The 119243-nt window shown below is 36.9% G+C and overlaps 3 protein-coding genes and 1 long non-coding RNA gene across 9 annotated transcripts; 2 read left to right on the forward strand and 2 right to left on the reverse strand.

Annotated features, from left to right (window-relative positions):
• Positions 1 to 13004: 13004 nt before the first annotated feature.
• LOC125244504 lies at positions 13005 to 15114 on the forward strand. The gene is made up of 3 exons (XM_048154576.1): positions 13005 to 13148; positions 13555 to 13638; positions 14255 to 15114. Exons 1-3 carry the CDS (start codon positions 13005 to 13007, stop codon positions 14735 to 14737), a joined length of 711 nt encoding a protein of 236 aa, XP_048010533.1. The 3' UTR covers positions 14738 to 15114.
• Positions 15115 to 18193: 3079 nt separating this feature from the next.
• On the reverse strand, positions 18194 to 45987 carry LOC125245744. Of its 5 annotated transcripts, none has more exons than XR_007179603.1 (4): positions 21178 to 21499; positions 20868 to 21000; positions 18418 to 18509; positions 18194 to 18310 (listed from the first exon to the last, which is right to left on the reverse strand). It is a non-coding gene; the product is annotated as an uncharacterized LOC125245744 (long non-coding RNA). The 5 variants fall into 5 exon arrangements; XR_007179602.1 differs by having other exon boundaries at positions 18425 to 18509; positions 21178 to 21497; XR_007179605.1 differs by lacking the exon at positions 21178 to 21499 and adding an exon at positions 45870 to 45987 and having other exon boundaries at positions 18194 to 18509.
• ptprb (protein tyrosine phosphatase receptor type b) lies at positions 30880 to 80716 on the forward strand. Its single transcript, XM_048156425.1, has 30 exons — positions 30880 to 31439; positions 31584 to 31872; positions 43431 to 43694; positions 45753 to 46016; positions 48917 to 49186; positions 49531 to 49803; positions 49965 to 50231; positions 54628 to 54888; positions 56239 to 56502; positions 57661 to 57924; positions 60335 to 60598; positions 60717 to 60986; positions 61280 to 61543; positions 63777 to 64025; positions 64906 to 65175; positions 66713 to 66991; positions 68918 to 69067; positions 69167 to 69428; positions 72271 to 72368; positions 72571 to 72676; positions 72758 to 72838; positions 72929 to 73010; positions 73194 to 73284; positions 75395 to 75471; positions 75767 to 75901; positions 76296 to 76418; positions 77432 to 77595; positions 77684 to 77819; positions 79635 to 79744; positions 80200 to 80716. The coding sequence occupies exons 1-29, from the start codon at positions 31386 to 31388 to the stop codon at positions 79740 to 79742; spliced, it is 5679 nt and encodes a 1892-aa protein (XP_048012382.1). The 5' UTR covers positions 30880 to 31385; the 3' UTR covers positions 79743 to 79744; positions 80200 to 80716.
• A 4109-nt stretch (positions 80717 to 84825) lies between these two features.
• zmp:0000001020 (NACHT, LRR and PYD domains-containing protein 12) lies at positions 84826 to 117108 on the reverse strand. 2 transcript variants are annotated; one of them, XM_048156427.1, is made up of 13 exons: positions 117020 to 117108; positions 112982 to 113180; positions 110481 to 110603; positions 108461 to 108616; positions 104138 to 106000; positions 102379 to 102552; positions 100041 to 100214; positions 94092 to 94265; positions 91033 to 91206; positions 87462 to 87635; positions 86819 to 86992; positions 86671 to 86717; positions 84826 to 86596 (listed from the first exon to the last, which is right to left on the reverse strand). In XM_048156427.1, the coding sequence occupies exons 2-13, from the start codon at positions 113047 to 113049 to the stop codon at positions 86055 to 86057; spliced, it is 3843 nt and encodes a 1280-aa protein (XP_048012384.1). In that variant the 5' UTR covers positions 113050 to 113180; positions 117020 to 117108; the 3' UTR covers positions 84826 to 86054. The 2 variants fall into 2 exon arrangements, with proteins under 2 accessions (XP_048012384.1, XP_048012385.1); XM_048156428.1 differs by lacking the exon at positions 112982 to 113180 and having other exon boundaries at positions 117020 to 117095.
• Between the last annotated feature and the right edge of the window lie 2135 nt (positions 117109 to 119243).

Genomic DNA, 119243 nt, shown 5'->3' on the forward strand with positions numbered 1-119243 from the left:
TACGGAGGACATCGAAGTATATTTTATACAAAACACATATTACAGACAACGGGTAAGAACGCATAATTTATCATTTTGTTATTTTGTTCAAAACGGTTTATCCTAAGGCCAAAAAAAAAAAATGTCTGGCAAAAAAACCCATAAAACCATGTCGGACGCTGAATGTATTTCACTTCTAAAAAAGTTTGCCAGCACAGGAGTTTGGCCTTCAAATGAAGGAAACAGGCCAGCTCCTAGACAGAAAAAGTGGCACGACATATATCAAAAGGTGAGTGTATACTTTTGTTATTTCTGCATGACAGAAACGACTTTAGTGTTTGTTGACTTGCATAATTGAACATTAGATTTGTTTGTTTAATGTATTTGCATAACAGAACAACATATTAGTTGTTGTATGTACCTGATCTCATTCATTAGAACAATGCATTGTGACTAATGGTTTACACCAATATAAACCAGATGTCATTATTATTTATAGATATTTCTGTAGAGAATTAAGCAGATCTTTGAGATTTATGTAATTTTGTAATAAAACCTACATTAAAGACATTTTGTTTTGCACTGTGAGATTCAGAGATTTGAGACAGCGAGGGTGGGGATGTTGAGTGAAAGGAGGGTTTGAAGGTGTGAAATGTTCCTCTCTTATTCTTTTAATGAAGGACACAAATTCACTCACTCTTTCTCTCTAATTTACAGTTTGTATTTCCCCTTTAAAGAACATGAATAAAAATTAATATGACACACATACAGGAAAATGACAGTAAATTAATTTGCCATTCCTGTTTAGTTTTTTTCAACTGCTTACACACATTTTCAAAACTTTGCCTCTTTTTTCAAAACTTTACACACAAATCCAAGAATTGCACACACAAAATGCAAATTCCTCACATCTCTTGCAAAATGAAGCAATGCATTCAAAATATCACAAACACATCTCAAACACAAACATTTGTCTTACGTTGCAAACACCTTTGCCATAATATTCTATTTTTGGATATATCTATACACACAGTTATTCAAAATCTAAAGCTCTTCTTTCATTTCTGTACAAGATTGAAAGTAATTGGCAGAGAGATGTTGAAATATTCAAAGAAAACACGAAAGCAAAATTGAAAGCAAACTATTTATTTTTGTACTGTAAGCATTTGTGGTTGTGATTACAGTATTACACAGTACAAAAGAAAAGAAATACATGAATCATGTGTAGTTGGATAATCAAGATACTTCCTGTTAGATTTTTGTGTGTTACATAGAGAATTGTGCATTGTGTTTTACAAAAAGTGTTTTATGATATTGAAAACTAAGTCAAAGGCCGAGAATTAGTGTAAGGTTTTGCAGATTTGGTGTGTGGTTCTGGCATTTGAGTGTCAGGTTTCAGAAATTGTGTGACAAGTAAGGATTTTGTGTGTAAACAGTTGAGAAAAACTAGTTCATAATGCCTGTATTGTGTATTACATGTGTCGTGATGTTTAATTCAATTCAATTCAATTCAAATTTATTTGTATAGCGCTTTTCACGATACATATCATTTCAAAGCAGCTTTACAGAAAATGGATGTCAACATTACAATTTAAAGAATGTAGTTAGCAAATAATATACTTTAGGTAATTAATTACAATCACTGTTAGCAGTTTAACTGAAGGTAGAAGCAAAGAGCTCCTGGAAAATGAATTACATTAACAATAAATTAGGATATAGAGATTGTGCAATGTGAATGTTGATCCAGATGATTGTGTCTTCTGAAGTCCTCACAGGAGCTGGCGCCGTCTCTTCACAGGTGATGGTCATCTGAGGTCTTCTTAAGAGGCTGGATCCAAACTGAAGCTGAAGTCCTCTCTAGTCACCTCAGGGCGGGTGTCCCGAGGTAAAACAGAAAAGCAAAAGGAGAATAATTAGCGTAGCTGCTGTTCATAACTTTAAGCAAAGATAGTCATGTGCAGTTGATCTGGTATGAGATGCATTATGTGAATGCTTGGCTAAAGAGATGCGTCTTTAATCTAGATTTAAACTGGGTGAGCGAGTCTGAGCTCCTAACATTATCAGGAAGGCTATTCCAGAGTTTAGGAGCCAAATGTGAAAACGCTCTCCCTCCTTTAGTGGACTTAGCTATCCTAGGTACAACCAGAAGTCCAGAGTTTTGTGACCTTAGAGAGCGTGAAGGATTGTAGGGCGATAGAAGATCGGTTAAGTACACAGGAGCTAAACCATTTAGAGCCTTATAGATCATTAGCAATACTTTATAATCGATACGGAACTTAATAGGTAACCAGTGTAGAGATGATAAGATTGGTGTTATATGATCATATTTTCTTGACCTGGTAAGAACTCTAGCAGCTGCATTTTGTACTAATTGTAGCTTGTTTATTGATGAAGCAGGACAACCAGCTAATAATGCATTACAGTAATCTAGTCGAGATGTCATGAAAGCATGAACTAACTTTTCTGCATCAGAAATAGATAACATATTCCGTATTTTAGCAATGTTTCTGAGGTGGAAGAAATCTGTTTTTGTAACATATGAAATATGATTTTCAAAGGACAAGTTGCTGTCTAATATAACACCCAGGTCTTTAACTGTCGAGGATGGAGTAACAGTACATCCTTCTAAATGCAGATTGTAGTCTGAGAGATTCTGTGTACAGGTTTTTGGTCCAATAAGTAATACTTCAGTCTTATCTGAATTTAATAGAAGAAAATTACTAGTCATCCAATGTTTTACTTCTTTAACACACTCTGTCAGTTTGGATAATTTAGAGATTTCATCTGGTCGTGATGAGATATATAACCGAGTATCATCGGCATAGCAGTGAAAACTAATTCCATGTTTTCTTATAATATTGCCGAGTGGCAGCATGTAGATTGAAAATAGCAGAGGGCCTAACACCGATCCTTGTGGCACTCCATAGTTTACTATCGTGATCTTAGATTTTTCCCCGTTTATATAAACAAAATTGTGACGGTCTGATAGGTATGACTTAAACCACCGTAATGCCTGTCCCTGAATACCAGTGTAATATTGTAGTCGATCTAAGAGTATTATATGATCTATAGTGTCAAACGCAGCACTGAGATCAAGTAACACTAGTGTTGGAAATCTCAGAAGCATAGACCAGGAGACTTTGGCATCTCTTGAAGCAGAAGTTACTCTTTATTGAGAAACACGCTGTGCGTCGCTGTGGTCATCCAAAATCTAACTAATGCAGTGTATACATGATATTTTATAGGCATTCAGTGGGCAGTCCTTAAAGGTGTTGCCCTTACACACAGCCTTAGAAGTGACCACTAAAACAAAAGCATCTGAAGACAATACAGGAAATTACCCCCGACTGTGTAGATAATAGTACCCCAAATGGTAAACAGTAGCTGGTCACGAGAACTAAGACTATGTAAACATTCACACATAGTTTGACTTCCAGTTGGAAGATCAAAGCATTCAAATGCATAGGTGCTAATCCAATCAGTCTGACAGTATTGCCCATACCTTTACATTATCATAGAGACAAAGGTACTGCTGTATCTTGAGCTTGTCCTGCCAAATGGTCAGGATGTAGGATCCGCAGATCTTAAACAGATTCTTAAATTTGTAATTCCACAGTTCCCCCTTTGAGAGTTCTAATAACTCTCACATAATACAAATTTAAACCTTCTTAAATCCCTTCTATAACATATGTTTGTTAACATAAGTCCCATCTTGCAGTCATGCAACTTGTAACAGCTACAGGCACATACATATTATTCTGTGTCGTGTCCAACATTTACATAAGTGTTGTTCTTTAACTTGAGTATACTGTTGACACACATATACAACGCAGGGTGGTAACATGTTGTATTAACTACATGATGACACAGAAAAACCATGTAGCATAAGCGTGGAAGTCCTAAAAGTCCATGGCGCCTGAATAGCTGTGGAGTCTGTTCCCGGGAGAGTCCATTTCCATGTTTGTCCCAAGATGATTATTTGTCGTCGTGCAACTCCGAGTTGCTCAGATGACTCCGTCATCATGAAGGTTGTTCATGGATATCTGAGGTGATGCTTTACACCAGGTGCTGCTTGTGAGACGTCATGGCATATACACATACCTGCACACAAGAAAACAAAGAGACAGCTGACCAGCAGTATCCATGCATAGTCTTTAGTACGTTACACCTCTGATGATCGTATAGTTTTTCTGTCTAACTCTGATCATCATAAACTTCTAGTGATCGTATAGTGGTTTTGTTCTTCTTTTTCTTAACCTAGTCTTAATCAATTTGACACCTATAGACCAGTAAGGTGGGGATAAACTGAGAGAGGGGGAAACCTATGAGGAAGTCTTCACCACAGGGTTAGCCCCCGAGGCCTTTTGCACTTCGGTTCTTCCCTGGGCTCCTCACTGGTCTGTGTGTCCTATTCTCTCCCTGTAGTTAGTTTGCAAACTTTACTGTGCTACATCTCCATCTTCCATTGAAACATCAGTCATAGTAGACATCATAACCCATTGAGGATGGATAAGTGAATGGAGTGTGCTGTAGCATACATTTAAGGCTGTGAGTGTACTTAACCTGTGTCCCCAAATGGTGGAAGTGATAGTCAACTTTCTTTTGTTCAGAATGAGTCTTTCAGCTTTCTTGTAAATGACTGGGGAAATTAAGCACTCACAGCCCAAATGGTTAGCATGTCAGCAAGCTGCTGCTCCAAGAGTTTGGAGAAGAGGGGAGGGGCAGTTTCAATGTAGCAAGTAGACTGAGTAGGAGCTGAGTAAAGCCGTTCATTTCTTTAAATGTCTTTTTGTTTTTCCTACACTCTTTCATCCAATGTCCAGAACTCCTTCTCTCAATTCACCTTTGCTGGAATGCTGAAACTCAGAACTATTTACAGCACTTTCAAAATCATTGAATTCTGACTCTTTCAGGATTTGTGACATTAGCTGGGTGACTTCAGCTAGGGACATATCATAGAGCTTCATTTTTCTGGACAACTCTGTCCTAAACTCAGAAAAGTTTCTATGCACTGATGGCAAATTCTCAGCAATTCTTTCTATGTCTTCAGGACCTATAGCGGTACTGACTGCTTGTAACTGCAGTATGGGGGTTACAGATGGAACTGTGTCAACCCCTTTTGCCCTACTCTGAGCCTTTTGTCTCACTCCACCCACTTCAACTGCATTTACATCTTTATCCATCAATCCAGTATTGCTATTATCCTCAAGTCTACAGAAAGACTGTAAGTCAGGATAGCTTTCATCTGACTGCTGGTCTTTTGAGTCACTTTTGGTTAATGCTTTGTTAAGGCCCAACTTCTGAGTGAGACGAGACACTCGAGTGTGCAACTGTTTGTTCTGCTTTTCTAACTTAGCAATACGTTGGATTTGTTCTTGTGCAATGGATAGAGTAAATTCTGGCAGCAGATAATGCCCTTCATATTTTTCTTACGAATACAAGCACCAAGTACCTTTTTGCATTCTTCAATAGACCAAACTTTTTCTGGATGAATCCCAAATTTCTTTGTCAAATCCAATCTGACTGACTCAGTCACAATTGAGTCCATGTGCTTTCCTAACAATGATTTGAACTCACTATCTGTCCATAAAGGAGTAGCTAGTCCACCTTTCTCAGTTGTTGGAATTAGTCTAGCGTTCTTTCTCAACAATTTGTAATGTCTTTCTGGCACAACAATACACTTCAACACTTCCCTGACAGAGCAGAGGTTAACCTAGTTAATACACATCGTAATGTATTCAACCTTCTCTGACGAGCAGAGTAGAACCAACTTGCTAGCACACTGTAACAGTTGTAACCTTCCCTGAATTAACAAAGGATGAACCTTCTTCTCTAGCAAAGTAGAGGATGGCTATTCTGTTAACACACCACCTTCCCTGATTAAACAGAGGATAACACAAATTATTAGCACGTAATGCTAATCTTCTCTACCTGAACAGAGGCTAAACTTCATCTCTAAAAGAACATTTTTAGAGGATAACTTAGTTAACCAAACCCTACAGCTGTCTGTTAACTCTTCTCTGACGGTGCAGAGGATAACAACTTTGTACTGGTCTTAATGGTTCTTTTGGATAGAGTATCACTCACCAACCCTTGGGTGTACAGGAAAATTCAGCCTGGATCTTCTTTTGGATCAGATCTTTGTTGTGCTTGAAGTTCCAATCTGGATTGAGGTGAGAAGCTCTATCCGGGTCACGGCACCAAAACTGTTGGAAATCTCAGAAGCATAGACCAGGAGACTTTGGGATCTCTTGAAGCAGAAGTTACTCTTTATTGAGAAACACGCTGTGCGTCGCTGTGGTCATCCAAAGTCTAACTAATGCAGTGTATACATGATGTTTTATAGGCATTCAGTGGGCAGTCCTTAAAGGTGTTGCCCTTACACACAGCCTTAGAAGTGACCACTAAAACAAAAGCATCTGAAGACAATACAGGAAATTACCCCGACTGTGTAGATAATAGTACCCCAAATGGTAAACAGTAGCTGGTCACGAGAACTAAGACTATGTAAACATTCACACATAGTTTGACTTCCAGTTGGAAGATCAAAGCATTCAAATGCATAGGTGCTAATCCAATCAGTCTGACAGTATTGCCCATACCTTTACATTATCATAGAGACAAAGGCACTGCTGTATCTTGAGCTTGTCCTGCCAAATGGTCAGGATGTAGGATCCGCAGATCTTAAACAGATTCTTAAATTTGTAATTCCACACTAGTATTGAGACACAGCCTTGGTCAGAAGCTAGAAGCAAGTCGTTTGTAATTTTAACGAGCGCAGTTTCTGTGCTATGATGAGACCTGAATCCTGACTGGAATTTTTCATAGATAGAGTTTTTTTGCAAGAAGGAGCACAATTGGACCGACACCACTTTTTCTAGTATTTTAGACATAAATGGAAGATTTGAGATGGGTCTGTAATTTGCTAATACGTTTGGATCTAATTGTGGTTTCTTAATGAGAGGCTTAATAACTGCTAGCTTGAACGGTCGTGGGACGTGACCTAGAGATAAAGACGAGTTGATAATATTGAGAAGAGGCTCTTCTGCTACAGGTAACAGCTCTTTCAGTAGTTTAGTGGGTATTGGATCTAGTAAACATGTTGTTGGTTTAGACGCAGTGATAAGTTTATGTAGCTCTTCCTGTCCTATAGTTGTAAAGCACTGCAACTGTTCTTGAGGGGCGATAATTAAAGCTGAATCATAAAACTCTGTCAAAGGTTGTACATTTACAATTTTATTTCTGATACTTTCGATTTTTTCATTAAAGAAATTCATAAAGTCATCACTACTAAACTGTAATGAAACATTTTGTTCTGGTGATGTCTGTTTATTTGTTAATCTAGCTACTGTACTAAATAAGAACCGTGGATTGTTTTGGTTATTTTCTATGAGTTTGCGAAGATTCTCAGCCCTGGCTGCTTTTAGAGTCTTTCTATAGCGGGACGAACTGTCTTTCCATGCGATTCTGAAGACCTCTAAACGAGTTTGTCTCCATTTGCGTTCTAGATTACGAGTTTCTCTTTTCATAGCGCGAGTAATACTGTTGTACCATGGAACAGTATTTTTCTCTCTAACCTTTTTTAATCTCATCAGTGCAACAGTATCTAATGTACTAGTAAAAATGGTGCACATACTGCTAGTCATTTCCTCAAGATCATTTGCGTGTTTGGGTACGATGAGCAGCTGAGACAGATTAGGCAGATTATTTGTGAATTTATCTATAGTTGTCGGGAGAATTGTTCTGCCTAGTCGATATCTTGGCGCAATTTGACAAATATCATCAATATGCAGTACGCATGTTACAAGGTAGTGATCAGAGACGTCATCACTTTGCGGTAGAATTTCTATATCAGTAAGATTTATTCCATGTGATATAATTAAATCTAGAGTATGATTAAGACGGTGAGTGGGTCCAGTGACGTTTTGTTCGACCCCAAATGAGTTTAGTAAATCTGTAAACGCAGCCCCTAACGTATCATTTGTATTGTCTACATGAATGTTAAAATCTCCAACAATCAGCGCTTTATCAACGTTGACCAATAGGTCTGAGAGAAAGTCCGCAAACTCTTTTAGGAAATCAGCATAAGGCCCTGGAGGTCTATAAACGGTAGCCAAAGCAAGAGATAGTAGCGACTTTTTACTTATATCTGAGAGTGTAACATTTAGCATAAGAATTTCAAATGAATTAAACCTGTAGTTTGTTTTCTGAGTAACATTAAGTATCTCTCTATAGATTGTTGCTACACCACCGCCACGGCCAATCAGGCGGCATTTATTTTTATAACGGTAGCCAGGTGGACAAGACTCATTAAGACCAAAATAATCATTTGCTTTAAGCCATGTTTCAGTAAGGCAAATTACATCAAGACTATTATCTGTGATAATTTCATTTATGATAACTGCCTTAGGTGTCAGCGATCTAATGTTTAGTAGCCCTAGTTTTAGAGATTGTTTTTGTTCAGTAATTCACACGGCGTCGCGTTCTGCCTCGCGAAGAGGGGAGAAGCGGTTCCGCGTCGAGACGTCGAAGACCGGGGGCGGCGGAGGAGGGGTCCTGGTCCGAGGCCTGGCTCGCGTCTTCCGCTGCTGAAGCACCCAAGGTCCCTGGTGTGACGGGGCCGGAGTGAACGAGGGCTGGGATGAACGCGTTCTTGGTGCTCGGGCCCTGTGCAGAGAAACACACGGCGTAGAGGAAGCAGGAGTGTTAATATCGCGCTGCAAACTTACCGAGGGTTGGTGAGCGTCAGCGCGAGAAGTTTCCAGCGCTGTCTGCCGCTCGCGTAGCTTGGCCTGCTTCTCGAGAAGGATCCGGATCTGCCGCTCCACGGCCTCCAGTTCCAACTGCACCGCATGCAGCTCAAACGTGTCCTCACCTGCACACAAAGGTAGAGAAACATCCAATACACTCGCCATTAGAGTAGATGAAACAATAATATTGTGAGAGAGAAGAGTACAAACGCTAGCGTAGCGTGGGCGTGGCACGCCGCTAATGCTAACGGGCTAAAGCTAGTAGCGAAAGTTCGGGAAGTCGGATAAAAACTAGCGATATCAAGGTAATCCAAATGTTTTTTATATAAAATAATGTTGGGGATGTGTTCCCCCACTGAAAAAGAAAGAGTGATAGATTATAAGTTAGATTTTACGAGGCAAAAACAAACAATTAGGAATCAGCTCGACGGAGCTCTAGCTCAAACAACGCGGCAGCAACAAACAGGACGTGACGTATGCGTGATGTTTACAGATTGAAAAAACTTTTTTTTTTTTAAACGGCAATTTTAATATAAGTTTTGAAGTATAAAAGTCTTAAGTTCAGTTGAACTCTCTGCCATCATGGGTTAAAGGACACTCACATCCTTCATGACATCTTTCTTGATCTTTATCAACTGGCTATTAAAGCTGTTTTCTCTCTTTCATTCTGTATCTCTCAGGTAACATTCCACTTATGCAAAGTGAATTATACACATATTATTAATTCAGTCATCAAGCATCTACTTTGTAGCTATTTCAAGTGTAACCTTAATTACTGTTAATAAATGTTTTTTCTTACAATGTGCAAACTAGTTTTGATTTTATGTCATTTTTAAAAGGTACATTTTCAATTACAATATACTCACAGTATAGTAATGCCTTTCCACACATTTTTCTATTCTAACTTATTTCAATCTGTGTAAGTAACGGGATGGTAATACACACGCAAAAAAATTTTACAAAAAAACGTACAGCAAGAAAGCAATTCCTTTAGTTATACAATGACATATAGTTAATAGATATTTAGATATTTTCAACAAGGAACAATAGATATTTTCTCATTTACCAAAAATGTAATTATATATTTTTGTTATTGTGCTGTTACAACACATTTTTCTTTTTATTGAAATTGTTTTGCCCTATTTTAGTTCACCAAGCCAAGATTCGGTAGGTCCCACATTGCTGCAGCAAAGCCAAATCTAACTGTGGCTAGGAGACCATCTCAGGTTGATGGCCAACCCAGCGCAGCAGTGTCCAGTGCCCCAATACCAAGCACCACTGTCTCTGTAAGTATACTGGCACAATCCACATTGCATTCTATGTAGACACATTCCACTACTGTGAACTTTTTAGAAACATATTCCAGGAAATCTTACCATAATGAAGTAAGAGCAATACTATACAGTAATATATAATGTTTTAATTAAACATATTGTATATACACTACTGCTCAAAGGTTGGTGGGGTCAGTTTTTTCTTTTAAAAAGAAATTGACACTTCTATTCAGCAATGATGTATTAAATGCATTTGAAAACAGATTCAAATAAGCAGCGATTTTAAAATTGCAATATTATTTCCCAATATTCCTGCTTTTGACTGTATTTTAATCTTCTTTCAAAATAAAAAAATCTTACTGCCCCCAGACTTTTGAACAATACTGTAATTTAATCTAGGATGAGTTAAAATTATTGGACAGTTATGTTTGACTGTTTCTCTTGTTATACACTGTGTGCAGAATTATTAGGCATGTTGATTTTCTGATCATATTTTTTTCCAATCACATTTTACCAATTCCAATCCACATCAATCTTAATAACTACTATTAATATTGTTTTTAATCATTTATAAGTGATATATAATTGTTCATGAAGGCTGGAAATGAAAAACGCCTTATATTCAGGTGTGCAGAATTATTAGGCAGGTTTTCCTTTACAGGCAAAATGAGCCAAAAAAGAGATTTAACTCAAAAATGATTAAATGCTCATGAGAAGGATGCAATACTAATGCAAATCTAGAAATTGCAAAGTTAAAGCATGACCAAGGGACAGCAAAATGCTCATTGGGTCAGCGGGGTCATACAAAAACAGGTGGAAAAGAAAAGACACATGTTAACTGCAAAATAATTACGAATTAAGGTGAAGAATTAAGTGCGAAACCATCAGGAACCCTTTAGTCTCCAGTGCCACCATTTTCCAGAACTGCAACCTACCTGGAGTCTCCAGAAGTGCAAGGTGTCAGGATCTCAGAGACTTAAGAATCCTAAAAAATGACCCGCTCTTAATAAGAATCACAAGCTGAAGTGTAAAATACATGAAGACTGGGTTTTTATAGGCCTTATAGACATACAGCATGAGAGTGACTCCCGAAGGACCAGCACCACATCCTCTTGTACCACTATTTGAAGAATTTATCTTCCAGAATCTGGCAGTAAGTTTTGGAAGATCATTTTTAGTCCATCTCTGCAAGACGGACATTTCAGGATAAGAGATGGACTAAAAGTGAACTCCCACACCTTACTGCCAGATTTTGGAAGATAAATTCTTCATGAACAATTGTATATCACTTATAAATTATTAAAAACAATATTAATAGTAGTTATTAAGATTGATGTGGATTGGAATTAGTAAAATGTGCTTGGAAAAAAAATATGATCAGAAAATCAACTTGCCTAATGTAACGCCACGCCAGCAGAGGGAGCCCTCTCCCGAGTACTGACTGTATGCCGCTCCCTCTGCTTCACTGGTTACTTCCTGTTTGGTGGACATTTAAGCATGGCTTTGTACTTTGCAAAGTATTGCCAGCCTGTCTGCCTTATCGAGCGGTTTCCCATTGTCATTGTCTTGCCTTATTGTGTATGATCATTGCCTGTTTCTCCTGTTTTCTGTCTTTTGGATTGCCCACTGTTCTGTTGCCTGGATTGGACTGCCTTACTGTGTATGTACCTCTGCCTGCTTTACGTTTATGATTATTGCCTGCTGTTTTGGATTTGTTTGCTGTGGATATCATTAAACACTGCATATGGATTCTAATGCCGCCTCAGTGTCCTTACATAATACTTTGCCACCGAAGAATCCAGCAGATGTTACGAATCTACAGGTCGCGTTCGCTTATCAGAGCGACGTTCTCAAAGAATACTGTGATCAACTGGCTAAAGCACAAGTGGCTAATGACTACCTCACTCAGTATTTGCGATCACTACCACCATCTATGCCCAGAAAGGTAAGCTTTGCATTACCTGACAAGTTTAATGGTTCTGCTGAGCAATGTAAAGGTTTCATACACCAAGTAGAAATCTTTTTTATGCATCAAGGAAGTGACTTTGAAGAGAAGTGTGCATTCCTCATGCCGTTGCTAACGGGCAAAGCGATCGAGTGGGCCGCTGCAGTTTGGGAAACTGATCGCTTGTTCCAAACATCCCATCCTTATTTTGTAAAACAATTTAGAGATGTGTTTGAATACCCAGCAGGGGGCAAGGATGTTTCCACTCGTTTAATGCAGCTAACTCAGGGCCACAGTTCCGCTGCTGAATATGCTATTGAGTTCAGAACGCTCGCTGCTCAGAGTGGTTGGAACGATGTGTCACTCAAAGCCATGTTTCGTCGCAGTTTGAATATGGAGTTACAGGCAGAGTTTGCATGTAAGGGTGAGGATCACTCCTTTTCTGAGTATGTCACATTAGCCATCAAGATTGACAATCTCATGCGTTCTCATTGTCCTCAAGGCAAGTCAACGAGACTCATGCATACCCCGCAAGCTATACAGATTTCCAACTCAAGCCACGTCAATGATCATGCCAGTCCTGAGCCCATGCAGCTAGGAGTCATGAGATTGTCTACTGATGAGAGATCAAGATGATTAATTCAGAATCTATGTTTCTACTGCGGTAACGCAGGCCACCGAAACGCAGTCTGTCCACTCAAAGCCTGGAGAAACTTCACTGACAGCAGCCAGTCAGTGTTGACAATATTTCTGTTACGTATCGAAGTATCGTATCGAAGTAGTAGTATCGAAGATGAATCGACTTCGATAATGAACCCGATTTTGCGTGGCTTATCAGTGAACTACGGCTCTGTCTATTAAAAGGCGCTCCATTTTAAAGCAGGTGATGGCAATTTAGAGGTAATCAGGGAACCGGCTTTACTGACGAAATGCGTGTGAGAATCGCATGCGATATATCGCCCAGCCCTAAGTGCTTATAACCTCATTAGGATCAAAGAAGGTGATGAGTGGAAGACTGCATTTTTGACCACTAGGGGGCACTATGAATACCAGGTCATGCCGTATGGGCTAGCCAATGCACCTGCGGTCTTCCAATCCTTCATTAACGAGATTTTCAGAGACATCTTGAACAAATATGTTGTGGCCTACATAGACGACATCTTGATTTATTCCAAGTCTGAGGAAGAACACAAGGGTCATGTCAGAACTGTACTCACCAGACTGTTAGAGAATCAGCTCTATGTCAAGGCAGAAAACAGGAGAAACAGGCAATGATCATACAGAATAAGGCAAGACAATGGCAATGGGAAAACGCTCGGTAAGGCAGACAGGCTGGCAATACTTCGCAAAGTACAAAGAGCATGGCCATGCTTAAATGTCCACCAAACAGGAAGTAACCAGTGAAGCAGAGGGAGCGGCATACAGTCAGTACTCGGGAGAGGGCTCCCTCTGCTGGCGTGGCGTTACACCTAATAATTCTGCACGGTATATATGTGTGTGGGTGTATGTGTGTATATATATATATATATATATATATATATATATATATATATATATATATATATAACATTATTACATTATTATATTTCACTGCATGATTGTACAGACACAAGACCCTGGAGTTCCAGCCTCTGTCCCCAGAACCACTGCAGATGTGACAAGTCCTGCAGAGTCTTGCAGTATTGTCTCTGTAAGTAATTTCAAATTCTGTTGGTCTAAAAAGGTAATTGAATTTGCATATTAACTGCCACAACTCACTAGTCACACAAAATAGCGCTAGCAGCTGACACATTTCTAAAAATGGAAAAAATGTATCAATTTTATCCTATTTCCCTGACATTTTGAATGTGATAACCAGTAGCTTCCTAAAACACTTTCAAGCTGAAAAACAACAACAAAGTAAAGTCATGTCAGTGCTTGGCTCCTCTAAGCATCAACTTGATATTATATTTAAAGAATTGTAAACAATTAATGGTTGTGAACAATCATATATTTAAAATATTTAAAAATAAAGAGATATTGTTAGTAAAATGACAGAAGAGAACATTTATGTCATGCTGTTGATGTTTTATATATTACACTGGCTTTAAGAATATTTATGTCATTTCATTCCTTTTTGGATGACAGTAGTGGTTAATACAAAGTTACCAGTTTTATTGTAGCAATAATCACTGTTATACCAACGGTATTTAGGTGAAACCCATAATTACCATAATAATTTTATGTGAGGGTAGTCTTGGAGAAATAAAGCTCTTATTAAACAAATGACCTTGCTAGACTAAATGTTTTGTCTTTTTCCTTCACAGACTGCTCCTTCGGGGGCATTATTGCAAGCTTCATCTGCAGTTCGACTTCATCGTTTGTGGTCAGAGACCTTGCCACCAGAGGATCACAAGTGGATTGCCAGCAGGCTTTTTAAAATGGGGCCCAAGGGAAAACCAAAGCTTCTTGACGTCCTACAGCTCTGGGATTACCCACCACAGCCAGCACCCACATACAATCAGGCTCCAGCTCCAGACAGATTTTTTTGTCATGCGCTTTTGCTGTGGATGCCATACAAGCTGTGGATGGTCAAGGTTCTCTGTCCCAATCCCGCCTGCGGACTGCATCAACTGACAGGAGGCGGTCTGCACAAAAGGGCACGGCAGGTTTTAGACATCGATAGGATGTACAACATGGTCACAGAAACCCTCATCTGTATCAAGTGTAAAGCCTCGCATGTGTTCTGGAATCAGACTGTCCTGCAACAGCTGGATCTGGGCCATCGGGTCATCCTCACGCGGAAGTAAGTACACTTTCATTCCACATCCAGTTGATAGCCCAAATCAAATTTCTTTTCCTAAGGTATGCCTGTGATATGCGGGTCATTCGGTTCCTGCGTAAGCGTGGACTAGGCAACAGTCCCACATGGGTCATCAAACAACTGCGTGAGAACCACAGTGAGGAGTGGCTGCAGCATCAGGCCCGGTACACCACCCAATGTGTGGACTTCCTCAATCGACCCGGGGTGTTGCCAATAAAATTCCAGGAACCCCCAGAGCCTACAGTGGTGCCAAGCTGCAAGTGGCTGCTCACAGTATACAGCCAAGACATCCTGACAAGGCTGGATGAAATCCATGCAAAGATAACATCTACGTATGGATCAGTCTTAAAGATGGATTCCACTAAAAAGGTTAGCAGTGGATTTTTGTTAATTTATGCTGTTTGCTATTATATTACTTTCAGAGCATGAGTATCATACTCTACATGGTGTGATGTTTCATTACACTGCATGCTTCCTGTCATCCACTACAGATCACTAAGAAGCTGGCTGGGACGGCAAGGGGAACGGGACTCTGGCTTACCTCTGTTGGCAATGAGTTTGGTCAGGTGCTCATAAGTGTGCTGACAGCCCAGGAGGGAACAGGACTGGACATGATGGTAGATGGTTTGGTGAAAAGGTACCAGCAGGCTGGCGTGGATCCACGTGCTGTTTTGTACGTGGACTGTGGCTGCTGCACTGAGGTGGGCGAGACCAAGCTGAAAAGCCACTGAAAACCTCTTGTAGTACACTATGGGTTCAAATGCACTATAAGAGGTATCTAAATACATTTTTAAAATACAGAGATAGTATATTAAAAGCACATTTTAGTTCATATTTCATGGTGTCTCAAAATAGCACAGTGAGTACACTTAGATGTTCTTAAGATGATCTCAATTAGTACTAAAGAAGATTTTTTAGTATATTAAGTACAAAATTAGTGCGCAAAAATAGAAATATATAGAAATGTACTTTTTTTCACCTCTCAGTTCTTTGTACTATACAGATGTGTCAAAGCAGCTTTACAGTGATAAACAGGAAAATAACAATTAATTATGGAATTATGCATCAAACAGATATGATGTAATTATTTTATTATGTGTTTGTGTTTTTAAACAGGTTGTTGACTACCAAAATGTGCCAGGATTCCAACATGTGGACAGGCTGGCGGAATATCTGATGGAGCCACACAGCTCTCAGCCTGACCAATCAGGAAGCCAACACCATTATTGGCTTTGGCAGAACCTGGATGAATGGGACAAACAACGTGTGGTCTACGCATCTCGATACCAGAGGAGACTGCTGAGTGTACGCTTCAGGGTACCAAAGAGGCCCACTCACCCTGGAGTAGAGAGCACCACCAGATGTGTGCTGGGTGCAAGCAGTTCACCTGCTCAGTGGCCTGACTGTTGCCGTCTGGTGGAGACAATCTTCATCAGGCTTTGCTCTATCCACCCAAGCCCCCCAAAAAAGGGGCAAGGGAACCCTCTCGAGATGGTCTATGATCCTGCAAGACTATCGAAGGATTAGGCAGCTTGTTCTTGGTAATGGCTTGGTGATGGGAGGAACAACACTGCAGCTGGTGAAGGTGAACCAGAACACCCTGATTAATTGGCATAATAAAAGACAGAAAAAGCAGGAGCTGTCTGTGCTGCTTCAGGGCATTCAGTTGCCTCAACCCCTCCCCGAAGCTCAGGAGCCTCTCCAGGTTGCCAAACGCCTACTCATTGAGCCAGAACAACCAGGGGACCAGCACCAGTACAAGCTACCAGAGAGCACAGCAGGTCAGGCAAAGCAGAGGCAGATTTCTGTTGGACGACCCCCTCTCAGACCCAAGGCACCAGTGCAGAGCCAGATGTTGGTTACACCATCAGCACCTGGAGCGTCACTGCAGATGGTACCAAATCTGCTTATACCTGCAGGTTTCCAGGGTGTGCCAATGTTCCAGGGAATACTGATGGTCCAGGGAATGCTGATGGTCCAGGGAATCCCGACGGTCATGCCAATCATGCAACCAATGTTACAGCCAACAGCTGTACAGGGCATCAGCTCACAGCCTGCTGTACCAGCTGCCAATCTAGGAGTTGTGCCCAAAAGACCCTACAGCAGAACTGTAGAGGCGAACTCCTGTAAAAAGTGTGTGCAATTTAAAACTAGTGCAACAGGACATAGCCAGTACAGAGGCAGGGTGTACTGCCCACAGACTGAGACTGTTACCAAAGAGGTGTGGTTAGAGGAAATGTGGAGGACTATTTCCATATCCCCTCTCTCTCTCTATATCTATATCTATATCTATATATATATATATATATATATATATATATATATATATATATATGTAACAGGGCTAACATTGGTAATACTTGTGTTGAGTATTATGTAACTTATTTAAATTTTAAATGTCAATTTTTTTTAATGTCATTTAACTTTTTATTTATTGTTTTTGAAAACTTATTTAACATTTTATGCACTTTTTAATTTGATTTCATTTTTTTATTTTATTTTATTTAATTTAGTATTCATTGCTAGCCTGGGTGCCAGCCCGAACCCCGCCCACAACATTTTTTGGACGGGAAGTTCGGTCTGGACTCGATCCATTGTGGAGTAATTATGCTCGGCTCCCAGAAGGCCGAGCCAATCAAATTGCCAGGGCGGGCTTTAATCGATGATGGACAGGCTATCTGCGGTTACGTAACCACCCACGTCATCAAAGAGCACTTGGGTTGAATTGGTTTTCACCAATGATGACTGCAGCTGGAGAAGTAAGATGTTTAGATTCCGCTATCACGTCTGTAATAAAAGAAATCGACAGCGCATTAATTTTAAAAGACGAATCAAGGCATTTGTCGATGGGAAAGATGTGTTTGCCGTCCTTCCAATGGGATTCGGCAAAAGTTTAAGTACAAGTTCAACATACATCACTTACTGCGTTGCTCTGATTGGTTGTAGGTCTATCCAATTGAGTGCAGAGTTTTTTTTTTTTTACTGGTTCGGTTAAGACACGCCCCATAATTCAAGTGCAATGGAGCAGTATCAGACTCACATTCTGCCTAGAATATGAGTATGACGAAGTCAGGCTAATTCATTGCTGTTCTGTTGGCATGATTTTAAAATAAAAACAAATTGGCAAGTGATTGCTTTTTGAGTTTTACTTTAATATAACATAATATTTCATCAGTACACTGCAACAATATAACATTTGTGTATAAAAAGATAATTTGTACATTTTGTTATTCTTGTGACAGACATTTTAGTTACTATTTTATGGGTTGCATCTTTATTCATTACAAATAACAGATTTGCAAGTGTCTTGTTTGAATGTAACCTTTGAAAAACTGCTTATTTAGTACAATAATATGACAATTACTAAATAATAACACGGTTCCATTGGAATATTTTATTTTTCATGAAAGAATATCAAAAAAAAAAAAAAAACACAACAAAGTACATTTGTATATTTTATTAACCTGGGAACAGTATGCATTCAATGAAATTAAAACAAAATTAATTCATTACAAAAAGTTGTTTTTAGCTGGATTCGAACCCCAGTCTTGGTGAGCACCTGCAATATAAAACAGTATAAATATAAATGGGCAATTTTTCCACATGAAGAAACCAGAAGTTGTCGATCAACTCAAATGCTAAGGAAGGAATAGCTGTAAACGTCACATTTCACCCTTTCTTTTCTTCATTTTTTCTTTCTCTTCTTCCCCTTCTCCTTTTCTTCTTTTCCCCTTTCTTCCCTTCTTCCTATCTTCTAGCTAGGACAAGAGATGATGCTTAGGTGTTTTGTCATAAACCTCGTTTTGGCCAATAATGCAATCAGACATAGAGAGACCTGTTGGACATTATTGAAAATTTGGTGATCATTGACAATATGGGCTTGAATTTCTCTGTCAACAATAGCCCATATCCTTAAAAAACATCAAGTTCTGATGAAACAACTGTATAAAGTGCCATTTGAATGAAATTCAGACAGGGTGAAAGTCCTGCGGCGTGAATATGTGGTGGTACGTTTTGTTCACTGACTGTATTATTGTGTACTGCACACATAACCTTTTTACTGTACATGTAATTTTACTGTATAGCAGACCTACAGTATATTGATCTACACAATGTGATATTTCAGAGAGTTTTGCAAATGGATGCTCATATACATTGATGAGGCTGGATTTAACCTGACAACAGTGAGAAGGGGAAGACAAGGCTATTGTAAATGTACCAGGGCAACGTGGGGGTAACATTACCCTTTGTGCTGCCATTACACAGAATAGGGTCCTCCACCGCCATGCCAACTTGGGTCCTTACAACACTGACCTCATTCTTACATTTTCTAGACAGATTACACAATATTATCACAGCAGCAAACCAAAGGGACCAGATGCAATACATTGTCGTCTGGGACAATGTAGATTTCCATCGTTCTGCTCTGGTCCAAAACTGATTTCATCAACACCCACAATTTACAGTTCAATACCTTCCACCATACTCCCCCATCCTAAACCCCATTGAGGAGTTCTTCTCAGCATGGCTGAGGTTTATGATCTCCGGCCCTGTGTCCAGATGGTCCTCATTCAAGCTATGGAGGAAGCATGTGATCAAATTGAAGCAGCATCCATACAAGGGTGGATTTGTCACTCCAAAAGATTCTTCCCACGTTGCTTTGCAAATGAAAATATAGCCTTAGATGTTGACGAGGCCCTGTGTTTTTTTAGGTTTTTTTTTTTTTTTTATTCGGTACCGAAATGGATATGTAATTTATGTTAGAGTATTACTGAAGCTTACAGTACAATGGTACATTCAGTAATGTTATGTATCAAAACTGGAAAATGTTTTATGAATGTTTTGTTGAAATGTTCAGTATTGACTGACTTGAGTATATGAAAAGAAATAAATATTTTCATTAGTTTGCACAATTGGTGTCGTGGTGTTGGTGAATTTATTTTTTACAGTTTCTCTGTGTAAATGCTAAAAGTGTTTTAGGTTGAGCACAGGAATGTTTAACTGATTCAAACAGAATCAGACCATATGATGGTTGTGTTTATGTTATGACAACAAAATAAGGTTTTTATAAGACATTGTATAGTTTTGACAAAAGTGTTCCATTTTGCAAATTATCTGAGGTGTTGTGCTACTTTGGTGTAGTGTTGTGCTAATTGTGTGAAGGGATTTGTAAAACCAGGCCCTGTTTTCAAAATTGTGCTTAAGCAATTAAAAAAAAAAACTGTAATGTACTATACTCTAACAGTATCTCTGAAAAAAATCAAACCCAGACTATATCATTAGAAAAGTATAAAAGTTACAAGTGTTTAAGATTGAGCACAGCAGTGTGTAAATGAATCAAACAGAATCAGAATGTATAAACCATGTGTTCCATACGGTGTCAAAGTTGGGTTTTGTTAAATTAATGTAAAGTTTTGAATGAAGTGTTTCATTTTGCAAAAGATCTGTGGTGTTCTGCCATTTGTGTGTGTGGATCTGTGAATTGTGTGTAGTGTTTTGATAAAATGAGCCTTGTTTTTAATACTGTGCTTAAGCAATCATAAAAAACTGTAATAAATGCTTTCTTACAATGTGCAAACTAGTTTTGATTTTATGTCATTTTTAAAAAGTACATTATTTACATTATTACAATATACTCACAGTCTAGTAATGTCTTCCCACACATTTTTCTATTCTAACTGTGCTTATTTCAATCTGTGTAAGTAACAGGGGTGGTAAGACACACGCAAAAAAAATGTACAAAAAAAGAACAGCAAGAAAGCATTTCCTTTAGTTATAGTTAATAGATATTTAGAAATTTTCAACAAGGCATAATAGATATTTTCTCATTTACCAAAAATGTAATTATATTTTTTGTTATTGTGCTGTTACAACACACCCTATTTTAGTTTACCAAGCCAAGATTTGATGGGTCCCACATTGCTGCAGCAAAGCCAAATCTAAGTGTGGCTAGGAGACCATCTCAGGTTGATGACCAACCCAGCGCAGCAGTGTCCAGTGCCCCAATACCAAGCACCACTGTCTCTGTAAGTATACTGGCACAATCCACATTGCATTCTATGAAGACACACTCCACTACTGTGAACTTTTTAGAAACATATTCCAGGAAATCTTACCATTGTAGTGTTATCGTGCAGTGTGTTGAAACTCTGTCTTCATTGGCTACGGTTTAACTTGGTGTTTAGTTAGAGTCGTAATAAGGTTGATCATTTACTGTCACTCTTTGTCATTGACGTGTTGCCGTGAAAACTGTAATAAAACAATACAATAATATTAAATGTCTATGTCTTGATTAATCATACAATTATAAATATCTAACAAACAATCACAGCTGTTCACGCTGTAGTAGTAGCTATAATGGCTATAAGCATCACAGTTAGCTTGTTTTTAACAACTTATCAAACATCTTTTTAACAAAATCCTTACAAATATATAATCTTTAACATGTCTAACGTCACATAGATGAATTTATGGCATTGCCTCTATGATGGATTACAGTGGATGCAATGGATTGTTAATGAGAGCACACCATGACTGTCTCATTGTTTTCAGGAAGAACCATGAAGGACTCACAGGAAGTGACTAAACAGGCAGTGACATCATCACCTAACAAATAATATTAATTTTTAAAATTGAGGTAGATAAAACAGAAAAGTAATTATGAACTTCTTATTTTACCTGAGAATATGAACCAACAACAATAACGCAGATATTTAAAAGTTAAATTTCTTAAAGGGCAACACAACCATAATGAAGTAAGAGCAATACTATACAGTAATATATAATGTTTAATTAAACAGATTTTATATACACTACTGCTCAAAGGTTGGTGGGGTCAGTATTTTTTTAAACAGAAATTGACACTTTTATTCAGCAATGATGTATTAAATACATTTGAAAACAGATTAAAATAATCAGCAATTTTAAAATTGCAATATTATTTCCCAGTATTCAGGCTTTTGACTGTATTTTAATCTTCTTTCAAAAACAAAAAATCTTACTGCCACCAGACTTTTGAACAGTACTATATAATTTAATCTAGGATGAGTTAAAATTATTGGACAGTTATGTTTGACTGTTTCTCTTGTTATATATATAACATATTTTATATTTCACTGCATGATTGTACAGACACAAGACTGTACAGACCTGGAGCTCCAGCCTTTGTCCCAAGAACCACTCTAGATGTCACCAGTCCGCAAGAGTCTTGCAGTATTGTCTCGGTAAGTAATTTCAAATTCTGTTGGTCTAAAAAGGTAATTGAATTTGCATATTAACTGCCACAACTCACTAGTCACACAAAATAGCGCTAGCAGCTGACAAATTTCTAAAAATAGAACAAATGTATCAATTTTATCCTATTTCCCTGATATTTTGATGGTGATAACCAGTAGCTTCTAAAACACTTTCAAGCTGAAAAACAACAACAAAGTAAAGTCATAATATCTGTGCTTGACTCCTCTAAGGATCAACTTGATATTATATTTAAGGAATTATAAACAATTTATGGTTGTTAACATTCAGATGTTTAAAATATTTAAAAAATAAAGAGATATTGTTAGTAAAATGACAGAAGCGAAGCTTTTCTGCTGTTGATGTTTTACATATGACACTGGCTTTAAGAATATGTAATTTCATTCCTTTTTGGATGACAGTAGTGGTTAATACAAAGTTACCAGTTTTATTGTAGCAATAATCACTGTTATACCAACAGTATTTAGGTGAAACCCATAATTACCATAATAATTTTTTGTGAGGGTAGTCTTGGAGAAATAAAGCTCTTATTAAACAAATGACCTTGCTACACTAAATGTTTTGTCTTTTTCCTTTACAGACTGCTCCTTTGGGGTGCAGTTCGACTTCATCATTTGTGGTCGGAGACCTTGCCACCAGAGGATCACAAGTGGATTGCCAGCAGGCTTTTAAAAAATGGGGCCCAAGGGAAAACCACAGCTTTGTGACAACCTACAGCTCTGGTATTACCCACCACAGCCAGCTCTTACATACAATCAGGCTCCAGCTCCAGACAGATTTTTTTTTTTTATCATGCGCTTTTGCTGTGGATGCCATACAAGCTGTGGAGGGTCAAGGTTCTCTGTCCCAATCCCGCCTGTGGACAGCATCAACTGACAGGAGGCGGTCTGCACAAAAGGGCACGGCAGGTTCTGGACATCGATAGGATGTACAACATGTACCAAGAACATGTACCTCAACATGTACCTCATCTGTACCAAGTGTAAAGCCTCGCATGTGTCCTGGAGTCTGACTGTCCTGCAACAGCTGGATCTGGGCCATCGCTCGGGTCATACTCACGCGGAAGTAAGTGCATTCTCATTCCACATCCAGCTGATAGCCCATCATCACATATTTTTGCAAATACTTTACAAATCAAATATGTAAAATATATTAATGTGTGGATTTTGCTTTTCCTAAGGTATGCCTGTGATCATACATTTGGCTCCTGCGTGAGCAGGTCATTTGGCTCCTGCGTGAGCGGGTCATTTGGCTCCTGCGTGAGCGTGGACAAGGCAACAGTCCCACACGGGTCATCAAACAACTGCGTGAGAACCACAGTGAGGAGTGGCTGCAGCGTCTGGCCCGGTACACCACCCAATGTGTGGACTTCCTCAATCGACCCGGGGTGTTGCCAGTAAAATTCCAGGAACCTCCAGAGCCTACAGTGGTGCCAAGCTGCAAGTGGCTGCTCACAGTATACAGCCAAGACATCCTGACAAGGCTGGATGAAAACCATGCAAGGATAACATCTACATATGGATCAGTCTTAAAGATGGATTCCACTAAAAAGGTTAGCAGTGGATTTTTGTTAATTTATGCTGTTTGCAATTATATTATTATCAGAGCATGAGTATCATAATCTACATGGTGTGATGTTTCATTACACTGCATGCTTCCTGTCATCCACCGCAGATCACTAAGAAGCTGGCTGGGACAGCGAGGGGAAAGGGTCTCTGGCTTATCTCTGTTGGCAATGAGTTTGGTCAGGTGCTCATAAGTGTGCTGAAAAGGTACCAGCAAGCTGGTGTGGATCCACCTGCTGTTTTGTATGCGGACTGTGGCTGCTGCACTGAGGTGGGCAAGATCAAGCTGAAAACCAGGTTCAGATGTGCCGGAGGCTCCACTTCTCTCGAGTCTCTCTTCATTTACACCTGAACCGTTTCATCCCAGGTATGTCTTGGTTACACACACTGTGCATGTGTAAAGAGAGAGCATACCCTAAACACTGTGTCTATTTACAGGGACCAGTGCCAACATGCTGAACTTTCAGATTTATCTGCTGGAGGGTCTACACAGGTGGAACCAGGACTGGGACGCTGCTTCCCTGTCATCGGAGCCATCAGCATTTGCGCAGCTACACAGGAGAACGTGTTCACTGTGTGAACGGCAATTATGATAAGCTGTTTGGCAGGAAAGTAGTCCCCACGTTTTGTCCCCCTACATGTTACACTAGTAAGAGAATTTGTTATTGTTAATGAATTTGCAATTTGTGTAATCTCAGTCTATATATTAGAGTTAACCATATAAAGTCTACTGTATCATATTTGATATGCAAATTTCTAAAGGCCTCTAAATTATCAACATGACCAAAACTTCTGAAAACATGCCCTCTGTTGACTGATTGATATTATATTATAATATAATATATTATATTATTATTATAATTGTACAAACGTCCACCTTCAGCTCGTGTGTTATGTGTGCCCTGGGTCTGTGTTAATCTACTTGGTTATATGGACTCCATTTCCCACAATCCCCCACCTAGGAACCAATCATGCAATCACACCTGTTTCCCATCAGTGACACTTTATAAACTGTACTCTAACACTCACACATTGCTGAGTATTGTTTCTGCCTTGTTTTCCGTGTATTTCCATCTGTTCCTTGTTCTGTCTAGCCTGTGTTTTTGACCCTGGACTGATTCCTTGTATGATGATCGTTTGCTGCCTGTCTTGACCTTTGTCTGTGTTTTGGATTACTCTTTTGCCTTGCCCTCTTGTATCTGTTTGCTATTGTTTGACCTCTGCCTGTACGACTACGCTCATATTAATAAAGCCTGCATGTGGATCTCCAACTCCGTTGTCCCGTCCCATCCGTTACATCGTGCTTCATGTGTCATTTGCTGCGAAATCATTATTGATTTTTAGAAAGTTTTTAGAGTAACTTTTATATTGTTAGTAATGTTTGATGAACATTTACTGGACTAAAACATCTTAAGTTTACTTACTTAGAAAATTAATGTTGCATGTAAATATCAAATATGATTATCAGGCTTTTGAGAAATATTTATTTGTACGTTTCTCAATCATTAATGTATTTAATTGTGTTTATTGTTTTTATTTCAGGTGAGCTCATTGGAGTGCAGTATCTGTTCCAGCAGACTGGTCAGGCACTGCAGGACATGAATCCATACTCTGAGCAGGCTGCAGAGCTTATTGATGACCTCAGTGTGGAGGAGCGGGATGAAGATGAGGGCTCCTGTGACATCAGCGAGGGTCACACCATTACAGATCCGGAGACTGTTCCTTCACCACCCTCCTCCACTCTGACACTGGGTTCTTCCACCCTGGTCACCAGCAGTGCCAACTCTATCCTGGGCTCCTCATCCCCTTCACTCGTCCCTGACCCCACACATGGCCTCATATAGTCTCCATCACCTGGACCTTCAGGGATTGCTGTCCAACCTGTTCCCTCTGAAGCATCTATCTCAGCTCTCCCCTCAGAGCCAGAGGATGCTGTTCAGGATTATGATGATGATGACGATGATAGAGAGATGGTAAGTACCACTCTTTTGTCTTTCAAATGAACTAGAATATTTCAAACAGTGTCGAATTAACATCCAGTGCTTTAAATCCAGACTTTCCACATATTTTACATTTAAAAGTACAGCCTAAAGTCATTTATTTTTTCTTTTTTTTACAGTTTTTTGTACTATACAGATGTGTCAAAGCAGCTTTACCGTGATAAACAGGAAAATAACAGAATTATGGAATTATGCATCAAACAGCCCCAAAAGAAAAGGCAAGGGTACCCTGTCAAGATGGTCTCTGATCCTCCAAGACTATAGAAGGATTAGACAGCTTGTTCTTGGAAATGGTTTGGTGATGGGAGGAACATCACTGCAGCTGGTGGAGGTTAACCAGAACACCCTGAATAATTGGTATAACAACAGACAGAAAAAGCAGGATCGCGCTCTGACAAAGGCAGTGATGTCTCGCTGAACATAGTGGTGTATTAGAGGTAAAAAATGATATAAATACTGTTCGGTTTCTCACACAAACCTATCGTTTCGTGTCTTAAGACATCAATGTGTCATCACGAGCCGCAGGGTTTAATTTGGATTTGTCTGTCGTGTTTTATTTACTCTTATAGTCCTAGTTCCCGCTGACTTGCATTATACCACTGACAGACGGCAGCAGTTGCAGTTAAAAATCATCATTTGTGTTCAACTGAAGAAACAAAGACACCTACATCTTGGATGCGCTGGGGGGTAAGCAGATAAACATCAAATTTTCATTTTTGGGTGAACTATCCCTTTAACTTTTCATTAAACTTGTTATTTTAAAAAAACTTATTTAACATTTTATTCACCTTTTAATTTGATTTTGAAAACTTCTTATTTAACATTTTATTCAATTTAATATTCATTGCTGTTCTTTTGGCATGATTGTAAAATAAAAACAAATTGGCAAGTGATTGCTTTTTGACTTTTAATTACGTATAACACTATATTTCATCAGTAAACTGCAACAATATAACACTTGTGTATAAAAAGATAATTTGTACATTTTGTTATTCCTGTGACAGACATTTTTCAGTATATTAGTTACTATTGTATGGGTTGCATCATTACAAATAACAGATTTGCAAGTGTCTTGTTTGAATGTAACCTAAAAAATACTTAATCAGTACAATAATACAACAAATACTAAATAACAATAACACAGTTCCATTGGTATATTTTATATGAAAGAATATCATATAAGACAATATAAGACAACAAAGTACATATGTATATTTTATTAAACTTGGAACAGTATGCGTTCAAAAAATTGTTTATTTAATGAAATTAAAAATATTACAAAAAGTTGTCTTTAGCTGGATTCGAAGTTAGGCAGCGCATCAGTCTCATAATCTGAAAGATCTGAGTTCGAGCCTCACATAGGGCAGGGTGGTGTCTTTTGGTGCACAAGAGCGTTTAGACGAAAGCATGTGATTGTCCATTTCTCCTGGGGCCAAAAGGCTCTTCAGCTCTTCTGGAGGGCAGACAGCATGACATTCTGAGAAAATCTGTGTTATTTCAAGTAGTTTACCTGAATCTCATTAAATGAAATTACATTCAATTTTATAGCGTTCTTTTATGGGAGCAGAGTATTTAAATGAATCACGCAACACGATTTACTAATGTTTGTGCACGTCAATTTACTTGTATTTGCGCCATTATTTAACGCCCTGTTGCTGTTAGGAGGAAGTAGTTGGAACAGCAACAGCCTTGATTGTGGGATCCATGGAGGGAGAGGAGGAAATGGAGGAACAATACCTGCCTGGTCGTCAGGGCAACAGTCAGCTGAACCTTGAGCACCTGGAAGAGGGACAAAGGCAGGAACTTCTACAGTGCCTCCCAGCCCAACTTTTATGGAGACACCTGGCAGAACAGGCATGATCCACCATCACATCACTCTCAAAGATCCCAAACCCATTCGTCAGCCAGTATACCGGCTCGCAGAGAGACTTCTACCAGTTATGAAGGAAGAGTTGGAGACCATGCAGAGTCTTGGTGTGATCAAACCTTCAATCAGTGAATGGAGCAATCTAATTGTTCTAGTGCCTAAGAAGGATGGCAGTCTTTGATTCTGTCTGGACTTCCACAAGCTCAATAGTGTGAGCAAATTTGACCCCTATCGCATGCCAAGGGTGGACGAGTAATGTATTGCTGGAAGAGCAAAGTATCTCACCACACTATGCAAAGGATATTGGCAGGTCCCACTAAGTCCAGAGAGTAAGGAGATAACTGCATTTAAAACACCCTTTGAATATTTCAGTTCTGTGTCCTTCCCTTTGGGCTTCATGGAGCTCCAGTTACCTTCCAAAGGATGATGGACCAGATCCTCCGTGGGTCTGAGAAGTTTGCTGCTGCATACTTGACATAATTTTCAGTCAAAATTGGCAGGAGTGTCTGGGTCATCTGAAGGATGTGCTGTTGAGAATTAAGAATGCTGGTCTAACCATCCGCCCAGACAAATGCACCCTAGCTAGGACTGAGACACAATACCTAGTGTATGTGCTGGGTCATGGTGTAATATGTCCACGGGTGGGGAAAGTGAAGGCCATCAAGAATGCAGAACAGCCGGTGACCAAGAAACAGGTCCATTCTTTCCTAGGACTTGTGGAATGGTACAGGCATTTTATCCCCAACTTCTCTGAATGAGCCTTTACCCTTACTGATTTAACTAAAAAAGACAAGCCGAATAAAGTTAACTGGACTCATGACTGTGAGAAGGCTATCCAGGACCCAAAGGACTCCTTATGCACAGAGCCTGTTTTACAGAGTCCAGACTTTGAAAAGACTTTTACCGTGCAGACAGATGTTTCTGAGCATGGCATTGGGGATGTACTACTTCAGGAAGGTCAAGGGCAGCTCCAACCAATTGCCAACATCAGCAGAAAGCTCCTTTCACGTGAATCCAGGAATTCTACAGTTGAGAAAAAGTGCCTGGCAATTAAATGGGCATTAGACTCTTTAAGATACTACCAGGTGGAACGCAAATTCAAACTTGAGACTGATCACAGGGCATTAGCCTGGTTGGGCCGTATGAGGGACACAAATGCCCGTATCACCAGATGGTTTTTAACCATCCAGCCATTTGAATTTGAAATTTTGTACAAAACTGGGTCACAAAACTGTACAGCAGATTACCTCTCTGGGACACTCTCAGGTGTCTGAAAAATGTCACAGGTTAACCTGTTGACTCTATAAACTTGGACTTACAAACATACAACCATTTCACTGCAAAATGTACATCTTTTTTTTTTTGTTACATCTGAGTTTTTGTTTTGTTTCTTCTAAGTTTGTTACTGCTGTGTTTTGTTCTAGTTTACAACTCTATTTAGTTTGTTTTCTTAAAGTTTGCCACTATTTGTCTAGAATAACAAAATGCCAGAACACACAATTATTCATGTAATATTTACTTTTATTTTTACACAAATTTTCCACGAACCTTGTTGCAGTTAAACTTCCTGGACCACACTCTGTGTAACCAAACCCATAATCTATGTAAAACTAGTGATGGGACGGTTGATACCGGGGCTTCGATGCTCCGACACAGTTTTTAAAGCACTATTGTATCACACACTGTACCGATGCTTCTATCGAAATGACAATACCACGTGATTGATCACGTCTGAAGCTTCGAACATCATGCAGTATCGGAAAGTCGAGACAGCTGGTTTGATAAAATTGGCGCTTCAGCTGATGCATAAAAGGAAAATGCATTTATGTTTTATTGCTGGGGTCTCAGAGACCCCGAACAGAACATAAGGGTTAAACAGCTCACCCAAAATATTTTTTCAACTACTCGCATCAATTATGATCACATAATTGTAATTGTATATTTTGTATTATTGATCAATATGTTAATCCGTTGACCAGGTTACACATAACACGAGTGGTGGTCTCATTGTCACAAATTAATTTAGATGACATTACATCAGATAGAACTGATTCAAGACAAGAGTGATTCAGTCACGGACTTCTGAAGCTTTGGTCACATGCTTTTTCAAACCATATCTGCTCTGCGATGTTTTAGATATGGTGGAGAAAACAAGTCTGACCACCAGATGTCACTAATGCGCACTGTGTTAAAAGCTTCAAGTAATGAACCGTTTTTCTGCACAATTTGATGAAAGCCTCAAATACTTCAGAAAGCCTCGGTTTCCCATCACTAGGTAAAACTGCTTTTTAAAGCAGTCCCTGTGGAATCACTTCCTGTGGAAGCTACCATTTTGGTGTGATGTCAGAGGGGGGGATTTTAAGAACAGCAGTTTTTCCATATAATTTGCTGATAAACTCTCTCTGTTAATGGTTGTTGTATTAGCTGTTTGGAAGGTTTAAGTGTTGTGTTGGGTGTTTATATTATTTAATTTCATAGTTATAAACTTTTTAGTTGGTTTGATATGATGGTATGCCTTGTAGGTGGGACTTCAGCATATAAATAGGCTTGCTTGCTGAATGCATTCAGTTCTGATTGTGGACTCAGAGAAATCACATACTGAGCAGTGTTGTGAACTTGGGCTATCTGGTTTAGCCAAAATTAGCACATTGTTGCTGTTTTGTTTTCTTTATGTCCAGTTTTTTTTTTTATCTATTGTTTTCTCCTGCACTGTAAATATTTTTGCACCTTCCAATAAAACACCATTTTTGGATTATACAACCCCACTCAGATGAGGTTGTATAATCAAATTCAACCCTGCATTGTACCTTCAAAGGCTCAGTCATAAATACATACAATGGACTTACTTTGATATGTCTGCCAAAGCTGCATTGTTCTTGATGTCGGACCCAACATGCCTCCTAAAATGGTTTAAGACTTTTCTTTTTTTTTTACATTCAGACATCTATAATTAACAAATGATCTTGAAAATGAATATCATTGAATATCATGGTTACACTTTATTACAAGTTTAACTTTACATTTAAGTAGTGAGTAATATTAATTAACAACATGTATATACTATATAACTAGGGTTATGGTTAAGGTTTGTTTTAGATGTTTTTTTTTATTTATTTTTTATAGGAATTATAGGAATTACAATAACTGGGTTATAACTAGGTTCTAACCCTGAACCTACCCCTAAACCTAACCTTAACCCATGTAGTTACTTCATATTACAGTACTTTCTGGAGTAAGTATTCTGTAAGTACACTGTAACTACACATACTGTAAAATAAAGTGTAACTGATTTAGGGTTAGTTGCATGTAATTATGCATAATTATTCATACGTAACAAGGACACTAAAATAAAGTGCTACAAAATAGTTTATGTAATTCTCTTGATGGAAGAACGTTTACAAGCCTATTAGTAGATGATTTTTCTTTTCAACACATCCTTCTGCAGGAGCACTGAGGACACAGGAAGGAAGTGGGGCTGGGCTGTATTGAGTGTTCATGGAGCCCAAAGTCATTGACATCTATTGTTCCAGCAAAAGTTCCAGTTCACAGGCATTTATGACCTAACAAGCTTCTAGTGGATGGTTTATGTTGAAGAAACTTTTTTATTATTATTATTATTAACTAGTCTAGTAAAGTTATTTTTTTTTTAGGGAAAAGATTGCCATCAGACAGACTGTACAACACGTCTCCACTGAACTACCAAAAACAAAGCTTCTGTAGACGTTTGATTGAGGATATCCTTTAGAGACAGAATTGTTTTCCTTCACACGTTCCTGATTGTTGTGGGCTAATGAGTGAAAGTGAGCAGTTCCCACAGAGGTCCTCCAGACGGGATTTTGCAGAAAATTCTTTTAAAAGAACTCCTGGATTATACACCAAGGAATGATGTGCCTTTTCCAACTGGAATTCAGTGTATTAAACAAAAACATCTAAAAACCATCAATAACAATGCTGGGAAGTAAAGCCATTCATGTAGCTGTTTGGGTAGCATGTGGAATATTGGTAAGTCTTAATTAACATATGAAATAATAATAATAGTCCTCTTGTAAAAACTGAACTTGATTTCTTACAAAGATACTTTTCAGTATGTGACTTCTGCATGCTATTTTATCTATCCAGTAAAAGTATTTCCAACTTTTTTTTCAGAATACCATGGTGGCAGACACATGGGAATGTAGCATCAAAGTTGTGAAAACAATTTCTACCACAGACTCAATACAAATCATGCTGGATAATGAAGATGTGAAATGCCAATATACAGTTTCTGTCAGGGAGAGACACAATGACTCTAAAGATTGTCATCAAGACCAGGAACATTCCTCACATTTTGAATGCAAAACTGAAAATTTAGATCCTGGGACATGGCATCACCTGGATATAACAGCAAAGTTTGGTGAAAACCAACAGACTCAACACAATCTCTCCCTGCCAACTAGTAAGAATTTTGCTTCTTTGCATAATTTTCAGTCTGATAGTCAAGAATCACTATTGCTGTTTCTCACTGAACAAACCTCTAAACAGTAATTATTATACTTGCATGTTTGACTCATCAGCGTTTGGGCTCCAGTGTGTTGTGTGATGTTTTTTCACTAAGTGACAATACTTATGAACTATAGAGATTAGATAAAATAAAGACAAAGCACTGGTGACTTTAAATGAGAAAAAGTGCTATTATAATATTTGTCAAGACTTTTTCCATTATAGTTTAGATTTCATTTCTAACAGCTTCATCATTGCATTTTTGAACTTTGAACTTTGAATTTTGAACATTGAATTTGAACACTTAATAAGCCATACATTTAAACATCATAATTTGTGCTCAAAAACAGCCATGGACCATACTTTCGTCTTCTTTTGCTTGATTGTGACAACACACATTAATTACAGCTGTAATTATATGCAGGTATTTTTAAATATAAGTAGAATGTAAAAATATGTATGTACACAAAAGTGCATACTATCAAATAATTAATTTAAATGTTAGAACATACTAGTTAAAGACACTTATAAAGTGGGACTTTTTTTTATCTTTTTTTTATTTAATCTTTTTTTTATTACTGTGAACTTATGTTATTTGTATAATAGTTGTTTGATATAATATATAAATTAAAAAGGAAGATTAATATGTATAAATTAAGTTTATTGTTTATGTTTAGCATTTTGCCTCCACGTTTGTTGTAAGGTGAGATGTATCACGTGTATAATTTTTTACATAAATACATTATATAGAAAACCTCCCGTTGCAAAATAAATAAATAAATGGTGTCCCACCAATTGGGTACACGTGCACTGCATAGAGTTCTGCACTGATGACGTTTTTTGTAGGCCAACTTGAAAGTTAACATCACCCTGGTTCCCTCAATAAACAAAGCCAATAGGATTTTTCCATTTTTCAATCATATCCACAGATTCACACATGCCATAAAGTAGTAAATACAAGACAGACTCAAACACAGGAGAATTACTCCAGCAAAAAGAAATGTTACAGATGCCTCTGAGAATTACAGGATGTTTGATCTGGCAAGTTGTGGAAAAACACAGTCTTTGCATTGCCTTCCTTGTGATTATAACATCAAGAAAGCACGGATGAACTTTTTATTTATTCCCAGTCAGATCACATGTCCAGACACTGTTCATTTGTTTGCTTCATTTTTACAGTAGATTAATTTTTAAACAAAGACACTGTTTGACGCAGGCTTTTCAGAGAGACCGAAAATAAAAGATGATGCAGTGCCAGTGTCACATGTGCTCTGTGTGGGTTTTGGGACTTTTGTCTTACTTCCTGTCTTAAGTGCCATGTTGTAGTTCTGTTCAGTGCTTGAAGTGGAAAAATAGTTTGGGTAATCCTAATGCTTAGTTCAAATTGCGCTCCTGAAGAAGGGAGGGAGTGGCGGGCTTCTGTACATGCAACATGTCGGAAATGCCGGTACGCAAGGAAAGCTGGCATTAAGCTAAAGGTAAAAACAGAGAAGTGCCGGTACTGTGTACCGGCGTGTACCTGCCCATTTCAGGCGCTGGTTCTTTGTAGTTTTCCCTGTTGATTAGTCTTACCCAGGTGTGTATCATTATCTTGTTAAGCTTGTTTGCCCTTGTGTTTAAATAGCCCTTGTGTTTCTCTTGTGCTTTGTCATATGATGTTTGCTGTTCGTGGTTCTGTTCCCTGTGCTCTTGGTGTTCCTTTTGTCCCTTTGCACATAGATCCACCTCGCCTGCCATCTTTTCAGCTCCAGCATCATTACAGATTGACTGACCTAAAATGGATCTAGCAGGGGTTTGTTTGATACTACTTTGCCATTTCTCTTGAGGACCACATTTGTGAGTTCCTGGACCTTGCATGCAACACTCATTTCCCGGACTATAATTGGATTTCTTTCTTTTGCTCTGGACTCAGTGAACCATTATGCACAAAAGTTGGCAATAATGGTCCTCGAGCATTGCTGTGTGAATTTTTGAATTACACCCTCCAGGTGAGGGGGTCCTCCTCCACTTCACTAACAGTGAAGGGGGACCCGCTCACCTGGAGAGTGTAATCCAAAACTTCACACAGTGACCCTAAACATTTTTTGGGGGTAGGGGGCTATACAACCCAAGCTCCGAATGAGCTTGGTCCACCTCAGACTCCAGCTGTCATGGTTGCCACACCAGAGTCTCCAGCCATCATGGCTGCTGCCACAGCAGAGTCCTCAGCCGTCATGGCTGCCACCCCAGAGTCTCCAGCCATCATGGCCGCCACGCCAGAGTTTCCAGTGGTCACGTCCCCCACACCTGAAGCTACAACGGCAGGCCCAATGCATTTTAGACTGATTTCCAGTGTAGCAGATCCACCACTGATGTCGGCGCGAGCGGCCGGCATCCCCAGTCCAGTGCTCTCAAGCCCAGCAGCCTTAGCGCATCCTAATAAAGTGGTCCCAGAGTTACTGCCACTTTCGTCTGCGCTCCCTGTGATGGCAGTTGCTATTGTGTGTTTAGGCTGCACACACCTCTCCTGATTCCCCCGAGGTGGCGACATCTACTACGGCTGCAAAGGCTATTTCTGAACTCCCCTGACAGCTCTGCTATGGCCATGGAGGCCAACTCAGAACTCCCTGCTTGTCAGAACTCCCTGTTTGTCAGAACTCCCTGCTTGTCATGACATGACCACGGACATGACCACGTTTATGAACTTCTTGCCTCCACTCTCAGCCTGTTTTGTCTCAGCCAGGAGGGACATTTTAAGTTCTCCAGTCTTGTTGGCTCAGCAGAAGTGGTCTCCACCACCACCATGGCCACCTGCTCTGCCTGCTCCTCCCTGGCCACCTGATCTGCTTGCTCTGCCCTGGCCACCTGCTCTGCCCTGGCCAACTCCTGACTGTCTCTATCAACTCCACCTCCATTGAAAGCCCCATGGAACAGCATTGCCTCCTGTTACTCCTACTATGAAGATGTCTTCTGCCCCAAACAAGCCTACCAGTTGCCCTCGCATCGACCATGGGACTGTGCTATTGACCTCATACACACTGAGTCAGTGCATGGTGGAAAGATTTATCCACTCTCCCTGCCAGAGCAAAAGGCCATGGAGGAGTATGTGGAAGAGGCCTTCCAGCAAGGCTACATCTGCCCGTCCACTTCCCATACTGCTTCCAGTTTTTTTCTTTGTGGCCAAAAAGGACAGAGGTTTGTAGCCTTGCATCGTTTACTAAACAAAATCACCATCAATTTCATTACCTGCCTCCCCTTATCCCAGCTGCTTTGGAACTGTTAGAACTGTTGCGTGGGTGGCTTCTATACCCAAGAAGCCACTCACACCTTCCAGCACCTTAAACGAGCCTTCACTGCTGCTCCCCTCTTAGTTCATCCTGATCCAGATAAATCTTTTGTGGTTGAAGTGGATGCTTCTATGACCAGCATGGGGAACGTCTTGTCTCATCAGCAGGGGAAACCTTCCCGACTCCATCCATACACCCTCTTCTTTAGGGCAAAAGAACTGCTCACTATCAGATTAAAGTGGCGGCATTGGCTGGAGAGGGCCCGTCATCCATTCCTGGTACTCACCAACCACAGAAACTGAGTGTATCTCTGAGAAGCCAAAGGGGCTTATCCCTAGACAGGCAAGATGGGCCCTCTTTTTCACACAGTTTGAGTGGTCCATCTACTATCGTCCAGGGATGAAAAATGTGTAAGCAGATGCCTTGTCCCATTTCTACTTTCCAGAAGAAATTCCAGAGAATCCTGAAACCATTCTGCAGCTTAATATTGTCATCAGTCCCATTCAGTGGTCTCTGGATGATAGACTTGCCGTAGCCTCCACCACCAAGCCTGCTCTGCCGAGGTGCCCCTGCCAACTGTACTTAGTTTCCTACATCCCAGCATATTCCGCTGTATACATTTTTATAGTTCACTTGATGAAGTTACTATGGCATTTTATAACAACGCATGTCGAGTATGCATTAATGTTATACATTAACGTGAGAGTGCATCAATTTAATGTGCAGCACGAATCTCGCCACAAAAGTCACGTGCTCTCAAAAATAGTTTCCTCATGGCCCTACTCTGGCTCAGATAGAAGATGTGCATGTTCGGTTATGGTGTGTGGCACCAACCGGCAGAAACATAAATGGCGCCTGTTTTCAAATATTTGAATGTGTTTTGTCATTTAAATCATGCCAATTGATTTATAATGTGCGATGGGTCAGATTAAAGCCTAAATTCACCAATTTCTCCCGAAATACAAAAGAGTAAACTTCATAGTTAACTGCACAATGTGTATCTGATATAAAACACATCATCAGATTTTAATTGAAGATAGGATTAGCCTGTTATTATGCATACACATCATTCTGTATTTCACAAAATGTATTTTTTGGCTCGTAGCCTATTTAAATGAAACTTAAAATACACTTTATGTGGTTGAAAACACCAAATAGTTGTGATATGAAAATCACTGAGCATGTCCATTTCTGGCTTAGCGCCAGCCAAAGCGTGAAAGCACGTTTGAATTTAGCAGTGAACATTCTTATCTTACCAGTGTTGTTGTACGCTTTAAAGGGTTCAAATCAAATCACCTTTTGCCTTTCTTATCTCGAATTTTACGGTCATTCTAACTGCATTCTATAGGCTATATCACGCAGTGAGTTGCCCTGCATCATATTCATCATCAGTTAACTGTATGAAATGTCAGATGACCTATGTAGGTCTGGGGGCGGGGCAAGTGTGTTTAATGCGCTAAAAATTTTAAGGCGTTATTTTTTCCATAATTAAATAATTTAATTAACACGTTAAATTCACAGCCCTAAAAACAATATACACTATAGCAAATCTTGGCTCGATATATACAAGCTGGATATATATTTGTATCAAACTTTATCCGCATACATCCAGTATACTCATGTACGACGATATATAGTATGTAAAATACATTATCTCAACTGCTTGATTGCTTGTATCGTCACAAAATGTAAACTATACTATCAACCACCTCTAATCTGTTAAATGCAACTATAATGCATGAAGATAAGATGTTATAAACAGTAACATCGTGATTTTCTGTAGCTGCCTTTTGTGTATTGTGAAAAGCCCTCAATAAATAGATTGTTTGCAAGTTTGCATGAGCAGATTGTAGATAAGTTTACCTATCCCCGACAACCTCTGCAGTCACATTTAGGAACTCATTAACAACCTCCTTTTTCAAGACACGTAAAAGCTTTAAAAAAAAAAATCACAAGAGTATACTGATAGATTTGGTCGTAGAATAAAATGTTAACCACAGAGTGTATTTCAGCCATTTAACCAAAAATCCATTGACTGAAATCAATGAAATCAATTTTCTGGGTCTTTGCCAACAAAAATTCTTCATCCCTGCAGCACTCCAAACCTCTGAAGTAAATTAACCCTGCTCCAGAGGAGGTTATGTTTATAGAACAAGTTGGTACTTAAGTATCCAAGTATGTTGCATGATCTGCTTTCAGAAATATTTCCCAGGTTTAAACACCACACCCTTAAATCTAGCCAAGAAAGGCTCTTCAAAATGTCTTGGCACATTTGTCTGCATTGAAACATTGGAGAAATTCAGTAGTCCATTAAAATTTGGATTTTGTTACACAGTGAAGGTATTATTGATACACCTTTGTCCTTTAAATGCTTCTTTATGAGAACAATGCTGTACATTGCATCATAAGGTGGAATAGATATCATTAAGTAACTGACGCTTGGAACTATTTTCTTTACTGAAGCAAATATAGGCAATATTCTGGTAATATTCTGTCTAAAATGTAAGTTACTCAATATTAACTTCTTATTTATTAGTCTAGTTTATTGTCTAAAAGGAATAACTCGCTTGTCGTAATCATGCTCTGAATATCAGTGCTTGTATCTGTGGTTGATTGTATCTGTATTACTAAATCACAGCTGATAATCAGAACAAAAATGCTTGATTGCGTGATATTGTTTAATTATCAAATTTCGATCAAACAGTAAACAACAATGAAGAAAAATATATTGGACATTTCACTGATACTACGTGAAAGAACTTTAAAATGCGTGTTCACAGATTATGTAAATCTAGAGCTATGTGCCTGGTAAATCCAAATGGCCAAGTATCAAAAGCTTCTCTAAATATGAGGAAAGGTTGGATTGTGCTGATAATGTGCTGTGTATATGCATCTGGGCTAAACTCCAAAACAGGAGTTTGACTGTAGGTCAATTCTTTCAGACTGTTCTCCCCTCCCATCCGGCTCATTGTTCTTTTGTTCTAATATATACAAAGACGCATTAGCTCTCAGAGGTCAGTCTGATTACAGTGACACTTATATAACTTATAGTGGCCCCCAAATTTATGTGGATACGTAGGTTATACTTATAATTGCATTTAAGAACAAAATATCAAAGCAAGTGTGTAAAAATTACATACAAATTAAAGTGCTACTGTGACACTAAGTAATTGGCAAAATGGCTTAGAAACTTGAGGTTCTGAGAAAAATGTATTTTAGGTGGTCCAAATATGTACCTGTAAATTTGCAAATTAATATCTTAAGGTATACTAGACAGAAGCTCCTTGTGTACAGATTTCCATAATTAAAACAAAAGACAATGGTTGGGGTGCTATTTTCGTTTTCTATTTTAGTTATTTAATATTGCATTTTGTTAGTTAACACACACACACACATATGGTTCTTAAGGAGAAAGAGAATGGAAAAAAGTCATTAGAAGAGGTTGCCTGAATGTGACCTTCAGGCTTAAAGGTTTCTTATCCTGTTCTCTCACAATACACTTTCAACAAAACCTCATCAGGAAGAGCTTTCTTAAAAAAGCAATCAGCAGCACTATCGTGTTTTCACATATAGGTTGTTAGACATTCCAGTGCTAATTATTCACAGCAGGACCCACTGTGTCCACACCTTTCCTTTCTACATAACAGCACTGCCATATTAGAAGGACCGTTATGATAATGTCTGTCTGAGGCAACAAAATCCAAAGAGACCACAAACTGATTTTGTGTCTTTTTGGTGTGTAGACCAGAAGTGTAAGAGTACCTGAAAACCATACTTGAGTAAAAGTACTGATACCTTACATCGAAAATGACTCCACTACAAATTACAAGTAACCAATTCCAATACGACTTGAGTAAAAGTCTTTAGGGCAGTTTCCCAGACAGGGTTTAAATTAAGCCAGGATAGGCCTTAATCCAGAATAGTTAATCATGGTTTCAAAAATGGCTTTCTGAACAGATTAAGTACAGATTAATAAAACCTGGAATATGGAGTCCTGAATTAAAATAAACCAGATTCATTTAAAACCAACTGTGCAAATCTGAATTAGCATGAGAGAGGTTGCCTGTAAAACATGGAATGAACCAAGAAAAGCTTAAAACTGCATGGAACTGAGAAGCAAATCCAAGGAAAACAATGGCAGCAAAAAAGACTCCAATAAAAACTTAACTAAACAAGAGACATTTATTTTAAAGCAAGCAAAATACAAGCAAAAAAAGCAAATACAAACAAAAACACAAGCAAAAAAAAAGAAGAAGAGAAATGCCTCGAAATCTGTTTGTAAGGAATTCTTTTTAAATAGATTTAAATTTTAAATTTAGATTTAAATTTAGAATTCTATATAATAATCATGGGCCAGTTGTTCAAAAGTAATCGATCGGATTCCGGCTTTCGGATTGGATCAAATCTTGAAAATGGGTTGTTCAAAAGGAAAAAAGGATTCTGAAATCAGAATAGATCACAAAATCCAATCCTAGTTTTAATCTGGATCAAACCTTCAGTTTGTGTTGTTCAAAACTTGTCAGTAGGATTTGGATAACTTTGATCCAAAAAACAGGATTATCCTGATCCCAACAGGGGGTAGGATTTAAAGGTGGATTCCAGGAGGAAAATGTAGTAAAACTTTAAAACTGGTCAAAAAATACAACATTTATATCATGTAATATACATACACATTTTTTTATTTTGCTCTTGATTAGTTTAACTGTTAAATAAATTAGAAGTAGACATTAACCTACATATTTAGCCCTTCGGTAACCTACTGTAAAGTAAAAAATGTTGGTGCCATAAAACAATCCCCAAACAGCTGTAAATATCCAACAAATATATTATATTTAATTCAAAACCCATATTCTTTCTATCATCATGTCCCTTTAGGGGCTCCGTAGAGCACTGGTAATCCAGATTTGGTAATCTGGAAAAGTGTGTATCTGGATCATGGTGATCCAATCCAATTTTTCTTTGAAAAACCAACACAAAAGTAAGATGGATTACCTGATCCTGGATAGCAAAACATGGGATTTCCAAATCCAGATCATTCTGATCCAGATTAAACTTTTTGAACAACAGGCCCCATATGATTATTAATGCTTTTGTTTTGTCCTTTAAATAACTATTTACACATGTGATAATTGGTATTGGCAGTCTAGAAATGATACTGGTTTAATCCAAAGCACTATCATAGTGGTTGCTTCATTATATTATTTAAAAGTTTTGTTAGCAGGTCCTCAACCCAAGCACAAGCTCAACACTTCACCACAACGGTAATCTCCAAAAAACATTAATATAACAAAAACATTTACATAATAGAACATTAAAAAGTAAGAAGTCTCTCCATATTCTCATCTTTCTAAAAAAATGCATAAAATAACACTTTTTCAACATTTACTCTCCCACTTCAGCCTGGTGCAAAGCATGATGGGAAGTGAAAGTCCTGTTTGATTGGGTTACTTGACTGAAACGTTATTTCAAAATGAAAACATCAAGTGAGTTCTAGTAACCATTTCAAGTCAATTTAACATGAAGCAATCACATTTGAAACAATGGTGTTAAATCAAAATAAATTGTTTAAATAAAGTGAACAACAATACATGAGTCTTCTTTGAAAGACAACGTTAATCTGAAGTTAAATCTGCCTCCTGGTAGGTTAAATTTAAGCCTCAATTTAGTCCTGGAGTAGCTCTAGTCTTCCTCCAGGAAATCAGCTTATTAAACTCTGGACTAGACTAAGTCTATGACTATTTTAAACCATGACAGAGAAAGCAGATTTCTGTTATTCTGGTTTAAAGGGCCATTTTATTCTAGGACTAGGCTTAATATCTGTCCAGGAAACCGCCCCTTAAAGTATCTGATTTTACTCATGCTGAATGTAAGCTCAGAGATGCACTAGTCCTGAGAGACATACCATTGAAAATAAAAAAATTTGATTTGTAAGATGAGAAATCAAGTTTAATTGTCTACAAACGTTTAAACTTGATTTCTTTTTAAACGTCTACAAACTCTCAAGTCTCAGTTGAGCTCAAGTGCACAGAAATGCCATAAGTAAACCGATATCCTTCAAAATGGTCTTGTCAATATGACGGATAAATAAAACAATGTTAAAGGAACACTCCACTCCCCTAGAGTTAAACAGTTGAGTTTTACCGTTTTCAAATCCATCCATCACTTGCTGCAGTCATTTCCTCATCTAATAAATAAAACATCTGCGATCAGCAACTACCTACTAATCCACTCACATTAATGTAAAGTATCCGTATTGACAATTTTTGGTTGAGTAAAGGCAAAATGCACAAGATATAGTACCTTCAATGCCCTTAGATGGCGATATCACTTCTTTACAGCAAAAATAAACTGCTGCAGAAAAAGTTAGCTGCCATGAAAAATGTAATTTGTAATTGCATTACTCATCACAAATGAAGTGGAGTAAAAAGTAAAAAGTGGAGTGATGCAGTGTCATCTGATGGCCCGAAGACCACGGGCATCCAATAAAGGTCTTTAGGCTTGTCCCTTACACACAGAGATTTCTCCAGTTTCTCTGAATCTTTTGATGATGTTATGCACTGTAGATGATGAGATTTGCAAAGCCTTTGCAATTTGACGTTGAGGCAGGGGAGCCGCTAAAGGGGGGAAAGTTATGACGATTCTAAGGGCCCACACACTTCACAGGGCCCCCAGAGATCAGTTTTATTAGTAGTAAGAGTCAGTGCTCGAAGTACACAGTACCAGCACTTCTCGCGCACTGGCACTTGTCACATGTTGCCGGTACTCTGAACGCCCACACCGAAACGTAGAATCACCACACTATTAATTGTACGTCGCGCGTTCAGAGCTTTTATAAGCTTTACGAACTGAACAGATCAATTGTCTGCGCAATATGACTGTGACTGAAGCCCAATTGTTTAATTTTGCATGGGTGGGGCGCGAATCACCGTCAGCGCGTTCACCAGCACGCTCCAAAATTGTTAATATTTGCACAAGCCATTCCTATGCAACGCTGATGATAAAATGTGCAACTCATTTGGATTCCATTGAGGATAGTAAAACGCTACAGAGAAAGTCGAACATGATCTAAAACAGCCACTAAAATGACTGATGAAAAGAGGGGAAACATCATCCTGCAAGCTTTTTAAACTTATGAAGACCACATTTACTAGAATTTATCACATTCTGTTGTATTTATTGTGGCAAATTTTGATTAGTTGTAGAATTTATGATAGATAATCTGTTAAAGGAATAGATTTTTTACCTGTAATTGTATCCTTATTGTAACAAATGCTATAGTTAACAATTACAACAACTATGTTATTTTAAGGCCGAGTACAAGTTAGAGCTTTAGAATATGGACCTTCTTGAATTTTTGAACTTCTTGAAACAATTGGTTTTGTTTAAGAATGTATGAATATGAATATTTGATTACTGTATTTTACTATTACATTTACATTTGCATAATAAATCATCTGCTAGTGCTAGCTACAGCCATGGGAGGTCTCTGACTAAACACTGATACCTAGTGGTCAAAAACAATAGCAAATGTAATAGGTTATTATTATTAAATTGCAGACAAAGATTTTGGATAGCTAGGTTGACTTGTATGTTTGGTGTGGTAGGGGCCCCAACCTCAAATTCTTTCATAGGGCCCAAAATTGCTATTGGCACCCCTGCGTTGAGGAACATTGTTTTTAAAGTATTCCACAATCTTTTTATGCACTCTTTCACAGATTGGAGAGCCTCTGCCCATATTTACTTCTGAGAAACTCTGCCTCTCTAAGACATCCCTTTTATAGCTAATCATGTTACAGACCTGATATCAATTAATTTAATTAGTTGTTAGATGTTCTCCCAGCTGAATCATTTCAAAATTTCTTGCTTTTTCAGCCATTTGTTGCCCCTCTGTCACCTTTTTTGAGACCTGTAGCAGGCATCAAATTTGAAATGAGCTCTTTTAGTGGATAAAAGTGTAAAATTTCTCAGTTTAAACATTTGTTATGTTATCTATGTTCTATTGGGAATAAAATATTGGCTCATGTGATTTGAAAGTCTTTTAGTTTTCATTTTATTCAAATTTAAGAAACGTACCAACATTTCCGGAATTCGTTTTGTATATGTGCACGTGTGTGTGTGTGTGTGTGTGTGTGTGTGTATATATATATATATATATATATATATATATATATATATTAATTATATATATTTTTTCTTTTTTATATTAATTGTTTCACATGATTGACTGTATTTTATGTCTTTTGGTTAGGACCTTCAGCAGTGGAAAATCTCAGGGTTTCTGGGGATGTGAACAGCCTGGAAGTTTCATGGCAGCCTGGTCCAGGCAAAATAGAGGGATATCGAATCATGCTCATAGACAGCAATGGCATGGGTTCAATCTGGAATGCAACAGTTGTGAACACGACCACCTCTTATACAATAAAAGGGCTTATTTCTGGACGACTCTACAACATCACTATCATTACAGAGTTCGGAGAGCTACAGAATTCAGTGTCTAGACAAGCACAAACAGGTATTTTGTATTAGATCATCAAGTAATAAATTGATTAACAAATTTGACAGTACAGACACTAAAATGTTTCCTTCAACTCTCTTTGTGAGTGTGTGTGTCGGTTGTGCTCATATATCTGTGCCTGTATGAATTCCTCTGCTATATTTTAAGCAGATATGTTAACACCCTTTCCTGTTTTGAGTACTGAAAGGTCACTTCTCCTTGTGCTATGTTACATTATGTCATGCTGTCTCAGTCATAAAACATGCTGCATTAATTATAAATTCCTAAATTTAGTGAATTTGTGTGCCTTATTTGATGGACTAAGGCTACATTCACACTGTCAGTTCAAATCTGATTATTTGTGTATCCAATTGGAATCTGATCTAAAAATATTGACTGTCCACATTGTGTATTGCAACTGCTCAGATCCAATTTGTGTGTCCCACGCTGCTCTTTCGTTTTTCGAAATACTGTATCTGCATTGGTTTTTATGGCAATGATGTTTAGTTTATAGGTATATGCCAAAACAACAAAATCCACAACATGGAGGGGTTTGCAATAAAGATGTTGTCTTATTTACAACAATGTGTAGCCGCCATGCTACAAAACATTTCTCCGTTATATTTTGTCATTTTCTGCTTGTTCAGCACTTTTCAACAACACTACCTTGTGTCTGCAGTGACTTTCAGCATGTTTCCTATAAAAACACATCTGATGTTTATATTTTACAGGGCGTTAGAAAGTCAACCATGCGAAATCCGATCTGAGCAGTCAGACTGAAATGGATTTCCAGAAATGCGATTTGAATAGGATTTCAAACCACATATGAACGTAGCTCGAAACAGATTTGTAAATATTACATTTCATGTAATTTTTTTGTAGTTCACACTTGCTAAATCTGACTGGATTTCGATCAGATTTACACAAAAATTGGATTTATACTGATAGTCTTAACGAGGCTTATGGCCGTTTCACACCGATTTCAAGTGTGAGCGGCGCGTGAGCAGCGCATATCAAAAAAATATGCACCCCATATGCACTGCAAACGGAGTATGGAGGCGTTAAGCTCAATGTCACTAGGTAACACAATATATCACAATACAAAAATGCAACAATATTGTATTATGGATAGTGACAATATGCATTGTGCATAGATCCCCCAAAATGAAAATTTCTGTGTGAGAAAAAATTCAAGTTTACAGAGTTTACAAGTTTAGTGTCAGTACTACATTAAATTACTATATATAATGTTGAATATAATGTATAATAATGCAATGGTGGAATATATGTGGGTCCTGATAATGCCAAATGTCTTATGTTACCAGTAAAAAGTCTACATTATTTTAAATATACCTACCATGTACTGAACCAGATGCGTGTATAATCTGAACTGAATAAGGAATAATTTAAACAGCAATACACAAAGTTGTCCCCTGCCAAGTAATTTACCCATGTGTGTTAATGGAAAAGAAATACAAATATAAATTAAAACACACTGATAGACAAAAATAAAAAAATAAAACCATAATTGAAAATTGAAAAACTGAAACTAAACAAATAGACTTTGTAAAATAACTGAATCAAAACTAAATTTAAAACCTAAAACAATTTTTTTTTTTTTTTTTACTTTAAACAGGCATTTTAAAGGGTTAGTTCACCCAAAAATGAAAATTATGTCATTAATGACTCACCTTCATGTCGTTCCACACACGTAAGACCTCCGTTCATCTTTGGAACACAGTTTAAGATATTTTAGATTTAGTCCGAGAACTTTCTGTCCCTCCATTGAAAGTGTATGTACAGTAGACTGTCCATGTCCAGAAAGGTAATAGAAACATCATCAAAGTAGTCCATGTGACATCAGTGGGTTAGTTAGAAGTTTTTGAAGCATCGAAAATACATTTTGGTCCAAAAATAACAAAAACTACGACTTTATTCAGCATTACGGGTTCGGTCTTACTGGTTTGGAACGACATGAGGGTGAGTCATTAATGACATAATTTTCATTTTTGGGTGAACTAACCATTTAACATCATTAGTGAGTAATGTGACTGATTTCTCCCTCTTCCTGTACAGTCCCAGCTGCTATCTCTAACCTCAGAGTGGAGAACAATGGCAACCAGAACACCCTCAGGGTTCTGTGGGATAAAGCCTCGGGTGATGTGGACAGTTACCTTGTCAATCTGACATTACCTGGTTCAAACTCTTTTGAGAAAGACCTGTCCCCTAGTAGTACAGATGTGATGTTTGACAGTCTGAGTCCTGGAAAGAGCTACCAGGTATCAGTCAGCACCAGGAGTGGAACACTTTCTAATAAGACATGGATCACAGGAAAAACTGGTTAGTACAAGTTGCTGGATAAATCAGTTCATTTTATGCTGTAAATGCTCTAAGAATCATTCAATATTGTGAATTGTTAATTTATAAATATTTTGCGGAGGCACACTACATAGGGGAAAATGAGGTATATCTTGTGCTGGTTGGCTTTAATTCACTTTCTATAGGTAAAACGAAATTCAACCAGATTGCTTTCTTAGTGTAGATGCCCATGCCACAAAAGACTACTCTCTGTGCACTTACATAATACATAATCATTGTGAGACATGTTGTTGGGAAGTGTGTTAGCCATACTTGATTTAAACTTTGCCTACTGAAGTCACAACAAAACAAAACAATAACAAAAACAATAGTCCTGACTTCTAACACGCACCTACAACGTTCAGCATGGTCATTCGGCACAAACTGCTGCTCTTTTTTTCTTTTTTAGATTGAAAGATCTGAAAAAGCCCATTCATATACATGCATCAAATTTGGTGCAGCATCATTGTTTGCTAACAACAACAACAGCAGCAAAACACTGATGTATTCAGACTGTCCTAGAGGTCGTTTTTCAAGCACCATATTATGACCTATATTTACATTTTAAAGTCATGCGCCCTCTAGCTGGCATAAAAATAATGACAGTGTCATGTTACGTCTGTCGTCATGAAATGACGTATGACTGTCGTTACCAATCAAAATGCGTGTTCATTTAAATGCAATGTGTGGAGTTTTTACACCATTTCTCCTATTTCCATTTAGCAAAATTCTTTTTTTTTTTTTTTTTTTTATTAACGACTACACTCACCCCACCCCTAAACCTACCCTTAGTGATTTATACTTCATGAGCACATGCGTTCCCTGGGATCAAACCCACGATCGCATGATCACATGATTGCATATTGATATTGCAATGCTCTGCCAATTGAGTTTTGCGAAACCCAAAAATATGGTGCAGATAAAAGGGAACAATGCATTAAAATGAAAGTGTCCTGTTGTCGATAGGGATGCAACTTTAGCAAACACTTCTATGGGTTGTATTTCAGGGAAGTGACAAATGACCTATATAGGCATATTGGTCGGAGAACTTGTTGTATTAGTGCACACCTACAATATACTTTTAAGTGAAATCGAAGAATGAACCGGTAGAACATAATTTTAAACAAAATCAGACCAAAATGAAGTATGTTTTAGGAGTTTGAAATAGCTTGACAAAGTGAACTGTCCAGAAAAGTTGGCTCTGAGGCTCCGTCTTTTTTAACATGGAAATCTTCGGTTCATTTCTTCTGTTCAGTCTGTCAAGGTCAGACACGAGTAAAAACATGAATACTCTGGACAGCTGCTTTATAGTAGAAATTGAAGTTGTAAGCCCTGATCTTAAAATTTCACCCTAAGAGAAGAACAGATCAGCTCTTCAAGTACTCTCAAATGAGGAAAAAAAAAAATAAAAATACAAAAGAACAAAGGGGAAGTGCATTTCCTTATGTTTCCTCCCCTCTCTTTCTGCCCTACTCTCCAGCATTTCATTTCAAACAATTCACACTCATTCCCCTTTCTTTCATCCACACTGGAGAGCAACAAACTAATGGCATGTTTACACAACGATGTACTAAAAACAGAAAAAAAATTCCTTTGCGTTTTTTATGTACAGATGACAACATTGTCGAAACGATCACAGTTCACACGGATCTGCAAAAATGACTAAAAACGCTGTAATATGGATGCCAGGCCAGTAGTTGGCGATGTCACTTTGTAAAGAAGTTTTGTATTTACACGTTTTTTTTCAAAATCTTGCGCTTTGAAAGCCATTTGCCATTTGCCATTTGCATTTTCAGGCCTCCAAAATGCCATTGTCGTGTAATTAAGTTTTCCATTTGTAGTTGAAAAAATTATCGTATAAACGGTCCTTAAAGGGTTTTGAAAGGCTTCTTGCTAATATAATTAATATAATTATTTAATTATATATTATATTTATTATTATTATATAATTATACCAACTATTTATTATATAGTTTAATTTTATTAATTGTATTTAACATTAGGGCTGGGCGATTATGGCCTAAAATCAAAACCTCGATTAATTGAACATTTTACCTCGATTACGATTAATGAACGATTATTTTATTTCTGTTTTTTTTTTTTTTTTTTTGCCCTCATAGTTCACTGACAAGGTACTGTAAATAGCCTATGATTGACTATTAAGGTGGGATTTTTTTTTCCCTGTTGAAAGAGTGATCTGACATCATAGCTCACTATCAGCAGTAGGCTATTTTATCTATGGTTTGTAACATTTCTCGTTGTTAGTCATACCGTCTCTCTATTAATTGTGAAGCTGTGGGTTGTAAATAGTTCCTTCAAAAGTAGAAAAAATAGATGCTATAACTTTCTTTTTTTAAAGTTTCTAAGCTATTTTAGTGATAAATCACAGGACAGAACTGACAACAAGTTTCTGCGTTCCTCTGTGTGCGCGCGATCTTCACGTTTTGCCCAGCTGTTTGTGTGAGTGTTCGTGCCACATGCAGCTGCGCGAGCGCGGCATAGATATATGTATATATCTATGCGAGCGCGGTAGCTCGATATAATAATACACACGTCTAATCGCTCGAATGTCCAAACCATAAAACAAATACAACTGACAAAGTTTAGTGAAGACGCAAGGCGCAAGGCTCACCGTTCTCGCGCCATCACTATGTGTTGAACCGGCGTTCACCTCCGTGTTTTGCTTTTATGCCACTGACTGGACGGGGCGGAGTCACGCGGCTACACACGCAGTTATGTTTTTAAGGGGGAAGTATTAACAGGATTAAAAAACCGAAATAACCGACATGGGAAAATTACGTCGGTTAAAGGTTCTGAATTTCGGTTTCGATTACTTTTCGATTAATCGTCCAGCCCTATTTAACATTGTTTTTCTCTATTAGAACCAGGGAAGGTGTCAGATCTGGTGATGGAGAATCTCTTTGATCGTGGCATGCTCAAGATCACCTGGACACCACCTCCCGGAGAATGGGAGCACATACGTGTGGTGCTGTCAAATGGAAGTGAAATCCTGGTTAACCAAACTGTGAACAGAATGGCAAAGGAAATACTTTTGTCAGGGTTACATCTGCAGCCTGGCAGAGTGTACAGCATGGCAGTCAGTGTAGAGAACTGCGGCCTGGCTAATACTGTCTATTACCAGGGGGAAATAGGTAACCATTTGTCAATACTCTCAATAACTATAAATGATCTAAAATACAAGAATCTGTTCAGATCAATGCAGAGGAAATAGCAAAATGAATGAAAATGGAATTTCACTCTCTGTTGGAAGGTGGCAATTACAGAAAAATATGATTTAATGGAATAATGAATTAAAGTGATTTTATAGCATTATAAACTTAACTGCTTTACAGTACAATTTTAAGCCTTCATGTAACCTCAATTTTTGAAAATAATACTGATTGAAAGAAATTAAATATGGTTGTATGCTATTCCTAACATTGCATTATTTAAAATGGTATTTTGGGTTATGTAACATCTTTCTTTTTCTTTTCAGGTCTTCCGCCAGTATCTCAGCTGCACATCCGTCACTCAGACCAGACCTCCCTAAGCGCTCTGTGGACTCACTCCTTTGGCTCATCATCCCGTGATCGCTACATCATTCAGCTTTTCCAGAGCAACACTTCTACAGTTATTCAGACACGAACCTTGAGCCGTGACATGAGAGAGTGCACCTTTAACGTTCTTACGCCTGGTCGCCTGTATGACATTACTGTAACCACCATCACACAGAACATTCATAGTTCTGCTACACTAAAGGGAAGAACACGTAAGGTTATCTTGTCATTTTCTAAGAAAGATTACTCAGTTTTCCTAGTTTAGTGTTTACTTTCTGAAGTTCTAAGTTATGTCTTATTTTCATAACTGTTTATTAGTAAAGGAAATGTAATATTAAAATAATCTGATTGTAATCAAATGCTGTGTTCTCAGTGCCTTTAAAGGTGAATCACCTGAAACTAAGTAACATGGGAAATACAGACAGTCTGAATGCCAGCTGGGAGAAACCGCTTGGGGATCTGGATTTCTACCACTTGCTGCTGTTACGGGGCGAACAGACGGTGCACAATGTTTCTGTTCCAGCAAACACAACCTCCACCCTGCTCCCATTCCTCAGACCCGGTGCTTTACACAAGTTAATGGTTACCACTGTCAGCGGATCACAGACCTCCAAACTAGCCGAGGCTGAATGCCGTACAGGTAACATTCTGTTTGAAAGTATGTAAAAACCAGCTAAACCTGGTTGAAATAAGCATTACTCAAAATAACACAAGTGTTTAAGGGTACATTAACACGACAACAATATGCTTTCCTTTGAGTTTTCCATGTACAGACGTCACCATTGTCAAAACAATCCCCATTCACACAAATCCGTGAAAATAGCTAAAAACGCTGTATTCTGCTGGCAGGCCATTAGATGGCGATGAAACACTATAGATTGAACATGTAATACGCATGTGCACGAAGTCATCATTTTCAGAGATTCACGTTTTTGTTGTTTACACGGAGACCGTTTTCAAAAACGTACACTTTAATACCCTGTTTTCATAAGTTTTGCATTTTCAGGACACTAAAATGCCGTTGTTGTGTAAATGAACGGCCAAAACACATAAAAAGTTTAGTTGAAAACTCTGTCGTGTAAACAGCCCCTAAAAATGTACAAAACAAGGTACACACTTTCTATTGTTATAATACACTCCATAAGTTACAAACCCGATTCCAAAAAAGTTGGGACACTGTACAAATTGTGAATAAAAACAGAATGCAATGATGTGGAAGTTTCAAATTCCAATATTTTATTCAGAATACAACATAGATGACATATCAAATGTTTAAACTGAGAAAATGTATCATTTTAAGGGAAAAATAAGTTGATTTTAAATTTCATGGCATCAACACATCTCAAAAAAGTTGGGACAAGGCCATGTTTACCACTGTGTGGCATCCCCTCTTCTTTTTATAACAGTCTGTAAACATCTGGGGACTGAGGAGACAAGTTGCTCAAGTTGATCAACAGGAATGTTGTCCCATTCTTGTCTAATACAGGCTTCTAGTTGCTCAACTGTCTTAGGTCTTCTTCGTCGCATCTTCCTCTTTATGATGCGGCAAATGTTTTCTATGAGTGAAAGATCTGGACTGCAGGCTGGCCATTTCAGTACCCGGATCCTTCTTCTACGCAGCCATGATGCTGTAACTGATGCAGTATGTGGTCTGGCATTGTCATGTTGGAAAATGCAAGGTCTTCCCTGAAAGAGACGACGTCTGGATGGGAGCATATGTTGTTCTAGAACTTGGATATACCTTTCAGCATTGATGGTGCCTTTCCAGATGTGTAAGCTGCCCATGCCACACGCACTCATGCAACCCCATACCATCAGAGATGCAGGCTTCTGAACTGAGCGCTGATAACAACTTGGGTTGTCCTTGTCCTCTTTAGTCCAGATGACATGGTGTCCCAGTTTTCCAAAAAGAACTTCAAATTTTGATTTGTCTGACCACAGAACAGTTTTCCACTTTGCCACAGTTCATTTTAAATGAGCCTTGGCCCAGAGAAAACGCCTGCGCTTCTGGATCATGTTTAGATATGCTTCTTTTTTGACCTATAGAGTTTTAGCTGGCAACGACGAATGGCACGGTGGATTGTGTTCACCGACAATGTTTTCTGGAGTATTCCTGAGCCCATGTTGTGATTTCCATTACAGTAGCATTTCTGTATGTGATGCAGTGCCGTCTAAGGGCCCGAAGATCACAGTATGGTTTGCCTTGACCCTTACACACAGAGATTGTTCCAGATTCTCTGATCTTTGGATGATATTATGCACTGTAGATGATGATAACTTCAAACTCTTTGCAATTTTTCTCTGAGAAACTCCTTTCTGATATTGCTCCACTATTTTTCGCTGCAGCATTGGGGGAATTGGTGATCCTCTGCCCATCTTGACTTCTGAGAGACACTGCCACTCTGAGAGGCTCTTTTTATACCCAGTCATGTTGCCAATTGACCTAATAAGTTGCAAATTGGTTCTCCAGCTGTTCCTTATATGTATATTTAACTTTTCCGGCCTCTTATTGCTACCTGTCCCAACTTTTTTGGAATGTGTAGCTCTCATTTGGCATGACATTTCAAAATGTCTCTTTCAACATTTGATATGTTATCTATAATCTATTGTGTATAAGATATAAGGTTATGAGATTTGTAAATTATTGCATTCCTTTTTTATTCACAATTTGTACAGTGTCCCAACTTTTTTGGAATTGGGTTTGTATAATGCACTCTCTTGTTGAGCAGGAATTTGTCTTCGCAACTGTTAACATGTTTTTTGATGCCTATTCTACAGTATATTGAGATTCTAATGCATTCATAATAAATAATTAAAAAAAAATGTAAAAACAATCATTTTTCTATATATCCTAATCATTTGTTAACATGTTTTCATTACTTCATTGAGCTCATTGTTTATGCTTTAAATTAGTATGTTAAATTAAAAATGATATGTATTGTGAAAAGCTCTATACAAATAAATGTGAATTGAATTTAATTGAAAAATGTATGAACCCATATAACAAAAACATATATTTTAATGTGTTTGGTTTATATGTGTTATTTTAGAATATGCAAAATATCTATTACATAATGTAGATTTTAAAATGTATGTATAAATATATTTTATTTATATTTCCTCATATATTTTTTGCTCGTCTTAACTATTTTCCCACAGAATAAATTCACAACACCATCTCTGCAAAACTATTCACAGTTCAATACAAAGGGGATTTATGGAATGTCAGGAAGCTCTGCATGAAAGGAGCGGGTCATTTTAAACACATCCTGCTGGGCTCAAATGCTCTGTTTATTTTCAGACAGTTTTAATGAAGTCTTGTGAAGTGGCCCAAACAATGGATGGCAGTTGCACACTCTACAGCAGCTAGACTATATATACCACATGAAAATATTCAGTCAAAACATTTCAATTCATTCAACATGTAATTCTCATGTTCACGTGTAATTCATGTTCTGTTGGATTTAATAGTTTCCTGTGCATATGGATTTTGAGTTTACCTGGAGATACTTCACTCCTAAAGTACTTTTCTGTGGATTTCAGAAGCGATCAAAGCCTATGTTATTCACATTTGCTAAAAACAGTTTTAAAGGGTTAGTTCACCCATAAATTAAAATTCTGTAATTTATTACTCACCCTCATGTCGTTCCACACCCGTAAGACCTTCGTTCATCTTCGGAACACAAATTAAGATATTTTTGATAAAATCCGATGGCTCAGTGAGGTCTGCATTGACAGCAAGATAATGAACACTTTCAATGCCAAGAAAGCTACTAAAGACATATTTAAAACAGTTCATGTGACTACAGTGGTTCAATCTTAATGTTATGAAGCGATGAGAATACATTTTGTGCAAAAAAAACAACAACAAAAAAAAACAACTTTATTCAACAATATCTAGTGATGGGCGATTTCAAAACACTGCTTCATGAAGCTTCGAAGCTTTACAAATCTTTTGTTTCTAATCAGTGGTTCGGAGCGTGTATCAAACCGCCAAAGTCACATGATTTCAGTAAACAAGTCTTTGTTACGTCATAAGTGTTCCGAACCGTTTCGAAATGTCAATGGTTTACATGACTTTGGCAGTTTGATACACGCTCTGAACCACTGATTCAAAACAAAAGGTTTGTAAAGCTTCGAAGCTTCATGAAGCAGTGTTTTGAAATCGCCCATCACTAGATATTGTTGAATAAAGTCGTTATTTTCGGGGGTTTTGGCGCACAAAAAGTATTTTTGTCGCTTCATAACATCAAGTTTGAACCCTTATAGTCACATTAACTGTTTTAAATGTCTTTAGTAGCTTTCTGGACCTTGAAAGTGTTGATTATATTGCTGTCTATGGACGAGTCATGTATCTTTAGAATTTCATCAAAAATATCTTAATTTGTGTTATGAAGATGAACAAAAGTCTTACGGGTGTGGAACAACATGAGGGTGAGTAAATAATGACAGAATTAAAATTTTTGGGTGAACTAACCCTTAAATACTCACCTGTGTACTCAGCTCCAGCTACTTGCCTGTTTCAGTTTTGTGTTAAATTAACTCCCTCACCTTGGTTTATTGCATTTCCTGTGTGTAATGTTAGGACGACACATACAGACGAGGCAATACAAGCGTTTCTCCGAACTGTTCATTTTATTAACAACTGTGCAACAGATAACACAACATGTATGCTCTCTATGTCTATCGACTCACTCTGTTTACCTTATTCCCCTTACTAGCTATGAATGTCACAAACGATTAGGTCGTTCTATATATTACCATGTATATCACCTAAACAGATTCAAAAGCTATCATTACACCACATTTGTGTGTCGTTAGAGTAATGTGTTATTTCCAAGTTTAATCAACAGGGTCAAGCTGACTATAAGTTGACTTCTCTAAAAGTGTAACACTCTGACTATAGGATGCTCAAACAAATCATTTATTTGCTTGTTTGAAAAAGAAATAAAAGAAATTCTGAGAAGCATTTCAAACTATCATTATTCGGCTAACCTATTGATAATTTATATTTATTATCTCTCTGTGGTTTTCAGTGCCCACTGCTGTTTCTGACATCTCTGTCACTAACAGTGGTCCAGACTTTCTGAATGTATCGTGGAAGGCAGCAGAAGGAGATGTGGACAATTACATGGTGATGTTGAAGGACCATGAGAAGATCGTACACACACTCGCTACGTCTAAAGCAACCACGGAGTGTGTGTTCAGAAGCCTGGTTTCCGGCCGACTGTACACCATCTCCATCACCACACACAGCGGCAGTTACAGGAACCAAACGCTTGTACAGGAGAGAACACGTAAGAAATAATAGTAGCTCTGTTTTATCATATTATAGTTCTTAAAGTTAATCATATGTCACTGCAAACTGAAGGAAATCCTAAAGGGTTTGTTCACCAAAAGATGAAAATAATGTCATTTATTACTCACCCTCATGAAGTTCCTCACCAGTAAGACCTTCGTTAATCTTCAGAACACAAATGAAGATATTTTTGATAAAAATCCAATGGCTCAGTGAAGCCTGCATTGACAGCAAGACAATGAACACTCTCGATGCCCAGAAAGCTACTGAATAGTTCATGTGACTACAGTGGTTCAACCTTAATGTTATGAAGTGACAAGAATACTTTTTGTGCGCCAAAAAAACAAAATAACAACTTTATTCAACAATATCTAGTGATGGGCGATTTCAAAACACTGCTTCATGAAGCTCGTAACATCATAAGTGTTTCGAAATTTCAATGGTTCACCATTGGGGGGCATGACTTTGGCAGTTTGATACATGCTCCGAATCGAGAAGCATCTGCCTGTAATACCGGAGGCTGCATTTTCATGACCGCATTTCTAGGACCCTAGCAATGATTTAGTTGTTTAATTGATTAAGTTTAATATATATATTGTCCTAACCAGCCCCTAGCCCTAAACCTACCCATTGGTAACCCTGTTATTTATTTAAACTAGATTTTTAGAAAAATTAGGGTCCAAGAAATGCAGTCCTGAAGCTGCTGCGGTCCTAAAAGTGCAGCCTCTGGTACTGCAGGCAGATAATATTGTCCGAACCACTGATTTGAAACAAAAGATACGTAAAGCTCCGAAGCTTCATGAAGCAGTGTTTTGAAATCGCCCATCACTAGATATTGTTGAATATAGTCGTTATTTTATTTTATTTTATTTTATTATATTATTTTTTTGGCGTACAAAAAGTATTCTCGTCGCTTCATAACATTAAGATTGAAACACTGTAGTCACAAGAATTGTTTTAAATATGTCTTTAGTAGCTTTCTGAGCATCTGAAAGTGTTATTTAACTTGCTGGCAATAGAGGCCTCACTGAACCATCGGATTTTATCAAAAATATCTTAATTTGTGTTCCGAAGATGAACGAAGGTCTTAAAGGTGTGGAACAACACGAGGGTGAGTAATTAATGAGTGAATTTTAATTTTTGGGTGAACTAACCCTTTAAATTATATGTTAATTATGACTTTTTCCCATTACAATTAATTGTATTTTTCCCTAAATTTGCATTAAAGTAATGAAAATCATCAATCATAAATTAAATCTAAAAGTTGATTTTTTTTAATCTACTCTGTCCCCCATATTGCAATATTAACTTTACGCTGAGAACTAAATTGCATTATTTCCTCTTTCAGAGCCATCCACAGTCCAAAACCCCACTGCCATCCACTCAGCCAGAGATGACTTTCTAAAGGTTTACTGGAATCATGCCTCTGGGGATTATGACTATTATGAAGTGGCGATCGAGTATAACAGCACACGTCTTCAAAGTCAGAAGCTTAATAAGACACAACGTGAGTGTGTATTCAGTGATTTGGTTCCGGGACGTCTCTACACCGTGACCATCAGCACTTGGAGTGGGCAATACAACTCTACCATCTCTATACATGGCCGAACATGTGAGTGTCATTATGATTTAGCATCTGTTTTCCCTATTATAAGGAAACAAGCATTGATGTTGTTGCAAATTCTCATTCAAAATCAATATCACTGATCACAAATCATGTCACGTGAACACCACTTAACTTTTGAATCAATATCAAATTAAAGTTTTTTGATATTCCAAACTATTTGCATGTATCACATCAACTAATGTGACCTCTAATGTAACGCGTCTCCAATATTTTTACTCTCACAAACACTTCAATTCAAGGTGCCTCACCTCTTTCTAAAATGCAACTAAACGGCCATTGTTTGGCTTTGTGATTGAAGAACTTCATCACACCATTATCCACACCCTCCCCTCATCAATTGTCATGTGTGGTTTTATGTAACCAATGCAGCGATTACCTCCATGGACAAAATACTTGGCATTGCAATAGCTTTCAATACAAGATATTTAGAAAAAACTGGCAGCGTGTTGAGATGTAAGGAAATAGTCAAAAAATCAATGTGAAATGAGCCGAACAAACAAAAACATTCTTATTAAATAGCTCATGCATGTTGTTAAAAATAAACTTCAGCTATGCATTTCTAACAGTTTTAGAAGGATGTGCACAGACATGCCCTTTTGATTGATCGGACAGACATAGGTTAAAGGGTTAGTTCACCCAAAAATGAAAATAATGTCATTTATTACTCACCCTCATGTCGTTCCACACCCGTAAGACCTTTGTTCATCTTCAGAACACAAATTAAGATATTTTTTATGAAATCTGATGGCTTAGTGAGGCCTCTATTGCCAGCAAGTTAATTTACACTTTCATTGCCCAGAAAGGTACTAAAGACACATTTAAAACAGTTCATGTGATTACAGTCAGTGGTTCAACCTTTTTAGTTCATTTTTGGGTGACCTAACTCTTTAAGAACACACTTCCTGACTCTACATACACATGTAAGGGTTGTGTAGAGCAAAAAAAAAAAAAAAAAAAATCCCTCATATTTTAAACTGTTGTATTACCTTTGAAGAGTGAAACTTGCAGTATGTTTTTATTGTAATACTTTTTAATTTTCCATTTTATGACCCTTATAAATGATGCTTTTTTTCACTTTCTAGTATAAGATGTAATCAGTGGACCACAATAAAATTTATCTTATTTCATCCATGTGTTTTTCAGTCCCGGGTGCTGTGGGTAATTTGTCCCTGACGGAGTGTGGAAGCAGTTTTTTGAGGGTGAACTGGACGTCTGCTCCAGGAGATGTCGATAATTATGAGGTTCAGATTCTCTTCAATGACACGCAGGTGTCACCAGCTGTGAATCTGAGCAGCACAGTTAGGGAACACCTGTTCTCCACGCTCACACCAGGCCGTCTCTACAAGATGGTGCTGTCTACTCACAGCGGGTCATACCAGCGTGCCGAGATCCTTGAGGGCCGCACGGGTACTGCAAGATTTTTATTGATCATATACAACTGCTTGAACGTAATCTCATGAAATTTTGCTCCAAAATCAAAAGATAAAGTAAGAAATTATATTTTGAAGAATATTTCTTTTGCATTTGCATTGTGATATAAATGTCATGGATTCAGGTATACTGTATATACCTCATAGTAGTGTTTGTTATACCGCCTTAAATTTATGCTTATTTAAATCATTGCAATACATATATATATATATATATATATATATATATATATATATATATATATATATACATACACAAAAGTTTGGAAACGCCCTAGAAAAGTGGGGTTTTGGACAATATTGGCATGAATCCTTTTTAATTTGTGATAATTTTGCACTGATAAGGGACAACACAAACTACAAAAACATATTTTATTATATAAACAGTTTATACATAGAAAAAACTTAAATTTTTGATTCATCAAAATATCCACCATTAGCAGCTATCTGACCTAAACTGGGTTCTAATTGGTTCATTGTATTCTAAACTTAATTGGCAATCAATTGTTAAAGCTATTAAGGTGTGCTGACCCAAAATCTTTTACAATCCTGGGCCAAGTTTAAACCAGTAACCAGGCATCACAGCTGGCAAAGGGGCATGTCTGAATTTGACATGTATTTATTGTCATTGTTATGTAATCAAAATGAAAATTATTATTGGTGGTCTGTGATAATGTCAATGATAATTGACAATGATAATGTCAAGTTACTGTAATGTATTTGCACCAAAAAATGATAAGGATTTATGCTGATATCGTCCAAAACCACACTTTCCTAGGGGTGTTTCCAAACTTTTGGAGGGCAGTGTATATTTGTAATACAGTCATACAGGAGGTGTAACTACGGAAGCCCTGAACCGCATGGTGGGGGGGGGGGAGAGAATTTTTCTCATTATTTCAACATATTATCTCGTTATTTCAACATAATATCTAATTATTTCAACATATTATCTCGTTATTTCAACATAATATCTCATTATTTCAACATCATAACTTGTTATTTCGACATAACTCGTTATTACGTAACCGAAAACCCACCCAACACCTTCCCCTAACCCTACCCAATAAATACTTTTAATGTTATTAAGCATTCGTTAGGCAGTTTATGTCCGCTTTTAGAACATTATTTTCATTTTTTATTGAAAATAAATGCCTTTCTGATATGTTATGTGATGGAAAAATAGAGAAAAGTGAGCTCGGCAAAAGGCAGATCCGAACCTGCAGCGATCAAGGTAAAAGCCAGGACTGCGAGCCGACTCGTTACTGCTGCACCACTAAAGACGTTGAATTTTCTGCGTCTTTTATTAAACTTGATATATAATAACGAGTTATTATGTCAAAATTATGACTAATAATGTTGAAGTAGTGAGATATTATGTTAAAATAATGAGTTATGTCAAAATAATGAGATATGTTGAAATAACGAGTTATGTCGAAATAACGAGATGTCGAAATAACGAGATGTCGAAATACTGAGATGTCGAAATAACAAGATATTATGTTGAAATAACGACTTAATATCTCGAAATAACGAGTTATTATGTCGAAATAACGAGATATTATGTCGAAATAATGACTTAATATCTCGAAATAACGAGTTATTATGTTGAAATAACGAGTTATTATGTTGAAATAACAAGATATTATGTTGAAATAATGAGTTATTATGTCGAAATAACGAGTTATGTCGAAATAACAAGATATTATGTTGAAATAACAAGTTATTATGTTGAAATAACGAGTTATTATGTCGAAATAATGAGTTATGTCGAAATAATGAGATATGTCGAAATAACGAGATATTATGTTGAAATAATGAGTTATGTCAAAATAATGAGTTATTATGTCGAAATAATGATATGTCGAAATAACGAGATATTATGTTGAAATAACGACTTAATATCTCGAAATAACGAGTTATTATGTCGAAATAACGAGATATGTCGAAATAACGAGATATTATGTTGAAATAACAAGTTATTATGTCGAAATAACGAGTTATGTCGAAGTAATGAGATATGTCGAAATAATGAGATATTATGTTGAAATAACGACTTAATATCTCGAAATAATGAGTTATTATGTCGAAATAATGAGATATGTCGAAATAACGAGATATTATGTTGAAATAACAACTTAATATCTCGAAATAACGAGTTATTATGTTGAAATAACGAGTTTTTCTTTTCTTTTTTTCCCACCATGCGGTTCAGTATAAAAAAATATTTAATAAGAATAAGAATGGTCAGTTTTGATTTTATGGTGACTTTACCTGGCTTATTACCTTTGAAGTGTTTACATTTTCTTCTCAAGATGCATCATTATCATCACAGTTGTATATCCTTTGTCCCCCCCCCCCCAATCATACCACCCCATCATACCACCCAGTGCCCAGTCAGGTTCGGAGTGTCCGTCTGACTGCTGGCACTGCAGACGGCAGTCTCAGAGCCTCTTGGTCCTCTGGCGATGGAGACATGGACTTCTACTCAGTGTTTCTGTTTCGGGAAACACATGTCCAGGACTATAAACATGTCCCTAAACACATCACACAGACAGAATTTCACAACCTACAACCTGGTCAACTGTATTCAGTTACTGTGCAGTCGGTCAGTGGAACACGGACGAGCAACAGCACAATTAGTGGCAGAACTGGTGAGAGACACACCTATTAATGGTGGTTTACATGCTAGGACAAGAACTTCTACAGGAAAGACAACACTTCATGAATTTGATTCATTACATAATGTTGTCATGTGTGCGTGTGTTTCAGACCCCTCCGCAGTCACCGGTCTGCGGGCAGATAATGAACTCAGCACACACAGTCTGTTGGTGAGCTGGACGGCAGCTGTGGGTATTTCTGATGGATACAGTCTCCAGTTACTAGATGACAATGACACAGTGATTGCCAACGCCTCTGTGCCCGCCAATAACAACAGCTACCTGTTTAAGAATTTAACTCCAGGAAGATGGTACAAAGCACACGTTCAGACAGTCAGTGGCAATGCCAAAAGCAAAGACGTCACCACTAAGGGACAAACACGTAAGACACCGTTTATGTGTTTAAAGTAACATAAAATAAAAATCGACCAAATTTACTTTCTTTTCTTAATTTTTTTTATTCGTTTTAGTAATATTTTCACAAGTGGTAGTAGTATTTTCACTCTTAGTATGCAAATTAAAAAATTTGATAGCATTAAAAAAAGTAGTTACTGCAAATTAAAAGGTTGATAGATGAAACTGTTCCTGGTCCTATTGTGCACATGCACATTCCTAGTCTTTACTGGTCAGTGATGACAAGACAGTTTACAGAACCTGTTCTCCAAATCTCCTCAGGTCCAGCAGCAGTGACTGGACTACACATATGCTCCAACACAAGCAGTGAACTTTCAATCTGCTGGGCTGCAGCGGAGGGCTGGGTTGACGGGTATGATCTTGATCTATATGATCAGGACAATACCCTACAGTCTCACAAGAAACTCGGAAAAGATGCTGTGAACTGGTCCTTCACACACCTGCTGCCAGGAATGCTGTATAAAATGATGATCATCAGCAGGAGTGGGAAGCTGACCAGTCAGTCATCTATATGGGCACGTACAGGTGAATAATGAAGCTCTTCTCAATATGAATGAATTATGAATTATTTCTGAAACATTCTATCTTTGCCATATATATATATATATATATATATATATATATATATATATAATATGTATATATATACTCATATTGGAATCGGTTGACAGACAATATTGCTTGGAAAAAGGTCTGGCTTATATCTAATTAATATTTAATTACAAACAAAATCAAAGAGGTATCATTCAAAATTTTACATAGGATTTACCCAGTGAAGCATTACCTTTAAAATTTAAAGGTGATATTGATGTTAAATGCATTTTCCTTGACAATTGCCCTGAAACTGTGATCCATCTGTTTTGGCACTGCCCATTTGTAAGACCATTTTGGAAAAATATTTGTGATTTTATGGCAAAAAATATTGATGATCAATCTGTGCTGTTTTGGAAAGATTTCCAAAAAAAGTATTTGGTAATATGGAGGACTGTAGGGTAGAAACAAGCGCAGCCAGATTTATATAAAAAACCTTATACTCTTAATGGCAAAATTTCATATTCATAAATGCAAGTTTTCTTGCAAAAAAACCCTGTTTTATATCTTTCAAGAGAGAATTTGAACATTAAATTGACTCCATATGATATTCTTTGAAGCAAAAAGCAATTAAAATTTAAAAAATGTGTAAATTTTTATATTTTTATGTAGATTTAGATTAAGCCCCCTCTAGTGTACCTTTGTTTGTTACATATTTGATGTCATATATTGTATTTTGATGCTTCTGTAAGACCTTTTCTGATTAAAAAATACATTAAAAAAAAGAATTAAGAATTATTTACTAGTTAAAATGCTTCATAGCTTTTCCCTGCCCTCCCCAAAAACACCCTGTCACAATTAATTATGAGACAAATTTATAGTTTATTTAAGTTTTCTATAACCATGTTTCAGTGGTTATAACCCCATGAGTGGATCAAATGTATTATTAGACTGCTACAAGAACTAAAATTTTAAGTAAAATATATTTCTTTAACAAAAGTAAAACTTAATACCGATGGGAGCTTGCAAAAGAATAAAAAATGTAAACTTAAATTGTAAATGTGTGCTAACATATGTATGAAAACGCCTCAGGTTATGTATGTAACCCGGCTCCCTAAGAGGGGAACAAGATGCTGCGTCATGACATTGATGCTACGGGAATGCCTCTGCGTGAGCCAGTGTCTGAAGCACGGGTCTAAATACGCCAGTCTGATTGGCCAAATGTAAGGACGTCAATTACTATCTCAGGAGACAGGAAGTGAAGCTAACTTTGGAATAAGACGTGCCTTAAGACCTTCCTATATTGGAATGTGTCCTCCGAAGGCAGCATTTTTCAGTTTTTAGGATGCACAACAGAAACATGCGTCGACAGATTTAATTGTCTGAAGAAGACGTTCAGGTGTAGCCGGTATGGCTGGGACAATAAATCGTTGCAGTAAATCGAGAAAAGATTCTGGATCGATTCTGAGATTTTCTGAATGCATCGCGATTCTCTCTCGAATCAATTCTGAGCTTAGTTTTTAACAGCAGATGGCACTGCGTGCTTTAGAAACAGCCTATAAAATAATCCCTTCTATAAAATAATCATGCATAAAGTTCGAAAAAGTATTAATCTCGCATCATAAAAGCATTCTGAGGTGCAAGAACATTCTCAGACTCAGCCAAACGCACGAGCACTCTTCTTTGTGAGCATTTGAGCGTGCGGTTAAAAACTAGCCTAGAGCGCCACCTGCTGTTACAAACTAAGCTCCGAATCGATTCAAGAGAGAATCACGGTGCATTCAGAAAATTTCAGAATCAATCCATAATCATTTCTCGATTTATTGCAAAGATTTATTGTCCCAGCCCTAGTAGCCGGGACATGGCGATAAGATGCAACCTCTCATTCCCCTCTCAGGAAACCAGGTTAAATACATAACCTGAGACGTTCCCATCCAACTTACAGCGCACACTCATTTGCCTCTAGTCTGGTCATATTTAATCTTGTCATTTTTGTCAGTTTTTTATTTTATTTTATCTTTAACCCCTAATTGCAGGTAATTTCTGACTCTTGCTCTTTCTAAACTGTCTAATAAAAAGCCAAAAGCACATAACTAAACAAATCTTTTGTAAATTAAGATATTGTCACTAAAAAGGTTTCAAGTTATAATCAGTTAGCAATTTCAATGAATTCTCTTTTTATTTTTTGTTTAAATGTTTGACAAAACTTGTTTGTTTGTTTTCCCAGCTCCTGCCTCAGTCATAGACCTACATATTGACAATCAGGATCAAATGGACAGTCTTCTTCTAAGATGGACACGTGGTCCTGGAGCACTTACTGGATATTCAGTCACTGTAGATGGCTTTGAGCAGCGTTTGGGCCCAGAGAGCATTCAGGTGATCTTCCACAGACTAGTAGCTGGTCGGCTTTATCCTGCTACGATTCAAACTTGGAGTGAAGATCTGACCAACACTACAACTGCAGAAGGGCGCACAGGTCAGTCATAAAGCCCTAAAGTTACGTTTCATATTATCACTGATATAATGCCATAGTGATGATCCAATTTCATTTAGATTTTAAATGTTACTATATTTAAAACAATATGCAACTATATCTTCAGTGCTGAGAATCCACAATTTTTTTCCCCCATTTTTTAGTGAATGACTTAAATTTGGTTCTGATCCTCCATAACATCCAAAACCCTTTGTTTGTCTTCAGAACACAAATTAAGATATTTTTGATGAAATCCGAGGGTATCTGATCCACACATAGGCAGCAATGTCATTGCACCTTTTTGAGGTCCAGAAAGGTACTAAAGACATTGATACAATAGTCAATGTGACTACAGTGGTTAAACCTTAATGATATGAAGCAACAAGAATACTTTTTTGTGCACAAAAACCAAACAAAAATAATGACTTTATTAAACAAATTAGTCTGTCCCCTGTCATAATGCTACGCTATTTTCATTGCAGAGCTTCACTGTTTACATGGGCTCAGTATTGGCTGGGCAACACTGAGCCCGTGTTCATCAAAAATATTTTAATTTGTGTTCCAAAGACAAACAAAAGTCTTATGGGTTTGGGACAACTAGAGGGTGAGTACTTAATGATAGAAATTTCATTTTTGGGTGAACTAACCCTTTAAAGTATCATACAATTTCAGAACACTATATATAAATATAGAGACCAAGTCATATTAATGAAACTTTTATGATGCTTTTATTCTGATTTGTGAACTTTTTGGAGCTCAGCAGCATCATATAAAGCAACATATTTCATCAGCTTGGACATTTAGCTTAAATCAAACCACAACCAAAGCACAACAGTTTTGAAAGCTAAATTATTCCTAATTATTTGCTATTATATCAAAACAGTTCCTGCACCACCATCATCAATGTCCGTCAGCAGCTCTACCGGCTCAGTGGAGATAAAGTGGCATGTCCCTTATACAGGAGACTATGATGATTTTGAAGTGACATGGTTTCCTCAGGACACACTTCAGGTTTCTCGTCTTAATTCCACTCAGCGTATACTCAGAGGACTTCATCCAGGCCGGCTCTATAATATCAGCCTTCGGACTGTCAGTGGGAAGACACCTAGTCCTGTGACCTACAGCAGTCCTGTTTATCACACTGTCAGAACCCGTGAGTACAGATTCATCAACCACTAGAGGTCACACCAGGATTAACAAAACAGATCATGTTGAAAGTTACTTGTGGCCAGTTCCACATTGTAAAGGTTTTTTTTTTTTTTGCATGTGGATTTAAGGTTTTTTTTTTTTTTTTTGGAATCTGTTCTGATTTTTATACCCTAATTACTCATCCTCATGTCGTTCCACACCCGTAAGACCTTCGTTCATCTTCAGAACACAAATTAAGATATTTTTCATAAAATCTAATGGCTCAGTGAGGCCTCCATTAAAAGCAAGATAATTTACACTTTCAGATGCCCAGAAAGCTACTAAAGACATATTAAAACAGTTCATGTGACTACAGTGGTACAACCTTAATGTTATGAAGCGACGAGAATACTTTTTGTGCGCAAAAACAAAATAATGACTATATTCAACAATATCTAGTGATGGGCGATTTCAGATGAAGCTTCGAAGCTTTACGAATCTTTTGTTTCGAATCAGTTGTTCGGAGCGTGTATCAAACTGCCAAAGTAACATGAACCATTGAAATTTCGAAATGTTTCGAAGCTCATATGACATAATGAAGCCTCGTTTACTGAAATCACATGACTTTGGCAGTTTGATACATGTTCCGAACCACTGATTCAAAACAAAAGATTTGTAAAGCTTCGAAGCTTCATGAAGCAGTGTTTTGAAATCGCCCATAACTAGATATTGTTAAATAAAGTTATTTTGTTTTGCATACAAAAAGTATTCTTGTCGCTTCATAACTTTAAGGTTGAACCACTGTAGTAACGTCACATGAACTGTTTTAGTGTCTTTAGTAGCTTTCTGGGGAACTGAAAGTGTTAATTATCTTGCTGTCAATGGAGGCCTCACTGAGCCATCAGATTTTATCAAAAATATCTTAATTTGTGTTCCGATAATGAACAAAGGTCTTACGCGTGTGGAACGACGAGTTATTACTGACAGAATTTTCATTTTTGGGTGAACTAACCCTTTAATGAGTGTTTTTGGTGAACAGAATCAAAAGTGGGATGAACCAGTTACTGGGGTGAACCAATCCTATCCCAGCTGTTCTGGAATGTGCAGTAGTTTTCACTAACATAATGAACACAGTCAATACCTAGGCAATGAAAAGGAATCTGTTCTTTCTGGGATTGACTTCCAGCCCTATATATGGGTCATAGAGCTCAGAATGTTCAAGTGTTGATAAAAATGGGTATAAAATTTGAACAGAAAAGTGTGGGTGAGTTCTGGATTATGCATTGAGGTTTTAGATACACAAAACATGACCTACAAAGAAATTTACATTTAGCTACATTTGTAATTAGCAGACGGTTTTAACCAAAGCGACTTACAAAAGAGGAACTAAAGCAATTTGTCAAAGAGCCAGCAAAGAGCCAGTTGGCAGCTCAATCCACCATTCCACCACTGACCTTGTGAATATTTGCTCACAAACTCAAATTCTCTGAACTCTGTAAAGTTCAATTTATTCAAATAGCTTTAGATAAGTGTTTATAAGATATTTCTTTTTTTCTCTACAGCTCCACATCCAACTCCAAGCATCCACTGTTACCCTTTGAGCTCCACCTCTGTCTCCTGTTCCTGGATGCCTCCAGAGTCCGATTATGACTCTTATGTTGTGGAATGCCGCAAACAGGGTTCCAGGACGCCGGTGTACACTTACACACTGGGACACAATACTCGCTCGCAGCATTTCGACAAGCTGGAACCCTTCAGAAACTACACCATTTACATCACAGTGATGTCTGGAGACAAGCAGAGTTCAATCACAAAAAACAGTGTTATCACTATGATTGACAGTAAGTGACAGTAGAACACATGCTTGCTTGTTCTACCTGAAATCACCAACTCTCATGAATGACTTCTGGTCACTTTGTCGGTCCCTATTACTGTATAATGTGATCTCAACATCATCATGAGGAACAATCCACTAAAATAAAACAGTAAAATAAAACAGCTTTTTCAAAAACACAGATTTTTATGATTTTAATCAAAGAATTACAGAGTTAAGGCTGGAATACACTACACTTTTGCACAGATTTGCAGTCTGGATGAGTCAATCCTAGTTGCCTGAGGTCAGAGCCAGGCTTTGGGCAGTCGGAGTTGACAGATGGTCGCCTTTAGCTTGCTTAGTTGGGGACACTTGACATTTGACTTGACATTCAATATTCAACAGTATTCTTGACATTTATTCAACAGTGCTTTTGATCTGCCTGCATTTACACTATTCTTTAAGAGCTGCTGTGCAGCCAAATTATATACTAGTTATCACTGTAAAGCTGCTTTGACACAATCTGCATTGTAAAAAGCGCTATATAAATAAAGGTGACTTGACTTGACAGATTTCACATAAAAATCACAGACTCTGATTTTTTAGTTTCAGACTTTGATTCTATCAGGGGATCTGATTTTAGGACACATTGTTTTCATTTGTCGTTCATGTCCTAGCAACGAGCCGCACGTTATTGCGTGAGTTTGTTGTTTTTGGAACGAGTTGAAAATTTTGGTAGTGTGTGATCCTCAGTCATTTAGTCATTCAGTCATGACATTCACGCCCCCTTAAAAGTAGACTTGTCCCCTCTATGCACTCGTTTCCTTGGTTTACTCTTGTACATGACGCTTTTAAAGCTGCTGGATGTTGCCTAGATCATTATAACCATCCCAGCTTTTTCAAACTGGGCATGCTATAAGAAATAAATGGGAGGACAACTTTTGTAAAATACCCAGTGTACACCAAAGTCAGATTAAACAAGTGAATGAACAAAAGGCAACAATTCTCTTCAAAAGTATATTCAACTATTTTCAGGATATTATTTCCTAACTCACATTGTTTGGTGGCAGGACCTTCTTTATCTCTGCACCCAAAATCTGGAATTCTATTCCCCAACACAACTGACCTCACATCTTTATATATTTCAAAACCCATCTTAAGGTTGCAGTGTGTAACTGCAGTGTGCGGCATCTAGTGGTGAGGTTGCAAACTGCAACTAACGGCGCACACCCCTCACACCCCTCCCTTTCGGAGAAGCTACGGTGGCCATCTGGCCGACATGTCATTGTCTGAGAGAGCAGAGAGTAGCTTGTGTGAAGCAGTGAGGTTTCTTCTTACTTTTAACAAATAACGTTCTCTGCTTCTAATAAACCAGATGACTACTACTACTACTACTACTTCGTGCGGATTCAGCGTAGTGACGATACAAGCTGCCTCTAAAAAAAATTAACGATTTAGAAGAAGAACAACATAGTGTTTTTATTACCTTAGAATGAGCCATTATTCTAAAGCAGCCCTAAATGGACAAACTGCTCTACAGAGCGCGTTTAGTCACTATGTAAGGTCTTTATGTACCACTGATCCTCCCAAATTGTATACATTACACCTTTAAAACATATCTTTTTTCCATATTTTTCTGACTTTTGTCTTTGATCTTATTCATATAATGTTTGCTTATCTGTATCTGTATGTGTTCTCTATGGTCGCTGTCATGTTATTTGTTATTTCATTGTAAATCAACATTGTATTTGCAGAAAAGTGCTATATAAAACAAACTTATTATTATTATTTAGTGTATGATGCATTGTGTTTTAAAATCTGTTCCAGTTTTAAAAGAAATGTAGTATACTCAAGCCTTTAACTGACTAATTTAGTATATAAAGAATCACTCAGATGTACTCAAGTTGTCAAAATGCTATGACAGAATCTCAGCAGGTTGATATTTGTTTTTCAGGGCCCCCCATCCCACCGGTGACGGTACGGGTCAGTGAGCGGTCCTCTGTCATCACCCATTTCACCATCCTGTTTAATTTCAACTGCAGCTGGTTCAGTGATGTTAATGGAGCCATTCGTTTCTTCACAGTAATCGTCACAGAGTCAAATGGTACCAGTCATATTTAATTTAATTTTCCCTGAATTTGAATTTATGCAAGTATTATTGTTATTTGTCCCTTATTATGTCTCATTTAAATTTCATTTACAGATGTTGATAATGTTCTGCCGGAGCATAGACATCCTCTGCCATCTTATTTGGACTACAGACAAAACCACTCCATCAAAGCGTACCAGACCGGCTACTTTCACAGCCTGTGTGCAGAGGGATCTGACGGCAGGATCCGTGTTTTTGAGATAAACCTCGGAGCAGGGATGAAACGTTTGGGGGGACCTTGCAAATGGGATCCAGAATCTATCCAGCATGGGACGCATCTCTGTGACGGGCCGCTCAAACCCAGAACATCATATCGGTATTGCTGAATTGTTTTATGTAATATTTGTTGTAGTTTCTACTTTACATTTAGGGTTGTAAACTTGTTTATTCATTTCAACTTCAAAGTCTTTTAGTGCAAAGAATTGTATCTTTGTTTTAAAAATGGTACAATGTAGCATAACAAGTTTGACATTTAGCATTTACATTGAAATAATTGAAATAATTTTAGTGAATATCACACCGGAACTGTCATCATTTACTCACCATCATACTTTCCTTCTACTGTGGAACACCAGAAAAGATGTTTAGCAGAATGTTCATGCTCTTTGTCTTAGTTTCTTAGTTTAATTCTAAAAATGACCCAAAAAGTGATTACATAAAAATATTATATAACTGACATTCATTCACTTTGAGTGCATGGAATAATAAGTACAATCAAATTAGTGATATTTCACGGGCAAAGAAAGAAAAAAGCCTTATGTTCATTGTCACTAGCATAGTGATGTATGAAGTACAGCTCATACAGAAGTCACTTTCAACCCATGCAGGTTTCTGTTGGTCAGCGTGGTGAATTTGTAAGCAAATTATGAGTGAGGAACTTTATTAACCTTACAAGAAACTCCTGAAACTTCCGATCCACTAAATTATCATCTCTTCCTTACAGTGTTGTGAGTTAACAACAATGCCACAAATGAGTAAAACACTTAGCTGTTAAATTGAGTTAAATTGTTAGTTCACCCAAAAATGAAAATTAAAAAGCTACTAAAAACATATTTAAAACAGTTCATGTGACTACAGTGGTTCAACCTTAATATTATAAAGCGACGAGAATACTTTTTGTGCTCCAAAAATAACACAATAGAGACTTTATTCAACAAAATAATTTTCATTTTTGTGTGAACTAACCCTGTAATGCCTAAATAATATATTTTAATAAAAATAAATAATATAAAACTATTTTACCTTATTTATATAATTTCATTTAATTTTAAAATTAATCTATATATCATTGTCTCTCTGTTTTAATGTTATTATCAAATAATGATTAATAACAAAATAAAAAAAAATAAAAAACTAGAACCAGCGTGAATTAAAGGTGCAGTGTGTAAATTTTAGTGGCATCTAGCGGTGAGATTGCAAACTGCAACCAACAGCAGCTCACCCCTCCCTTTTGCGTGATTTAAGAAGCTACGGTCTCTGCTTTTAAAGGTGCCCTAGAATCAAAAATTGAATTTACCTTGGCATAGTTGAATAACAAGAGTTCAGTGCATGGAAAAGACATACACTGAGTTTCAAACTCCATTGCTTCCTCCTTCTTATATAAATCTCATTTGTTTAAAAGACCTCTGGAAAACAGGCGAATCTCAACATAACACTGACTGTTATGTAACTGTCAGGATCATTAATATGTACGCCCCCAATATTTGCATATGCCAGCCCATGTTCAAGGCGTTACACAAGGGCAGCCAGTATTAATGTCTGGATCTGTGCACAGCTGAATCAACAGACTAGGTGAGCAAGCAAGGACAATAGCGAAAAATGGCAGATGGAGTAATAATAACTGACATGATCCATGATTACATGATATTTTTAGTGATATTTGTAAATTGTCTTTCTAAATGTTTTGTTAGCATGTTGCTAATGTACTGTTAAATGTGGTTAAAGCTACCATCGTTTCTTACTGTATTCACGAAGAAATAGCTGTCGCTATTTTCATTTTTAAACACTTGCAGTCTGTATAATTCACAAACACAACTTCATTCTTTATAAATCTCTCCAACAGTATGTAATGTTAGCTTTAGCCACAGAGCACAGCCTCAAACTCATTCAGAATCAAATGTAAACATCCAAATAAATACTATACTCACATGATCCGATATGCTGCATGACGAACATCTTGTAAAGATCCATTTGAGGGTTATATTAGCTGTGTGAACTTTGTTTATGCACTGTATAACTGCACTTATAGTCGAGAGCTCAGGGAGGCAGGGAGCGAGAGATTTAAAGGGGCCGCGCGCTGAATCGGTGCATAGTTAATGATGCCACAAAATAGGCAGTTAAAAAAATTAATTAAAAAAAAATCTATGGGGTATTTTGAGCTGAAACTTCACAGACACATTCGGGGGACACCTTAGACTTATATTACATCTTGTGAAAGAACGCTCTAGGGCACCTTTAATAAACCATATGACTACTACTGCTACTACTTCCTTGTGTGTATTCAACGTAGTGACGATGCGAGCTGCCTCTAAAAACACAAACGATTTAGAAGAAGAACAACATAGTAATGAAACTCGCTCTGTAGAGTGTTTGTCCATTTAGGGCTACTGTAGAAACATGCCGGCACAAAATGACGATTTGACATGGACAATAAAGTTCACTCATTCAAACACCACTACAAAATGGCCGACACCTGATGTAGTGCACTATACATTGTATGGTATTGTCATTTGTTGGTTGATTTGTCGATGTTCTCAGTTCTGCTCCCTGTTTTTTTTTTTTTGTTTTTTTTTTGTGTGTGTGTTAGGTTTATTTTGGTTATTGTTATTATTTAAATAAAGTCCACCTGCACTTGGATCCTGCCTTCTCTTATCTCTGAGAGCAGTCAACATTACACCCGAACACGTGTATTCCTATTAAATTGACTGCATTTCACCTAACAAGATGCAACAGCAAATGTGACTGCTCCTTAAGGGCAACCTGAACATTCTGCTTAACATCTCCTTTTAAGTTCCACAGAAGAAAGTCACAGGTTTTGAACAATATGAAGGTGGGCTAATGATAGAATTGTAATTTTTAGCTGAACTAATTGTTAGGTTTCAATTCAGGCAGGTTTAAGATAAAGTAATTCTAAATGTATTCACACTCTATTGTCTCAGATTAAGTGTTCGTGCCTTCACTCAACTGTTTGATGAAGAATTTGCACATCCCCTTTACACCGACACTTACCTCTCCCTCCCACTATTAACTCTATCAGGTAAGACACTGTTATCTTTATTGATATTTGTGCTTTTTATACATTTAGAATCGACAGCATAGTTGAGTTGAGGGTTGTTGAGAAAAGAACATGACTCAGGCCAGACTCGCTCCATTTTCCCATGTGTCCAACCTATTGTTTATTTATTTATTTATTTTTCTTAAATAATGCAATTTTTGTCATTTATGTTTTCGTCACTCAGCGCCACGAAATGGCCTTACAGGTGGAATCACGGCTGCTACATTTCTAGTCGCTATGGTGCTCGCTGTGACCGCCTTACTGATTTACAGAAAGAGGGCTCACAAAATGTGAGTACACTCTCACACACTTGTTTTAACCCAGCTTGTTTGTTACTATGATGATGAGTATTTGTGTCTGTGTGTTTTAAGAGCTGTGCAGGAAAGTCCAGTGATGAAAATGTGCATGTGGAAGGCCTTGCCTACCTCACAGATGTGCTCAGGCATAAGAAGGTACCAAAATAGTTCATTTTTGTTTATATTAATGATTTATCATTATAAGCATTAATGTTTTTATGTGGAATTTTCTCTATTATGTACTAGCCCAATCCAAGCAGCCCACTTTGAGTCCCATCTTGCTAAACTTCAAGCTGATTCAAGTTACCTTCTATCTGAAGAGTTTGAGGTAATGCACTGCATATAATCAAATCAAAGACTAAATAGTGTCTATCAACACAGTAATGGTACAGTAGCAGACTTGCACAGTCAAGTCATCTTTCCACTTTAATCTAAAAAATTTATTAGCAAATAAGCAAAAATGTATATATAATTTGGTGTTTTGCATCAACCTTTGCCTGACGGTAAAAAGGGCCTAAAGGACGTGGGACGGATTCAAACTCAGACTGCTGCACGTCTACTTGGGAACAGAAGCAAAAATCGATACAACAATATACTACCCTGTAAGTAGAGACATATGACATTGTAAGAAATATACAATGCAAATATACATTTACATTCTGAGTATATTAGACTTGCCATGATATCATAAGTTTCACACCGATATGGAATAGGCTCACAAATTGATTATATAAGTATTTGCGCTGGTTGGACGCTAGGGAGTCCAATGGGGTCATCTTCGCCATGCAATTTCCTACACAATAACGAAAAGCATCATGATTCTAATTTTTGTTACTAAAAATTCAAATGAAACTTTAAAAATGAATACAAATAAATGATAAATTTATTAAAATGATAAATAATTTAATTAGTTTAACTTAAAATTATGTGGAAAGATTGAGGAACTCCATATGTCCTTCACAGAAACGAGTGAGCATTTGCATGGTATTGCATGAACAACATTTAGAAAAATATATTTTGCTGACTGCCAATTTTTTATTCTTATTTAAAGGCACAATATGTAAGATTCCACTGGGCCAGTGTTATATATTTTGTTCAGAGTATTTACAATATCCAAAATGTTTCCAACTATTAGTAACTCGCGAGAAAATCGTGATTTTAACCAAAGAAACAGGACGTGTGAGGAGTTACCTGTCAATTGCGTCATATCCGCGTTACCCTCGGTTTCCGGTTTTATTTTGTAGAAACCATGTAAACACCAAAGACGCTTTAACCCTTAAATGCATGACTCTTTCGCCAATCATTCTTACTTTATCGACCCGGATCTATATCTAACACAGAAGGATCTCTACCTGTCGCGATAATATAAAACTCCTCTGATATTAGAGTAACAACTACAGAAGAATAAAATAAAGCATATTTTGTTACCTTTTGGAGCTTTGAAGGGCTCGGTTTGAGCAGATGTTTTTTGCCATCATCACTGTCCTCGTCAGAGCTCATTTCCCAGTACATTCAGCAGGCTAGTTAGGCTAGTTTTATGTCACTCATACACACCTCGGGTCGTTAGCGACCCTATACAATTTTTACAAAAAAATGAATACAAAAATAGGCATTCTTTTATAATTTTATTATTTTTTTCTTGTTATATTCTTTATAATGAATTGATTGAGGAATACCAAGAAGGTTGATGTCTAACTTTAAAAAAATGATCAAGGAGGAGGGTAGTGAATGATGTCCCGGGTCACTAAAGACCCGAGGTATGCATTTAAGGGTTAATATATTACATGTTTTATTAGACAAGGGAACAACTGTTTGGTTACATTTATAGACAGAAAACTAATTATTGTTATATAGCTCAACACGTTTAGTCTTATTGTTTAAATCTAGTTTTCTTGATTTTCCGAGAGTACCATGCTTTACCATGCCTCAGTGAAAAACACTGTTTTGTCAAGTGGCTAAGTAATACAGCATTACAATCTGTCATACAGTACGTTTTAAAATTAATTGCATGCTATTTATCAACACAAGCCACCCAGAATTTATTAATATGATATTCTAAAATCGATCTAGTTTACTGCAGTGTGTAACAAGTGTCTCGCAGCAGCCGCTGAGCGAACGCACAGAGTAACGTTATAACATTATTTTCAACACAGTCAAAAACAGCGCTCATACGCATTGACCGGAAGAGACAGAAGTGGTAACTGTGGCATAATAAAAGTTCCGCTGCTCGCAAGGTTTGTGTCGCGTTGTCTCTCATTAGCAATCGCTCCAGTGACCTCATTCAGCTCCAACATCACACAGTCCTGCGCTGCTTCTTACTACAGTAATGTTAATAATCTCATCCATGAACATGATTTCTGCCCGAGTCCTATCCTGACTCTTTTCCACCGGCTGTGAGGTGTAGACAACATCTCCCAAGATTCCGCGTTCAAACTCTGTGTCATCAAGCTAAGCCTTTGTTTTGAATAGGTGACCTCTAGCAGCAAAAATGTACATATCGTAGCTTTAAATGCAGGATATTTTCTGTCAATATCATTATCATTAATTCATTACCAACTGCGAGTATACCCATACGAGTATAACCACTATTACTGTATACCATGGCAAGCCTAGATATTTCATGATTCTTTACTATATGTGCTCAAATTAAACAAGAACTACTGATAGTTTTTAGTCCCTCTTCTTATTTACCACCTTACTGATTATTTGCAGATGACTCAACCCGGGTAAGACTGTCTTGTTTGGAGGATGACCCCTGCTCAGACTACATCAATGCTAACTACATACCTGTGAGTTGAATATGTTCTTCATTTGATGGTTCATTGTCTAAAAACTGTGTGGAATCGTGAGTTGTGTGGTTTAGTAATTAAAGGTGGAGGATCATGGAGGTTGTGGATTTAATACTGATAACTAGCAGCACGGATGCAGCATCATGCAAATGTTTTGTGCTGCAGATCACAGAAATTACTAACAATTTCTTTTAAATTAAATAAATAAATATTTTTACCCTGTTCATGAACCTCAAAGCAGTCAACGGTCCTTTTTGTCCACAGGCTCAAAAGTATTTCTGTATCTGCTTAACAGGGAAACAATTTCAGATGGGAGTATATTGCTACACAAGGGCCTCTCCCAGGCACCAAAGATGATTTCTGGCGTATGGTGTGGGAACAAAATGTGCACAGCCTTGTAATGGTAACCCAGTGTGTGGAGAGAGGCATGGTGAGTTTGTTTTTGTTTGTTTGTTTACTTTTATCGTCCCCCATAGGGAAAACTAGTTTAGCAGCAGGGAGGTAACAGGCATGCAGATAATACATAACATACAATACCCCTCTCACAAAAAAACATAGTTCATACAGTAAACTACCTATGGAGAGTTCATTGAACCAGCAGCCACTCAAATGGACAGGATGCAACAATAATTGAAATTCTTTATATATAATCAGTGATCTAATTTCCTTAAAATTGACAGCTTAAAATTGTCAGGTCCTCTGTCCAAACCCTTATTTTCTTAACTTTCTCTATGCAGCACTGACTTAGGGTGAAGAGGCTTTATTTTAGTACAATTTTTCTAGAGAAATGAGCTCATACTTTTGTGGATTTGTGTATGATTCAGGTGAAGTGTGATCGTTACTGGCCGATTGACAGTGAGCCTTTGTATTATGGTGATGTTGTGGTGCAACTGCTTTCTGAGAAGGTCCTCCCAGAGTGGACAATTCGGGACTTCAAGATATCGTGTGTAAGTGTTAAATAAGTGGATATATTCAACATAAATATAATTATTCATTACTTAAAGGTGAAGTGTGTGATTATTTTCAAAAGTAAATTGTTGGGTTATTCACTATAATCAAAAGATAAAAATCTAAATAAAGGAAATGTTTTTAGGAACATGATATAATTTTCATTATGTTCACAGTTTGATTTTTGTTCATTTACTCAGTAAATGTTGACTATAGTTATTATGTGTATATGCAAATGTCAAGTACAGTTGGATACATTGTACATCAATGTATATTAAGTATACATCATGATTGCAATTTGTATTTGTTGCGCTCAATTCAATTTATGCTGATTTAAATAAAATATTTAAGTAATAAAATATTTGCATGACTGCATTACAGTTATGACAATGAAAATATGAGGAAATGAAAATGTGCAGAAATGATTGTAGTGGTCCAAAAAATAGGTTTCATTTTCTTAAGGGTGCAGTGTGTAAATTTTAGCGTTGTGAATTGCAATATAGAGAAGCTACGGTGGCCAACACAGGACAAAGATGTCATCATCTGAGGCAGAAGAGAGTAGCCAGTCAAGCAAACTTGCCCTGTAGAGCAGTTTGTCCGTTTAGGGCTACTGTAGAAACTACTTTCACAAAATGGTGAATTAACATGTAAGGGGACCCGCGGTGTATGTAGATACAAATGGCTCATTCTAAGGTAATAAAAACATAACGGTTCATTATGTAAGGTCTTTATACACTGCTGAAAACATAGTTATTTATATTATATTGCATTTCTGTCATTAGATCCTCTTAGAAAGTACACATTGCACCTTTAATGCAAAATAGAATTTGGACATTTCTTTGCAAGATTCACCAGTTTGCAAAATCTCTTTGGAAAGTAATTTTGTAATTTGCAATTTAGATGCCGCAAGCACACAGAAGCTCTTGTATGAAGAAAGAAAGTGCATGACCGAATGACTATAAAATAGCAACTAGTAGTAGTTCTGAAATAATGGTGCGAGGTCTTTTTTCAGGAGGGTCAGTTGCGATACCCCAGGATGGTGCGTCAGTTCCATTACACCATTTGGCCAGATCACGGAGTACCGGAGACAACCCAATCGCTCATTCAGTTTGTGCGCACAGTCAGAGATTACATTGACAGGACAACCAGTCCTGGAGTCACTGCAGTACACTGCAGGTATCTGTGTCACCTCCTAAACAACTTTGAAGACATTTCATGGTGTTCACACTCAAAATCATATTTACAATGTTTTTCTTTCTCTCAGTGCTGGTGTGGGCCGAACTGGCACTTTCATTGTGCTAGATCGTGTTTTACAGCAACTAGACAGGAACTGCACAGTGGACATTTATGGCTGTGTGTTTGATCTACGTCTGCATCGCTCACATATGGTACAAACTGAGGTATGAATCTGTCTGTAGTGACATCAGCAACATTTACAAATGGCATCACTGGAACTGAGATGATACATTTTTTGAGCCAAACCCATCTGTCACAGGACAGATCACAGGCCCATTCACACCAAGAACAATAACTATAAAGATAACTATGTTAGCGCCAACACCAACAGACAATAATGTTCCATAAATGTTGTTTCTTATGCTCAAATAGCATTAAAAAAAGCTTATTTTTTTGGGTAGACGAGCCAATGCGCAAGTGCAGTCATAAGCGTGAGTATCAGGTTTCTATGGGAACCGGAGCTTCTAACGGCCGCTGCAATGACGCAATGACTTTATCAATCAGCGATTGGCTCTTTTACTAAGAAGACGGGACGTATTCTGCCATATTGCGCACTGCAGTTTCTCTCATTCATAACTAATAGGAGTGAACTGTCTTTCTATATCTATAGTCTTTGATGGGGGGATTGAAAATATTTGTCTTTACAAACAAAGGGCCTGGCAGAAAAAGTTTGGGAACCACAGATGGGAATTACAGATGTAACTGGGAAACCCGAAGCATGGCTACTCTTTATAACAGAATAAGCTTCAATAAAGCAACAGTTCTAAAGTGATGACAATTAGTAATGGAGACTTGGGCTCAACTGTTAAACTAAACTTGAGATCTGAATCATTGGCAGAAGGAAGTAGTTCCACACAAAAGAGGGTTTTTAAAGGTATTTCATTGTTATTTCTTATTTACTAGGGCTGGGACAATAATATTTGCAATAAACCGAGAAAAGATTCTGGATTGATTCCGAGATTTTCTGAATGCACTGTGATTCTCTCTTGAATCGATTCTGAACTTAGTTTGTAACGGCAGATGCCGCTCGAGGCTAGTTTTTAACCGCACCCTCAAATGCTCACAAAGAAGAGCGCTCGGGTGTTCGACTGAGTCTGAGAATAATCTTGCACCTCAGAATGCTTTTATGATGCGAGATTAATGTAAACAGCCCACTGCAAACACCCTTGTAATTTGCTCAACCTTTTCGCACTTTATGAATGACTAAAAGGGATTATTTTATAGGCTGTTTCTGCTATCTGCTGTTAAAAACTAAGCTCAGAATTGATTTGAGAGAGAATCGCAATGCATTTGGAAAATCTCAGAATCGATCCAGAATCATTTCTCTATTTATTGCAACGATTTATTGTCCCAGTCCTATTATTTACACTTATTGTGCCGTGAAACTATTGTTTAAAACCAATACCGCACGCATAGTCATGATATGGCTCTATATCAGCAAGGCTGTGGTTGCCTCCACATAGCCTAATCAGAGCCGTGCTAATATAGACCCATATCGCACTCCAATTCATGTGATATTGCTCATATATAATCATAAATATTAAATTAATTTAAATAATCATTTATAACTTTGACTCGTTCCTTAAAAATGGTTTAGGCTGAAATGCGAGGATTATCATTTTTGTCAAAATGTATTTAAATTGGATTTTTTTTTTCAGTCATTTTACTATTTAATGAAAAAAAGTCTTAAAAATCCTTACATGTGATTTTAAAAACCCTGCAGATTCCCTGGATATAGTTGCAGTGTGGACTTCCCTATTTTCATAGAATGAAAATGAATATTAAAACTTTATAGTTACTGTTGTAGTTATCGTCTTTGGTGTGTACAGGCCATAAGACATCTGATTTCAATCAGAAATCAATTGACTAAACATGTAGTAGCTTATCATTACTCTAGTTACTGTATTCCCACTGTAGTTTTAATGAAATGTATGAATTGGTTTATTAGCACACTAATATGATGGGCTTGTCTTCTGCAGTGTCAATATGCTTATATCCATCAGTGTGTGCGGGATGTTTTGAGGGCTCGTAAACTTTGCTGTGAACGAGACAACCCTCTTTTCCCCATCTACAACAACTTATTATAAACGTAAGTATTGTATGTGCCCGTGTGTCACTTAGACATTGTATGAATTAAGTTTTACAGTATGTTCGCACAAAACCATAAAAAAACACAATACAATATTGCAGTGGTTTATTTGTTATGAATGATATATATAATGTATTGCACACACATATATGATGTACAATGGCAATAGGGATTATGAAATAAGATTGTCCAATAGCTAGACAACTTTCAGTCCCTCTCCTCCAGTAACTGTCACTCAAATTAAACATTCTATGCAATGCTCACTTCCAATCAATTCCCAAAGGACAAAATCTAGACCCATTCTACATTTTCTTGTTTCTATAGCCATTAGTGATGAAGAAGAGGGAAGAAAAGTGGATCACAATTTCTGTTTAACGCCGATTTAAAAATTGAGCATCGATGTCCTGTTTTTATGTTACTGTGTATCTGAAAATTCCATGTATTTTTCTTCACAGAGTTTGTGTATACAGGATCAAGAAGACATTTCCCCTTATTGAACAAGAACAGAAGATAAGCTTTTGTATTTCATCAATATTTTAAATAGCTGTGCATAACAAAGATATATGCTTTATTTTTATACAACTTTTTCATGACATGTAGTACACACTGTAATTATTTATGTTTTATGCTACTTTTGTTTAATATATCTATTTAGACTACTGGCACTTTCTGTAATTTAGTATTGATTTTCTTAAATGCATAATGCATGACATACTGTATGAACTTTCATTCTTCTGTAGCTTGGAAATAAAAATCACAAATGTTCTCTAATGGACTCCCTCAGTACTCTAGCAAAAGTGTTAAATAAAAGAAATAAGATTTTAGCTTTTTTACTCTGTACAATAGTTTCTTTCTTATGTAAAGATAGTCCTGCTAATGAACCTGAATATGTTCATTCAATGTATTTTGGATAAGTGGTATTTAGTAAATGTTAACGTATGAGTGATGTCAAAAACACTTTGTGACCTCCAATTCCATGTGTTGTGAAGTTCTTTCGTGAGTGTGGGCTCACTTGTTTTTTTTTTTTTTCTCTTAATGTTGGGGGTATGAGAAATTTAGTTATAAGAAAATCAATCATTTTGTTTTGTAAAATACACTCTTGTGATTTATATTTCATCCAAGAGACACAAGCATCTCAATCAGACCTTCAGTTTTGGGTGATTCTACAGAAACGTCCACTTTTCTGTCCCTAGCCTTTACAGAAATATTACAATTGAAAAACACTTTAGGATTACAATTTTTTATATTTTAAAATTAAACAATATGTTATTTGAACAATTAAACCTTCTTGAGCCATCAATGTGGCAATATTAATTATTTTAAATTAATTATAAAAATTCCAAGCGCCACAGAAGTGCTCATCCCCACAGTCATGTGCAGAGGGAAAGTGCTTTATTTTGAGGTCAGAAACCATTTAAAATACTGTAAGGGTGGACCTCCTACAGGGGTTCAGGCTATAGGGTTGCTGAGCGACTAAAGAAACGTTATCAGCAAGATGATAGAAAACTGTACATTTCTTGTCTATTACCACCCACCGCAACTTATACCAACGACGGAATATAGCGTTGCTATATCGCAATATCGCGTTCATTATCGCAGATGAATCGCCTTCGATAATGAACGCGATATTGCGTAGCTTGTCAGTGATCTACGGCTCTGTCTATTAAATGCCACTCCATTTGAAAGCAGGTGATGGCGATTTAGCGTTAATCAGGGAACCGGCTTTACTGACGAAATGCGCGTAACAATCGCATGCGATATATCGCCCAGCCCTAATTGCAATAGGGAGCACATTAATGTTAATAACTAAATCAAAACTAGTTAGCACAAATAATTTGTAATTGAAATGGTTTAATGACAATATCTGATTATAGTTACACTTAAAATAATTACAAAATAGATGTATGAGATGATAAAATCATATACCATTAATAGCACTCAGCATGTATGTAAAAAGTTACATGAGAGATACAGAGAGTGAAAGAGAAAGAGAGAGAGGGCCAGAGAGGGCCCAAGAAAAGCCAAGAATCAAAAAGACAGAGTAACAGTTACAATCTTCTTTTATCTCTTCCTTGACCATGCGACTGAAACCCAAATATGAAACATTCAAACTGACCAATCAGAAGATTAAAACTTCCCCCACAGTACTAAAAGTGTGACAATTTGTAAGCCCCCGATGTACATACATTTTGGCCTATAGGGCTTGATCACACATTTTATCAACACATTTGTGCCTTCCAAATGGCCCTTGTAGCAAGAAAGAGGGGGTTGAAACAGTAAAGCAAATGTCTTTGTTCATTTTAAAATATCTAAAAATATTTTCAATCTTACACCTACGCCATCTTTATGTAGAACAACAATTCTTTTTTTTTAGATCCTCAGAGAGTTCTTTGCCATGAGGTGACATGTTGAACTTCCAGTCACCAGTATGAGAGAGTGACAGCGATAACACCAAATTTAACACACCTGTTCCCCATTCACAGCTGAGACCTTGTAACACTAATGAGTCACATGACATTGGGGAGAGAAAATGGCTAATTGGGCCCAATTTGGACATTTTCACCTAGGGGTGTACTCACTTTTGTGACCAGCGCTTTAGACATTAATGGCTGTGTGTTGAGTTATTTTGAGGGGACAGCAAATTTACACTGTTATACAAGCTGTACACTCACTACTTTACATTGTAGCAAAGTGTCATTTCTTCAGTGTTGTCACATGAAAAGATATAATAAAATATTTACAAAAATGTGAGGGGTCTACTCACTTCTGTGAGATACTGTGTATATATATATATATATATATATATGTAGTCGACTCACCTATGTTTCTCTACAGTTTTCAGCAGCCCTCCACCACCCCATCTCCTCACACTCACCTGGCTACTTTCCTATCCAGAAATACAAGAGGAGTACTCTTGGTTCAGGCCAAATACCGAGCAAGGAGCCCTCTCCTCGGACAGCACACCAAATACACATATTATTTATCTATCTGATTATTTGTGTGAACTCGTGAATTGACTTTTATCTAAATAAAGAAAGATTTCCCAAACTGCGAGCACTTGCCAAGAGAATACTTTGAGCCTCTTTGTATTCACATATCTTTGCAAACAGAAGTTCTCTCTTATGAACTTGAACAAAACTGCTTGAGGTCCAGAATAACCGATGCCTGAATTGGTTATATGAATAACCGATCTGCATGACATTTTGCGGGTTGTGACCACGGCTGTCAAATCCGACTGCACAAATGTCTTCAGTTTGCAGGTGACTGTTATAATAATGTTACAACCTGTTTACTGTTTATACTTTATTCTCCTTTACTTGTAGCACACTTCGCCTGAGAGTAACTTTTTATTCATCCAAATATTCATTTTTTGTTACGTAATTGTTTAAAAGCCTGTGTTTATGATAGATGTGTGCTTCTGTAACTTAAGAAAAATGTTACAAACAAGTCTTATCAAAGAGGCCTGTGGAGAAGTCGAGGCTTAAGCTTGGATCCAGCATTCACAGTTTTTTTCCCCTTGATCCATGACTCGTGAAAATGTATGCTGTGATGTGGCCAGATGTAATTGAAAGGTAAGATCAGTTTTGGGTAAAAACTCATTGTTATACAACTCAGCCCACAGTCCCCTTGTTTCTTTTATAATTCAGTAAACCTTATTTTTTGATTGGCAAACTTCAGTTTTGTGTCCTTTGTAGCTGATCGATTGCACCTGTCTGCCTCGCTGCTGAATAGTTTGCATCTGTAGCTCCGTATAGATTTGTTTTGAATCTATATCATTGCTTGTTGTTTATTTTATTATCACCATATATCTGATATTGTCTAATATTGCCTATCACATTAGTCTGACGTCGCTAGCATTTATTCTTTTAATCTAAATTCCTATCACAATGTTTTAGCATTTCGCTAGTCTGTTAACTTGTCATCCGTGCCCACTGTCTTTTTCTCTCTCACACTCTATGAGTTCATCAAACAACTGTGGTAAGTCGGATCAGTCTACAAACATGGTGAGTCATGTCATCTTTTATTTCATGCCACCCTTTTATTATTACTTGCACTGCCTGTCACATGCTTAGTATAGCTTTCTCTGTCAGCGGTGAGATTTACATGTGATAAATGCAGGGAGATGCTAATGGAGAAGATTTCAGAATTAGACAATATTAGAATTGACAATATTAGAGAGAAAATTATAAACTTGCAACCGCCTACTACAGTATCGTGTCAGACAGTGCATTGTAGTATCCCTGAGGAAAAAAATCCATTCATTCGCTGCTATAGGAGAGGAAGAATTGTCTAAACTTGTTAAATCATCAAAATCAACATCATGTATGTTAGACCCTATACCGACTAAGCTACTGGAAGAGATGCTTCCACCTGCATCATGCACTTTAGACCATGCGCTTAGATCGTTAAAATAGGTGATTCAGAGGTGACAGTGGCAAGAACCCAAACTCCATCAAGTGACAGAATGGAGAAAAAAAAAACCTTGAGAAACCAGACGGGGGCCAGGTCTCCTCTGGCCAACGAACGAACAAACACTTTGTGATTATGATTCAGGCTGCATCACGTCAGAAATTAGATCAGTAGCATTCAAATATTTCATTAAGTTCCATTTGCTTGAAGACTGTCTCCATACTGACATGATGAATCCAAAGTTGGTCATATGGGTCTTTGCAGAGGACTCATCTGGTTCTTGTGGTCTTTGCTGAGGATGTGCCAATGGCTGTCATGTCAATGAGGCCTTCACAGGGGATTATCTAGTTGACAGGATCTCTGCTGACATTCAGGGCTGCGTTGTGTTTGTGTCTAGGTGCAGGTCCACCATCTGATCTAGATTCTGCCTAGGTACTCACAAGCATGTTTTATTAATCATTTGCTTTAGTTGAAACATGGGGACAGCTAAGTCATTCCTGCATTTTAATACTATTTTAGTTGAACTATGGTTACTTTTAGCTTATTTATTTGTTTCTAATAGGCTAATAGGCTACAAAGGAATGATTTAATAAATTGTAGAGAAATTTTACAGTTAAAGACCCAAAAGACCAGATATGATGAATGAAGACTCAGAGTCAGAGTTTAAAAAATAGATTGAAGAAAATTTTACTGAAGAATACTTTGCAATTTCATCAGCAGAAGCCAGCTTCAAGTTTCACAAGGAGTTTGTAGGCCGCTCTGCATACATTCACATTTCCACAACCATTATACTCTAACACAGTCTACTAACTACATCATTACTTCAGGTTAACTGATTCTGATTGGCTAAGAAAAATACAGATTTATACAGTTAAAAATCCTCTAAATATATGTCCGGCCCCTGATTTTATTCACAACCCTCAGCATGGCACTTGCTGAGTTTGAATTTGACACCCCTGTTCTAGATCATGACAAGCTGTCTGCAGGTCTCAAGCAGAGTGCCAGTTGTCCACCAGCAACCATAAAGAACCTGCACAGAACAAATATACACATGATTCTCAGCTTCTTCAAGGTTGAAGTTTGGACCGAGTTTTAACTATAAACTGGAAAATTTCTCAAAACATACTTATAAGTTGTACTTTTCTCTCAGTGAGAGGTACAGACAATATTCATCATTATTCTCTAGTGTTTTAAGGTGAAAAGGAAATGCTTTAACATAAGTTTAAGCAGTCATTCAAATAATTGAATATTTAGAAAGATAAAGGTGATTAATAACTTGATTATAAATCACTCAAAGCATATATATTTAAGCGGCAGTGGATCCAACCCTTCAAAATATTGATCAACAATTTCTTAATTCATGGACACTATATTTTTCGGTATGTTTTGTATTGATTTCTTCTTCTTCTTCATGTGAATAAACAAAACCATCGTGTCATACCATACCATTGGAGCACTATTGAATTCACTGTAATGGTGTCTAAATGAATTGACATGGAAATCACACTTTAGTCACTACAGTATTTTCAAACGTTCTATTTCTAAATTCTATTTGGCCACATTAAACATTTATATGATACATAATTAGCTGAGATAAAATTTTATATTATTTTTGTTTCATTATTTTATCTTCATTTACAAGTAGGCTACATTTACAATTCCAGCCTTACAGACTAATATTACAAACCATCCCTTTGCGCCACCTGGTGGTGATTCTGCAAACGAGTGTCAAAAGTGACTGGGTTGCATTTAACACTGCGGCCTTACGCTGGCGGTACATGTAGCAGTAATAGGCATTTTTTTGACTACCTACTGTGTTCATTCATAGAAAGGTTTGTCTATGAATTAATGGAAAGAAGTGTGTTAAAGATATAAAGTGAGAATGAATCTGATCTATCAGTCAGGTTTGTGTGCCCAGAGACACCGAGGAGTTCAACAGATAAACTCCAAATCCAGCATAAAGAGACTCGGTGAATGTAGAGGTGAATGTGTGCAAGTGTGAGAGTGTGCGAGTGTCAGAGACACTATAGAAGGAAAGAATGCCGGCCGACGAGTCCACATACACTCCAATTCTCTTAGAGGAGCATGAAGGGACCTGAATGACAGTTTCCTTATTATCGTGACAGGCAGTGAAAGTTTCAGAACAGATCAGACTCCAAGAGTTTCTATTGTTTCTATTGTATCCAAACTCAGAGAATTCATTCCATCCTTTCCTGTTGATTCCTTTATATGTCACTGCCATAACAGCATATCCGCTCCATTCAGCCTCCCAGTAACAGCGTCCAGACAGACTCTCTCTACACAGAACCTGAGGCCACCCATCAAATCTTTCTGGATGATCAGAGTATAATTGTTTTTCTGCATATGTCACCTTTCTGTTCTCATCAGACAGAATTAGATGAATGTTTGCTGTGTTTGGATCCAGTGTGAGATCACAGGCATCTAAACACAAGGAGAAAGAACATTTACAACACAACACAACAAAAATCACTAAAGGTGTATGTGTGTTGACATACATTTGTGTAGTCCTGCTGTAATCCTGAAATCTCCTTTATGATCCACACTAAAAAAAAAAAAAAAACTGTCACATTCTGCACATTTGATTCAATAAGTAAACACATAAATGTATACACACAGTACTCTGACTCTTCCTGCTCAACATACTTGAGTTTGTCCAGTGCGTAGTTTTGATGGTTCAGTATATCAGACAGCAGCTTGATTCCTGATTCTCCTGGGTGATTGTAGCTCAGATCCAGCTCTCTCAGGTGTAAGGGGTTTGAACTCAGAGCTGAAGACACATAACAACAGCCTTCCTCTGTCACCATACAGCCAGACAATCTACAAACACACACACAGCAACAGTTCATATGGCATTTTGGCAATCAGACTTCACACAGCAACCTGTGCAATTCACTCATTTGCAGACAGTGTGTTTTTCCTCAACCCATATGTTTTTGCTTTTGCTTATTCTCCCTTCTATGTCGCTGTGCACTCATGCACATTTCTATGAAAGTGTTTGAGTTAATTGTGAAAATTTTCCTTCATTCACTGTACATTTTGTCTGACTGATGCTGTGGGATAAAACTGTTCATATATGCTGTTCTAGGATATGGGTATTTGTATAATAATAGTATCAGTATCATTAACCAGTGAGGAAGTATCAGTTCAAATAATTAAAATCATTAAAAAGCCCAAAGAGATGTTTTAAGTAAAAAAGCAAATTCAGTAACCGGGATCTGACATTTCAAACACCAAATAAGTCAAGGGATGGACTAAAGTAACATGTTTAGTTTGATCAATCCGATACCTCAATATGTTCAGTTGACAATGTGAACTTTTCAGTCCATCAGAGAGCAGCTTCACTCCAAAATCTTTAAGGTCATTGTTACTCAGGTCCAGCTCTCTCAGACAGGAGTTTGATGACTGTAGAGCTGAAGACAAACTTTCACAGCACTGGCCCATAAGATTACAGATGACCAATCTAAAACAGAAACAATAAATCAGGAATGATTTAACTCCTGTCACAACACCCATTTAATGAATTAGACAAGAGGTAGCCAATCCTGCTCCTGAAAGGCTACCATCCTGCTGAGTTTAGCTCCAATACTAATGAAACACAACTGAACCAGCTAATCAATGTGTTTCAGGTTAAAAATTACAGGCAGAGTCAGAGCAGGGTTGGAACTGAAGTCTTAAAATCAATGATGATAAAAAAACAAACACGACGATAAAAAAAAAAAATAGATTTAACAGTTTTGTTTCTTTAGTGTGTAGAGTGCAAGTCTCACGGGCCACATATCATTTACATATGACATCAAAAATGAAAACCAATCAGATTTAATATTTGGTATTAGCAGATAATATTTTTATTATACTTAGATGTTGCACACACAGTCGTGGCCTAATGGATAGAGAGTCGGATTTGTAACCCAAAGGTCATGGGTTCGAGTCTCAGGTCCGGCAGGGATTGTCGGTGAGGGGAGTGAATATCCAGTGCTCTCCCCATCCTCAATACCACGACTGAGGTGAGACCTTGAGCAAGGCACCGTACCCCCAACTGCTCCCCGGGTGCCGCAGCAATGGCTGCCCACTGCTCCGGGTGTGTGTGTTCACTGCTGTGTGTGTGCACTTGGATGGGTTAAATGCACAGCACAAATTCCAAGTATGGGTCACCATACTTGGCCACATGTCACTTCACTTCACTTCACTTCACTTCAGAAGAGGTGGTGTTTTCTGGTGGCAAATACTGTAATTTATTGTAATTCAGATCAGATCTGATCATAATCCTCAATAAACATACACATAAGCACTTTAATTAACTATTTAACTCTGGATGAAATTTTCTTTCACAGCATTGTAACAGTCACAAACAACAACAGAATGTTATATAGGCCACAAGTCCCTAAATAACCAAATGTTACTCAACTCTTTTTACAAACAACATTGAGAGCATTTTAATTACAATCTCTGACGATATCAAGCATTCTGTCACATCATAATCCCTCGCGCAGCATCTGCCAGCAGCCACAGGTGCGCCGACGCAGTTATTTTTATTGATTTAAAATATGAGTACATCATACAAACACATCGAATTCATGTCTTTTGACATTGTAGGTTTTGCATATGCCAAGTACTTTCCTACAGAGCAAACAAAGGCTGCCCATCTCACTCATTCCTTTATAGAAATTAACCATTGTTTTATCATAGTAAAACCATGTGGGGTTTTTTGTCGTTGTTTTTTTTTTTTTTTTGCCCATTGGCTACCATTTGTTTAACCACAAAAACACCATAGTTAAACTATGGTTTTTGTAGAAAAACCATGGTTAATTTTTGGTTACCATGGAATAACTACAAGAACCATGTTTTTTGGTTTTATTTGTAGTAAAAAAATGGTTAATTTTCATAAGGGTTGACAGCAAACTGATTCCTCCATTCTTCTTAACTTTGCTGCCGATGCTACGACTCTTCTTGTTTGCAATGTGTTCCTTTATTGTGTTACCCATTTAGTTTTTATCCTCTAATAACAAATTTGTCCATTTTGATCCCTAAATTTACAACAATAATGGCTACTATTGGAATTCTACCAAAATTATTTTATATGACAAAAAAAAAAAAAAACTGTTTGGTTCAAACTTATATTCCTTTAATCCATTTATATTTAATTTAGTAACAAAAATAAATTGTAAAACATTTGTGATGAGCCTGCGGGCCACAGGTTGAGAACCACTGCTCTAAAGAAACTTTAATTGAAGATAATTGAGAATTGTAATAGGAACTCACAATATCGTTCGTGGAAAAAAAATGGACGGTAATACAATTTTCACCTTGGTTGAGAAGGTGAGGGAAGACGACTAGCAAATGTAATAATGTCACTAAATAAACCCAATGCCTTTCACTCAAAATAATCACATACTTTGTTGAGTTTTGTATTTGTTTTTTGTGTAATAATTAACATTATGTTTTAGAGTATGATCACTCGGCTTGTGAATGATTATAACTTGCACACAGCCACTTCAAAACTGTTCACGAGCTTCTATGGGTTTGATTTTGGTTGTCATTTGTTGAAATAAATACAAAAATACAGCGTGTCTGTGTCCTGAATGTGACCCTCCGATTCTCCTCCGTGGTCATATAGGAAAGTGAATATTTACAAAGACAACATTAAAACTAGTTACATTTACACGCTTCCAACAAATAAATGGATCGACTTCTGTCAGCTTGTTGAACACATTTATTTTATTTGGGCATTTTCTACCATACGATGGCTGAAGCAGCAGCTCGTGACACTATTCTCATGGTAACAAGAGCAACATTGTGAACAGAATACTACAAAACTGAAGTGAAAATACCAAATTATAATTAAATAGGATAAAATATCTTCTCCTCCTGCAAACGATAGCATGAAGAATGTGAATATTTAACCAAATCAAAAAGGTAAGCAGGTATACATATTCAAGTATCAGCAGACACAAAATGCTATAAAAGGCAACTTTTAAAGTTAAAAAACTAAATAAGTTATAAAAAACGGTATGTTATGTAAAGTTATGTAAAGTTAAGTTATGTAAACGAAACACCTTCTGGGTTTTCGATTTTATCGATTTGAGCAACCATAAACGACGTAAAACATGCGAATTCCTATATAGAAACATCACTCCCTGCCCTCCAGACTCATTCGCGCTGCTGCTGTGACGTCATGTGCAAACAACCTATTGGACAAAAACAATTCGGTAACACTTTATTTTGATGGTCCACTTTAGACATTGTACTAACTATAATTAACTTTGCTACTACATGTTAACTACTAGTCATTAGAATATTCATAGACTGTCTGCCTAATATCTGCTAACATTTCTTTTTGATGTTCCCCCAACAGACATTCTACTGACCATAAATAACTTTGCAACTATGTCAACATATTCTACTAACCTAAACCCTAACATCTAACCCAAACCTAACAGTATACTAACAGTCTACTAATAGAGATACTAATGAGAGTTAGTTCACATGTAGTTGCAAAGTTACTTATAGTTAGTAGAATGTCCTAAAGAGGACCATCAAAAAAAGTGTAACCCACAATTTTCTTAGGCCAGTATTCATTGTTGCATAACTTTTTTATATCACAACAAGTCTTGTTGAGTTTCAGGTTTTTTTTTTTTTCACATTTGAAAATAAATTGCGCTTTCTTTGCTTAGTATCTCATCTCATGATCTTTTGTTTGTAACACTAGTAGGGGAAATACTATACATACTTTTGTTAATCATCCAGCTGGATACTATTATTGGTTCTCAGATGCTGATTATCTCAGAATCTGATAACCATAAAACACTTATTCATACATATACTTAAACACAGTAAATAAGTGAATGTGAAAGTCGAACCTAAGTACGTTTAGTTGAGAGTGTGATCTCTTCAGTCCATCAGATAGCAACTTGACTCCTGAATCCTGCAGGTCATTGTTGCTTAGGTCCAGTTCTGTCAGATGGGAGTTTGATGATTGTAGAACTGAAGACAAACTTTCACAACCCTTATAAGACAGTCTGCAACCTGCCAATCTAAATAAAATAATAAAAGGATTCAAAAACTACAAATAAATTAAAATGTCAAAACACCCATTAAATGACAACACTTAATCTGACTGACTACAGATATAGACTATATATATATGTGTGTGTGTGTGTGTGTGTGTGTATATATATATATATATATATATATATATATATATATATATATATATATATATATATATATACTGAATATACTATGTATTAAAAATCATTAACATGTTTAAATAAGTTAATTCCATTTGAAAAACTCATGATAAATACTCTCCAGCATTAATCAAAGTTAGTAACAGTTTCATGCAGGCACAGTATGCAGCATAGGCTTTGTGTGGAAACATGGTGGAAAGCAGTGAGAGGTTTTACAACCTCTACAACCTTTACAACCGAGCGCTAAGTGAAATTATATGAATAAATGTATGAATTAATTAATTATATGAATGTATCCCTGAAGGGAACCGTATGTCTTGAGAAAAGTTTTGATGGCATTTTCTTTTCATCTTGTGTCTGTGTAATGCTTAATAAAGTAGATTTTCTAAGCTCAGCACTGCTTTTGTGTACAGCATTTACCAGGGAAACAGCTAGATTTTTGCAGTTTGTATGCCACCTACTGTCAGTGAGTTGATTCACATTTTTTATTTGTTGTTTGTTGGTTTTTGACATAAAAGTCTGTAAAATTATTTTAGTTTGTGTATCATAATGCATTATTCTGAAAATTTCCAGCTCATTTTAACAATACCATGATAATATTGATAACCATGATCATTTTGGTCACTGTAATTGTGATATTAAATTTTCATACCGTTTCATCTCTAGCACAGAATCTCTTGCTTTAACTGTGAGGCTATTTTTACTCACAGGACACATTGTGATGGATCCGAAATGGTCAATATTCATATTCATGCACTTTTATTAATATTTATGTTAATTGTTTATGGCTTATGATTTATCAGTTTCACTTTTGATTTCCTATATTTATGTACTCATACTTTATAGATTAATTCTTATCATATTTTCAAGTATTTACTTGTTATTGTACCCTTATGGTTATTTTATATTTAAGAGTATGATTGCTATGTTCAATTGTTCTTCAAGTGTTCCAGTGTGACAGCCAGGACATGCTGACACGTTTGTGGTTAGACATTGGACGCCTGCCAGGTATGGCAGAAGTAATGTTTTTTTTCAGAATTAATGTTTGCTGACATTTAATAGTGCAAGATTTGCAAAATTCCCTAAGGGTTAAAACAACTATTTTTGACACTGGACCAGTGAATGACGTAATGGGTGAAATTAACCTTTTCTTTTAGAACAAAAACATCAGTTTGTGTGGGTTGGGAATTTCCCTGTATGCTTATGGTATAATATGGACTGAGTTGTTGATAATTCAGCTTTTTCCTCCTTTGCTCTCCTTGGCTTCTAGGCCCTACTTCTTGTCTCTTATCTGCAAATGTCTTAATTATTGCTCTTTTTGATCTTCATCTATTAGATACAATACTCTGGATTTATTATAATACTCTAAATTTATTATTAACTATTGACTGCTTCTTTGTGGTTGTTATTTTACCTTTTGGTTTAATTAAGTATTTTCATTATCGATTAAAGTTTGCGTGTGAGGCTAAATTTAATGATCTCATTTTCCCAAGTTTATGCACCACATTGTGAACAAGAACTGTTAACAAACTTATGTGCCTTAGCAGATGGTTAAATGTTGACAAGAAAAATAAGCTGACTTTACATGTCAGAATAAGTTGTGTTGTGTCTTAGTTTTGAAATCCAAGGAAATTACTTTAATTGTTCAATCTGACATTTTACTTTGCTGGATATAATAAAGTGTGACAAAATATATGTATTTTTTTATAAAAAGATCAAAGTATAAACAATGCAGATTTATTTTCACAGCATTTTTTGATCATATTTACAGGAGGTGCCTATAATTATGACTACAACTGTATATAGGTTTGTATAGAGTTCAACATTTGTATTACTTTTGCAATTTGATGTAGACTTAAAATTATGAATACAGTGAAATGAGCTGATTGCCTCTCATGCAGACACCCTGGGAACCTCTGGCCCAGTTTGTCTTCATCTTTCTTTCATTATCCAATTATAATATTGTTGTGCATTGGAAAGTATTTAATCATGACATGTACTGTGAAGCGCAGTTGATGACAGAATTTTAATTTTTTGGTGTAGTAACCTTTTAAGTGTAACATAAAATCAATTCAAGTGTTCAATCAGTTTTGTAGGGTTTTAACGTTTTAGCAGGGTGTTATTATTTTCCAACAAAATATAACCATGAACTATTGAGGTAATCATCCCTGCCAAGTCTATAGAAAGAATGTGAGTGGAGAAGTAAATACAGTGCTGTATTAGTTATGATTATTCTCATTTTCGTGTATGTAAAGGACCCGCAAATAGACATTCTGCTGACTACAAGTAACTTTGCGAGTACATGTCAACTTATTCTACTAACCCTAACCTAACATACTATTACTCTAATGTGAGTTGACATGTAGTTGCAAAGTTACTTGTAGTCAGTAGAATGTCTATTTGTATGTTAGGTTAGGGTTAGTAGAATAAGTTGACATACACTCTCAAAATTACTTTATAATTACACATTCTACTGATGTGAGTTGACATGTAATTACAAATTAATGAGAGTTTGTTGACATGTAGTTGCAAAGTTATTAATAGTAGAATGTCTAAAGTGGAATAAAGTGTAACTGTAGTTATTTCCTCATCACTATTTTAAAGAAGCACTACCTCACATGTGTCCTCAGGGAAATTGCCACTGATACATTCTTACTACAATAAACACAAGGTAAAGTATCGGCTAGCCATATTTATGAAAGATACACATGCACACATGAAATTCAGACCTCAGAATATTCAGTTGACAGTGTGAATTCTTCAGTCCATCAGAGAGTAGCTTCACTCCTGAATCCTGTAGGCCATTGTTACTCAGGTCCATTTCTTTTAGATGGGACTTTGAGGATTGTAGAGTTGAAGACAAACTTTCACAGTGCTGATCAGAGAGACAACATCCAGCAAGTCTATAACAGAGGATTACAGTTTTTACACAAACCATACATAGACAAACACGTCATTCAAAAATAATTCTACTTTATGTTTTTGGCAAATTTACCACCAATAATGAATTTTAATGAGCAAAAAATGTGTCTATAATTAGTATAAAAAATGGTGTTGAAATAACCATTTTTTCCCATCATTTATCAAACTTTAAAAACATTCTTGGATAACTTCAAATTCTGTCATTCTGACAGAAATAGACCATTCAAACAGCCCATTAGTCTAAATTTCACCCATCTTTATTTGACCTCTCTATGCATTGGAGCTTGTGTGAGTTTTCTGTTAGCTTTGCAATGGTGAGAAATGGCACATTACTGCAACTCACTACTTTCCATACAAACAAATGATGTGACATTATTAGTTACTTTTACACTGTCATTAACAAAATAACTTTTTTAAATGCATCTCATTCACTAATAATTACAAGGGTTATTCAATATATTTTTGATTAGCCATAGCAGAACTTTAGACTTTGAGAGGTAAAATGTGGGACACTGGAGGGTGCATTGACACTAGTCAAGTTGCAATGGTCCTTTGGCATAGGTTGCCTTTACAGACTTGACACTCTGAGGAAATATATGATACTCTCTAATGTCTTACAAGACATTGTTTTCAAATAAAAACAAAATTATTTTTAAGCATTTTGGCCGTTTATTCACACGACAACATCGTTTTGGGGATCTGAAAATGCAAACTTTTGAAAATAGGTTTCAAGTGAAAGTTTTTGCAAACAATACCATTGTAGTCTCTGTGTAAACTACAAAAACACAAATTTGTGAAAACAGCACAAATCGTCATCCGCATGTATATTACATGTTCAGACTATAGGTGCATAGTGTTTCTTTACAAAGTGACATTGCCAACTACTGGCCAGGCATGAATTTTTTTAATTATATTCGTGGATCCATGTGAACAGGAATCGTTTTGACAATGCTGTCGTCTGTAAAAATGCAACAAATAAACGTTTCAGTTTTTACCCTAAAGATGCACTCTCACCTGAGAGCATGCATAGCAAGATCCTCAAGCAATGACAGTGTCATCCTTAAAAATGATTTCTCTTTCAAAATGTGTATACACAGATTTCACAACTTTTAGGTTCTATTCCTCCAGACTCATGCTTAACACTCATTCATGATTGAGTTTTTCACTCATAAATGTTGCATGTGTGGCATTTTTTTTGTCTAATATTAAATTGCAATGTGGTATAATATACAGTGCATTGTGCTTTGAAAGAATATTCCATTTCAGCCATTATTTCTCATGACTGATTTGTACAACTTAAGATTGAGTCATTTATCTTAGAGTATGGCCTGCCCTTCCACTGCTCTTGTCAAGTCAAGTCACCTTTATTTATATAACGCTTTTTACAATGCAGATTCTGTCAAAGCAGCTTTACAGTGATAACTGTTATATAATTTTGGCTGCACAGCAGCTCTTAAAGAAAATGGTGTCAGTATCCATCTTAAGTAAATTCAGTATTGATTCATTCCCATGTAAGTATCAATAGTTATTAATTTAGTTAATGTATCTATATCAGCACTGGAGTAAACAGTGATGTCATCATCCAGCTCAGTTCAGTTTGCATACAATGGTGCCAATGCAGGCAGATCAAAACACTGTTGAATATCAAATGTCAAGTGTCCCCAACTAAGCAAGCCAAAGGCAACAGCAGCAAGGAACCCAAACTCCAACAGGTGACATCAGGTGGTAAACAGGTGGCAAACAGGTGTTAAAATGGAGAAAAAAACCTTGGGAGAAACCAGGCTTAGTCTGGGGGCCAGTTCTCTTCTGGCGAACAGTGCTTTATTATGATTCAGGCAGCTATCTTGTCACAATTCTCTTGTGTTTAGTGTTCATAGGCTTTTGTTATATATTATTTTGGCTTGCTGTGTCTTGTTTTCATTACCTGTGTTTAGTTCCCATTTTATCTTATTTCTATAGTCTTATTTGTTAGTATGTACAGTCATGTGAAAAAAATTAGGAACCCCTATTGAATTCCATGGTTTTCCAAATCAGGGCATAATAAAAATCATCTAGTGCTTGGCAGGTCTTAAAATTTGGAAAATAAAACCACAGATGAACAGCAACACATGACATATCACACCATGTCATTATTTATTTTGCAAAAATAACGCCAAGATGGAAAAACCATGGGTGACAGTGACCATATGATTGAAATGCCTGTAGATAGCAGCAATAAATTGAAGAAATCATTTTCTGTTTAATATGCAAACAAACCCGCTCTGGTTTCAAGCAAAGTAATTTGGAGCCTTTTCAGACTCAGAAATTGTGATTGCTTTTTGGTTTCAGCAGAAATGTTGTTTGCAGAGTCTGACAACAAGGACGCAATTGTAAAGCAAGTTAAAGGTTTACAATTATCCGATTGAACCATAATGAAAACATTGGCAAAATGTGAGTGACCAGCTGGGCAGATGTGTCAGCAGCACCATGTTTCAGCATCGCGGTGGATGAAAGCACCAATGTCACATATGTTGCTCAGTTGTGTGTTTGGGTGAGGTTCCCCAAAGAAGAGTCTTTCTGAGAAGAAATGATCTGCTTACTTCCACTTGTTGGCCAAATGAGAAGTGAGGACATTCTGAATGCACTTCTGGCATTTTTTGATGAAAAAAATGGTTGGTCAGGTCTAGCAAGTGCACGGATAGTGCCCCTAGCATGCGAGGAAAGGAGAAAAGGCTTGTTGATCTCATGAAAAAAAAGAGAAGAGATACCCAACTTTATCAGTTTCCACTGCAAAAACAGTTGTTTGTGTGGTAAACTTCATTGTCTCCAGAGTGCTGAACCACAGACAGTTCCGACAGTTCATCGAGGACTATGACACAGAGTATGGTGATTTACTAATGCACAGTGAAGTGAGATGGTTGTCCTGTGGAAAAGTGCTTGAATGGTTTCTGAACCTCCTCCCTGAGATTTGCACTTTCCTGGACAGAAAAAGGAAAACGAGAGCCAGAGCTGTAAGAACCATGCTGGATCACACAGCTGGCCTTTCTTACTGACATCACCTGTCACCTGAACAATATCAACTTGCAGCTTCAAGGAAGAGATAAGCTTCCAAGCAACATGCTGAATGCTGTCAGAGCATTTCAGAATAAAATAACTGTCACTTCTGGAGTTTGGTGTCTAAAGAAGATTTTCCCACTTTGAAGCCACTTAAACATCACAAAAAGTGATGTCCTTCTTTGTGAGCACATACACTTGGGAGTCAACATTCTCAACCATGAACACTATAAAGAGGAAACAGAGAAACCATCTCAGCAATGAACATCTTGCAAGCCTCACAAAGACTGCAACAACAAGTTACAAATACATCATGAAGAAAGTCAAGGAAATGCATGCATGTTTCCGCTCATCCCAGCAAGGTAATCCTGTTTTGTTTTTTTGTCATTAAGGGAAATCATCTTGTCTCAGTTACAAATGTGACAGGTAAATGATAAAGAATTATTTTTCTCCCCCTTTTGTATTTATTGCATTGCATATTGTATGTTCAGGGATGACAGACTGATAAGCAGACATGCTATTTATGACTAGAGAGCATAGGCTTTCTCCTGGAAACCCTTCCAAACATGCCATACGTGTCCTGTCTTTTTCTAATTGTACATTCATTTAACATGTTAACTGAGGCCTGTAGAGCCTGAAGTGTTGCTCTTGGGCTGTCTGATGCAATTTGTGCAGGCCCCCATTGATCTTTGCTGATGTTGTCATTATGAAAAAGAATGAGATGGATTAAGAGGATCTTTGGTGAATGGAAAGACAAAGCCACAGCCTGGCACAAGCTTAGGGGTCTTCAGAAGACTTCTAGCTCAGCATCATCTTCACATCAGAGTTTTTCAGTAAAGGAACTGCTGTTATCTTGTGATGAGTGATTTTTGAAGTCTGAAGATTTCACACCCTCTGAAGGTGAATGAGTCAATAAGGAGTTGTTCCTTTAGAGGGAACTTTTATGACTCATTGTTCTCTAGCAGGATATAGCTGCAACTTCATGCCCACCCTCTGATCCTCATCCTCCTCCATCCCCCAAACCTCACTGGCCTTTCATCCAGCCCTCTTCTTCCTTCTTCCTTCCTTCAGCTCAAAGATCACTACATCAAGATCACGCATCAAAAAAAACAGCAACATCATCGACTATTTCTGAGTTTACTGTTGTGAGGAGCCCAGTAAAATGTCATTCAAAATATAAACATGCCTTCGTCATTTATTGCTCTTTTAGCTTTTATTTAAATCAGTGCTTTTGATAATATCAGCAGATCTCATCTCAGCCAGAAGACCCTGCAGATCTCCCACTACTGTGGCCACAGAAAATGCCACAGAAGGACCAGAAGTGGGTGTCGGAAGCACTTTTTAGGGTTGGTGCAAAGGGAAAGCTTGAGCTGCGTGAAAACCTACAGCTGTGGTACCACCAGCCCTGTTGTTCCACCAAGCTCTGGATGCCATATAGGCTATGGAGGTGTGGCTCTAGTGTATTAAACCTGCATGTGCCAGGCATCAGCTGTGTGGTGGTGGTCTGTACAGGAGGGTACGATGATGTGTAAAACCAGCTACCTGTCCTGCACTGCAGAAAATGCATTTCTTAGAGTTTTTGTCTCGTTTCTAGTCCAAATATCTAAAAACATTCTTAAATCAAGAAGCATTTTCTAGACAAGTAAAAATTGTCTTGTTTTCAGAAGAAATGTTAAAATTAAGAGAATTTTTCCTTTAAGGAAAAAGGATTATGTTTCTTGTTTTCGCTTTGAAATAAGATTATTACAGTCTGAATGGTGCTGCATCAATAAACTTGAATCTCTGTTATGCAAGGAGAAAGCTATACATCAATTCTATGAGTTCTCTGAGTTCATCTCAGACGGTCTAAAAGACAGTGGAAATGTGTGCCATGTTTTTCCAAAAACATGCTGAATCCTCAGTCCTAAGATGAAAGGGACCATCCAGACTTTCATTTGTGACAGGCGCAAAAGAAAACATCTGTCATGGTATGGAGGTGCATCAGTGCAAATGGCATGGGTGACTTGCATTTGTGTGAAGGTACCATTGACGTGGAGGCATATATTTGGATTGTGCAAAGAAATAAACTGCCATCAAGATGACATCTTTCCTAGGTAGCAAGACAATGTTAGGCCTCATTTTGCATGTGATACATCAGAGTGGTTTCTAGACACTCTACAACATAAAGTGGATGTGCCTGACTGCCTGTCTGCAGTCCAGATCTGACTCTTACTGAAAATGTATGGTCCATCATGAAAAGGAATATCAGACAACGATGATCACAGACTGTTGGGCAGATGTCTGTATCAGACGAGATTGGGTAAAATTTCCACTTGCAAAACTGCAACAATTTGTATCCTCAATTCCCAATGATTAAAAATTGTAATTAAAAGGAAAGGTGATGTGACACAGTGGTAAACATGGCTCTGTCCCAATTTTTCTGAAGTGTGTTGCAGCCATCAAAATCAAAATTTGTTTATACTTACAAAATACAATAATGTTGTTCAGTGAAAACATTGGAGATCTTTTCTTTGTACTTTTTCCAGTTAATTAGAGGTTCGAGAGAATTAACAATTCACAGATTCTTATTTTTTTTGCATTTTACAAAATGTCCCAACTGAAATTTCTGAAATTGGGGTTGTGTGTATATATATATATATATATATATATATATATATATATATATATATATATATATATGTAATATATGTGAAATATATATATAATAAATGGGAAGGTCAAACCTCAGTATGTTTAGTTGACAGTGTGAACTTTCCAGTCCATCACAGAGTAGCTTCACTCCTGAATACTGTAGTACATTGTTGCTCAGGTCCAGCTCTCTCAGACAGGAGTTTGATGATTGTAGAGCTGATGACAAATTTTCACAGTGCCGATCAGATAGATGACATCCAGCAAGTCTACAACAGAGGGTGACAGTTTAAAGATTAGGAGATGGATGGTTTCTGTATTCTGTGCATTCTGGGTTTTTTTTGTTGTTGTTGTTGTTTTTTATCAAACAGCTATCCAGCGTGACATGAAGGTCTCTAAACACAGATCTCAGATCATCAGAACTCGTAATTGATCCTGTGGCCATCTGAAAATGGAGGTGAGCTTTGTGATGGTTTCAGGATGAACCGCACAGGTTTTAATGACATCAATTGCAAGAGCCAAACAGGAGAAAGACAAAAACTGATATGGAGGATCATGAGCAGAAATAAGTGAATAAAAGGGGAAGTTGAAAGAGTAGCAAGGGGTAATAGTGACATATCAAGGCAGGCTGTGATGATTTTGAACTATGTATTTTTGAATGCTTTTGACTATTGAAAAATATTATTTGGCAAATATTTCCTTTTTTGATATTTTGTTAAGAAACAAACTCTTACAACAAACTTTTGTTAGTCCTGGCACACAAGACACATCAAAAGGCTTTGCTTGATTTGTGTATTTGCATTGATCTTCTGTGTGAATTTTTTCCCCCCTATTTTGATATTTGAAAATTACAGTTTGACATTGAATCTTTTGTGTGGGATGTTTTTTGTTGTGAATGAGCTTCATTACTTTACATAGACATCCATTTTTGTGTATCTGGTGGTTTGAGTTATCCTGGGTTAAATTAATTTACATTCTTTTGGTGGATGTAATTATGCCTGGCACCCGAATTATTAAAAATGTATTATTATTATTATTATTATTATTAAATTCATATAGTTATAGTGAGCCACAAGTGCAGCTTAAGTATAAAATGAAGTACTCCTGCTGTCATTAAACCCAGCTGACACAGCCCAGATGGGAGCAGTGTTTCAGACTCATCTGAACTGCACACCACGAAAAAGACTGGGGTTGGAAATTGAAAAATTGTTTTCACTTCTGGCATCGGACACTTAAGGTTAGTAATCAGATACTTGTTATAAAATACAAATTTTGAATGAGGATATCAGGTGGAGACTGAGTTGCCCCAGTCATGGCAGGTGGTATGGCCACACTATACATAGTGACAAGAGCCCCACTTTACATATCCCTAAACCTACCAGTCTCCACCCCCTGTATCTCGTGTTCTGCAATAGGGGGGTACTAAGGGAAGAGGGTTAGAGGGTCAATGTTCCAAAGTCATGGTTCACTATTGAGTTTTACTATGCGTGCCTTATAGTGTTCTACGGTTTATTTTTCAAAAGGTTCAAAGAAAATAATATTGAAGTGTCCTGAATATTGAGTAAGTCCATTAGTTTACGTGAAAGCGCCCGCTCACTTTTGCCCAGGCCCAACCGAAAATAAAATAAAATACAAGCTATAAATTATACTATTTTTTTAATTTCTTTGTTTTTCAAATCATAAGAACGAATTAACAGCCTACAATGTTCTCACATTTTAAGTAGTAGGCTACAAAGAAACATTTTAATAAAAAGTGAGCAACAGTTTCTTAATTCATTTACAAAGGAACAATAATAAAAAGTGATCAGCAGTTTCTTAATTTATTTATAAAGAAACAATTTAATAAAAAATGTTCAACAATTTCTTAATTCATAGTTGGACACTTTGTTTTCCTGCATGTTTCAATGTGCATCCCTGACTTGTTGAAATGCATCAGTGAATTGTTAAATATAGTTTCAAATGTTTTGTCTGTCATCACTGTAACAATAGTCAAATAGCTGGAACATTAAGCACTTGTATGATAAATAATTAGCCAAGATTAAATATTATATTATTTTTATTTTTATTATTATCACCAGTAATTTATTTAATTATTTTAGCTTCATTTAAAATTAAAAAATGTCACAGCAACCTATATGCAATGTTGCAAACTGTCCCTTTGCGCCACCTGGTGGTGTCACATGTCACTGGGTTGTATTTAACACTGTGGTGGCGTTACACGCGCCAGTAATAGGTATTTTGGTTGATTAACTACTGTAGCTAGTAGAATGTCTAAAGTGGACCACCGAAATAAAGTGTAAACGAAAAAAAAAAAACCTTTAATTTATTTTGCACAGCACAAAATAATATACACAGGGGAAAGCATCTGTTAGCTATAGTTGTAAAACACCTATTCATACACATGTTTGAATGTAGTGAATGAGTAAGTCAAACCTCAGTATGTTCAGTTGACAGTGTGAATTCTTCAGTCCAGCACAGAGCAGCCTCACTCCCTTAACCAGCAAGTCATTGTTACTCATGTCCAGCTCTCTCAGATGGGACTTTGATGATTGTAGACCTGAACACACAGTTTCACAGTGCTGATCAGACAGACAACATCCAGCAAGTCTGTAACAGAGGATGACATAGAGATGGACACATAAAATCATGTTATCTGTATTCTGTGCATAATAATGAATCAGATAAAAATGTAAGTAAAAACATACAAATGTAGTTATGGTAACACTTTAGATTAGAGAACAGATATTCACTGGTAAGTAGCTGCTTGCATATTACTAACATATTGGCAGTTAATTAGTACTTATAAAGCGCATATTAAGACCTGAAGGCATTTTTAGAATTGTTTAGAGTTGTTGTTTTTTTTTTCTTCTCTAAGTGACATGCACAAAAGTAAAGACTGGTAACTCCAAAACTATAACAAGGAGAGTCAAAAGGTATGTATCATTTGACAGAACACTTTCAAAGTTTTCACAATTGTAAATTCTCTTGCTGAGAAACTGCTGATAAAAGACAAACAAATATATATAATTTTTATTATAATTTTACATATCTTTCTTATTTGACATGCAATAATTCAGGAAGGAAATAAGATAGGAGAAAAAAATTTTTTTAATGAAGCTCTCCTACATGTGATCTACATCTGGATCAATTTTTTTGGTAATAGCATAAAGTAATCAAAAGTTAAAGTATTTGGAACCAAAGTAGCCTTTTGGTTTAACCATTGTCGCCCCCCAATGGCCATTTTTAAAATCGTTTTTCCATGAGAATCTTCTTTAAATGATGTTCATGTTTCATGGAGTTTTGAGAAATAATGCCAAATGAAATCTAAATTTTTGTTTTTAGTTAAAGCTGCAGTCCGTAACTTTTGGCGCTCTAGTGGTTCATAAACAGAACTGCATGTGTCTTGCGGAAGAACATTGTAGCTGGAGCTACTTCTTAATATAAACACTTATTATAAGTGTACCATAATAATTCAGGGTAAGACAAAAACCCGGTTTGGAAAATGGATTCATGTTGTACATTCTCATTATATATTTTTTTGTAAATTTTGAACTCTTTTTGAGCTTTAAATAACATAGGAATTTTTTTTTTTTTTTAAATAACTCAGCACTACTTAGGAGTTAACCAATTTGACTACATGCATTGTAAAGTTCAGACTCTAAGCTTTTTTTTGTTGATCAAGGCAGTAGTTTTGAAAAATATGATTATTAATTTTTCTGTTGCTAGGGTTTATAGGGACTACTCAGCACTCCTTAAGAGTTTATCAAAGTTTATCATCAGTTTTTAAGATTTAAAATTATACCTGTTCCACATTGGAAAACAAGCATGGATGGTTCTGGGAACATTGGATAACACATTGCATCCCGGAAAGACAAGAGACATGTTTTAAGCCAAATGTGTTACATCACTCATATGTAATATCTCATGATTGACGCAACAGATTATGTTGTTTTTGAGCTCATTTTAATCATAAGAAATGTCTATCATAAAACTGTACACAACCAATGTAATGCATTTCATTTGTATTTTGCTAAAAATTGTTTATAAAAATAAACTATTTTCTGTCATACTCTGTCTTTCAGCTGTTATATTGATTCCATGTTATATATTTTGAGCCTATATCATTTATTGAACTCAATAGTGAAATAGCCATATTGTCCCACCCCTAGTGATGATATGAATGAATACTCACAGTGCTTTTCTGCAGTTCATCACAGCTGGTATCAGTCTCCATCTCCCCTCATATGATGTGTTATATTTTATAGGCTCAAATTCATCCAGCAGCTCCTCTGACATCTGAATCATGTAGGCTATTGCTGAGCAGTGAACAGGAGAGAGTTTTTTGTCTGAGTGTTTGTCTGATTTTACGAAGTCCTGAATCTCTCTGCACAGAGTCTGATCATTCACTTCCAGCAGACAGAGGAACAAACTGATGGATCTATCAGCTGAGAGATTATAACAATTGATTCTGTCTTTAATGTAGTGTGCAGTTTCTCTGATGGTTTCTGAGCTGTTCTCTGTGTGTTTCAGTAAATCCTGTAAGAGTTTCTGATTGGACTCCAATGAGATGCCCAGCAGGAACCGCAGAAAAAGATCCAGGTGTCCATTTTTACTCTTAAGAGTTTTGTCGGCAGCTGAAGTTAGTAGCTCACACAAAGTGTTCCTCTTAGACTTTTCTCGTTTATTTTCAAAATGTTCATATTCTTCACACAGAAACATCTGCAATGGTTCCATGTTCTTCATCAGATGGGAGTAAAACACATAGAAAGCAGCTAGAAACTCCTGAAAGCTCAGATGTATGAAGCAGTAGACTTTTCTGTGCTGAAGCACAGATTCCTCTTTAAAGATCTCAGTGCAAATCCCAGAATACAATGCGTCAGTGATGTCTATGTAACACTCTCTCAGATCCTCCTCATAGAACATAACATTGCCCTTCATCAGCTGTTTGAAAGCCAGTTCAGCAAGCTTCACAATAACTTCTCTGTTGGACTGCAGAAGTTTTTCTGTATCTCTATCCTCATACTTCTGATTCTTCATGTTCATCTGAATGAGCAGGAAGTGGATGTACATTTCAGTCAGAGTTTGAGGGATTTCTGCATCTTCTTTCAGGATTTTTTCAAGCACAGTGGCTGAAATACAACAGAAGACTGGAATGTGACACATGATGTGGAGGCTTCTTGCACTTCTAACGTAGGAGATGATTCTGCTAGCTTGATCTTCATCACTGATTCTTTTAGTAAAATATTCCTCCTTCTGAGGCTCATCAAATCCCTGAATTTCTGTTACACGGTTGATGTACTTAGAGGGGATCTGATTGGCTGCTGCTGGTCTGGTGGTGATCCAGATGAGAGCAGAGGGAAGCAGCTTTCCTTTAATTAGGTTTGACATCAACACACCCACTGATGAAGTATCAGTCACATCAGTAACTCTTTCATGGTCTGAAAACATTAGTGTAATTCTGCTTTCATCCAGACCATCAAAAATGAACACAACTTTGCACTTCTCATAAATCCTTGAGTCCAGATCTTGAAGTTTAGGATGAAAGTCCAGCAGAAGTCTGTGAAGACTGTACAGATCATCTTGAATCAAGTTTAGCTCTCTAAATGGAAGTACAAACATGAAATCTACATCTTGATTGGCTTTTCCCTCAGCCCAGTCCAGAATGAACTTCTGCACAGAGACGGTTTTTCCAATTCCAGCAATGCCTTTAGTAAGAACAACCTTTATTTTGTCTTTCTTCTCACATCCTGGTTCAGTTGAGGGTTTAAAGATGTCATTACAGTAGATTGGAGTGTCTTGTGAGTGTTGTGTTCTATGTGTTTTCTCAATGTGTAAAACCTCATGTTCATCATTCACCCATTCACTCTCTCCCTCTGTGATGTATAGCTGTGTGTAGATCCTGTTCAAGAGGGTTTGATTATCTTGTAATTTGACTGGTTCAAATAAGCTCTCATACTTATTCTTCATGCTGGTTTTGTGTATGTCTTTGACTCTCTGTAGTTCATCATCAACTGGTTGGTGAGAAATCTGCTGCAGGTTTTTAGAATGATCACCTCTGTGCACACAGCAGAAACAAGAACAACACAAAGAATGAATGAAAGAGTGGGCAGCTACTAAATATTCTAGTAAAGCTGTGTGTGTAATTTTCAATACCAGCTGAAACACAATAAACCAGGTTAATACAGGCCCAGACTATTTTTTTAGAACCTAACACAGATCAGCAAGCTTTATTCCTTAAATAACATTTAGTAAAAAACATTTGAGTCTTGTGATGAGCAGGGCAGGTGAGAGCTGTGAGGGAATGGTGACGCGAGTGATAATGAGCTTTAGCTGCGTGTTGCACCGGTCTCGAGTCTCTCACGGAGGAACTCCGGAAGCATAAAACGGGAGCAACGACTGTGAAGGATGAGAGAGGACCAGGTCTGGCCTTTACTTTATGTTTTATTATGATTTCATTTTGTTCTTTGTTTATTTTATATTAAAGTTATGTTGAATGTTCGCCGGTTCCCGCCTCCTTCTTCCCGTACATACATACCACAAACTATGTTACAAGTCTCTTCATCTTTGTTTGTTTTTTTAAACTGTTAAACATTGTTTACAACATGAGTTGATTTACATCATTTGTCAGAATTCCTTATAAAATTTGTTTTGCATCCGTATGTTACAACAACAGACATCATTACAATAATATTACAAATGATGTTACCCTTGACACATTGATCTCCAGACTAATTAAATAATGATAATGAAGCACTCTGAACTGTAAAAAAAAAATAAAATAAAAATTCACAAATATGTTAATGTAAAAAAAAGGTAATGACAAAGATGGATGAATCTGGTTAATATTCAAGTTAGAGTGCTCTCTAGTGGTATCGAGCAGACGTATTTGTTATGATTGATACCCAACATGCACTAAAACTTATAATGTGCCTTTATATGTCATTTGGTAAAGGATGTTGATTTCAAAAAGGAAATGATTATTTTAATTATATAAAATACTGTAATTCAGTTCATCGCTCTGGCTTCATTCTGTTATTGATTCAATCTCTTTTTACTGCAGCAGTTTACATTGATTCTTCGATTCTGTAATAGCATTAGCAGGAGCCCCCAACTGTCCAAGTAATACTGTGTTATATATAGTAATACAGAATACAGTGAATAATAGTGTTAAATAAACACTATTCAGTATACATATGGATGCATGCTTCAGAGAATAAAAGTAACACTGAAGCATTGTTAATGAAATAAAGCAAACTCACTGGGCCTCATTTATGAAAAGATTGTATGACAGAAAATGGTGCGTACGGCCTTTTCCATGCAAAACTTGGCATTTATCCATATGGATATGAGCGGTGGCTACTATCAAATCACATGTCAGGTCTCAGCTCATGTACGCAAGTTTTTGAGTTAGCGTGAAAAAAAATTAAACTTAATTAAATTACAATAGATGGGTGTTTCCCAGACAGCAACATAGTGTGGCCCAGATCCGGCCCACATCTGGTACATGTGGATTACACACGGACCAGATGCGGGCCGGATCTGGGCCGACACTATGTTGCTGTCAGGGTTGTGACCCATTAAAAATAAAATACAATAATGTTTTTTCAGGGGTTTAGCTTTACATGTGCAAATAGCAACATTTAAACATGGGGATTCACACATTGTCACATCACACACCTGCAGTGATTCTGTGAACCAAGAAAAACAATAAAAATAAGTAGGCTATATAAAATAAATAAAATAAAAATAAATAGGCTAGGACTACACAACATATATTTCATTTTAATAATTAACAGACTAGCAAAAGGAAAAAAATGTGTAATGCTAGTTTTTAGTGGTTTTTGTGACACTCTAACGCATTGTATTTGTTTTCTTTATATCTTTATTTTATAAAATCCAAGTGATTGTGACATTTCAACCATTCATCATCAAACTAAATGCAGTCAACCAAGTTATGGTCCGCTGTAAAACCAGCGTGCCCAGCACCTAACCAAGCACATTTTTGCTCATGTGAAGGATGCTGTTGTATGTAGATATTGGAACACAAGTGAAGTACAAAGCCTTGTAAAGTAATAATATTTAGCAACCAAAATGTTACATGCAAATATAGAAACATATTTGGATTCTTACCAAATGAGAGAGAAGAGCCCATCAGTTTTGCTTTAGCCTAAAAAAAAAACATTTTGTCTTGACCTATGTCGTATATAATGAATGCCACTATGTCTATCTAATTTATGTTTTATTTTATAGTTTAATATATAATTTTATAGCTTCTTTTTCATTCTTGTTCTGTTCTGAATACCATTAAAACTTAAAGGATTTGTTGTGGAGGGAACTACAATAGGCCTATGAATGTTTTGTTTTATTTACTGGTATTAAATATACATATCAATTAATGTTGTTATTTGCAATTATGAGGTTAACGGGTGTTTTTGGCTTTTTTAAATAATATCTCTCTTTCTCTTGTTTCACTGCAGGAGTTCAGTAACCAACTACTGTACATGTTTGTACTCACACAGAGTTAATGTTCAATGTTCCATCACTGACATCAGGGGGATGACGCATAGATCCGTCACTCTGCATAGACACACAGCTGGGCTCTGGAGATTCTGCTCTCTGGTTCTGGTAGTGAACAACATCCCCCTCTCCTCTCTCTTCATAGAGTTTAGCTCTGCATTCAGAAAGAAATACAACTTAACTGTCATATTTAGATAAACAAGCTAAATTCAATCATTACCTTTCAATATAAATGTCCTAATCATTTAGATAAGTTACAATGTCCAGAGGTGCATTAAACACCTGATAAAGATGATTACACACCATATTGCAATAGTTTCCACCCACTTTTCAGCTGCTTTTAGGATATTAAAGGATTAGTTTACTTTCAAATATAATTTTCCTGATAATTTACTCACCCCCATGTCATCCAAGATGTTCAAAGAAGAAATTAAGGTTTTTGATGAAAACATTCCAGGATTATTCTCCTTATAATGGACTTCAATGGGCACCAAACGGTTGAAGGTCAAAATTACAGTTTCAGTGCAGCTTCAAAGGGCTTCGAACGATACCAGATGAGGAATAAGGGTCTTATCTAGCGAAACGATCGGTCATCTTCAAAAAAACGTAAATGTATATGCTTTATATAATCAAATGATCGCCTTCCAAGTGCTTCCGCCAAAACCACATTTTCGTATTCTTCAAAAAGCTTACGCTGTATGTCCTACGCCTTCCCTATAGGAATATATTGAAGTCCATTATAAGGAGAATAATCCTGGAATGTTTTCATCAATAACCTTAATTTCTTTTCGACTGAAGAAAGAAAGACATGAACATCTTGGATGACATGGAAGTGAGTAAATTGTCAGGAAAATTTTATTTGAAAGTGATCTAATCCTTTAAAGTCTGATCAAAAGTTATAAAGCATGAACTAAAGCAGCCAAAATGAATCATTGTTTGTGAATGAATAACCTAGTTCTGGCATGAAGATCTAGATGGCGCAGGCTGATAGGTCTTTAACTCATTTGGTAGCAATCATGTCATTATATACATATCACAGCTGATTGGTTGCTGTTGCATCAGCGGCCGGTGAGCTGCAGCTAAACATTTAAACAAATATCAGTAGTGTTGCTGTTAGCAGCCTGCAGTGTGCTTTCAGAAACCCTCCATCTTACCCAGCTCCACCTGTATAGATCTGCTATGGGGGTTAATTTATGTATGTTACATGTGCAGCAGCAGCATGTCTTACATGCTCACAGCAATATCTATGAATGTATTGGCAGTAGCAAGTCTTGGTACTTGCTCTGCAGCAGCGCAGCAGATCTATTCCACCAAGACCAAATACATTAACACTGCCATATCCATTACCATGCCAATCTCTGTTACCATACCAATCTCCAGAGAGTTATCACAAAATCTCTTGAATGAATGATTCAATGACAAACACTTTTTTAAACAGTCTCTTGTCGCCACCTCCTGGCATAACAAGATAATCGATAAAATACATACAAGTCTCAAACGACTTTCAAAAAGGTGATTTAATCTATTTTGATCGTAAGTACGCAACCATTTAGATATCAGTGTTCATACCCAAACAATATTATTTAAATGTTTGTAACATAAATGATAATGTGTAGTTGAAAAGACTGTTTGTGAAGCTGCATTATACTGTACATTTACATGGAGGATGCTCTCTTTGTATCAGTGGAGCAAAATTTGCATATAAAACCAGATGTATACAAATAAATAAGTAGTTTACAAGTGTCTGGAGACCAGTTTGATTACATCTCTTGCAGGTGCTTTATGGGAGTGGGCAGTCACTATAAAGCTCTTGGCACCATTGGTTTGCCGCAATTCACTGATTAACTAGCTTTAACTACAGTCAAACATAACTTGTACTAGATTTAATGACTGTGATATATTGTTATTCATCTCACTTGGTTCATCTCACATTCTGGGTTAGTGATTATGATATTGAATAATGTCTCACCCTCGTTTCACTGCAGCACTTCAGTCACTAACTACATGTTTGTACTCACACAGAGTCAGTGGTCACTGCTTCATCACTGAGATCAGGGGGATGACGCATAGACCCGTCACTCTTCATAGACACACAGCTGGATACTGAACATGATGTTGTCTGACTTTCCTTTGGTCTGATACTGAAAAAATAAACACATTGATAAGAGTATCTCTCTTTATTGCCAGTGTTTAAAGGGGTCATGAATTGAGAAATATTTTTTCTTGATCTTTTCACATATAAGAAATTATTGTATTATGAATACATACTGTTTCAGAATTTAAATCTTTCTTGTTATCCCCCCTCCTCCAAAACTGTTACCATGGTTCCCTGAGAAGGGAACGAGATGCTGTGTCTGACATCACTGCTATGGGGAACGCCTCAGCGTGACTGTGTCTGAAGCACGTGTGCAACTATTCCAATTCTAATTTGGCATAACAGTGTACCGATACCCAGAACAAGGATACCCAAAACAAAGCAGCATGATGAATCCAATCTTCAAGCAAAACGAACTGGATGAAATATTTTAATGCTCCCGAATTGTAATGATATTTTTTTTTAAACTGCAATTAAAAAAATTATTGAAATTTAAGTTTCAATAATACAGATTATGGTGTTAAAAGGTCTCATCACTGAGATCAGGGGGATGACGCATAGATCCGTCACTCTTCATAGACACGCAGCTACATACTGAACTTTTTTGTCTGATACTGAGAGAAATTTTAGATTTTTCATATAATTGTAACAAAATGGCATTCATGCAGGCAAAGGAGCAGGTGGAGTGGATCCATGTGCAGTTAGATTTATTAAAAGAGTTTAAAGTCAGAAAACACAAGGTAGCTAGAGTAAACAAAATTAACAAATTTACCCTCTGTTGCAAAGTTGCTAAGTTGATTTGTCCCCTAATTAAATAAATCTTGGATCAAATGGAAGTTTAACCTAAGTAATTTTGTTAACAGTATGTAAAATTTTCTAGAATAAAAAGTTAAAAAAGAACAGAAAAGAAAATTTGAAGAATTTATCTTCCAGAATCTGGCAGTAAGTTTTGGAATTTTTTTTTTTTTTTTTTTTTTTCTGCAAGACTGACTAAAGCCTATTAAAAAACAGCATTCATGTTTTTTTTTTTGTTTTTTTGTTTTTTTTTACAACACTTTAGCTTGTGATTCTTATTAAGTGGGGGTCATTTTTTAGGATTCTTTAGCTAACCTAAGTCTCTGAGATCCTGACATCTTGCACTTCTGGAGAATCTAGGTAGGTTGCAGTTCTGGAAAATGGTGGCACTGGAGACTAAAATGTTTCTGATGGTTTCACACTTAATTCTTCAATTTAATTCTTAATTTTTTTGCAGTTAACATGCGTCTTTTCTTCTCCACCTGTTTTTGTCTGACCCTGCTGACCCAATGAGCGTTTTGCTGTCCAATGGTCATGTCTTAACTTTGCAGTTTTTAGTATTGCATAGTATTGCTTCCTTCTCATGAGCATTTAATAATTTTTGACTTTTCAATCTGAGTTAAATCCTGCCTAATAATTCTGCACACCTGAATATAAGGTGTTTTTCATTTCCAGCCTTCATGAACAATTATATATCACTTATAAATGATGATTTTGAATGAAATACAAAATTAATAGTAGTTATTAAGATTAATGTGGTTTGGAATTGGTAAAATGTGCCTGGAAAAAATAATAATAAGAAAATCAACTAGGTTTTGTTACGTCATAAGTGTTTCAGTGGTTCACTTGACTTTGGCACTTATTTTGTTTTTTTGATGCACAAAAAGTATTCTTGTTGCTTCATAACATTAAGGTTGAAACACTGTAGTCACATGAACTGTTTTAAATATGTCTTTAGTAGCTTTCTGGGCATTTGAAAGTGTAAATTAACTTGCTGTCAATGGAGGCCTCACTGAGCCATCGGATTTCATCAAAATTATCTTAATTTGTGTTCTGAAGATGAACGAAGGTCTTATGGGTGTGGAACAACATGAGGGTGAGTAATACATGACAGAATTTTCATTTTTGGGTGAACTAACCCTTTAAGGACATTTTTTCAGCAACTAAAATCATTGGCATAATAACACTTTTATTTATATTATTTTTTATTGCCAGATGCTAAATTGTTTTTTCAATAATTGGGCAGAGATAATTCTGGGTTAGGGGCTCCACTGCCAATGCAAAAAGTAGTGAAGACAAAGGACACCCTTACCTGGTTCCTCTTGTTAAAGTAGATTGTGAAAGCATATCAGAATTAGTTTGGACGGCTGTAAATTGACTTTTATATAACATGAATCACGTCGAGAAATTTTAGAGCAAAATTCATTTTTTTGCCAGACTGCCTAGATTCTCTCTCTTTATCGCAAAGTTTATGATATAATTTTGCCTCTTGTCTCAAGTACTGGTTATTGTCTCACCTGGGGTTAGAGTTCACTATTTCTTCTCTGATTTCTCTTTTTTAAATAATATCTCTCTCTCTTGTTTCACTGCAGAGTTCAATAACTAACTACTGTACATGTTTGTACTCACACAGAGTCATTGTTCACTGTTCCATCACTGAGATCAGGGGGATGACGCATAGATCCGTCACTCTTCATAGACACACAGCTGGGATCTGGAGATTCTGCTCTCTGGTTCTGGTAGTGAACAACATCCCCCCTCCTCTCTCTCCTTATAGAGGCTCATTTTAGAGGTGGCATTCTTGTGTGTCTCCATAAAGATTTCGGTCCTGCATTTACAGATAAAAACACAAACAACTAATCACTATTTTCAAATTAATCAAGTTTCTGCAAGTTTTCTTGACCACATCAAGACATTCTGTTACACAGAAAACTCTGTGTATGTGTATTAATAAACATTTTATGATACTGATGCCTTAGTTGAAGTTTTTTCAATAGAATTTTGTTTACAACAGCAGAATGGAAAATCAGATTCCAATTAAAGGGTTAGTTCGCCCAAAAATGAAATTTCTGTAATTAAGTTCAACGATGTCTTTAGTACCTTTCTGGACCACAAAAGGTGTAATGTCTTTGCTGCCTATGTGTGGATCAGATACCATTGGAGTTCATCAAAATATCTTAATTTGTGTTCCGAAGACAGACAAAGGTCTTACGGGTTACGGGGGACGACATGAGTACTTAATGACAGAAATTTCATTTTTGGGTGAACTAACCCTTTAAAAACAACAAAAGCTGTTAATGTACACTCATGGTGTGCTGTAGTGCATTAAAGGTGCTCTATGTACGTTTTTGACTGTACTAAAGCATAAAAATACCATAATATGTATGCAGATATTTATTAAACACGCTCAGTTCGCATATTCTTTTCTCTGAAAACCATTGCTATAGCCAGTTATTTTACCTTGAAATTTGCGTTTCAAATTGTCGGAACTTCTGTTTTTGTTTCGGTCTGTGCAAGACCGCAGGTTGCCAATTTAACCAACAGTATCTCGCCACCCCGGGTTGCCAGTTATCGAAAAACACATGCAACAAATTGCAGCCATGGAAGCCAGAGAACAAACTGAGTCAGAGATCGCAGATTCTACTCGGCCTAAAAAGCCTCAGCATCCTTCTAAAAATCTCTATGAATGGGAACATATTAAAATGCGATATCAACTCATCATAAATCAATAAATCAACTAATTATTTTACAGTGTGTAAGTCACCTCGCCTTCCAATGTCGCTCCAGTCGCGTGTCTTCAAACTGGCAACCCGCCAGCTTATAAGCTAACTATCTTGCACTGGGCAGTGCTTTGTCATTATTAGGGTATAACGGGGCAAAAGGCGCCTTTGATTTTATTTCCCTCTAAACCACTAGATGGCACAAAAACTTGCAGCAGCACTTTCCTAAACATTCATTTTTCAAAATGTGCAAATTTGTCTGATCCTTGATGCGATCGCGGGCAGCAACGCAAAGTTGATTCTGAGGTAGTTTGATCTAATATTTGATGTTTTTTAAAATGTTGTGAATTTAAGTAGCAAATAAGTATCCATTAAATTAATGTTTGTATTTTCAGACAAAGGTCTTCTTAATGATTTTCAGTTTTGTTCAAGGTAATTCAAGCAACAGTTTTTAACGGAATAATATGTAAAAGTATGGTATTTGGGGTAAAAAGCACCCCTGTTGTTGGGGCAAAAGGCACAATAATTAACATGATAATGAATATCTGGCTGACTTTTCCATTTCTTGACATGACATGGTTAGATTCACATAGCAAATATCATATATCAAATTGGGTATCCATCTATAATACCCATTTTTATAATGAAACAATCATATTTTAAAATATATTAATCATATCATAATAAAATATAATTTATTGTTACTACTCTAAATCTACACTCACCTAAAGGATTATTAGGAACACCATACTAATACTGTGTTTGACCCCCTTTCGCTTTCAGAACTGCCTTAATTCTACGTGGCATTGATTCAACAAGGTGCTGAAAGCATTCTTTAGAAATGTTGGCCCATATTCATAGGATAGCATCTTGCAGTTGATGGAGATTTGTGGGATGCAAATCCAGGGCACGAAGCTCCCGTTCCACCACATCCCAAAGATGCTCTATTGGGTTGAGATCTGGTGACTGTGGGGGCCATTTTAGTACAGTGAACTCATTGTCATGTTCAAGAAACCAATTTGAAATGATTCGAGCTTTGTGACATGGTGCATTATCCTGCTGGAAGTAGCCATCAGAGGATGGGTACATGGTGGTCATAAAGGGATGGACATGGTCAGAAACAATGCTCAGGTAGGCTGTGGCATTTAAAACGATGCCCAATTGGCACTAAGGGGCCTAAAGTGTGCCAAGAAAACATCCCCCACACCATTACACCACCACCACCAGCCTGCACAGTGGTAACAAGGCATGATGGATCCATGTTCTCATTCTGTTTACGCCAAATTCTGACTCTACCATCTGAATGTCTCAACAGAAATCGAAACTCATCAGACCAGGCAACATTTTTCCAGTCTTCAACTGTCCAATTTTGGTGAGCTTGTGCAAATTGTAGCCTCTTTTTCCTATTTGTAGTAGAGATGAGTGGTACCCGGTGGGGTCTTCTGCTGTTATAGCCCATCCGCCTTAAGGTTGTGCATGTTGTGGCTTCACAAATGCTTTGCTGCATACCTCGGTTGTAACGAGTGGTTATTTCAGTCAAAGTTGCTCTTCTATCAGCTTGAATCAGACGGCCCATTCTCCTCTGACTTCTAGCATCAACAAGGCATTTTCGCCCACAGGACGGCCGCATACTGGATGTTTTTCCCTTTTCACACCATTCTTTGTAAACCCTAGAAATGGTTGTGCGTGAAAATCCCAGTAACTGAGCAGACTGTGAAATATTCAGACCGGCCCGTCTGGCACCAGCAACCATGCCACGCTCAAAATTGCTTAAATCACCTTTCTTTCCCATTCTGACATTCGGTTTGGAGATTGTCTTGACCAGGACCACACCCCTAAATGCATTGAAGCAACTGCCATGTGATTGGTTGATTAAATAATTGCATTAATGAGAAATTGAACAGGTGTTCCTAATAATCCTTTAGGTGAGTGTATATTAAATAGGCTATTATGGGATCTCCTTCAATGTTTTCAGAATCTTTACTTTTTAAAATAATTTTGTTTCTGTATTTTTAAAATCTATTTTTATATTTTTTATATAATAAAATATAAAATATATTATAAAATATATATCACATAGGCCTATTTAATGACAGAATATTTATGGAACAAAAATGAATTATTTTATTTATCAAAATAAACAGAAAAGAGTACAAACTTTGCTAAAGTTATTCTTTTGAACAAGTATTAACCTAGTCATTATTAAAAACATATTATTTTAGCTAAAGTATTTGTATAAATACTGTGTGCCCATGTGTGGGGTAAAAGGCCCCCCTCACCACCTCATACATTTATAAGATTTTTAAACAAAATTAACCACTTTATGATTATTTTTCACACAAAATGCTCAATCAATGTCCAATACAAAAATATACATTTTTCCTGCAATCATATACTTTGAGAGTCGTGAAAAGCAAAATTTTTCTTAAGGTGTGCCTTTAGCCCTGTTGTACCCTACTATGCAGTTTTCCACAAGGAATATTTTTGTTGCCTTCAGCTGCTGCTGCTTGAGTTCATTGTCTGCAGTTGTACCCAACCTGCTTTCTGGAATTCCACCTTAACCTACCAATTTCGTTGCTCAAGCAGGTTTAACAGATAACAAAGTTCAAAGTCTTTGTAACTTGAGTAACTTTACTGTGACTTTTCAAATGTAATTAAAAACATAGAAGAGAAAATATGTAAATATAGTATTCACATTCACAACATACAGCTTGCTTGGAAATGTTTCTTTTCAACATTATTTTAAGTATTATACGAACCGTATGAATATGATATATTCATTTGTATTGAATAGAAGTGAATTTAACAGTTTTTTTTTAATACTGCTAGCTAGTAAGATTAGCAAAGGTCCAACAGAGCGTGCTTGTAATACAATGTGGTAGGCATAATAATTACAACAACTCCTTACACACATAGAATTACAATTTAGAACAAATCTAGAACTTACAGACATGTACATCCAAGGCTTAAACTATGAAATCATCCAACTATGAACTGCATGCATGTTAATCATGACGGGTTTCACGAAACAGAAAGTAAAACGACACGGCATAACAATAGTGCAGTAGGCCTACCTTAAATATTCAGTAGGAGGCAGATCAGAATCACAAATGAAAAAAAGCTTGTTGATAAACATTAAGTTGGCTTGAAAAAGCCTAGACAGAAAGTTTGAAGTAGTTTTAAAAGTTTGAAGGTTTTCAGTTTAAAATAGTTTAAGTATAGATAGCTTAGATTTGCTTAAATAGCAAATAGAAAGCTGGTTATGTTTCTAGTTTTAATATTATTTTACTTAAGATACAGTAAACATCTTTGCTTCAGAGGTTTTCAGCACATTTTCATTAGGATGAAATCGACGTGAAATCACATTATGTGTGATATTATAATTTTAAAACATTATATATAATATATTATATATTATAAAGCTATTGAACTCACAAAATTTATTCAGCTCTACCTTTCAACTCTCATGTCACATATTTGGATTGAAAAGCAAACAACTTTTATGTGTTTTTGGTTCATTTATTTTTGCAAAATGCAGGTGTTTTCTATATCTTATATAAATTCTATATGCAAGTCCTCAACTTGCTTAGTTGGGTTACACTCAGGGTTGGGCAAAAATACATCAAAAAGTATTTTAAATTAAAATACCAAATACCTTAATTTTAAGTGTATCAAAATGTACAGTAGGATTTTTGGATTAAAATATCCAAAAACCACTAGAATAATGTTATTTATTTTGTTGACTTGTGTAGTTACATTATCCCGAATGGTTCCAAGAACGTTTAAATCCAGAAATATAAGCAGTTTTAACCAGGAAACGGGCTGTGTCGATGCGTCACCTATCAATGACATCATACCGTCTTTACCCTCGGTTTTTGGCTTTATTTTGTAGAAACCATGAAAACACCAAAGATGCTTTAAAATATTATATGTTTTATTAGACAGTTGAAGAACTGTTTGGATTCATATATCGACAGAAAGCTAATCATGTTATATAGCTTCTTGTTTAAATCTCGTTTTCTTGATTTACCGCAAGTACCATGTTTTACCATGCCTACTATCGATCTAGCTTACTGCAATGTGCAACAAGTGTCTCATAGCAGCCGCCGAGCGAATGCAGAGTAGCATTATAACAACTTTCAACACACAAATGTATCTAATATGATAAAACAGCACTGCTTTACCCCACATACGCTTGACCGAATAAAGCGGAAGTGGCGAATATGGCATAATAAAAGTTCCGCTGCTCTCGAGGCATGTGTCGCGCTTGTCTCTCATTAGCAATCTCTCAATTAACGGCCTCGTTCAGCTCCAACATCACTCAGTAACGTTAATAATCTCATCCATGAACATGATTTCTGACCAAGTCCCATCCCGATTCTTTTCCACCGGCTATAGAAGTGAAGACAACACATCCCATGATTCCACAAAATCAAGGATAAGCGACTGAATAAGCGACCTCTAGCGGCGAAAATTTACATATTGTGGCTTTAACAGATCAAATATTCACATATCCCTGTGATCTCCCAGATGAAGGTTAGTTTTTAAGTAACCAACAGTTTGTGAATGACTCATAATTGAATCCTAATTTATTTACTTGGTGTTTGGTAACAAAGGGCCTACTTTGCATCAGCAACACTGACTGAAATGACAAACAAGTCATTCATAAGAAGACAACTGATGGCACCTGTATTTATAGCAACTAGTTTCTAATTAATTTATCATTTGATTGTTAATCCTAAATATAGGGGGCTGCTGCTCAGTATAATAGTTTTCAAGAACATGATGTAAATTTGTAACAAGTCTGGGCATACTGAGTAAGCACCAGTCAGAGGCCACATTTTTATGATGTGTTCTTCTTACAAAGTATTTTACAGCATTTTAAAAATACATCAACCCTATCAAATACAAATTACAAAATTCTATTTTGTATTTGAAATACATGTATCATGAATACTGCCCATCCCTGGGGACACTTGATATTCAACAATGTTTTTGATCTGCCTGCATTGACACCATTGTATGCGAACTGAACTGGACGATGACATCACTATTTTCTCCAGTGCTGATATATAGATAAATTAACTAAATTAATAACTATTGATTTTTACAATGGAATTAATCAATACTGAATTTACTTAAGCTGAACAATGACACCATTTTCCTTAAGA

Source organism: Megalobrama amblycephala, linkage group LG14, assembly GCF_018812025.1.
Source record: "Megalobrama amblycephala isolate DHTTF-2021 linkage group LG14, ASM1881202v1, whole genome shotgun sequence".
Lineage (NCBI taxonomy): Eukaryota > Metazoa > Chordata > Actinopteri > Cypriniformes > Xenocyprididae > Megalobrama > Megalobrama amblycephala.

Bases quoted from the DNA above. Each gene is read 5' to 3' on its own strand.
- LOC125244504 (XM_048154576.1), top strand. From the start codon at position 13,005: ATGCCGTATGGGCTAGCCAATGCACCTGCGGTCTTCCAATCCTTCATT. The intron at 13,149-13,554 runs GTCAGAACTGTA...ATGATTGTACAG, and splicing joins AGGAAGAACACAAGGGTCAT to ACACAAGACCCTGGAGTTCC. The intron at 13,639-14,254 runs GTAAGTAATTTC...TTTCCTTCACAG, and splicing joins AGTCTTGCAGTATTGTCTCT to ACTGCTCCTTCGGGGGCATT.
- ptprb (XM_048156425.1), top strand. From the start codon at position 31,386: ATGCTGGGAAGTAAAGCCATTCATGTAGCTGTTTGGGTAGCATGTGGA. The intron at 31,873-43,430 runs GTAAGAATTTTG...TCTTTTGGTTAG, and splicing joins CAATCTCTCCCTGCCAACTA to GACCTTCAGCAGTGGAAAAT. The intron at 66,992-68,917 runs GTAAGTGACAGT...TTTGTTTTTCAG, and splicing joins TGTTATCACTATGATTGACA to GGCCCCCCATCCCACCGGTG.
- zmp:0000001020 (XM_048156427.1), bottom strand. From the start codon at position 113,049: ATGAAGAGTGACGGATCTATGCGTCATCCCCCTGATCTCAGTGATGGA. The intron at 110,604-112,981 runs GTGAGTACAAAC...TTATTTTTTCAG, and splicing joins ACAGTGAACAATGACTCTGT to TATCAGACCAAAGGAAAGTC. The intron at 86,993-87,461 runs GTATCGGATTGA...GTGTGTTTGTAG, and splicing joins TGTCAACTGAACATATTGAG to ATTGTCTGGCTGTATGGTGA.